Genomic DNA, 139,174 nt, shown 5'->3' on the forward strand with positions numbered 1-139,174 from the left:
AATGTCCCTGCTCTGAGCCAGATCTGGAAATAAAGAACAATGGCTACCACATAATAAGGTATTGTAGAGAATGATGCAAACAATGCGGAGGAAATGCTCCACTCTCCGGGCAGCGCTCGTACAATGATGTGTGTGTTGATAAAACAGCGCACTAGTAGCCATGTGTACTCGGGATTATAAGGCCGCTATGTTTTCTGGCGCCATAAAAATAGTAGCAATCGTCACAGTGCATCTCACTGCTTTCTGCTGCTATGTGTTGGATAATACCATTTCTACGGCTATAAAAAAAAATATTCACAAAAACGGACACGGAAAGGCGTCAGCTGCTTAACGCGAAGCTCCGCCTGGGGACACTTTAAATAATATATTAGCGAATTATAAAAAGAGCGTAGAAGTGACAGCCGGAGCGTCCAACACGGATCAGAAAATATCCGCTATACAGTCCTCATACACCGTGTTCAGTACTGAAGAGTCCCAGGGAGGGGGTCCCGTAGCAAAAATCAAAATCCCCCCATGTCGAATCTTCATAAAAAAGTGCAGAACCAGGTTACCAACGACTAATATCTACTGGAAATGACAACATAATGCTGAAATAAATCAACGGGATCTTTTAAAGGGACCATGATATTTAGTGTTCCCTATTTTATGGCCTTTATACACTAAAGGCGGCCATATACCCCCAAGAGCTGACGCTCATACGACTGACAGCGATTCCTCACGACCTCGGTTTAAATGAGTGAAGTTAAAATCTGCCTAAAATATTTTAAAATTAGGCAAATCTGCAATAAGACTGCAATATATATCATTCTACATTCTTCACACAGATGAAGTAGATCCTCCTGGTCCCCCAGCTGCAGTCTGTTCTTGATTTACGTCAGAAGGTAAACTAAGGTTCCCGGCCAGTTCACCGACACACTTTTTGCTATCTAAAAATACAATTTAAGAAGGGGTTGTCCAGGATTAGAAAAATATGGCTGCTTTCCTCCAAAAACAGCGCCACACCTGGCCCATAGGTTGTGTGTGGAATTGCAACTCAACCACGTTTACTTCAATGGAGCTGAGCTGCATTACCAGACACAACCTATGGACAGGCGAGGTGCTGTTTTTGGAGCCATATTTTTCTAATCCTGTTGTATTTAAAGGGTTTGTCCCATCAGGACCATCCCTGTCCATATAACCTATTAGGGCATATAGACATCATAGTGGGGGCATATGAACATCATAGGGCATATGCGCATCATAGAGAGGGTCCCCACGCTTGCAACCCCCCACTATGTGTTGGAACAGAGAGCAGTTCCGGCGGACCCGACGTGTCCATACATTACATGGACAGACTTTCGTTTGAATGAAATGCGTGGCTAGCCACGGCTTCCCCCAGCAAAAATAGCGGTCGCCGGTAGTGAGAGGAACTGGACTTATTTTTTATAAGGGGCTACCTTCATGAGACAACCCCCTTTAATGAAAAATCCACAATCCAGTGCTGTGGCTTGACCTCCATCGTTTGGGACTGGAAGTACCGGTCCGCACCACCAGCTCTTCTACTAAATGATGAGTGGATCTCCATCACCCCCAAAGTGCAGCCTCTGTTGCTATTGTCGCATCCTATTCAGGGAGCTTTGGGAAGATAAAGACTGCAGTAGTGGGACCAAGAGGATCTGCTGTTTGCAAATAGGACATATACCCCAACACACAGGCTAAAAACATAAAGTGGTCTTCCCACCATAATGATTGGGATAGGTCATTAAATATTGGTAAGTGGTGGTCCTACTTGGGCCATTCGCTGGAGGAGAGCAGGCTACACAGGCGTGGTCTCTCCCTCCCCATGCTTTCCCTCAAGATCAAGATTAAGTCCTACAACTTTTGAGACTCAAACAAGTCAATGAAAGTGGAACACATCTGTTAGAAGAATGGAAGAGAAAAAGGAAGATGAATTGAATGAAATCCTTTTTTCGGAGAATCCTCGCAAGACATTTCCCCTTCTGGAGAACCTCTACCTCAACAACACTAGGAGGGGTGTCGAGCAAAGCAATTCATAATGCTCAACCGGTACCATGATCTGGTCGAGATTTGGTGACATTTTAGCCTGCCCTGATGCTGACCGTCCTTAAATCACTTTGCCATACCTTGGTCCCCAGATCTTGCCACTGCTGTCTACTGGAAATTCCCTGACGAAGACCCAAGGAACACCATGCAAACTGCTCTAGGCTAAAATCTAGTGCAACGTTCCTCAGATACTAGGCAGATATGGCCTGGAGTATATCCACCCAAGAAATATCCAATCAAAACCTCCAAACTACTTATGTATACAATATAATGTGCCACTTTCGAGTGCATACAGTTGTCATGAGAATCTGACACTCAATATGATTAACCAACCACTTGATGGACCCTCAAACCACTTGATGGACCCTTGATCATGATGGACCTGCTCCACCTGCTGTTACCATATACTAAAGGATATAAGATTGAAAAATGGCAAATGTCCATCCAATCCGACGACTTCTTCATCGTCAAAGTCTTATATTATGTAATACGGATTGCATTGCCCTACAACCTAATTCAATGCTGGACCATTTGTAGGACCATCAAGGTTTCCTATGGAAGAGGGAGCCATGGCAAAATCCAAAGAGAACCCCTCTTCTGGTGTATACCCTCAATTAACCACTCCAATACCACTCGACATGTAGAGTTTGGTAGGGTGGTGCACGAAGGCAGAAGGTGACCTGGTGCCAAAATCCATCTCCACCAAGAACCAGGATCAGAATTGGAAATTCGGTGGAGGCACCATTCAATACCAGGCCTTCTTACCTCCCATGACCCTTAGGAGGTGAAGAACATTGTCCCTATGGCAGGAACACCCCTAATGAAAGAGAATAACTCCATTCTACAACATTCACAGGATACGACTCACCTTATCCGTCAGGTGTAGAGAGCTTAAGAGTTCTTGAGTCAACGTCATTGCTCCTCAAGGTTCAATCTGAAATATATAGAATTTGTCGGTGAAGTTACGGTAGATTCCTGGTGGTTTCGGCTAGAAGTTTACAGCAGCCCTGGATCTGACTTTTATTGACAATGAATAACTGGTTTTGGCTGTTCTTAAGCAAGCACCGAGCCTGTCCCATTACAAGGAACGAGGGGAGTGGACAACCCTTTGCTCTCGAATGGAAAAATGTCAAAGAATGTGGAAGTAACTGAGCAGCTCGGTGGCATGTCGCGTCCAGGATGACACACATACCACCCCCCATGTTATAATTGTCAGAGACGTTATCACTTTCACTCCTTCCTGCTGAACTTCAATGCATCCTCTCAGTAGTAAAAACAAGCCAGCTGAAGTTTCGACTGTCCATCTGAATGCAAAAGGTGCTGGGGGACCACTGGGACCTGCTATAGCCAGGAAAAGGGGGGAGGGCCTGGAAAGAGACCCCGACAATATTTATCATTTTCCAACAGAAATCGTCTGGGAGTCTTGGAATTGTACTATGTGCAATTGCCTAGAGTTACTTCTTTTACAATCAGATGTAGGGGGCAGTAGTGGGCCAATAAAATTCCCCATGGCTTCCCCCGCAAATAGCGTCAGTGAAATCCAGCATTCTGAGTTCTATGATTGGACTGGTTAGGGGGGTGTTGGATTGTGACACCGCTATAAATAGCCGCTGATCTGTTATTGTTAGCCTCTTCTGTTCTGATGAATGGGCTGATTCATGACCAAATGTGTTGCAATAAGGAAGGCTCCACCAGCATCTTTGATTTACAAAAATCCATTCAAGAAATGTCACCTCTCCACATCACGTTTGTCTCCTACAATTCAGGTGGAGTACACTTTTGTACAGCCCATTCGCTACACTAAAAGTAATAAATAAAGCAAATGATAACAGATCTGTCAACAGCAGCTTGCTGATTGTTTCCGTGAAGGAGATCATTTTCTATACTGCTCAGAGATCGGGTTGCTGATTGGTTCTGTGTCGGAGATTTATTTCTATACTACTAAGAGATGCACAGAGATCAGCTTGCTATTTGTTTTTATATATGTTTTTTTCTATTCTGCACAGAAAGCAGCTTGCTGATTGTTTCAGTGTAGAAAATAATTTGCTAAACTGCTCAGAGATCAGCTTTCTGATTGTTTCTGTGTAGGAGATCATTTTCTATACTGCACAGAGATCAGCTTGCTGATTGTTTCTGTGTAGGAGATCATTTTCTATACTGCACAGAGATTAGTTTGCTGATTGTTTCTGTGTAGGAGATCATTTTCTATACTGCACAGAGATCAGCTTGCTGATTGTTTCTGTGTAGGAGATCATTTTCTATACTGCACAGAGATTAGTTTGCTGATTGTTTCTGTGTAGGAGATCATTTTCTATACTGCTCAGAGATCAGCTTGCTGATTGTTTCTGTGTAGGAGATCATTTTCTATACTGCACAGAGATTAGTTTGCTGATTGTTTCTGTGTAGGAGATCATTTTCTATACTGCTCAGAGATCAGCTTGCTGATTGTTTCTGTGTAGGAGATCATTTTCTATACTGCACAGAGATCAGCTTGCTGATTGTTTCTGTGTAGGAGATCATTTTCTATACTGCACAGAGATTAGTTTGCTGATTGTTTCTGTGTAGGAGATCATTTTCTATACTGCTCAGAGATCAGCTTGCTGATTGTTTCTGTGTAGGAGATCATTTTCTATACTGCTCAGAGATCAGCTTGCTGATTGTTTCCGTGAAGGAGATCATTTTCTATACTGCTCAGAGATCGGGTTGCTGATTGGTTCTGTGTCGGAGATTTATTTCTATACTACTAAGAGATGCACAGAGATCAGCTTGCTATTTGTTTTTATATATGTTTTTTTCTATTCTGCACAGAAAGCAGCTTGCTGATTGTTTCAGTGTAGAAAATAATTTGCTAAACTGCTCAGAGATCAGCTTTCTGATTGTTTCTGTGTAGGAGATCATTTTCTATACTGCACAGAGATCAGCTTGCTGATTGTTTCTGTGTAGGAGATCATTTTCTATACTGCACAGAGATTAGTTTGCTGATTGTTTCTGTGTAGGAGATCATTTTCTATACTGCACAGAGATCAGCTTGCTGATTGTTTCTGTGTAGGAGATCATTTTCTATACTGCACAGAGATTAGTTTGCTGATTGTTTCTGTGTAGGAGATCATTTTCTATACTGCTCAGAGATCAGCTTGCTGATTGTTTCTGTGTAGGAGATCATTTTCTATACTGCACAGAGATTAGTTTGCTGATTGTTTCTGTGTAGGAGATCATTTTCTATACTGCTCAGAGATCAGCTTGCTGATTGTTTCTGTGTAGGAGATCATTTTCTATACTGCACAGAGATTAGTTTGCTGATTGTTTCTGTGTAGGAGATCATTTTCTATACTGCTCAGAGATCAGCTTGCTGATTGTTTCTGTGTAGGAGATCATTTTCTATACTGCACAGAGATCAGCTTGCTGATTGTTTCTGTGTAGGAGATCATTTTCTATACTGCACAGAGATTAGTTTTCTGATTGTTTCTGTGTAGGAGATCATTTTCTATACTGCACAAAGATCAGCTTGCTGATTGTTTCTATGTAGGATATTATTTTCTTTACTGCTCAGAGGTCAACTTGCTATTTGCTTTCATATATGGTTTTCTATACTGCATAGAGAGCAGCTTGTGGATTGTTTGCATGTAATAACAAGTTTTTATTTGGCAAAGAGTGAAAATAAATGAAAATAGGAGATTATTTTCTTTACTGCTCAGATCAGCTTGCTGACTGTTTCCATGTGTTTTTCTATACTGCACAGGGAGCAGCTTGCTGATTGTTTCCATATAGTCTCACGTTTCTGTACTGCACAGTGAAAATTGTACAATAAATAAACATATAACAAAGGTAACAAAGTTATAGTCTAGATTAGACATTTGCTGGATAAATTGGAGCGTCACTTTAAAAATAAAAAAATAACAGGAATAAGCCCGAAATTTACCAGGCGCCATCTACCCAAGGAAGGGTTAATGTACATTATTTATTTATACGATGCTCCATACATTTTATTCCACTGTAACCTAGATCATTTTTTGATCGACTACTTCTGGACTACTGGTCTCAGCTGCTGCAGAAGCTCTTGAGGCCACCTATTATATTCTAGTACAATAGATTAAACTCTCTAGGAGTCTTTATCAATTCTAATTACATGAATGCAGGGTCAGTAGTGTGCTCGGAGATAAGGGAGGTGCACATAGGGGTGCGGTGTTCATTCCACAAAAATTCTTTAGGAATTGGTATCATAAAATGTTACGTAATCCTGAAACTTTAGGACGTGAGACGCGTTCACCTGCCGAGAACTGTATATATGAGAGAGGACAGTATATAGTACTTACATGGAGCCGTGCAGATGAATCGTATCTGGGTGGCGAGGCTGTCCTATTGTCTGGCACAAGGGCGGATTTGGGGAATCAGGTGACTGGCTGCCCTCGCTGTGTTGTTATCCACCATTTCCTGCTCATGAAGAATTCCCCCCCCCCCCCTCCCATCACAGACAGAATAGTTTCTATTCCTGTAATCTGCTTAGTGCTGTCCCTATTTTTCACACCTCGTCCTCCTGAGATGTTAACATTTCCCTTCATCATTCTTTATAGGGCAATTTTCTTTTTACACTGTACAGTAGTTTTAGTTTTATTTCTAAATAGGTCCAATACCCTGCAGCCACCACTAGGGGGAGTTTACAGAAGACGGATTTGTACAACTTCTAAAGAGCTCCTGGGTTCCCCCTAGTGGTGGTTGTAGAGAGCCAGGATTTTATCTATGGCTGTGTGAAGGGAGCTGGGACTCTGTAAAAAAGAAAAACAGAGCTCAAGCCCTCAAAAAAGATGTACATCAGGACCACCGAGGTGCCAAATTATGGGAAATTCCAGATAATTGGACGTTTGACACATACATACAAACCTTCACATACATAAATACATGCCAGTCAGTCCACCCCAGGGTAGCAGTGGGTTCTTTATTTCCATCAAGTTTAACCAGGGGAGGTGAAAGGATTAGATAGATAGATAGATAGATAGATAGATAGATAGATAGATAGATAGATAGATAGATAGATAGATAGATAGATAGATAGATAGATAGATAGATAGATAGATAGATAGATAGATAGATAGATAGATAGATAGATATGAGATAGATAGATAGATAGATAGATATGAGATAGATAGATAGATATGAGATAGATAGATAGATATGAGATAGATAGATAGATAGATAGATAGATAGATAGATAGATAGATAGATAGATAGATAGATAGATAGATAGATAGATAGATAGATAGATAGATAGATAGATAGATATGAGATAGATAGATAGATAGATAGATAGATAGATAGATAGATAGATAGATAGATAGATAGATAGATAGATAGATAGATAGATAGATAGATAGATAGATATATATGAGATAGATATGAGATATATGAGATAGATATGAGATAGATAGATAGATATGAGATAGATAGATAGATAGATAGATAGATAGATAGATAGATAGATAGATAGATAGATATGAGATAGATAGATATGTGATAGATAGATAGATAGATAGATATGTGATAGATAGATATGAGATAGATAGATATGTGATAGATAGATAGATAGATAGATAGATAGATAGATAGATAGATAGATAGATAGATAGATAGATAGATAGATAGATAGATAGATAGATAGATAGATAGATAGATAGATAGATAGATATGAGATAGATAGATATGTGATAGATAGATAGATAGATAGATAGATAGATAGATAGATAGACAGACAGATAGATAGATAGATAGATAGATAGATAGATAGATAGATAGATAGATAGATAGATAGATAGATAGATAGATAGATAGATAGATAGATAGATAGAGAGAGAGATAGATAGATAGATAGATAGATAGATAGATAGATAGATAGATAGATAGATAGATAGATAGATAGATAGATAGATAGAGTACGGCGCTAAATGAGATGAATGGGCCATTGATATAATGCACTGACATGCTTGGTCCTCCAAAGAAAGAGCTGCCCCTAGAAATAGAGCGAGGGGACCCCTTATACTGTCATTATTTAGCTGTTCACCCTAAAGTAGACAATTCATCCTCCGTGTTCTCCATGCTTAATTCATTTTGATTCTATGCTCTTCAAGCACTGTTCATCCTGAGCCTCCTGTTTTATGAATAGAATGCTAGAACTGTAGTGCAGACTGACACAAAGGAAAACCAATAGAAAAGCGGTGGGTGGGTGGGGGTGGTCACTCAGCACAATATAGCAATAAATCAGGATAATTCTTTCCTGGGTTGCGCCATTTTTTCTGTGTAATCTGAACGCACATTTTTCAAATTTTTTTTTACATTTTGTACAATAAAAACTTCTGGCTGGGGGCGATATAATGTATTACGCTCCGGGCTGCCCCCGTCACACACATTCCAGGTTCCACATTGCAGCTTCCATTCATTCAGGGCTGGGAGGAAGGCCGCCCCGGGCACTGTGCCACAGCATTCCAGCAGCCATGCCTCCGAGGAAGAGGAGAACACGGCCGGCCGGACTGGTTCAACTGGAAACTCACAGGAGCTTGACCCAACAGTGAGAATCCACCTGTTAACCCCTTTGGCCTATTTATGTAGTTGCTCAAACAGCAAAAGTGGGCTGTTTTATGCCAGCAAGTCCAGTTGCAGAATACAGACTGCTGCAACAACACCTGTATTGTGTTGATGGATCTGCAGAACGACTATTGTGCTGCTAAAAATATCAGCAGCACAAATCTCTCCACTGTCCTGAGCATTTGCTACAATGTATCAGTGCAGGTCAAATGTATCAGTGGAGTCTGCAGAGGATTTTCTAGACTGGATGCATTGTAGCAAACCGCAGGCTGTGAGAAGGATTAGTACCTGTATGGGTTTTTAGTCTCTGGTGTAAACCATTCACAGCAAGCAGAGATTTTGAAAAAAGGTATATATAATGTGTGGACTTGCAGTACATAAAACTGAAAAAACTTTTCAGCTGCGACTTTAAGGGTATGTGCACACACACTAATTACGTCCGTAATTGACGGACGTATTTCGGCCGCAAGTACCGGACCGAACACAGTGCAGGGAGCCGGGCTCCTAGCATCATACTTATGTACGACGCTAGGAGTCCCTGCCTCTCTGCAGGAGAACTGTCCCGCACTGTAATCATGTTTTCAGTACGGGACAGTAGTTCCACGGAGAGGCAGGGACTCCTAGCATCGTACATAAGTATGATGCTAGGAGCCCGGCTCCCTGCACTGTGTTCGGTCCGGTACTTGCGGCCGAAATACGTCCGTCAATTACGGACGTAATTAGTGTGTGTGCACATACCCTTAGGCTCTATTAAATCGGTAAAGATCCTGCCGCAGACATAGGGCCTCATTGACCTGACGTATGCCAAAAGAGTGCCCTTTGGTATACATTGGGGAGGTATGCGATGACTGCGCTATTCAATACAGAGGTATCCAGTAAAAAAAAATAATATAATGCGGTATCAGTTTTTTTTTTTACGATGGGACCCTATGGGTGACGTACTCCACTGTATTTCCATACAGTAGCATATATATCGGGGCGTTCCATCGCAGGTATGTGTTGCGAAATACTCCCAACGTTTCCCTGGTAATGTGAACAGAGCTTTACTTACTGGATATTGACCTTTCAGTAAAACCACACATGCATTAATGCCTTGTGACCACTAGGTGTCACTGTAACTGTTTCAAAACTTCCCTGATCACCTGTACTACATGGGAGGCTTCTAGTAGCCCAATCAGTCCCCATATCTGCCCAGCGACCTGATGTTCATAGGAGCCCCAGCTTATTGGCACTACTCATTGGAAAGCTTTGCCACAAGTTTTTGGGTGGCATCTGGAAGTTTATCAACACATTTAATCTGCTCTTCCCACTTTACTGACATCACTCGATGCATTTCATTGGGATATTTGCTAGACTGTGGCTTCATGTCCAGCTTGCCCACCAGGGAAAAATACGTATGACGTCATATTTCTTATACATAAACCCCACCCTCAAATATTCTGACCACACCTCCAAAATTCCTGCTCACACCCATAGGCCATACTTTTCAAAGAGGAGCAGAATGATACCACCAGGTCCCTATGACAGTGACAGGTACATTGCTCCATAATTGTGACACCACAGTGTCCCCATAACACTGGCAGATACAGTGTCCCCATAACAGTGGCAGCTACAGTGTCCCATAAAAGTTGCATTCATAGATCCTCCATAAGTGTGTCAGTCACAGATGTCCCCATAACAGTGATAGCTATAACCCCTCCCCATAACACTGGCAGCCAGAGGGTCCCGATAACAGTGGCAGCTACAGTGTCCCATAAAAGTTGCATTCATAGATCCTCCATAAGTGTGTCAGTCACAGATGTCCCCATAACAGTGATAGCTATAACCCCTCCCCATAACACTGGCAGCCACAGGGTCCCGATAACAGTGGCAGCTACAACTCCTTGATAAAAGTTGCGGTCACAGTGTTCCCATAACAATAGCATTCCCAGTGTCCCCATAATAGTGCCATTCACACATCCTCCATGAGTGTGTCCCCATAACAATGGCAACTACATTGTCCCTATAACAGTGGCATTCACACATCCTCCATAAGTGTGTCAGACACAGATGTCCACATAACAGTGATAGCTATAACCCCTCCCCATAACACTGGCAACCACAGTGTCCCCATAACAGTGGCAGCTATAGCCCCTTAATAAGAGTGGCGGCACCGTGTTCCCATAACAATAGCATTCACAGATCCTCTATAAATGTGTCAGCCACAGATGTCTTCATAACAGTAAGGCTTTATTCAGACAAACGTGAATTACGTCCGTGCAACGCGCGTGATTTGCACGCGCGTTGCACGGACCTATATTAGTCTACGGGGCCGTGCAGACATGTACGTGATTTTTACTCAGCGTGAGTCCGCTGAAAAAAAGTCACGAAATGTCCGTTCTTTGGGCGTTTTTCGCGCATCACGCACCCATTGAAGTCAATGGGTGCGTGAAAACCACGCATGTCGCACGGAAGCACTTCCGTGCGACAAGCGTGATTCGCGCAACAGCTGTCAAAAGGATGAATGAAAACAGAAAAGCACCACGTGCTTTTCTGTTTACAAACATTCAAATGGAGTGTCATAATGATGGCGGCTGCGCGAAAACCACACAGCCGCGCATCATATGCTGCTGCCACACGGAGCTGTTAAGTGGCTTTTGCGCACGCAAAACGCCGCATTTTTGCGTGCGCAAAAACGCCACGCTCGTGTGAATGAGGCCTTATAGCTATAACCTCTCTGCATAAGACTGGCAGTCACAGTGTCCCCATAACAGTGGCATCTACAGTGTCCCCATAACAGTGGAATTCACAGATCCTCCATAAATGTGTCAGCCACAGATGTCTTCATAAGGGTAATAGCTATAACCTCTCCGCATAACACCGGCAGTCAGTGTCCCCATAACAGTGGCAACTACAGTGTCCCCATAACAGTGGCATTCATAAATCCTCCATTAGTGTGCCTGCCAAAAATGTTCCCATATCAGTGATAGCTATAACCCCTCTCCATAACACTGGCAACCACAGTGTCCCTATAACAATGGCGGCTACAGCCCCTTAATAAAAGTGGCAGGACAGTGTTCCCATAACAATAGCATTCACATTTTCCCCATAACAGTTGCAGTCACAGATCCTCCATAAATATGTCAACCACAGATGTCCCCATAACAGTGATAACTATAACCCCCTCCATAACACTGGATAGCCACAGTGTATCCAAAACAGAGGCAGCCATAGTGCCTCCATAATGTTGCTTTATCTTCTGCCATTTATTGTTGAAGACCCCAATGTATATTAAAAACTTGCCTGCTCTGCCAAGAGTCTGGGGGGTCTCCCCGTCAGTTTTTAGACAGGAGGCCCTGTGATTACTTTATCATCTGTTTCTATTGATCACATACTCCACCACTAGGGGGCAGGATAGAGCAGCAGTGTCTAGAATAGACCATATAAAATGCGTCATTTGTCCGCCTTGCTTGCTGAAGGCTGTGTTATAACAGAGCAGATAAAATAAAGAACATTAATCAGGAAGAGGGCAAAGGTTCTGTATGGTTTGTGCCATAAATACCAGCGCGATAAGAGGCGTTCAGTGTGTGGAGCGGATCACATAACATCACACACTGCCAGGTAAAAGGCCGGGACCTGCTCTGCTGGTATTATGTCTGTAGGATAGGGGCAAACATCACAAACCGGCCAACCACAAACCAGCTACGTGGGGCAGACGGGGGTCAATTCAGCCAATCTGCCAACATATATCGCATGACTACCACTTCCCTGCATTGCACATCGGAGCAAATGGTAGTCTGAGATTTTCCCCCATAGGGGTATTCCGGTCACAAGAATATCGGTGGGAGTCCCACGTTTCCCCCAGCCACGTGCCCGCTTCCAGAAGGCGTTAAATAGAGCGCAAGTCGGGCACTGCCGCTCCATTCAAAGCCTATGGCACCGAGCGCTCGTACATTTTTACACTGCCAAGGTACTCACATGCCGGATAACGGAAGTATCCTTTAATCCAGCGTCCAATAATCCAAAAAATCTGATAATCTGGCAGTTGTTCTGAACCCTATTTCTCTTGCAATTCTTATTTTGACCTATCGGAAAATTCTGTAGCCTTAGCGGTGGGTTTTATATTCTTTTCTATGACCGTCCAATAATCCGGAATATCAGGTCCCATTGTAAACATTCTTAGGCTGCATTGTAAGGACATTTCATTTTTCTCTGTGCTCATTGTAGTCTCATCCTGCTTAACAAATGCATTGTGTACGAGCTGCCAGGAGGAGTTGAGGGAGGGAAGGGACAACGGCTCTGAGCACAGAAAATTGGTTCTCATGTTCTAAAGTTGGAAAGTTTGACCCGTTTCAATCTTATGTCTAATCCTTTTGAGCCTGTGCTCCTCTGCATTGAATTTTACGGAAACTGTGGCGGCCATGAATCGGCGAACGAGAGTCAACGGACGCCGGTTGTCCCAATAGGTGAGGGTCCCGCATCTATTAGATATTTATAGCATTTCCTGTGGATATGCTATCAATGTTTAAAATGGGAATATCCCTTTAAAAAATAAAAAAATAAATAAGATTCATTCATCTATTTGATAATCTGGAATGTTTGATAATCCGGCACTTGCCAGAAGCTTTTGAAGCTGGAATAAAAATAATCGGAAACCATCTTTGGCAGGTTTATTTTCTTACGCCAACGTGTGATTTGGGTTTGATTCAAAAATAGGAAAATCACAAAGCGATCTCCAAAATCCTAATTCGGGTGGGCACTGGGGGCGTCTGCAGAAGTTGCTGTTGAGTCTCGTCGAGCTTGATGGTTATCTAAAACTGGTATAGCGAGTTCTATGACTCCCAGACGAGACTGAAAAACAACGGATATTTCTAACAGAATGTTCCCCAGATGTCGGCAAAGATCCCCGATCTGCGGTGACAAGTAAAGCAGAGGTGTAACACTTGAAAGGGGATCGGCTGCAATACCAGACACAACCACTTGACAAGAGTGGCGCAGTTTATGGATAAAAGGCAGACTTCTTTTTTTAAGCCAATTCCATCGTCGCATTCCAAGAGCCATAACTTTATTTTTCCATCATATGAATGTTTTTGGGTTTTTTCGTGGGCCATATAATGTACTGAGAAACTTTAATAAAAAATTTTATGGGATGGAATTGGAAAAAAAAAACGCAAATCCGCCATAGGTTTTGGGATTTAGTTTTAACGGCGTTCACTGTGTGGTAAAAACGACATGTTCACTCTATTCTGCGGGTCAATACGATACCAAATTTATATTGTTTTTTTTTCTCTTAGGCCCCATGCACACGTCCGTAAAAACGCCGGTAATTACTGGCCCATAGACTTCTATTGGCCACGGGTACCTTCCCGCTTGCGTACGGGAAGGTGCCAGCGCCGTTGAAAAATATAGAACATGTCCTATTTCAGGCCGTAATTACGGCACGGGCAGGCCATAGAAGTCTATGGGGCTCCCATAACTACGGGTGTCTACGTGTGTGCACCCATAATTATGGGAGCGTTGCTAGGCGACGTCAGGGGATTTCAATATTTGAATAAAGAGAATCAGAGAAAATGGCGTCTGAGCGATCATGTGACCTTTTTAAGGGGTTTGGACATGATTGTGACATCATTTCCAGCCCCCCTTTTTTTTACAGCAATTTGCGTTTTTTTGCTGCGTTTTTTACGGCTGTTTTTGGAGCTGTTTTTCTATTGAGTTAATGAAAAACGGCTCCAAAAACGGCTCAAGAAGTGACAAGCACTTCTTTTTACGGGGCGTCTTTTTACGCGCCGTTATTTGAAAATGAGGCGTAAAATAACGCCCCATCGGAACAGAACGCCGTATTTCCCATTGAAATCAATGGGCAGATGTTTGTAGGCGTTCTGCTTCCGCTTTTTCAGCCGTTTTTTCGGACGTTTACAGCCCGAAAAACAGCTGGAAACAGCTCGTGTCAACATACCCTTACTTTTTTATTTTCTCGTTGATGGACTGGTGTGAGGGATTATTTTTTGCGGGGCGAGTTGTAGTTTTTATTGGTACCATTTTGGAGTACATGTGACTTTTTGATATTAAAAAAAAGCATACATGTACAGCGAATGTCACTAAGGGGTTAATAATATTGTGTGGAATGACAGCGCTCTCATCTGGCCGACTCTCTATGGGCAACACGGCTAGCTTTTACTGTTAGACAGTTTTGATAAATGAGGCCCTATGGCGGAGATGAATCAAAACTGGTACAAAGGAAAAGTGGAGTAGTTGCCCATAGCAACCAATCAGATTCCACTTCTCAATTTTCAAAAGCCCTTTGTGAAATGAAAGTAGCGACCTGATTGGTTGCCATATGGGAAGCTACTCTGCTTTTCCTTTGCATTAGTTTTTTTTTTTTATCTCTAACAGTAGAACTGGCCTTGTTGCCCATAGCAACCAATCACAGCTCAGCTTCTATTTCTTAAACTGCTCTGGAAAAATGAAAGCTGTGCTGTGATTGGTTGCTATGGGCAACAAGGCCAGTTCTACTGTTAGTTTTGATAAATTAGGCCAGTAAGGCTCTGTTCACATCACGGTTTTCCGTATGTTTAATGTATACGCCAGGGACATCTCCAGACCACTGCATGCCATACAATGGCATACATCACCCAAAGGCCTCCATGTTAAAAAAAAAAAAAAACATATACCGCATATTTTTTGCGGTGGCCCACTGTATAGGATAGTGCAGCACATTATATATTTCTATACGGTAAAAAAAGGCATACCAGCTGAATATAGAAAGAGCGAGAGGTCATGTATAGTCATGTAATAGCCTTCTGCCTCTCACGTACTCCTGGTAGAGCAGGTGCGGGAAGACGCATGCAGTAAATGGTTAATGATCGACGCTTTCTAGGATATTCTGAGAGCCATAACTTTTTTTTATTTTGTGAGGGCTTGTTTTTCGCGAAAGTTTTAATTGATATCATTTTGGGGTACATAAGACTTTTTGATCACTTTTTAGTCTTTTTTTTAACCTTTTAATATTATATATATATACTTCATTTAACTGTTTTTATTAGTCCCCGCGGGGACTTGAACCAGCAATCGTTGGATGCTTGCACAGTATTCTGCAATACGTTATGTTGTAATGCAATAACGTGATATCACATCACATAGTGACATCAGCAGCTCAGGACCACATGAGTGTCCTACATTTCTGTCATGTCATCAGATGACAGGCAGGGATATACAGTCCCTAGATCCTTGCCGTAAAGCAAAACAAGGTTGGAATAAATCAGTCCGATTTTGTTTGCCAGAGATTTTTCTCCCCCCCCCCCCCCCCAAAAAAAAAGTGGCACTCTTGTCCATGTCCTGTGTCTGGTATTGCAAGTGATGGGGCTGAACTAAAATACTAGACACAGGACATAAACAAATATGGCGCTAAAAAACATATTAGAGACTTTTTTTTTAAATACTGGAAAATTCCTTTAATCCTGTGAAAAACTCGAGACTAGTTGGCCCAGTCCCCATTGGGGCTTACAATCTGAATTTCTAATTTCATGCATGTAAATTTAATTGGAAACCAACACTAGGAAAAACAAATACACTGTGTTATGCTGAGTGCGGGTTCTGAGTGGGCGGTGCATGAATTAAAGAAGGATAGAAGTCATGCTCCGCCCCTGCGGAACCTGCACTAGACATAACATAGTATATTAATTAAACTCCATACAGATATTACCCTGATCCTAACTCCTGACCCAGTTTGATCTGACCCCTCGGTGGGCCCAAAGTACTCTAGTCCTACACTGTCCCACTGTCCTACTGTCCTAAACCCACTGCCCCTCATTATTTTTGCAAAGCAATTGACTCTGTAGTGTAAGTAGTGAAATCTAATTAGAGATTGCGCTGCTAATGTATTTACTCTGACGTTCACCTAATGACACAGTCCGAGCCTCAGGTAATTATAATGTTCGTTATAATGGTACAGCCCACATGTACTGTAATTAACTTGTTATAATTGTAGCTTTCCCATAAATACTTGTTGGGACACCACAGGGATTCTAAATATTGACAGCAGAAATCTCACGTACATTATGGGTCATTTTGGTCAAGGCCGTTCATACCCAAAGGTAAATTGGGCCCCTAAGTAAGAAATAGAGTTCCAAAATTTTTTTCAAAAAATTAGCTAAAAGAGTAACCCCACCATAGTATCCTGCTGTTCCTTCATATTATTTTGTCGAGTTGGAATCCAAATTGTAAAATTCTAATAAAACATCCTCTTTTCTATATGATCCCTTCAGTGTTTTTGAAGTATTCCCCTTCCTTTTTGTTTTTCCTAAGACTATGGGAATAATATGGAAATAATAATAATGGGAAACCAGACAGGGTTTACGCCTCTTTGTCTTTGACGGGAAGACAGTAGGAACCTTCCCTAATGGCCTGATCACATATGAAGCCCCACCCCTTTATTGAAGCTCCACCCTTTATTGAAGCCCCACCCCTTCTTATATACCAGCCGAAACATGAAGAAGGCTGAGGTGTGAAAAGCCCTAATTTTTTGGGCCAGATCTCTACAAAAACTATTTGTTTCATGAACTTGTAGAGACCCCTAAATACTGACTAATGGCAAAGTGTTTGTTTTTTGTTTTCTCATTAATTTCCAGACTTAATGTTTCTTTAACCCTTTCCCACATACCGACGTACATGTTTATCACAGGAAGGATCCCCTTCTCGCATCCCGACGTGCATGTACATCATGGGCACAGAAGCCGGGCACAGAAGCTATACCCCAAAATAGTACCAATGAAAACTACATTTTGCCACGCAAAAAAAAAAATCCCACATACGACTTCGTCTACGGAAAAATTTAAAAGTTAGGGCGATGCAAAACCAAATTATTTTTTGTTTAAAATTGTTTTTATTGTGCAAAAGTAGTAAAACATATAAAAAGACATATTTGGTATTGCCGTAATCGTAGCGACCTGTAGAATAAAGGTAACACATTATTTATTCCACATTGTGAGCAGTGTAAAGGTTAAAAGACAAAAAAAAAGGCAAAATAGCTGTTTTTTTCAAAACCCCCTCCAAACAAAAATTCATAAAAGTTAATCAATATATTATATGTAGCCAAAAATGGTGCCATCAGAAAATAGAACTCGTTCCGCAAAAAACTGATCTCTGCTCCTGATCGCTGCTCTTGATCGCTGCTCCTGATCGCTGCTCCTGATCTCTGCTCCTAATCTCATCTCCTGATCTCTGATCCTGATCTCATCTCCTGATCTCTGCTCCTGATTTCATCTCCTGATCTCTGATCCTGATCTCATCTCCTGATCTCTGCTCCTGATTTCATCTCCTGATCTCTGCTCCTGATCTTCACATCACGTTTAGGGGGGATTCACACGAGCGTGTATTCGGTCCGTGCGGGCCGCGTGGTTTTCACGCGGCACGCATGGACCAATAGAAGTCTATGGGGCAGTACCGACAGTCCGTGCTTTTTGCACAGCGTTTGTCTGCTGCGCAAAAAGCGCGACAGGTTCAATAACTCGCGCATCAGGCACCCATTGAAATCAATGGGTGCGTGAAAACCACGCAGGTTGCACGGAAGCACTTCCCTGCGAACCGAAACAGCGCACCAGCTGTCAAAAGGATGAATGTAAACAGAAAAGCACCACGTGCTTTTCTGTTTCCGAACATCCAAACGGAGTGTCTTTGCGATGAGCGAAGCCGGACAAGCGAACCGAACTTCACCGGGTTCGGTCGAACTCGTTTTGGCCGAACCCGGCAAAAAAATTATCGGTACGCGACGTCAGGAGATAGTCACTGTCCATGGTGCTGAAAGAGTTAAACTGTTTCAGCACCATGGACAGTGACTACCGATCCCAAAAAACATGAACCTGTAAAAAAAAACAAAGTTCTGACTTACCCATAACTCCCGGCTTCTTCCTCCAGTCTGACCTCCCGGGATGACAATTCAGTCCAAGTGACAGCTCCAGCCAATCACAGGCCAAGCACAGGCTGCAGCGGTCACATGGACTGGCGCGTCATCCAGGGAGGTGGGGCCCGATGTCAAGAGAGGCGCGTCACCAAGGACGCGTCACCAAGGCAACGGCCGGGAAGTTCTCGGTAAGTACGAACTTTTTCTTTTTTTTCTACAGGTTTTTCGATATTGTGTTCGGCATTCACTGTCGAGGGTGCTGAAAGAGTTAGCTCTTTCAGCACCTTGGACAGTGACGGCCGTCGACTAGCCTCATCTCTATGATGGCGGCTGCGCGAAAATCACGCAGCCGCGCATCAGACACGGATGACACACGCAGCTGTCAAATGGTTTTTGCGCGCGCAAAACGCAGCGTTGTTTGTGCGCGCAAAAACGCAACGTTCGTCTGTATCTGCCCTTAGGATGAGTCCCGACGTATACCTCCAATGGAATTTAGCGATGTATCCCACTATATAGGAATACAGTGGGATACGTTGCCTGAACTCCCTGGACACATCGCTACTTGAAACACTGTGCCCGGGGAAGCTCCTGACGTCACTGTCCATACGCTCTTGCGGGGGGATCTGCTCCTGGAGGAGTCTTTGACGTCTCTGTCCATATATGGACAGTGACATTAGGGGCTTTTCCAGTCCCGGAGTCCCCGGTTAGAGCGCTTCCGATGCTCTGACCGGGGTCTCAGAAGTTGAAAGTCCCTGACAGCACTGTCTATATATGAACAGTAACGTCGGAGGCTTTTCCAGGGCTTTAATCCCCGGGGTCCTCTGGATGTATGGCATCCATCAGACATAGGCTCCCATGTTATAAAAATCGTATACAGTTTTTTTGTGGGCTCCCTCAGCATGGAATAGCGTAGTCTACTACATTATGCCATCCTCCAAAAAAAAGGTATACTGATGTATACTGGCCCGACAGAGGTCAAAAGCACACTCTTTTGGCCTTCGTTTGGCTAATGGAGCCTTATGAACACGTATAGTACGTACGTCGGGAGATTTCTAAACAATGAACATAGGGCTAAAGCACAATGTGAACCAGGCCTTAGGGTGTATTCACATGTGAAGGTTTTGATCAGGTTTTTGATGCAGTTTTTGAAGCCAAACCCAGGTGTGGATCATAAAGGGAGATGAAGTATAAATTACAGCTACTAATTCTCCCTTTATTGGTATCCACTCCTGGTTTTGGCTTCAAAAACTGCATTGAAAATACCTAATCAAAACCTGCATGTGTGAATACACCCTAAGGCCCCCTCCGCGCGAGATGGAAATGCTGTGGAATTTCTGTCTGGATTTTGTATCGTATTACAGCAGCAGCAAAGTGGATGAGATTTACACTAGGCAATGACAGGCGGAGCTGCAGGAATGACCTGAAGGCTCTCATTTATTCTCATTTGCTCTCATTACAGGCCTGTGAGAAACTCTCCTTGGTAAATCCCTTGGCAGTGCCCGCCCAGCAGCAGTGCCAAGTTTTGGATTGATGTCAATATATTTTTTTTCTACTGCATTTCACACAGTAGGTGTTTGTCTATAAGGGCGTGCTGCCTTTACCTACACAGGTGTCACTACCAGGTATAAGCCATACGTGCAATAGATGGTATCAAGCACCTTAAAGGGACAGTACCCTTGTCCTTGGCCATTCCATCATTCAATCTATATGTCCTTTAAAGGTCTGAATCTCTACCTATTCTGACTGCTGGGACCTCCACCGATTCCAACAATGAGGGGTTACAGTCACTCCCAATTGAATGGGAGAAACATAAACAGCAGAGCACCCACTATGGCAGCATCGGTGAGGGCCGCAGGGGACGGAGCCCCACCAATATTGTCTTCTGACCCTTGAAGGATGGTACTAAGAGGCCGCCCCTTCACCTTTGACCTCAGAGGTAATGCTGCAGATTTTGCATGCATTTTTTTAAGCCAAAACCAGATTTGGATCCAGGAGAGCAGACCTGTAGGGCCTTCCTTTATATATTTTTTTCTGTTTAGGTTTCGTTCCTGGTTTTGACTTGAAAAGATACATGAAAAATCTGCAGCAAATCTGCACCATGTGAACAAGGCCTTGGGATAAAGAAACAGGTTGTTTCTATCAGAGTCTCGTAATTGATTCTCTCTTTTGGTTCTGTTCTTTGGAGATTTCATATTATGCAGTTGTGAGCTAGAAATAAATGCTGGATTATTGGATTTTGCGGATTATCAAATTCTGGATTATAGAATTTCCTGGATTATAAAATGCTGGATTAAAGGAATGATATATATTTTTATTTCAAATACAATTTTCAGGGGATAACCTTGTTTAGAAAACCCATTTTCATATACTCTAAGGGCTTATTCAGACGAACGGGATATACGTCCGTGCAACACGCATGATTTTCACGCGCCTCGCAAGGACCTATATGGGGCCGTGCAGACAGTCCGTGATTTTTGCGTAGCATATGTCCGCTGCGTAAAACTCACGACATGTCCGATATTTGTGCGTTGTTCGCGCATCACGCACCCATTGAAGTCAATGGGTGCGTGAAAACCACGCGCACCACACGGAAGCACTTCCGTGGGACGCGCGTGATTCGCGCAACAGCAGTAAAAAGTATGAATGTAAACAGAAAAGCACCACGTACTACAAACATCCAAACGGAGTGTCATAATGATGGCGGCTGCGCGAAAATCACGCAGCCGCGCATCATACGATCATGAGACACGGAGCTGTTAAGTACCTTTTGCGCGCGCAAAACGCCACGTTTTTTGTGTGCACAAAACGCACACGCTCGTGTAAATTCGGCCTAATAGTGGGTTTTTGTTGCGCATATTTCGTTTTTTACGCCGCTGTTTAACCTGCAGATTTAGTCTTAAGCATTGATGTTACCAAACTATATGTGCACCTGCGGCTTTCCAGCGGTTTTTACTGCGTTTCCGCTGCGTAATTTAGTGCGGAATTTATGCTCCTCATTGAAGTCCCTTTTCCCGTTCCTTGGTTGAACTTGATGGACCTGCGTCGTTTTTAAACCGTTCGAACGCTGTAACTCTATGTAAATCTATGGGCCAAACCGGCAGCATCTCCGCAGGAGCTCGCAGCATAATTAAATTCCGCACCGCAGGTCAAGTTATCAACGTTTACGTTGCGTTTTTTCCCCGCGGCGCCGGCATCAGACTTACTGAATCTCATCCGCTTTGCTGCTACTGTAAATGCTGCGGAATTTCCGCACAGAGTTCCGCAGCGTTTGCGCTACGTGGCGGTCCGGCCTTAGATCACTTTAATCCACCGACTTTATGTTGTAGTAAAAATGTGAAAATGTAACTTTTTTTTCCCTTTTTATCACATCGAAAATAAAAAAATAAAAAAATTGGGGGGTCATGGGGGGGGGGGCCTCAGTAGTGAAGGGGTTAATGTGAGAATATAATAATTTGGGTGCACTTTATTTCGTGAAGTTTTTTTTGGGGGTGTCAGGTGTTTTGTTATTTGGGGGTGTCAGGTGTTTTGTTATTGGGGGTGTCAGGTGTTTGTTATTGGGGGTGTCAGGTGTTTGTTATTGGGGGTGTCAGGTGTTTTGTTATTTGGGGGTGTCAGGTGTTTTTTATTGGGGGGTGTCAGGTGTTTTTTACAGGGGGGTGTCAGGTGTTTTGTTATTTGGGGGTGTCAGGTGTTTTGTTATTGGGGGTGTCAGGTGTTTTGTTTGGGGGTGTCAGGTGTTTTGTTATTGGGGGTGTCAGGTGTTTTGTTATTGGGGGGTGTCAGGTGTTTTTTTATTGGGGGTGTCAGGTGTTTTGTTATTGGGGGGTGTCAGGTGTTTTGTTATTTGGGGGGTGTCAGGTGTTTTGTTATTGGGGGGTGTCAGGTGTTTTGTTATTGGGGGGTGTCAGGTGTTTTGTTATTGGAGGGTGTCAGGTATTTTGTTATTTGGGGGTGTCAGGTGTTTTGTTATTTGGGGGTGTCAGGTGTTTTGTTATTGGGGGGTGTCAGGTGTTTGTTATTGGGGGTGTCAGGTGTTTTGTTATTGGGGGTGTCAGGTGTTTTGTTATTGGGGGGTGTCAGGTGTTTTGTTATTGGGGGGTGTCAGGTGTTTTGTTATTGGAGGGTGTCAGGTATTTTGTTATTTGGGGGTGTCAGGTGTTTTGTTATTTGGGGGTGTCAGGTGTTTTGTTATTGGGGGGTGTCAGGTGTTTGTTATTGGGGGTGTCAGGTGTTTTGTTATTTGGGGGTGTCAGGTGTTTTGTTATTGGGGGTGTCAGGTGTTTTGTTATTTGGGGGTGTCAGGTGTTTTTTATTGGGGCGTGTCAGGTGTTTTTTACAGGGGGGTGTCAGGTGTTTTGTTATTGGGGGTGTCAGGTGTTTTGTTATTTGGGGGTGTCAGGTGTTTTGTTATTTGGGGGTGTCAGGTGTTTTGTTATTGGGGGGTGTCAGGTGTTTGTTATTGGGGGTGTCAGGTGTTTTGTTATTTGGGGGTGTCAGGTGTTTTGTTATTGGGGGTGTCAGGTGTTTTGTTATTGGGGGGTGTCAGGTGTTTTTTACAGGGGGGTGTCAGGTGTTTTGTTATTGGGGGTGTCAGGTGTTTTGTTATTGGGGGTGTCAGGTGTTTTGTTATTGGGGGTGTCAGGTGTTTTGTTATTTGGGGGTGTCAGGTGTTTTGTTATTTGGGGGTGTCAGGTGTTTTGTTATTGGGGGGTGTCAGGTGTTTGTTATTGGGGGTGTCAGGTGTTTTGTTATTGGGGGGTGTCAGGTGTTTTGTTATTGGGGGGTGTCAGGTGTTTTGTTATTTGGGGGTGTCAGGTGTTTTGTTATTTGGGGGTGTCAGGTGTTTTGTTATTGGGGGGTGTCAGGTGTTTTGTTATTTGGGGGTGTCAGGTGTTTTGTTATTGGGGGTGTCAGGTGTTTTGTTATTGGGGGGTGTCAGGTGTTTGTTATTGGGGGTGTCAGGTGTTTTGTTATTTGGGGGTGTCAGGTGTTTTGTTATTGGGGGTGTCAGGTGTTTTGTTATTGGGGGGTGTCAGGTGTTTTTTACAGGGGGGTGTCAGGTGTTTTGTTATTGGGGGTGTCAGGTGTTTTGTTATTTGGGGGTGTCAGGTGTTTTGTTATTGGGGGTGTCAGGTGTTTTGTTATTTGGGGGGTGTCAGGTGTTTTGTTATTTGGGGGTGTCAGGTGTTTTGTTATTGGAGGGTGTCAGGTATTTTGTTATTGGGGGGTGTCAGGTGTTTTGTTATTGGGGGTATCAGGTGTTTTGTTATTGGGGGTGTCAGGTGTTTGTTATTTGGGGGTGTCAGGTGTTTTGTTATTGGGGGTGTCAGGTGTTTGTTATTTGGGGGTGTCAGGTGTTTTGTTATTTGGGGGTGTCAGGTGTTTTGTTATTGGGGGTGTCAGGTGTTTTGTTATTGGGGGTGTCAGGTGTTTTGTTATTTGGGAGGTGTCAGGTGTTTTGTTATTGGGGGTGTCAGGTGTTTTGTTATTGGGGGGTGTCAGGTGTTTTGTTATTTGGGGGGTGTCAGGTGTTTTGTTATTGGGGGGTGTCAGGTGTTTGTTATTGGGGGGTGTCAGGTGTTTTGTTATTGGGGGTGTCAGGTGTTTTGTTATTGGGGGGTGTCAGGTGTTTTGTTATTGGGGGGTGTCAGGTGTTTTGTTATTGGGGGTGTCAGGTGTTTGTTATTGGGGGGGTGTCAGGTGTTTTGTTATTGGGGGGTGTCAGGTGTTTTGTTATTGGGGGGTGTCAGGTGTTTTGTTATTGGGGGGTGTCAGGTGTTTTGTTATTGGGGGTGTCAGGTGTTTTGTTATTGGGGGGTGTCAGGTGTTTGTTAATTGGGGGTGTCAGGTGTTTTGTTATTGGGGGGTGTCAGGTGTTTGTTATTGGGGGGTGTCAGGTGTTTTGTTATTGGGGGTGTCAGGTGTTTTGTTATTGGGGGGTGTCAGGTGTTTTGTTATTGGGGGGTGTCAGGTGTTTTGTTATTGGGGGTGTCAGGTGTTTGTTATTGGGGGTGTCAGGTGTTTTGTTATTTGGGGGGTGTCAGGTGTTTTGTTATTGGGGGGTGTCAGGTGTTTTGTTATTGGGGGGTGTCAGGTGTTTTGTTATTGGGGGTGTCAGGTGTTTTGTTATTGGGGGGTGTCAGGTGTTTTGTTATTGGGGGGTGTCAGGTGTTTTGTTATTGGGGGTGTCAGGTGTTTTGTTATAGGGGGGTGTCAGGTGTTTTGTTATTGGGGGTGTCAGGTGTTTTGTTATTGGGGGGTGTCAGGTGTTTTGTTATTGGGGGTGTCAGGTGTTTTGTTATTGGGGGTGTCAGGTGTTTTGTTATTGGGGGGTGTCAGGTGTTTTGTTATTGGGGGGTGTCAGGTGTTTTGTTATTTGGGGGGTGTCAGGTGTTTTGTTATAGGGGGGTGTCAGGTGTTTTGTTATTGGGGGTGTCAGGTGTTTTGTTATTGGGGGTGTCAGGTGTTTTGTTATTGGGGGGTGTCAGGTGTTTTGTTATTGGGGGGTGTCAGGTGTTTTGTTATTGGGGGTGTCAGGTGTTTTGTTATTGGGGGGTGTCAGGTGTTTGTTATTGGGGGTGTCAGGTGTTTTGTTATTTGGGGGTGTCAGGTGTTTTTTATTGGGGGGTGTCAGGTGTTTTTTACAGGGGGGTGTCAGGTGTTTTGTTATTGGGGGTGTCAGGTGTTTTGTTTGGGGGTGTCAGGTGTTTTTTTATTGGGGGTGTCAGGTGTTTTGTTATTGGGGGGTGTCAGGTGTTTGTTATTGGGGGTGTCAGGTGTTTTGTTATTGGAGGGTGTCAGGTATTTTGTTATTTGGGGGTGTCAGGTGTTTTGTTATTTGGGGGTGTCAGGTGTTTTGTTATTGGGGGGTGTCAGGTGTTTGTTATTGGGGGTGTCAGGTGTTTTGTTATTTGGGGGTGTCAGGTGTTTTGTTATTGGGGGTGTCAGGTGTTTTGTTATTGGGGGTGTCAGGTGTTTTGTTATTTGGGGGTGTCAGGTGTTTTGTTATTGGGGGTGTCAGGTGTTTTGTTATTGGGGGTGTCAGGTGTTTTGTTATTGGGGGTGTCAGGTGTTTTGTTATTTGGGGGTGTCAGGTGTTTTTTATTGGGGCGTGTCAGGTGTTTTTTACAGGGGGGTGTCAGGTGTTTTGTTATTTGGGGGTGTCAGGTGTTTTGTTATTGGGGGGTGTCAGGTGTTTGTTATTGGGGGTGTCAGGTGTTTTGTTATTTGGGGGTGTCAGGTGTTTTGTTATTGGGGGTGTCAGGTGTTTTGTTATTGGGGGGTGTCAGGTGTTTTTTACAGGGGGGTGTCAGGTGTTTTGTTATTGGGGGTGTCAGGTGTTTTGTTATTTGGGGGTGTCAGGTGTTTTGTTATTGGGGGTGTCAGGTGTTTTGTTATTTGGGGGGTGTCAGGTGTTTTGTTATTTGGGGGTGTCAGGTGTTTTGTTATTGGGGGTGTCAGGTGTTTTGTTATTGGGGGTGTCAGGTGTTTTGTTATTGGGGGTGTCAGGTGTTTGTTATTTGGGGGTGTCAGGTGTTTTGTTATTTGGGGGTGTCAGGTGTTTTGTTATTGGGGGGTGTCAGGTGTTTTGTTATTGGGGGTGTCAGGTGTTTTGTTATTGGGGGTGTCAGGTGTTTTGTTATTGGGGGTGTCAGGTGTTTGTTATTTGGGGGTGTCAGGTGTTTTGTTATTTGGGGGTGTCAGGTGTTTTGTTATTGGGGGTGTCAGGTGTTTTGTTATTTGGGAGGTGTCAGGTGTTTTGTTATTTGGGGGTGTCAGGTGTTTGTTATTTGGGGGTGTCAGGTGTTTTGTTATTGGGGGGTGTCAGGTGTTTTGTTATTTGGGGGTGTCAGGTGTTTTGTTATTTGGGGGTGTCAGGTGTTTGTTATTTGGGGGTGTCAGGTGTTTTGTTATTTGGGGGGTGTCAGGTGTTTGTTATTGGGGGGTGTCAGGTGTTTTGTTATTGGGGGTGTCAGGTGTTTTGTTATTGGGGGGTGTCAGGTGTTTTGTTATTGGGGGGTGTCAGGTGTTTTGTTATTGGGGGTGTCAGGTGTTTGTTATTGGGGGTGTCAGGTGTTTGTTATTGGGGGGTGTCAGGTGTTTTGTTATTGGGGGGTGTCAGGTGTTTTGTTATTGGGGGGTGTCAGGTGTTTTGTTATTGGGGGTGTCAGGTGTTTTGTTATTGGGGGGTGTCAGGTGTTTTGTTATTGGGGGGTGTCAGGTGTTTTGTTATAGGGGGTGTCAGGTGTTTTGTTATTGGGGGGTGTCAGGTGTTTTGTTATTGGGGGGTGTCAGGTGTTTGTTATTTGGGGGTGTCAGGTGTTTTGTTATTGGGGGTGTCAGGTGTTTTGTTATTGGGGGGTGTCAGGTGTTTTGTTATTGGGGGTGTCAGGTGTTTTGTTATAGGGGGGTGTCAGGTGTTTTGTTATTGGGGGTGTCAGGTGTTTTGTTATTGGGGGTGTCAGGTGTTTTGTTATTGGGGGGTGTCAGGTGTTTTGTTATTGGGGGGTGTCAGGTGTTTTGTTATTGGGGGTGTCAGGTGTTTTGTTATTGGGGGGTGTCAGGTGTTTTGTTATTGGGGGGTGTCAGGTGTTTTGTTATTGGGGGGTGTCAGGTGTTTTGTTATTGGGGGGTGTCAGGTGTTTTGTTATTGGGGGTGTCAGGTGTTTTGTTATTGGGGGTGTCAGGTGTTTTGTTATTGGGGGTGTCAGGTGTTTTGTTATTGGGGGGTGTCAGGTGTTTTGTTATTGGGGGTGTCAGGTGTTTTGTTATAGGGGGGTGTCAGGTGTTTTGTTATTGGGGGTGTCAGGTGTTTTGTTATTGGGGGTGTCAGGTGTTTTGTTATTGGGGGGTGTCAGGTGTTTTGTTATTGGGGGTGTCAGGTGTTTTGTTATTGGGGGTGTCAGGTGTTTTGTTATTTGGGGGGTGTCAGGTGTTTTGTTATTGGGGGGTGTCAGGTGTTTTGTTATTGGGGGGTGTCAGGTGTTTTGTTATTGGGGGTGTCAGGTGTTTTGTTATTGGGGGGTGTCAGGTGTTTTGTTATAGGGGGGTGTCAGGTGTTTTTTCTGTATTGGGGTGTCAGGTGTTTTTTTTTGTATTGGGGGTGTCAGGTGTTTTTTTTGTATTGGGGGTGTCAGGTGTTTTTTTTCTTGTATTGGGGGGTGTCAGGTGTTTTGTTATTGGGGGTATCAGGTGTTTTTTTTTTGTAGGGGGGGGTGTCAGGTGTTTTTTTTATTTGGGGGTGTCAGGTGTTTTTTTTGTATTGGGGGGTGTCAGGTGTTTTTTTTGTATTGGGGGTGCTCTCTCTCCGCAGGAGTTTGCGTGAGTGAAGGCGGGAGAAAGAGGAGGAGACCCGGGAAGGAGGGGAGTGGACTCGCTGGGAGGAAGAGGAGTAGCCGGCCCTTCCTCTCATAGGATTTACACTCAGGGGTGGGGTGAAAGGCAACGTCAGAAGAATTGAACTCCCGGGGAGAGCGGTGTCTAGCGCTCTCTTCTCCCCCACACCTTGGACTTGGGCACCGGCATAGAGCCCTCCCCTGCTCCCCAGACAAGTAAGTGCGGCTCCCGCTAATAAATTCGCTGCGTTCAAGACTCCAGCCTGTGACTTTCTACTTGTTCAAACTACGACTCCCAGCGTGCGGGACATGCTGGTAGCAGTAGTGTCTATAGAGTGCGGCGGCTCCTAGGACTGACAGCAGGGACTCCGCATTACACTATATAGTAGCCGCAACTATAAAAACTACGGCAACTTAATAGTTACCCGTAGCAACCAATCAAGTTGCAGCTTTTATCTCCTTACCAACGCGAGAGAAATGAAAGCTGTAACCTGATTGGTTGCTATGGACACTTCCATGTTTGTTTGCATTCGTTTTTGTAGTTTTGTTGCTTATAGTGACCAATCAGATGGCAGCTCCTAGAGAGAATGCAATCAGTGATCAGATTGGTTGCTATGTGCGCAGCTACCAATGTGATTACAACTCTTATTCTCTCAGGGGCTTTGCAGGATATAAGCAGTGATCTGATTGGTTGCCATGTGCGCTGCTACCAATCAGATTACAGCTCTTATTCTCTCGGGCTTTTCAGGATATAAGCACAAATCTGATTGGTTGCTATGGGCAATTGCAGCAATGGTTTGTAACCAGTAGTGTATTGCTGCTCCTCTATTTCAGGGGGGCAGAGATAGCAGTCGCACCTGGGTCCTTGTGCATGAGGGGGCCCAGAGGCCACATAAGACACAAGTATAATAGGAGGGGGGGCTGTTAGAGATTTTGCTTTGTGTCCAGGAGTTTCAAGCTACGCGTCCTAGTCGCTTTCAGCCTCCGCCACCTCACAATGGTTGAACCAGTCACGTGGTCCTGGCGACCCTGCGCCAATACCGCCGATAATTACCCCACAACCGATTATATTTGTGTCAATGGTGCAAAATGCAACCCGCGTTATCTGTTCTATTATACTGTTATCAGGGTTGTGCTGGTTTCCGGGATTCAATGGGCGCCTGTGTATTACGATAACGTCAGCGATCCTCTAGTGCGACAATAATCTTACTCATAAAGGGTGATCCTGATCCGGGCGCCCGCTCCCCTCCTTTATTACACTTATAATATGTATTCGGTAGTTGCCCGTTGTAGTTATGGGCACTACGTATGGTGCGCCGTGTTGGCAACCTCCTATTGTGATCATTGGGGTCCCAGCAACAGACCCCTGGTAATCCGGTCGGTGTCGAGGAAGCTGCTAAATGACAGGGTGGGGGTAGTCCATGGTTGGACAGCCCCTTTAATTCCTATACGGGACACGTATGTGGTCAGCTCGAGACTGATGGGGTTTTTTTTCTCAGGTTTGTTTCTTGTAGTTTTTAATTTACGTTTTTGGTTGCAATATCGGTCATCGCAGCAATACCGCACCGTTTTTTTGGTAAAAGCTGCCACAATTACAAAATTACGGCAATAAAATTGGCTTGTGTAAACAGACCCTAGGGTTGGGGAAGGGGTACGGGTGAAGAATGTGAGGGGGAGTTTCTCCATTTTCAGAGATATTGCCCTGATACAGTATATTCCTGGCAGATCTCACCGCTTGTTAAGGCGGGCCAATGATGGGGTGAACGAGCGTTTATACGGATACTCTGTAAACAGGGCAAAGATCAGCCTATGACAAAGCAGACGCACTTTCGTTGGCTGAGCGTATCTATTATGCGGCCAAAAAAAAGTCGCTAGTCGGCAGCACCACGTCTTTCTGTGTAAATAGTGAGACGTGCTGCCAACGTGATTGAAATGTGTGGGGACGAACGATCGTAGTAACAATCACTGATCCTCATACATAACCGGTCATTGCTCCGTGTGAATGGAGCAAACGAGCGCCGATCGCGCTGTATTGTCGATAGGCGCTCGTTATTAAAGGTGGATAACTCCTTCCCGACATCTGCTATATATATATTCTCTCTAGCATAGATCGGGTGGGGGAGGATAGAATGGTCTCACGGGCATCTCCGCTGTATGGGATCCTGCTCGTTTAACCCCTTAGATGCTGCGGTCAAAATCGACCGCGGCATCTGAGCCGTTAAAAACAGGGGCAGCCCCCTGCGATGTGATCATGGTGTGCCAATGGTTGCTATGGCAGCCTGGGGGCCTAGTGAAGGCCCCCAGGTCTGCCATCCTTGTACTTCTATTAAGCTCCGGCATTAGTATTGCAGTATGTAGTGTAAGCCGTCCAACAATCGCTGGTTCAAGTCTACTAGGGGGCTATTGGGTGGAATTTTTTTTTATAATTCTTTTGACACGGGTTTTTTTTTTTTTTTTAAGATTTATATATAAAAAAATGGGGGGGGGGGAACCCTTTTCCAATCCCCCCCCCCCTCCCCTGAATTAATGTTAAAATGAAAAAAATATATATATAATATATATTTGATATATAAGTTATGGCTTTTGGCAGGTGGGGGATGAAAAACCAAAAGTGAAAAATGGCTGCGGCAGGAAGGGGTTAAACACGGGCAATATCTTATTCACACGGGTGTATTTAGGTCAGTATTTTTCCTCTATTTATAAGCCAGGAGTGGAGACAACACAGAGAAGAAGTATAATGGACTGATTTGTATCTCTCCTGGTTTTGGCTACAAATACTGATGAGATACAACACGCGAGTGTGAACGTGACCTTACACTGCAACTTCTTAAAGGCCTTTTCCCATAATCTTCATTTTATCACCTATCTATAGATCGGCGATCTCCGTCGGCCTCCTAGGCTTTGAGTGGAGCGGCACCGCAGATGCCCGGCCTCCGCTGTATTCAAACACCTCCCAGCCGCCATCTTGGTGGACCAGGGTGTGAATGATGCCAGGACTCAAGGCTGCCCAGAGCATCACGCTGCCTCCGCCGCCTTGTCTTCTTCCCACCGTGCATCCTGGTGCCTTCTCTTCTCCAGGTTAGCGACGCACACGGCCGTCTACATGTTGTAAGAAAAAACCAGATCCATTAGACCAGGCCGCCGCCTTCCGTTACTCCTATTCTCCAGTTCTGATGCTCACGTACCCATTGTAGGTGCTTTTGGCGGTGGACAGGGGTCAGCGCAGGCACTCTGACTGGTCTGCAGGTACGCTGCCCCATACACCGCAAGCTGCGTATATACAAGGGGTTGTCTACCTTAGCAACCCCTTCTGCACCATTGGGCAATAGTGAGATAATAGTGGGGGGGGGGGCTAGCTCCCTATTTGCTGTAGCCAATAGTCCCCACAAGTGTGGCTGTCTGCTACATTCCCACCCGCAAAAATGAATGCAGTTCCTTACTAAAAAAAAAGGAAAAATATTTAACGAAAACCGTGAAATCCGATCTGTCATCAGACTACGCTGCCCTATGTAAGAGCATATTGTGAGGACCGGTCCCATCTCCTATGAGCCTATGAGTCCGATGTATTCATGAGCGGAGGGCTCCCCCGCCACTCTCAGCAGTGCTTATATTCTGGTCCACAGCGATCCGTCATAGGGGGATAAGGTTTCTTTATTTGAATTGTATTGCTGGCGAGACACCTGATTTATACACGGGCCAATTATCAGGCAAACGCTCGATCATCTGCTGATTGTATCGTTTTAGAAAACGAAAATATTCTAGTGGTCGGCAGCACATCTTAGTGTGTAAACAAGGAGACGCGCTGCCGACCTGATGATGATGTATGGGGACGAGCGATCGGAGTAACGAGCATATCTTCTTGTGAATGGCACAAAGGAGCGACGATCAACGATGTCTCGTTAATCGGCGCTCGTTGCATCGGCCAAAATTGGCCGGTTTAAGAGGACTGTTACACTAGGAAATGTCTATTTCTTTAGTCTAGCGCACCAACATTGTTTAGTTAAAGTGTAACTAAATGTTCGAGTGAAGTTCTGACATGTCATAGTGACGTGTCAGAAGTTTTGATTGGTGGGGGTCCGAGCACGGAGACCCCCACCAATCGCTAAAACGAAGCGGCCGTGTGAGCGCTCAGCCGCTTAGTTTGTTCGGCTTTTTCCGGAAATCAATTTATCGGAGTACGGGCTCAATAGAAAGTCTATGAGTTCGTACTCCGATACGTCGGTTTTCCGGAAAAAGCCGAACAGACACGAAGCGGCTGAGCGCTCACATGAACACTTCTGCGCTTCGTTTTAGTGATCGGTGGTGGACTCGGTGCTCAGACCCCCACCAATAAAAGTTTGTCAAACGTTTAGTTACCATTTAAGGCTGGGTTCACACGAGCACATTAACGTCCGTAATTGACGGACGTATTTCGGCCGGAAGTCCCGGACCGAACACACTGCAGGGGGCCGGGCTCCTAGCATCATAGTTATGTACGATGCTAGGAGTCCCTGCCTCTCTGCAGGACAACTGTCCCGTACTGTAGTCATGTTTTCAGTACGGGACAGTAGTTCCAATTGATTTGCGCTATATTTTTACATTGCTGAAGCGTTTTCCAAGCTGATATATTTTTTTATTTTTTTTTTCCTTCACCAATTGACACTCCAAAAAATACTTTGAAAATACGCCTCAAAAATGCCTTGAAAACTAGCTCCAAAAATGTCTGGATTTCAGAAGCAGTTTTCTCTTGTCGTTAGCCTCGTATTTTTCCGCCTGAACGCGGCCTCCGCTCCCGAGTTGTGTGTGGACTTTCTACCTCAGCGTAAACGTGCCCTTCCCCGGTGGACTAATCCATGCAGGCGCAGAGAGTAGAAGAGCCAGCCGGCCAGACGTTTCAGATAGCCATCGGATCATTCAGCCGACAACGTTTCCTCCCGACTCCCCATACACAGGCGTGCTCGGCTGAGCGTGCGTTCTCAATAGAGAGAAGTAGTAAAGCCACTGCCCCTGCAAACAAAAGGATCGGCCATGTTGGAATCCAACAGCCTGATCCTTCTTTCCCTGAAATTTTCCATCCGTAGAGTCGGGACACTTCCATACACATTTTCTAGATAAAACACTGTTCGGGGAGCCGGACTCCTAACATCCTAGTCATCCGTGACTATGGGAGGCAGGGACTCACCCGCACCATGGATGACGGATTCTAGGAGTATGGTACCCTGGTTTTTGTTGTGTCCGGGTTATACTACCGTATTCCATACAGACGTGGAATTAGGCGGCAGCGTGGTAGTCGCTGTTTTCCCACATGCTGGTTTGGTGACCAATGACCGTTTTTTTCCCATTACCTCCCAAATGGCTGATAGCGGTCACAGAGCAGCTCCGAGCACCAATTCTCAAACTGTTAAGTAAAATTTATACCTTGTTGTTTCAGCTCGTCTGTCAGACTTTTGGTCTTTTTGCCACCCTCGCAGCTTTTGTGGGAACAGGGTGTGGCCTCTGGGAAATGGGCGTGGGCACCTAGGCACGACAAATTTATTATACTTTATGCAAGAAAACTCGCATCAATTATAGCAGAAATCTATGCCAACTCCTAGCCGGCGTAGATCTCACTCTGAGGTGTAGCAAGGCAGACATGCTGGGCTCCTACCTTGCCCCTCTCCAATTTAGACTCTTTCCTCCCCCCCCCCCCCCCCCCATTGGACATCAAAAATGATTCTCTTCTCTCTGACTCTCCTCACCTCAGAAGACTCCTACAACGCACTGACGCAGACGTATGTGACGCAGCACTGATGACGCTGGAGTCCCTGATGCTGCGTGGCGTCAGGACCTTGTACAAGTGGTGCTGGATTGAGGAGAGAAGCCCTAACGCGATTTTGTTTTGTTTTTTCATTTTATTTTATGTCTGATGGGGGGATGGTTTGCGTGTGTCTATGGTCGTTGCGCCACAATTATGGCCCACAATCCCGGCCTAAACTTGTGGCACATTTATTAAGAGGCCTTCGCCTCTTAATTTGTCACATTTTACTCTCATTACTATCAAGACTGGCGCATGAAGCGCCAGTATTAATAAATCACCCCCCCCCCATGCCTTTTTGTGACCACATCTTTACTTTGCTCAACCTGACCCTTGTATCTCTGATGCAACGCCTTTGGCCAATCAGACGCTGATGCTGCCTTCTTCTGGATCCCCAGAATTATTTGTCTCTCTTAGGCTACGTTCACATGTAGTGTAATTGCAGATATTTTGTTTCGGATTTGGGTACAAAAAAAATCTGCAGTATATCATAAAAGCAGCAAAGTGAAGGAGAACTTACAAGTCTCAGCCCCACGTTTCAGAATTTTTTTTTAAATTCTTTTTTTTTTTTTTTAATTCGCCGCATGTCGATTCAAACTGGATAATTGTTGAGGATTTCCCCCATTGAGTTGAATAGGGAAGTAAAATTCTCCAACATATAGAAAATGTGTTTTTGTTTTTTTTGTTTTTTTTTTTCCTATGGAAAAACTGCGAGGTCCCTCCAAAAATCTCAAGTAGAACTAAAAAAAAAAACAATATTCCATACTCCGCTCCCGTGGTGGTCCCTCAGCGATGCGTCACTTGGTCTCAGTGCTGCCAGCCTCCTGGGATGATGGATACATAGGAGAAGACATCATCGGAGGAGACCGGCAGCACAAATACCAGCCCTCGGAGGAGTGATGTGTCGCTATGGGAGACCGGGGGGGGGGGGGGCGGGTGAGTATGAAACTTAATCATCCAGGGGCCATGAATCGGCTTCGTTGCACTCTTAACTTTTTCTACGGTACTAAAAAGGTCCAAAAAGAGGGTTTCCCTGTTCTGTCCGTCCAGGTACCCTCAGCATGTCATGCATCTAGAAAATATTTGCTGGTTTCAGCGACACGTGGAATCTCAGAAACCGGATTCCTATGAACATCAGGTTTAGAACTTACACTTCGGCCTCTTGGGACGGATCTGGCTACTGTTGCGTTAATGACAGGGCTGTGATTACTGTAGACTGCGGGCAGGATGGGGCATGTAATGGCAGCGGGCAGGATCTAGTCGAGAGCTGGCTCTTTAAGTGTGTTTAACACATTGCTTCCTCTTCGTCTATTGTTTTCTCCAGGGGTTTGAGATGTCCTACTACCGCTTCCTTTTTCAGGTGGAAAACAAGAGTTTGGATTTCCGTATATGGAGACCCGGGCAGATATACTGGCGGGGTTACCCACAGCGAGTGGAACTTGTTACCATTTTGGTTAGGATGTTGTGTATCGCTGCTGAACCCAGCGCTCGGTCCTAGGAGAGGCTGTGACGGGCCATAGACTATAATGGCAAACGTTGCTGTTCTTTTTTTTTTTTTTTTTTTTTTTTTTTTTTTTTTTTTTTCTAGCGATCGATCCGGATCTCGTCGCGATCGATCCGGATCAGACTTTTACTGATACCTAATTCTGACGTCTCTATTCACTAATAAAAATAATTGCTTTAAACATTACAAAGCGCTCCGCTGGAGTGGCTTTTTAGCACTTGTTATCCACTGTCACCCCTGCACGTTTTTCTTTTGAAAAACAGGCACAGGTGACAACAGAGGAAAGTGTTGAGATAAACACCTTAGTTTGGAGTGCCAAAGCTATACATTTCTGGGCTCCTCCTCTGGAGGGCATTTGTTGGCATTGCCCCGCCACCCCCGTAGCACGCGCCATTAACTTAGTTCTAAAAGGGTTTACATAGTTTAGATAAGCTGTTCGGTTCCCACTATGACTAGCTTTGAATTTCCTGCAAGCTGTGGGATGTAAAGCAGAGGTCTTATGTAGTCTTTGGGCTACATTGAGATTGTAGGTAAACCAGTTAGGGCGACCAATGCTGCTATCCATTTGTCAATGAGTGTCAGCCCAAGGAAGGGCTAGTGGGTGAAGTAATAATTATTATTCCCTTTTATTCTCTGCTTTGAAGGATCAATGCCCTGTCTTGTTAAGACCCTTTTAAGAAACGACCATTTAAAAGGGGAGTGGCTATGACAACCTTACACTTTTGCTACATTATGCTAGGAAGCAATGCACTTGAGTGATATTCACAACAGTGGGAAAGAGTTTTCATTGCAAATATATTGCAGTGTTAACCAGCGCCCCCTATAGTAAAAAAAAATATTCGAATAGCTAGAAGTGGCTCAGTTATGGCCATGCCTTCTACACCTTTGTCATCTGACCGTGGGTGACAAAATCAGCACCATGTGGACTCTCTAGCCAAACGCAGTCATGTGACACAGGACCCATCGCCCATGAATTCTGTGCACCTTTTACAATCTGCTTTTCGCGTTCCATTTCGGCACCAAGGGGGTTAATGTTGTGGGTGGAAGTTACAAGGCATAGTAAACATTTGCATCGCTGGGATTGATAGTCTGTTAGGTAAATAGGTATAAGGGGATTGTAGGGAGGTTTAGTGTCTGGACACCGTCCTGTATTCATAGGCAAAAACAAACTGCACTGTATCATTTGTAAAGTGCCTCCTGCTGCGGCCAGACTGTGCGTAACTATACAGAGCGGCTGGAAATTTCCACCAGCGTACGCTAATCCACAGGCCTGGATATCCGGGAACACCGATACTCTTAAGATCTTTTGTCAGGGTGATATAAAGGTATATTTAAAGGGAAACTCAAGTTAAATAATTGGCTGTTGTAATTCTAAAAACATTTCGATTTCAATAATGAATCGATCCGTCTGTTCAAGTGCCCCGGTTAGCTACGAAGAGATGGAAAAAGCTTGGTTGTTGCTTGGCAACATGTATTGCAGCTGGTGGGTGACTACTCAGAGCTCCGTGCATCACTCATAATATAAAGGAAGTCTACGCAGGGGACCGACCGCATGAGCGTTTATGAACTCCATGTCAGAGTTTCTTTAATATCCAGAGTTGTGTACATTAATTTGACCACATTCCGTCTTCCGCGGTCAGCCTGAAATGGCTGATAACGGGGGACAATAGATTACTTTCAACTGCACAGCAAATGGAAATCGGACCGCTTTAGATTTAGTGTGCCTTCAAGTTCTTCTCTCGGGACTGTAGGAACAATGGGACCGTTATTCTTTAGAGTCCTTGAACAATGATCGATCAAACTTCCTCCTCACCGTGAGCCATAAAAAGTCATTGTCATTGGTAAAGACCAGCTGGAGTTCCTGCACTTGAGAGCGATCCTACCCGGGACTACCTGTACAAACGAAGGGTCCTCTTACAAGGCCCGACGTGGGCCGTGTAAACGAGCGCTGATCAATGAGACCGCTCGTTAATCGGCGCTCATTTGCTACTTTCGCAAGGAGCTATTTATAGAGACAATCGCTCGTTATTACGATCGACTATCGAACGTTTTATTGGCCGCGTAAAGAAGCCGATCAGCCGATCGAGGAATGATTGGGAACGAGCGTTCGTTTGCTGGATCGTTGGCCCATGTAAAAGGGGTTTTCCTGCCATGAAAGTGGGATTTTTCTAGGATTGACTGTTCCCTGCACAGCATTATTCGCTTGTGTAGCGCTCTGCAGTCCCCTGTCGGTGATCGGGTGCGCCGCTGTGCAGGTAAAATACCAATGGGGCACTTTAAGTCTTAAGGGGGTCATACATCTTTTATTTAACTGTCGAACGACCGCTATTCCTCCCGCTGAGCGTGCATGTGTATTTATTGGGGAGTGGAGAATAAACCGCTGCCAGACACCTTTCAAAGATCTCTGTATGGCGATCATTCTGCTCCACAGGGATTAGACTGGGGTATGGACTGTTGTATGGAGAAAATGGCGTGTATAATGGAGTTACTAGAAGAGCTGTTACTGCGCTCTGCACACTGGGCATTATCTTGTCTTCTCCCTGCACCCCCGGGTCATCCAGCTGCCGTGACGTCTAAGCTGTCAGGGAAATAAGGGCTGCTCCTGCTGCGTGTACTATGAACTGCTTGTGTCACATCATGCTGCTCTCGCACAATGCACTCAGGTCTGGGCATATAGATATACGCTTCACAAATGTCAGACATAGAGTTTATCCCTTATTAACCTTTTTTAAATTGGGGTGGGGGGGGGGGTCTTACTGCTGCTCAAGGGATAACCGCATTGGTAACCAGGCCTCCATGTATTGATAGGACACCAGAGGTCCTCCATAGCGAGAGCCCGCTTGGCTAGTAGTCAGGGCTCCCGATCCTGGAGCTTACATTTCTCATGCGGATGTGCTCTCTGGATGGGGAAGCGAAAGTGGCCAACCCCCTATAATCCAATATCTCTGATCCAGCTTTGACCAGATGTGGATTTCCACCAGAATTTACGTGTTTCTAGCAAAAATTATAGAACATTTCTTGTGCCGCTGGTAGTCCCACCCCCTTTAGCAAAGCCACACCCACTATAAAAAAAAGTGCAAGTGCCGTGAGCTTTGAAAACGACAAAACTCCTCCGCTGTCACTGGCAAACTAATAACTTATAATGTGATAACGTATAAATTACACCCTACCAAAGACACGGCACCAAATAACTTGGCTCTGATCCAGCCCTTTAATATTCTGGGGGAGGGGCAGTAGATTCCCACTCTGCTCCGAATACTCGACGAGCACCAATGTGGTTGTCCCGGATTTCTCCCATATCGCTGTCTGATCGGACAGATTTACCACTCGGCAGCTGTCATGGCAGCGTTATTGGTTGCCATTAAGCTTAGTTGGTTGCCAACGTGCACATGGCAGAGGTCTCTGGGTATCGTTACCCGCTGGCGTTACAGTATTCACTTTGTTCTAGGAGATCGTATACTGATGGAATAAATTGGGTCCCCTGGCACGGGCACATTGCGTGGTAATCTCTTGAGGATCGCCCTCGCGTTAATTAATCTGCCGCACCGTATAGAAACCTGGTGTCTTCTCTGTAATTGGGTAAATCTATGGGGACGTCGCATCTGCAGGTAAATCCTTCCCCCGTCGTCTCTTCATTATCCTGATGCGGAGGCGGCCAATGATGAAAAACTGAAAATAATTATTTTATTTGTATTCCTGTGTCATGCTCCGCCCCCTCAGGCCGCATAACTCCGCCATGTGGTGGCCGCCTAAAGCTGCCATGGGGCGGCCGCATAACGTTTGTCTTTTTTTTTTTTTTCTCCTCTGGCCTTGGCTGCTTCCGTATCCCGGCTTCTTCCAGGCTTTGTACACGTCACTATGTGAAAAATACATTTCCACCAGCCCCGTATACTTAGTATCTAGATTTATGTTTTTGTGTAAACTACGGTCTTGATGGCGGAGATAAGAAACTAAAACCGTCCAGAAATACTCTGAGCTCCGACGCCAGGCTGATACATCTTACCTGCACTGATACATTGTAGCAAACTATAAGGAAGGAGAGAGGTGTGCTCCCAGGGCATTGTCTAGAATTGTAGCAAAACCCCAGCTGTGAGAAGTATTTAGTTTTCTGCCTCTGTATGTAAAAAAAAAAAAAGTATGCTCCAATTCACTGACCGCAAGCAGGGATGTTGAAAACATTCTGGAATTGTAACGCAAAGTACATTAGAAAGTTGCAGAACTTCTCAAACTTTATTTTATAGTGTTTTTTTTTTTTTCTGAATCTAGCGGCTGCATTCTGGGTACACCAAACGGGCATTTTCTAGGGTGAATGTGGTACCATCTGAGCTCAGGGCGGCGCACTCGTCTGCCATCGTTACATTGTTGTATCTCGCTCCTCTCCGGTTATTACTGCTCGTTACTGTAATCATTAATCTGTGTGACCACTGGTAAACTCTGCTCAACCTGAAGCACAATGACCAGACCTGCGTTCAGTATGGAGGCCCGGGGTCACCGCGCTCCAGAGCAAGCCTTAAAACACATACAACTGCTTGCTGTGGAAACCACTAATACGGACACCTGGTTATGTATTAGACCATCGCATAAATGGCTAAGACCCTGTTCATACGCTGCAGATTTTTCAAGCCAGAATCTAAGCCTAAACAGAAGACATGTATAAAGGAAGCTCTTCTAGCTCTGCTCTCCTGGATCCAATTCTAGTTTTGCTCTAAAATATGAATGCAAAATCTGCACTGTGTGAACAAGACCTAAGGATACAAGGAATGATTCCGCTCATTGCCCGGAGCGCAGGTTTATCAGACTTTGTGCCGCCTGGGGGTGAAAACAAGGGCGGTCTTGGTATTGGTGAAATACATTTTCTTCCGCTCCGACTATTCTCCCACAAATCTCATGTCCTATGGACCTATTGCATTGTTCATCCTGGGCCTCCTGTTTCATGAATATAATGTAATTACACAGGCAGAGCTGAAGGAGTGGGTGGTAAATAGAACTAGACATAACTAAAGGGTCGGGGAAAGCCGGGTGACCAACCCCTCGGAGCATCGTAACGATGACCATTAGTGGTTGTCACTTGGAAACGGAGCGTCTCTTAGGCCGACATACCTGTAGACGAGATGAATGGGAATTTCTGAGGGACGCGCAGAGCGGTTGTCACCAGGTAATAGTTTATCCCGGTTACTAAAGACACAAAGCAGAGCTGTATGGCAACGCTCCGGCGGAGCAAATCTACTCGCAACGTACGGGATGGAGGAACGGGTATAAAGTTACACAGCAGAGTCAGAAGAGTTGGGAACGTGATGTAGCAGAGCGCTGAAGGCCGCTACAACACAGGCGATCAGGGCAGGCCGTCCTATACTCTGCACTCAAAACGCGTAAGCTCCATCTTCTAAATTTTTGCCACTTAGGGCTTGATGTTGTAAAGGGTTAAGCTTATATGGACTCTCCAGCTACAGGTTTTTCCTGGTTATGCTTCATATTTAACCCCTTCCTAATCCATTTGAGCTTTGGTGGAGCCAGGTCTAAGTAACGTATGTCTTGTAGTCATTCATCTCATTTGCATTAAAGGGGCAGTACTAAATTTAACGCTTTGAAAAGTGGTGGGGGTCTATAGGGAGCCTATTCTACCTAAACAGATTAACACCCCTTGTTTCCTCCCAGACAGGTGAGCGGCTGCCCAGGACTGAGCGTATACGTAATACTTGGAAGACCGCCACGCAGGACGGTACTACCCATCTCTGGCTTGTAGTATATTCCAAATCCTGGGCAGTCTTTCATGGCTGCTTTCTTTTAGAAATGGCACCACGCGACTGTGAGGTATTGCATTCAAGGACATTTGGCTGAGCTGCAATACCAAACTCTGCCTGTAAGCAATAGTGGTGCTGTTTGTGAAAGAAAAGAACAATGTGATCAGCCAACCAAAGCAACCCCCCCCCCCCCCCCCCCTTCCAATCCTCTATTTATATTTGACATGGGAATGCCCCTTTAAGTCTGCAGTGATCGGGGTTTGTTACATACCTAGAAAGCAGAGTAATTGGTTTTGTGCCGATATAATCAGTGAAGATTTAATTCTGTGCGTGGAGCACGATGTCCGCCCTGCTGAATTTGGAGACTAGACGTGTCTGACCTGTTTGGTTACTAAACGTGTGCAGACATCTCTCGAAGGGCTGCGAGCCATCGCTCCTTAAAGGCGTTCTCCTCTATGGACGGTCCCTAATTGTAAAAAGGATCTCTTGATAAAAAAGATAAACACAAAATCTCCTCCTGCTGGGATCCCAGCGATCAGCTGTGATCTGTGGGGAAACCTGGCAGTTAGCATTCAGTTTCTCTGCAGCTCCACCACAGGATAAATTAAGCATTACACCGCATCCATTCACATCAATGTGTTGTCTGTAATACAGGAAAGGACAGGTCCTCCAGAGACAGAATTCTCGAATAGGGTGTATGAAAGTGGGTCGACTAAACTGGACACCCCTTTTATTCTGTCCCAGGTCTCTTAGTCTGCGGTCACACTAGGTGGTTGCATACGTTTTTCATGTCTTGCAAAGGCAGAACGTGATAAAAAAAAAAATCCTCAGAAGTGCTGAATGTTTGAGTAGAACCATGGTCAAACCAAAGGTTTTTTTCCGGTTGTATGCTTGTATTCAAGATCTGTACTTGCTGTCTCTGAATGGAAACCTTCTAGCTTCCATTCAGAGGTTGAGGACAATATGGAGTTCTCTGATGTAACCTAAAGTCTCTTTGTAAAGGGGCCCCTGCTCTCCTATGCTATCTGCACCAATGTAACGCCTTCAGTGCAGGCTCCTGGGGCAAAAAAATATCTTTTTGCCACCACTAGGGGGAGCTCTCTGCATATGATTGAATTCAGTAAGAGATGGAAAAAATCCATTCAGTGAGCTCCCCCAAGTGGCAGCTGCAGGAAGACAAAATTTAGTGTGAATTTTTTTTAAAAAAAAAAATTTACCCATAAATTTAAAAAAAAAAAAAAAAGCACGATTGCTCAAACTGATGTTTTCCCTAGATACAGAACTCCAGAAAACCACAAGTCTCGGCCCCTCCCCCAAACAGCGCCACTCCAAGTCTAAGGGCAGTGTCCGGTACTACATATGTGAAGGGTGCTGAGCTGCTGTTCCTGATCTATCCCATGGACAAGTGGCGCCGATTATTTATTTATTTTTTTTACTAACCTCCTATAACCCCTTATAGGGCTGACTAATCTCCATGGACACCGGCTCCTCACAGGAAATTGGAGTAATCTGATTTTAATATGCAAATCCAGAGGAACAAATCCGTATTCTCTCCCTGTAGAGCCAGTCACCCAGTTGGCGTGAAAGCCACCGGCCGAAAATGCAAATGTGATATTCATTGTTTTCTGTAACATCTCCTGTCCTCTTCCCCCCCCCCCCCCCCCCCCCCTGCAGGATGCTGCAAACTGCTTACGACTACTTCTGGTGGCACAGACTCTGGCTTCCGGTGAACCTGACCTGGGCCGACCTTGAAGATACGAATGACCGTGTATACGCCAAAGCTTCTGACCTGTACTTCTCTATCCCTCTTGCGTTCGTGTTCCTCATAGTACGGTACATCTTTGAAATGTAAGTATATTGCAACTTCACACTATTCTTCCCTAGGTGGCGCTCTTATATCTAAAGGTGTTCTTGTATAGTAGCACGCCAGCATATTTATTTGTTAACCTTTCATTGAAGCAGAGAGGACTTGTGTGGCTCTAAGTGGGCCCCCAACACTTCCCATTTCTTGTTGCTAGGGGTCTTCTCATATTTCCTTCCTATAGGAATGTGGTCCTGATGACCTTGAACTGCAGAGTATTTGGGATTAGATCATTTGTCAATAGCTTTGTTCTGGGGGACCTCTAGTGGTCAAGTGTGGAACTGCAGATTTTCAGAAATGGAAGGTTTGATGCTCCTCCGTGATGACAATTCACTGCACGATAGAGAAAGATGCCGGATTACCAAGCTGATCTCTGGTTCAGGACCCATGCCGAACTATTGGATGAATTTCTGACAATCTGGCATTACTATAAGATTAGAATGTTTTGGTTTTTTTTATCCTCGTCTAAGCATCCTGGTCTTTTATTTTCTCTCCAAAGCAGCTTACTCTATAGAGACCGTCTGCTGGTGGTCCTATTCTGTATTTAGTGGGGTCATTGATTAATTAGGGACTATTATAAAGGGATAATTCTAAACACACACATTGGGTGGCCTATGGTCTGATACTTATGTTTGGTGACCATTTCTCGTACCCAGCATATTACACCTCCATTTATTTACCTGGGAACATCCTCCCTTCTGAATCAGTTTTATAGGCGTCATTCACACTTTACGAGCTTTATCATAAAACGTTGACTTGTCCGGACATACAATGCCGTGTAGCTGTGGGTTATGGAGCGCTCCACGCTGCTCTGAAGAATATTTCCCCTCTTAGTGGACCTAGGACTTCTCCTGACATGTCTATTCTAGTGCATACTTGTATTCCACATAAAATTATTCTGGAGCATCTGTTGAACTCTGCATTGTGCTGTCCCTCCGTTATTCCTCCTGGAAATATATGAATAAACTGACAACTTGTGTGTCCCTACAGTCTGACACTGTCAGCCCTGATTGTAAAGTATCTGTGTGTAGACCCCCCCCCCCCCCAACCTTTTCCCCATTGACCAGGCGAATGGTAACACTCAGTTGACAGTTTTATTCATATATTTCCAGGAGCAACAACAGAGGAAAAGGGACAATGAGGATTTACTAAAACCTACAGGAAGCTGACAAGTCTGCTCTAAATTTACTGAGATTTGTACATTATTTTATGGGCAACAAAGGTTTGACTGCTGGTACCACCACCTATCCCCAGAACCGGGGTCTCAAATCCTCTTCCTCCTCACCAAAAAACTGTGGTGAGGAGCTTGAATGAAGTGTCGGTCAGGCATGTGAGTCCCCGCTCCATTCAAGCTCTATGGCCGTTACGGAAACTGCCGGGCCCTTCGCTCCATACAAAGTCCTACTAACCGCGGTTGTGTTGGTGGGAAGGAACGGGAGACTCCAGATTGCCATTCGAGTTATAAGTGGGGGTCCCAGTAGTATATAATTCAATGCCTGTGGCTGCTTTTCTGCCCGTTTTGGCATGGCTATAATCAGAAAGCTGCCCTCATGCTTTACACTGCAGCTCTGCTTGTTTAGTTTGGCTGCTGTATGTAAATTAATTTGAGGTCGTCACGACTCGCACTTTTTCATAGAATTAATGTCCATACATAACCCTGCCTGTGTTTTTGATGTGTCTTGCAGTCATGTTGCCACGCCGCTCGCCAAGGTCCTGGGGGTAAAAGACAAGGTGAAGCTGCGAGCAGCGCACAATCCGGTGCTGGATACCTTCTATAAAAGCAGCTCTAAACACCCCAAACAGGTACGATCAGGTCATCGCTTCACCCGAATCCTTTAGTGTGTGTGTGTGTGTGTGTGTGTGTGTGTGTGGTGTGTGTGTGTGGTGTGTGTGTGTGGTGTGTGTGTGTGGTGTGTGTGTGTGGTGTGTGTGTGTGGTGTGTGTGGTGTGTGGTGTGTGTGTGTGGTGTGTGTGGTGTGTGGTGTGTGTGGTGTGTGTGTGTGGTGTGTGTGTGGTGTGTGTGTGGTGTCATGGGGACAATTGAGCAGGAAAAAAAAAAATTTTTTTTGTTTTAATTTTTTTGTTTTATAGATATATATTATATATTTATTTTTTTTCATTCTCTATCTATAAAAAAAATAAAAAAAAAAATATATATATTTTTTTTTTTATTTTTTTTTTCTCCTCAATTGTCCCCATGACAGCACCTCCTGTCTTGTGCTCTGACACTTCAGCCTTTTCATGGGAATGTTGTGTGATGAATCCGTGTTCTCTTTATTATTGTAATGTAGGACTATGATGAGGTAACTCTGTGCTTGTAAATTTCCTGACAGAGTGACCTGGACAACTTGGCGAGGGCAAGTAAGTTCACTGTGCGCCAGGTGGAAAGATGGTTCCGTCGGAGGAGAAACCAAGACAGGCCGAGTTTACAGAAGAAGTTCCGTGAGGCCAGGTACGAGCGATGATGAATAATTCTCTAGATTTAGCGGATACCACTGAACCGGGACATTCATACATTGTGCAACTGAACGCATTGGGGTTGCCCATAGTCGTGCTAGTCCAAGTGGTGGCACAAGCTGAGCGCTCTCCTTGTGGCCATTAGTGCTAGTGAAAAGATCTGAGTCTCCCATCACTTCACAGTTAAAGGGATTTTCCCACGAGAGACATTTCACGTATCTACAGGATATGTCAGATGCGGGTCCCTGAGGTGGGAGATTCCAAAATACAGCAATGGCCAATAGTGGATGAATTACATGGCGGCGCAATACTGTTCTCGAGTAATCCTCATGTAAAATGATGGCTATAAGTGGGGTTCCCCTTTAGGAGAATTACGTGTTATAGCTTTCTGTTTTTATCCCTCGGCCAATCGGATGTCTGCCTTTTTTTCCGCAGTTGGAGATTTATCTATTATCTTCTTGCTTTCATTGCCGGCATGGCGATCCTCGTAGACGTGAGTAGCTTTCTTGTGATCTTTCCATGTGATGTACATGCTATTGTGATCTATTCTATGCGCCAAATCCGCAGGCGTTAACCCTTTATTACCACTGTCCATCATTAACATCAAGCAAATCATCCAATCTGGTGTCAGTCAGGCGACCATCACCATCTCTGTCACTTTGTGTTGTGAATAATTAAAGTTCATTATAGGCTGGAAAGTCTTAAAGGGCAGCTCCGGGGATCACATTACTATACATTGACGTCGTTCTTGTAAGACATCAGAAAAAAACCGTATAACAAACTAAGAAAGAAAAACTCTCACGAATACTTTATTTTAATGTCTTTACTTGGCTCCCATGATGCTTCACTGCCATCCACAATTTTCAAGTCTCTCACACAGGGGGTGGAGCTTCACTAGTGGGATGTACCAAGTGCAGTCTGGAGGGAGGGGGGAGTGAGACACAACATTCAGGCTTGCAAAGTGGTTTGTGGCTTTTCAAGGCATAAGACCCTGGAGGGTGGTTGCAGACAACTGAGGGCCCCCGTTCAAATCGTGTGGGGGGGGGGGGGGCCCCTTTCTGCCAACTTCTCATGTTTAAAATGAAGAATGATGGGAAAAACTATGTTTCCTCTCCGGAAAGATGGTCTTAATTTTGCCTGAAACGATCGGTATCTGCTCTGGTGGTCTAGGGCAGTGAAGGGGTTAATTACCTGTACTGAAGGCTCCAGGACTCCTTCCTCTTCTTCTTCTCCATTTGTGACTGTAGACTGATCACACACGCTGTATCATCAGCCATCAACCAATCACACAGCAGCTCAGACTATCATAGAGGCTTTGTGATTGGCTGACTCGGGTGATGCTGTGTAATCCATAAGAGATCTGCGGAGTGTGTGAGCACGGGGAAGAGAAGCGGAATACTATAGAGGAGTCGCCTTGTGGCCAGAGTGGCACCTCGCTGTATCTGGCTATATGTTCGCCCCTGCATTAGACTATTAAAGTAACACTCCGGGTAAAAACGATGCAGGTATTCAAAAAAGACGAGAATCCCTTTGTCATGCTCCGCCCCTTCAGCCCTGCACTAGTATCTGTCTTTTTTTTTTTTCCTTGAAGTGATCCTTTAAGTCTTCAAATTTTTCAAGAGGCTCCCCACCCATCATGAAGGGTTGAGATTGTGATTACTTGTAGTATCTGAGCAGCGGGGGAGGGGAGGAGCCTCCATACACGCCACTAATTCTTCTGCCCACAGGGGGCACTTGTTACCTGATCCTATATTTGGAGTTGTATGGCAAAGCAAAGTGTGTACAATAATTATTCTCCCTATACAGAGTAATTTGGATCTAGAGTTCCCCTTTAATGACCATCTGCATTGAGACTCCTGTATCTGCGGCGTGGACGACTGACTTTTTTTTTTTTTTTTTTTTCAATTTGATATATTTGTGCAGAAAGCCTGGTTTCATGATCTCCGAGAAGTTTGGAAAGATTTCCCCAAACAGGTAATTGTCACAGTGATGTATTCCTATGTGCAGCCGTATTATACAACTATAGAAAAAAATGGGTTCTAATAGTGACATGAGTGTATATTATTCTCAAATCGCGTCACCATTTTTCCATGAATAGTGGCTGTCAAAGGGTTAAACGGCCGGGATCGGAGGTACCTCTGATCCCGGCTGTAGTCAGGCGGTTGCTGTTAGTAACCGCTCGTTCTCAGGACTTGAGCGATCATTAGCCTCTTTTGCAGCAAAGCCAAAAGGCGTCGCTGTAGAGTAATCACCTGCACCACCCACGGTCAAGCTAGTGGTTGGTCATTAAGGGGTTAACTGGGTGTATCAAATCTAAGTGTGTCTAGTATATACAGTTCACATCTCCTCTCTCCTCTTCCAGACTATGCTGCAATCCCAGTACTGGTATTATATGATAGAACTGGGATTCTACTGGTCCCTCCTCTTCAGAGTGGCATTTGATGTGAAGCGTAAGGTGGGTAATGATATTTTGCAGCGACTACTGTAGAAGGTCTTTGACGGGGGCTGCATTGGAAATTCTGCTCTGACACGCTGTAGCTGATCTCCCATGATGCACTGCTCTCAGACAAGTTCTGTGTCAATACCACATCTCACTGCTGCCCCCTGGTGGTTGCGTCCTGCAGCTGGCAGAATTCTGTATAAGAAATGTTCAGTACGAGATGAGATGCCAATGGGTTTGTCAAGTTACCCAAAATCTACATAGAAGATGGAGTAACTCCACGTCCGTGGACTTTATTTCTGATCGTTATATATATATATATATATATATATATATATATATATATATATATATATTTATTTTTTTTACTTTTGTCACTTCCAGGACTTTCAAGAGCAGATCATCCACCATGTGGCCACGATTATACTGATCAGCTTCTCGTGGTGTGCCAATTACATACGCGTGGGTACCCTGGTGCTGGTCATCCACGACGCCTCTGACTTCTTCCTGGAGGTGAGTGCTTTATATTCTCCCTGTCCTTTCACCCACTTTCCAGTTGGTTATTCATATAAAGGGGGACTCCACTGAAAAGTCAACTGTGCGTTTTAGAATGTTCTTCATAAAATCTGTACAAAGATCTGGCGGATTACATTGTATTGTGATACTGAGCCTTAAATGGAGCTGGGTGCTAACCATGCCCACTATACAGCTCCCAGAACGGTGACTGGCATCCAACTGGAGAGATTGACTGAGAGATGTTCTTCTCGGGTAGATGTCAGTCAGTTCCAAATCCCTGCATCTGTATAGATTTAAATTCTAGCATGCGGACTGTCACCACTAGAGGTAGCGTCTGCATTCCGTCTTATTTTTGTAGTTCAGCGTATAACCGTGAGCGCTTGAGCTCCCTCTAGTGATGGCTGCAGGTAGCTAGAATGTTATCTTTAAAATGTCTCTGCAGGAGATTTGGCGCTCTGTATCAGAAAAATGGACCTCCGATCTAAAGAGATAAGAAACCGGTGCAGAATTTTGAACCTATTTAGATAAAAAAAAAATAAAAATCTAAATGGCTTTCCAGGGTGGAAAGCCCCACATATGGGTAAAACACCCAAACAGCAGTCCCATTACTGACACTGATCGTCCTAGTTGGCGATCTTGCATAAATATTAATAGACTGAAATTCCTGTTACCTGATCACCCAGAAATCTGCATCCGGACAAAATATCTCCAAACTTGGTGTAAGAGGGTTACGTTAGTCAGTGGTGACCAAGCGTGGGATTCGACCGGTTCACCCCGGTGCCCCCGAACCGGTTGTTAAAATTGCAGCCGGTTCACAGAACCGGTTGAAGCCGGAGACTATCCCCTGCACTCCATTGTATTTGCGTCCTTAGGACGCGGATATAATGGAGTTGACTAGCGCTGTCCTGGCGAGGCACATGTTGCCTCGCCATTCCGCGCTTCAGTGATGATGCAGGCGGCGCGATGATGTCGTCGCGCCGCTTCGTCAATCCGCTAGAGGATGGCGAGACAGGTAAGAATGTTTTTTTTTTTCCTTTTATTGTGGCCAGTGTTAGGGACCTGAACTATAGGGGACAATAACTACAGGGGAGGGCTATATAGGTGGCACCAAAGAGGCTCTGTCACCAGATTATCAAATCCCTATCTCCTATTGCATGTGATTGGCGCTGCAATGTAGATAACAGTAACGTTTTTGTTTTTTTTTTAAACGTTCATTTTTGGCCAAGTTATGAGCAATTTTATATATATGCAAATGAGCTTTGAAATGGACAACTGGGCGTGTTTTTTTTCGTATGTCCAACTGGGCGTGTATTGTGTTATTAACTGGGCGTGTTTACTTGTTTTACTAACTGGGCGTTGTGAATAGAAGTGTATGATGTTGACTAATCAGTGACCAATCAGCATCATGCACTCCTCTCCATTCATTTACACAGCACATAGTGTTCTTACTAGAACGATGTGCAGCCACATACACAAGTGTCCTGATAATGAATACACATGACCTCCAGCCTGGACGTCATGTGTACTCAGAATCCTGACACTTCTGAATCTTTTCTGTGAGATTCCAGCAAGCCACGCGTAATCTCGCGAGATTACAAGGTAAACGAGATTTCGTTTCCCTTGCTGGAAATCTCACAGAAAAGATTCAGAAGTGCCAGGATTCTGAATACACATTAGGTCCAGGCTGGATGATCATGTGTATTCATTATCAGGACACTTGTGTATGTGGCTGCACATCGTTCTAGCAAGAACGTGATGCTGCTATGTAAATGAATGGAGAGGAGTGCATGATGCTGATTGGTCACTGATTCGTCAGCATCATACACTTCTATTCACAACGCCCAGTTAGTAAAACAAGTAAACACGCCCAGTGGATAGTACTATTATATTCAGGAGTACTATAATATTCAGGAGCACTATAATATTCATGAGCGCAGTGGATAGTACTATTATATTCTGGGCTACTATTATATTCAGGAGTGCAGGGTATAGTACTCTTATATTCAGGAGTGCAGGGTATAGTACTCTTATATTCAGGAGCGCAGGGTATAGTACTCCTATTCAGGAGTGCAGGGTATAGTACTCCTATTCAGGAGTGCAGGGTATAGTACTCCTATTCAGGAGTGCAGGGTATAGTACTCCTATTCAGGAGTGCAGGGTATAGTACTCCTATTCAGGAGTGCAGGGTATAGTACTCCTATTCAGGAGTGCAGGGTATAGTACTCCTATTCAGGAGTGCAGGGTATAGTACTCCTATTCAGGAGTGCAGGGTATAGTACTCCTATTCAGGAGTGCAGGGTATAGTACTCCTATTCAGGAGTGCAGGGTATAGTACTCCTATTCAGGAGTGCAGGGTATAGTACTCCTATTCAGGAGTGCAGGGTATAGTACTCCTATATTCAGGAGTGCAGGGTATAGTACTCCTATATTCAGGAGTGCAGGGTATAGTACTCCTATATTCAGGAGCGCAGGGTATAGTACTCCTATATTCAGGAGCGCAGGGTATAGTACTCCTATATTCAGGAGCGCAGGGTATAGTACTCCTATATTCAGGAGCGCAGGGTATAGTACTCCTATATTCAGGAGCGCAGGGTATAGTACTCTTATATTCAGGAGCGCAGGGTATAGTACTCTTATATTCAGGAGCGCAGGGTATGGTACTCTTATATTCAGGAGCGCAGGGTATGGTACTCTTCTATTCAGGAGCGCAGGGTATGGTACTCTTATATTCAGGAGCGCAGTGGATGGTACTATTATATTCAGGAGCGCAGTGGATGGTACTATTATATTCAGGAGCGCAGTGGATGGTACTATTATATTCTTGGCTACTATAGTATTCAGGAGCGCAGTGAATAGTACTATTATATTCTTGGCTACTATAGTATTCAGGAGGGCAGTGGATAGTACTATTATATTCTGGGCTACTATAATATTCAGGAGCGCAGTGGATAGTACTCTTATATGCAGGAGTACTATAATATTCAGGAGCGCAGTGGATAGTACTATTATATTCTGGGCTACTATAATATTCAGGAGCGCAGTGGATAGTACTATTATATTCTGGGCTACTATAATATTCAGGAGCGCAGTGGATAGTACTATTATATTCTGGGCTACTATAATATTCAGGAGCGCAGTGGATAGTACTATTATATTCTGGGCTACTATAATATTCAGGAGCGCAGTGGATAGTACTATAATATTCAGGAGCGCAGTGGATAGTACTATAATATTCAGGAGGGCAGTGGATAGTACTATTATATTCTGGGCTACTATAATATTCAGGAGTGCAGTGGATAGTACTATAATATTCAGGAGTGCAGTGGATAGTACTATAATATTCAGGAGTGCAGTGGATAGTACTATAATATTCAGGAGTGCAGTGGATAGTACTATAATATTCAGGAGTGCAGTGGATAGTACTATAATATTCAGGAGTGCAGTGGATAGTACTATAATCAGGAGTGCAGTGGATAGTACTATAATATTCAGGAGTGCAGTGGATAGTACTATAATATTCAGGAGCGCAGTGGATAGTACTATAATATTCAGGAGCGCAGTGGATAGTACTATAATCAGGAGCGCAGTGGATAGTACTATTATATTCTGGGCTACTATAATATTCAGGAGTGCAGTGGATAGTACTATAATATTCAGGAGTGCAGTGGATAGTACTATAATATTCAGGAGTGCAGTGGATAGTACTATAATATTCAGGAGTGCAGTGGATAGTACTATAATATTCAGGAGTGCAGTGGATAGTACTATAATATTCAGGAGTGCAGTGGATAGTACTATAATATTCAGGAGCGCAGTGGATAGTACTATAATATTCAGGAGCGCAGTGGATAGTACTCCTATTCAGGAGTGCAGTGTATAGTACTCCTATTCAGGAGTGCAGTGTATAGTACTCCTATTCAGGAGTGCAGTGTATAGTACTCCTATTCAGGAGTGCAGTGTATAGTACTCCTATTCAGGAGTGCAGGGTATAGTACTCCTATTCAGGAGTGCAGGGTATAGTACTCCTATTCAGGAGTGCAGGGTATAGTACTCCTATTCAGGAGTGCAGGGTATAGTACTCCTATTCAGGAGTGCAGGGTATAGTACTCCTATTCAGGAGTGCAGGGTATAGTACTCCTATTCAGGAGCGCAGGGTATAGTACTCCTATATTCAGGAGCGCAGGGTATAGTACTCCTATATTCAGGAGCGCAGTGGATAGTACTATAATATTCAGGAGCGCAGTGGATAGTACTATAATATTCAGGAGCGCAGTGGATAGTACTATAATATTCAGGAGCGCAGTGGATAGTACTATAATATTCAGGAGCGCAGTGGATAGTACTATAATATTCAGGAGCGCAGTGGATAGTACTATAATATTCAGGAGCGCAGTGGATAGTACTATAATATTCAGGAGCGCAGTGGATAGTACTATAATATTCAGGAGCGCAGTGGATAGTACTATAATATTCAGGAGCGCAGTGGATAGTACTATAATATTCAGGAGCGCAGTGGATAGTACTATAATATTCAGGAGCGCAGTGGATAGTACTATAATATTCAGGAGCGCAGTGGATAGTACTATAATATTCAGGGGCGCAGTGGATAGTACTATAATATTCAGGGGCGCAGTGGATAGTACTATAATATTCAGGGGCGCAGTGGATAGTACTATAATATTCAGGGGCGCAGTGGATAGTACTATAATATTCAGGGGCGCAGTGGATAGTACTATAATATTCAGGGGCGCAGTGGATAGTACTATAATATTCAGGAGCGCAGTGGATAGTACTATAATATTCAGGAGCGCAGTGGATAGTACTATAATATTCAGGGGCGCAGTGGATAGTACTATAATATTCAGGGGCGCAGTGGATAGTACTATAATATTCAGGGGCGCAGTGGATAGTACTATAATATTCAGGGGCGCAGTGGATAGTACTATAATATTCAGGGGCGCAGTGGATAGTACTATAATATTCAGGGGCGCAGTGGATAGTACTATAATATTCAGGGGCGCAGTGGATAGTACTATAATATTCAGGGGCGCAGTGGATAGTACTATAATATTCAGGGGCGCAGTGGATAGTACTATAATATTCAGGGGCGCAGTGGATAGTACTATAATATTCAGGGGCGCAGTGGATAGTACTATAATATTCAGGGGCGCAGTGGATAGTACTATAATATTCAGGGGCGCAGTGGATAGTACTATAATATTCAGGGGCGCAGTGGATAGTACTATAATATTCAGGGGCGCAGTGGATAGTACTATAATATTCAGGGGCGCAGTGGATAGTACTATAATATTCAGGGGCGCAGTGGATAGTACTATAATATTCAGGGGTGCAGTGGATAGTACTATAATATTCAGGGGCGCAGTGGATAGTACTATAATATTCAGGGGCGCAGTGGATAGTACTATAATATTCAGGGGCGCAGTGGATAGTACTACTATATTCTGGGCTACTATTATATTCAGGAGCGCAGTGTATAGTACTACTATATTCTGGGCTACTATTATATTCAGGAGCGCAGTGGATAGTACTCTCTGGTATTCAGGAGCGCAGTGGATAGTACTCTCTGGTATTCAGGAGCGCAGTGGATAGTACTCTCTGGTATTCAGGAGCGCAGTGGATAGTACTCTCTGGTATTCAGGAGCGCAGTGGATAGTACTCTCTGGTATTCAGGAGCGCAGTGGATAGTACTCTCTGGTATTCAGGAGCGCAGTGGATAGTACTCTCTGGTATTCAGGAGCGCAGTGGATAGTACTCTCTGGTATTCAGGAGCGCAGTGGATAGTACTCTCTGGTATTCAGGAGCGCAGTGGATAGTACTCTCTGGTATTCAGGAGCGCAGTGGATAGTACTCTCTGGTATTCAGGAGCGCAGTGGATAGTACTCTCTGGTATTCAGGAGCGCAGTGGATAGTACTCTCTGGTATTCAGGAGCGCAGTGGATAGTACTCTCTGGTATTCAGGAGCGCAGTGGATAGTACTCTCTGGTATTCAGGAGCGCAGTGGATAGTACTCTCTGGTATTCAGGAGCGCAGTGGATAGTACTCTCTGGTATTCAGGAGCGCAGTGGATAGTACTCTCTGGTATTCAGGAGCGCAGTGGATAGTACTCTCTGGTATTCAGGAGCGCAGTGGATAGTACTCTCTGGTATTCAGGAGCGCAGTGGATAGTACTCTCTGGTATTCAGGAGCGCAGTGGATAGTACTCTCTGGTATTCAGGAGCGCAGTGGATAGTACTCTCTGGTATTCAGGAGCGCAGTGGATAGTACTCTCTGGTATTCAGGAGCGCAGTGGATAGTACTCTCTGGTATTCAGGAGCGCAGTGGATAGTACTCTCTGGTATTCAGGAGCGCAGTGGATAGTACTCTCTGGTATTCAGGAGCGCAGTGGATAGTACTCTCTGGTATTCAGGAGCGCAGTGGATAGTACTCTCTGGTATTCAGGAGCGCAGTGGATAGTACTCTCTGGTATTCAGGAGCGCAGTGGATAGTACTCTCTGGTATTCAGGAGCGCAGTGGATAGTACTCTCTGGTATTCAGGAGCGCAGTGGATAGTACTCTCTGGTATTCAGGAGCGCAGTGGATAGTACTCTCTGGTATTCAGGAGCGCAGTGGATAGTACTCTCTGGTATTCAGGAGCGCAGTGGATAGTACTCTCTGGTATTCAGGAGCGCAGTGGATAGTACTCTCTGGTATTCAGGAGCGCAGTGGATAGTACTCTCTGGTATTCAGGAGCGCAGTGGATAGTACTCTCTGGTATTCAGGAGCGCAGTGGATAGTACTCTCTGGTATTCAGGAGCGCAGTGGATAGTACTCTCTGGTATTCGGGAGCGCAGTGGATAGTACTCTCTGGTATTCGGGAGCGCAGTGGATAGTACTCTCTGGTATTCGGGAGCGCAGTGGATAGTACTCTCTGGTATTCGGGAGCGCAGTGGATAGTACTCTCTGGTATTCGGGAGCGCAGTGGATAGTACTCTCTGGTATTCGGGAGCGCAGTGGATAGTACTCTCTGGTATTCGGGAGCGCAGTGGATAGTACTCTCTGGTATTCGGGAGCGCAGTGTATAGTACTATTATATTCGGGAGCGCTCCAGAATAGAAGGGTACTATACACTGCGCTCCGGAGTAGAAGGGTACTATACAGTGTGTATGATACTATTATATTTAGGAGCATAGGGTGTGGCACCATGGAGAATTTTATCTTTGTTTATAGGTGTGGAAATTTTGGAAAAGTGCCGCTCAGATGTCTTTAGCTTCTCAAACTGCAGAAATGGATCGTGCCCGGGAGAAGTCATCATAGATGACCAAAGAAAAGAGAAAAAGAAAGAGTCCAATCTGAGAAGTCGTCACCGGTGAGTCACTAAATGTAAATGTTTATTCTCCTAGTGACAGATCAGTACTATCAATATTTTTTTGTGAAACCACAATTCCCAGCATATCCTTACCATCGTTCTGGCTCTACTGGGAGCTGCAGTTTTATGCTGTACAAACTTATGACGGGTTAAACTGAATTTGCAAATGATCTCTGTATAGAGCTGTGCTTGTGCTGTAATTATGTACTGAGCTTAGTTTTGATGCTTTATATATGTACTGAGCTTGGTTCTGGAGTTATATACATCATAACAACCAAGCTCAATACATATAAACATCACAAAGGAGAAGCTCATAACATATATGCAACTCCATAACCAAGCTCATTACATAAATACAGCACCAGAACCAAGCTTGGTACATATATACAGAACTAAGCTCAGTACATAAATTACAGCACCAAAACAAAGCTCAGTACATATATACACCAGAAAAAGTTTATATATGTACAGAGCTTGGTTCTGATGCTGTATACATGTATGAATTTGTTCTGGTTTATATATGTACTGAGCTTGGTTCTGGGGCTGTATATATGTACTGAGCTTGGTTCCGGGGATATAGATATATCTGTGCATTAGCAGGGAGAGTTGTCGTGGCTTAATGTGCATGCCGCACTGTCCTCCACCCTTCTCACAGTCCACAGCCTAACTAAATGGGCTGAGCACGCTTAGGATATTGAATGTGCGCATATAGGTCTATACGTAATGGGTGAGTTTAATATAATGAGCGTAGGTAGGTATGTACGCTTATGTAATTATATACATAGTGTGGAAATCCACACTAAAATATTCTGGACAGGGAATTTCTTTATTTAGAGTCCGCTTTAATATAGGGTGTATTTGGAATATTGTAATTTTATTATTAGAATCCTTTTCCATGGCGTGATACACCGCGACCCCCAATCTCTCCCCCCCGGCCGCCTTGCATATATCTTTGTCCGCAGTACAGGGAAACTGTTAAAAATGTGTTTCGCACCCCTGGTGGTGACCTTGTCTGGAAAATCTACTAATTCAGTAACACGTGGTCCATATTCACTGCCAGGGTTCCTGGAGTGCCACCAACTATGGCATCCTGGCATTCAGTTCTGCTGATTTGCAGTGGACTCAAATGAGTTATTTTTTTTCCTCCCCTTTTACAGTCTGCAAAGATGTTCAACTACGCCGGCTGGAAGGAGACCTGCAACAACCTGTTTGTGGTGTTCGCTTTCGTCTTCATCATCACGAGAATTATTATCCTTCCATTCTGGTGAGTTGTGGGCGACTACTAGTCGCAATAGGACTTGGTCTTATTCTGCCCTGAGGGTCCTGGTAATCCGGACCCTCCTGAAGACGGCCATAGACATGAGATTGTAAGCCGATCCTGACCACTTGTGCTTGCGCCTCCTTATTTCTTGAGGGGTCGTTTCTTGTCTAGATGCTGTTTTATATTGTTTTTCTTTTCTGCAGGATCTTACATTGTACCTGGGTTTACCCTCTGGAGCTGTACCCAGCTTTCTTTGGTTATTACTTTTTCAATGCCATGCTCTGGGTACTACAGTGTCTGCACATGTTCTGGGCTTACCTCATACTTGGCATGGCCCACAAGTTTCTTACGGGCAAGGTAAGGCAAAAATAAATATATTTTTTTTTTATGGGGATAGGTATTGGGAGTTTACAGGTGGCATTGAAAGACGTGGTTTTAGTTGTACCACACCCTGCCATGAAGCCTCATTATTAATTTTAGTGGAGCTTCTTATTGATTTATGTGGTTAAAACTATTTTTTATTTTTTTTCTCTATGACAAATGTAACACCCCAACCCCTCGGAATGTAAATTACAATAGGACACGCTGGTGATCCATCTGGGAGTGGCACATCCTGAGAGCAGCCTAAGGCCTTGTTCACACAGTGCAGATTTGCTGCAATTTTTCAAGCCAAAACCAGGAATGGAACCTAAACCGAACCGATAAAGGAAGGTCTTATATATAGGTCTGCTCTGCTGGATCCAATTCTGGTTTTGGCTTAATTTGCCATTAATAGGTGGGGGTTAGCAGGACGTCTGCCTAGGATTCACTTAAAATTAGTGTAAGCTTCACATGCCACTGAGAACATTGAGTAGCTGCTTGGAGGCTGTGTTTACCCTGCGGGTACTGTGCCAAGCAGCTGGTTTGGCAGGAGGGTATGCACAGACTCCTTGTGTACAGTAACCGCAAGATTTTGAAATCGTGACTGACGGGTGCGCTACAAAATTAGTACCTGAGGGATGTAGTAAAGGAAAGTGATGGTGAGACACATGGCAGACGATCAGCGGCTTCTTTCTCTATGTGACCAGTTTGATTATAGGGAACAGATCCGCTCTTCTCTTAATGGTGATGTAAACTTGTACTTGGTTTATAATTCCAGCTAGAGCAAGACGAAAGAAGCGACAAAGATGAAACGGACATTCCGGATGAAGATGATGATGAGGAGCCCACCAAGAACGGGGCGGTGTCCAATGGTCATTCAGTGCAGAACAATAACCACCACAAAGCGGATTGACCCAGGAATCGGCCCACGGCTGCTTCACCCGCCATATCCTGAGCAAATAGTACTGGATCCCTTCTCCCTAATCCGCACTATGGAAACCACCTGCCAACATCTCAAGAACCGTCTAAGCGATGGACGGGGATGGCTGGAGTTTCTCCACTGGACAATTTTTAATTGTTGATGGAATTATCTTTTTACCTCAATAAAATAAACTAGAAATCTCGGTAACTTCACCAGAGACATTCAGGACGATTCCCTACAAGTATATGAAGCCTTCTTCTCTATTGACCTGTAAGCCAATAGTGCCTGCTGCTTGGTGGACAGGAATAGGCCCTCCTGGCCCTCTGCCCCAGTGTAGACCAGCGATGTACATTCCAGAGATGACTTTCTTCTCGCATCTCTTTGCAGTCTGGACTGGAGAATGAGAGTTGTATGACCTGGATAAGGACGGTGAAGGTGGTTGTCTTACCCTCCTCATTACAACATTGTCCTGGGTTTTGATACCCATCTCCATGGGTTGAACCACTGTCTGTTGCATGTTCCCTGATGGGTTGGTAGGGATCGCTGCATCTCATAACCTTTGCCTGAAGAACTGAACGTCTGATCGGCCATGTTGGACGCTCTACTATGGTGACAATCATTGCGGATTCTGCACGCGATCACAACCACTGTCTAATTCCTCAATTCTCATTGTCTTATCTCAATAATGGAATAGCAGATGTATTTATTATAGTAGTTTTTGATCTCTTTTGTCGATCAGAGCCAAATGTTTCCAATCTTATTCCCTCCTGATCGGTTATTTTTAGACCTTGGGAATCTTGTTTTCATAATTTTATTACATACCTCCGGTCTGCCTCGTTACAGTGGCGGCCATTTTTCCAGTGAACTAAAATTGTGATGTAATAAAAACTTAAGCCCTCAAAAAAGATCTCCATGTCTTACATGATCTGTGACAAATATAGGCGTGGTATTGCAAAGGAGCTGCATGCCCATTATGCATATCCTAAAACTGTTTCAACAAGGGCTCTGGCTTGACCTGAGATGCTTTTATTGTAAAGTTGTTCAAATCAAAAGTTGTCCAATACGGTGTGGATTTATCTTATAGGGATCAGAGCGCCATCACCCCTGTATAGACCGATTTCATGTTCATGCCTGCAGCCACCACTAGAGGGAGCTTGCCGTTCGACATTGAACGCTATAATAGACAATAGGGCAGACTTACACATTGGGCCTGGCAGTTCTAAAATGCACCAAGTTTATTATATCGGTGCCGCTCTGGCAGTCTGTGTCAAAGTCAAATCTAGCTTTGTCAAACTTTGGTGTAAACTCAGGACTCCCACCGATCAGCTGTTTTGAAGGGGGTGCAGTGCTCGGAAGAGTGTGGTTTCCCCTTCAATTCTTCTTGCTCACTGAATATTCAACTCCAGCCAATCAGCGATTGCCTGCCTATCCGGAGGATTAGCCATCAATTTGTACTATGGGAACCCAGCATTAAAAGGGTGTTCCAGCAAATAAAGAGTTTGCTTGTATTTTAAGCTGAAATCACGGAACGCAACCTAAACAGAATATATGAAGGAAGGTCTTGGAGGTTCGCTCTTCTGGATCCAATTCTGGTTTAATGTGCACTGTGGGAACCCACCCAGCCTAAGGCCCCCTACTCGCTGCAGAAGCCACTCCATGCAGATGAATGGAACAGATTCTCAATCACACTTTTTGTATAATTTAGAGTTTTATACTGTTTTCTGTATCAATTCTGCACAATTTTTAGGATCTCTGCTTGTCGTTCAGTAGGAACATTCAATGGATAATATTCTGTCCATGGTCATGTGATGGACACGGGTGCAGCGTTCGTTACACTATATCAGAGCTGTGTCTTCTAACCATCCCAGCACCATAGGCAAAAATGTATCCACTGGACGTAAACCATGAACATTCTTACTGAAATAACCACAACCGGAGATACGTAAAACCCTGAGGAATTACTACAAAGTGTTCTACACAAAAAAAAAAAAAAAAAAAAAAATTGTTGGAAAATCATACAACTTTCAATCTGAGGAAAGAGGCTGAACTTTAACTAAAAAGGTCTTGGCCAAAGGGCCTGTCCACATCAGCGTTGGGGTTCCGTCGGGTGAACCCCGCAACTGAAAGTCAAACAAACCAGTTTCCGTCACCATCAATGGTGACTGAAACATTGCTAATGGTTTCCGTTCGTCACCATTCTGGCAGGTTTCCGTTTTAACGACAATCAATAGCGGAAGAGTCTGCGCTATTGATTCTGTCGGAAAAATGGAAACCTTCCAGAATGGTGATGAATGGAAACGGAAGCTGGTTTCAGTTTGACACTCCGTTGCGGGGGGTCATTCGATGGAAACCGCCGACTGAAAGCCAACGCTGATGTGAACAGGCCCTTAGGCAAGTTCACACAGGTGTATTCCTTACAGCTGCTAGGGGATCCGCAGCCCACCTGGGTATAATGATGCAAACCGCATATAAACGCGAGCAGAAGTGGACTGGTATTACGTATGTGACCCTTAATAGTGGCTCCACTTTCAGGAGTGAAAACAATTGACACACAAGCTCGTCCTATAAGATACTATATAAAGGAGACTGTACATATATATTTCACATGACGCCTTGCTGAGCACTCCTCCGCCTCTAGGGGGTGCAACGTCTCTTTTGCAGAGGTGAGTAGAGCTGATACCCCTAACAGAGGAAGGCCAGTGCTGCGGAGGAAGGAGATGTTCCCGGATGCAGCTTCCTAATATCCACCCTGTGCCGATTCTATTCCCCTGAAGCGATTATTGGTCCGCTATAATCTGTGGGGGTCTCAGCAGTAAGAAATACAGTATTACACAGTTTACATTGAAGTCTGTAATGCATGGAGCCCTCCAAAGCAAGAGGTTTTTTGTAGCTTGGGGATTGGGGTTGTCGCCTATCCTTGATTCCATGTGGATGAGCCCTGACACTTGGCCTGTTCTGCGCACTCCAGACTAGCTAGGATTAAATTCTAGCTTTTATTATTTGGACATGAAAAAAAAAAAAAATTATACCAAACATAACTCTACAAATAAAAAGACTAAGAAGTTCCTCTCCTCAGCAAAAACAGGGCACAGTTCTGATTGTGGGGGGTGGGGTAACACTTATGTGAAAGCCTGTGACGTGGAGAGTTCAGTTTTCAGCACCAGGATCGGATATTTGGCAAAATGGATTTACAGCAGACGGCCCCTGCACTCCGTAGATCCACAGCAACACAGAAGTTTCTTGCCCTCCACGCTGCCCACCTCGTAGTTATAATCCCAGGTCAGCTCAGTGCCCGCTCGTATCCTCCTGCCAGAGCACAAATCACACGTTATGTATTTCAGAGCAGCGGACTAGATTTACAAGCGCACACTGCAATGACTGGTGCCGTATCTTCAGATGTAGCAGAGCTCAGTAAGGGTATGTGCACACACACTAATTACGTCCGTAATTGACGGACGTATTTCGGCCACAAGTCCCGGACCGAACACAGTGCAGGGAGCCGGGCTCCTAGCATCATACTTATGTACGATGCTAGGAGTCCCTGCCTCGCTGCAGGACAACTGTCCCGTACTGTAATCATGTTTTCAGTACGGGACAGTAGTTCCACGGAGAGGCAGGGACTCCTAGCGTCGTACATAAGTATGATGCTAGGAGCCCGGCTCCCTGCACTGTGTTCGGTCCGGGACTTGTGGCCGAAATACGTCCGTCAATTACGGACGTAATTAGTGTGTGTGCACATACCCTAAATGTTAGGTTTCGAAGCACACACGTGCTACTAAGGCCACTTACCACCTAGTGAGCCACGTCACCTGCTAAGTATTCAGACAAGTCCTATTAAATGTCACCAGAGGGAAGGTGCGAGCGTACAGTAAAGGACCCCACTATGTGCCGCCTAGTGCAGGACACGGAGTCCGAGGTGTTCTTTATATACCTGGCTCTTGCATCTCCCACTCAGGCCCTGCACCAGGAATAACACCATCCGTTAAATTACGGGACAACTACACAAACAAAGCGCCCATTAATGAGCCGGTGGTGTATCTAATATACGTTACATTGGTGACCGGTTTCCTTAAATCCCAAAAATATCAATGAACAAACAATATATATTCTGTAACAGACGTGTTCTAGGGGTATCCCCCATCTTCAAAAATGGATGGCATAGCCTGTTCATATGACAAAGGTCTTATCAGCGCAGGTCCCAGAGGTGAGACCCGCATCTATCTACTAGACAGGGGTCCCCCAACCTCACTTCCTCTGGTGAGGTGGCCGACGGATCAGCTTCAACTGCTTCCATAATTCTCTGCCTAGATGCAGCAGCCGCCTCACCAGGTGACCCCTATGCAGGCGATAGATGTGGCACCCAAACCTATCATACATTTTTTTCATATCCTGTGGATATGCCATAAATGTCTAAAATGGGAAGATCCCTTTAATTTCCCAAGACTGGGTGTGGATCTACTTGAAAAGGGAACAAATCTCTGCGTGTAATATAGGGGGACTAGATGTGCCCAAGAGAACAGTTAAAGGGATTGTTATCCCCTAACCACAGGGTAAGTGATAACAAATTGATCAGTGGGGGATCTGACCACTGGGGGCCCCCCGATCAGAAGAATGGAGTTCCTTTCAATGAATGGAGCAGAAGGGCGAGCACACGCACTGCCACTTCATTCACGGTCTATGGCACTGCCGGATAGCGGTGTACAGCGCTCGGCTATCTCCGGCAGTGCCATAGAGAGTGAATGGAGCGGCAGGGCGTGGTTAGGGGATAACATTTAAGCAGCTCGGTGTCAGATCACAACACATGCCTATAGATGATAAGCAGATTACTTACTTGCTGGCGAAGAAAGCCACCCAGGGGAAGCGCAGGTCATGAGTATCCACAAACACGTTCTGGACAAACAGGTTAGGACTGCAGCTGTGCTGAAATGGGACACAAAGTGCTGGATAAGTCCTCAGTGGCGGTATCGTAACAGGTGTAGGACAGAGACTAGAGAGGAGCGCGTTTCCTATATTGGAGCTGTATAAGACAATGGAGGCGAAATTCAGCCTCCATGGCCTTATATGCGGCTACACAATATTTTTACTGCAGGCGTCCAACGTACATCATTTTCTCCTATATTAAACGGGGGAGTAGACAAAACCTCTACACTAGGTCTCCAAATACATGGCATGATGGGGGATGTCGTTTTAGAAAAGATTAAGAGCTGCAAGTTGGAGACCACTGCGCTACACAATGCGACTGGTTACATCTTAGAAGTCGTCCTATTGGTGTCCCCAAATCTCCCCCACCACCTAAGCAAACTAGGCATATATATATATGAGTCCGCAGAGATGAAGGGGTCCTGACATAAACTGACTATTAGCGTCCATTAGTAATCCTCATCTAAAATATTAAGGAATTGCATGAATAGAAGTAGCAGCGTCCTGGTAATGGGGGGAGGGGTAGCGATGGGGGAACGCAAATTCCATTCACGGGACAGTTCATGCTCTTGTGTTGCAGGTCACATATATATATATAATTATACAATCCTAGCACTAAAATCAGAGCGTATCACATTTGTAGCCTATCAGCATCTTACGTTTAAGTATCGACCCAAGTTTCCTTCCAATTTGGCGTCAATGATGTAACAGGATTCCTCTCCATCATAAAACTGACGGGTCGTCCTACGCCCGAGTACCCCCTCCATCCCTTCACGGGACGTCATGTTAGGCTTTACTGTCATGCCGTAAGTGGATTTCAAGGCGAATCCGCGGGTGGATTTTACCGCCACTTGTCTCTTCACCACCGGCCCGCCTGGACAAACGAGAGGACAACAGGAATTAGAGGTCTCCAAAAGCAATATCAGCATTTATGGGGTTAAACTTTAAAGGGTTGGACAGCTTAACGGAAAATGGAGGGGAGTCCCGGCCACTCCTATACACATAGATATACGTATACATTCATTAACCATTTCACTGCCAGGACCATTTTCACACATTTGACAAACACAAATATAACCTTAAAGTGGACTTGTTACCTCTCCTGGCATGTATTCCCCAAAGAGACTACAATTCTGGAACCTTTTCCTTAAAACTCTACATTGTGACGTTCCTCTGTTATTCCTCCTAGAAATGTATGAATAAATCGACAACTGGGTGTTACCATTCCCCTTGTCAAAGGGACGCGTCCCCAGTCTGACTCTGAGGGTAAGGCCACACGGAGCGGCCCTGACACTGTCGAAACGCGTCAAATACCTTGTTAAGGGGTATTCCGGTTACATTCGCTTGCTCTGCTGTAAGTACCACAGAAACGTTAACGAAGTATCGGGATTGTGAATAGACATCCCGTCCTGGCTGGAAGGAATGTCTATTCACTGTCTAAACACTTCAGTAACGTTAATATGTCAGTATAAGACAGCACATAATGAACAACCCAGTGTCACCATGCGCTGACTAAATGAATGGGGAGGAGTGCATTACGCTGATTGGTCACTGATTGGTCAGCGTCATACACTCCTCTATACAACGCCCACTTGGTCTAAAGTAAAAACACACCCAAATTGGGCATTAAGAAACGAATTCGCATAAAGCTAAAATCGCTCATAAAGTGGTGAAAACAGATCGTTTTTCGAAATAAAAAGCATTACTGTCACCTACATTACAGCGCCCATCTCCTTATGTAGGAGGCAGGGCACTTATAATGTGGTGACAGAGTCTCTTTAACATGTAAGGTGTCCCTGACAGCACAAATCATCTCTAACATAGTGGCTCCCACTTTGAATCAGAGCAAAATACTAGAGGATTTCCGAGGGAAGTCAGACTGATCCTGTAGAGGAAGAAAGAGAAACCCAAAAAAGATCGGGACCTGTCGCGTGCTCTTCTAGGCCTCTTACGTGATCTGGACCGCTATCTGGGATGGGAGGCGTTCCAGAGACTCGGCCACAGTTTGAGAGAGTCTGGAAAGGTCTCCTAAGGTTTGTGTGAAGGACAATGCCCAGCCAGGGGGCCACATTCTGCAACAGTGCAGTATCCTGGGGGGCCTCTTCTAGTTAGACAAGTCAGTGGAAGGGGAGCCCTCTTGAAAAAATTACCCCCTAGAGGAAAACAGCTTACTGAGCAGTCCTACCGGACTCCTGGGGCTGTGTCATGTCAGACAGAGGCTTAGGAGTCCGGAGGGGCAGACCGTGATAGGCCATGGGAGAAGGACGGACATGAGGGGAAAAAAACACCTCACTGGAAAGCCCGCTCCGTAGAGAGATACTACCCAATAGAAAGCCAGCACTGGGAATGCCAGGACCCACTCCCGCAGCAGCCAGCACAGCGGCCGATAGGCTGAGGAGAAACGAAAGCTATGTGGGCGGGGAAACCTCCAGAGAGACCTGCGGTCTAGTCCTGGGAATAGCCGGGTACTAAGTTGGAATGTTACCCCGGCATCATGGTCCGCTGAACTGAAAAGGGAGTACTGGCCCAGCATGAAACCCCACCGACGGCCCGCAAAGTGCTGACCGCGGTGATGGTGAGCGACTTAGGCCTCCCCTGCAGCATAGAAAAAGAGGCCATGCTTTACCAGGGAAAAATTAGAAACATAGGACCAGGGGGAAGGGGTCTGGGCAGTGCTAATGCTACCCCTCATACTCTCCAACGTCTTCAGGTGCTCGCACGCTCACCCCTTTGGTAACCTTTCACATATAGTGGGGGGGGGGGGGGTACCAGCATAAGAATGTGTGACCGAATGTGGAGGAAGCGCAGTGCAGATGTCTGCAAGGTTAACTAGTTTGTCATGCCAGACTGAATCTAACACTCTTCCTACTACCTACTGTCAACCTCCTAGTGGCAAGGACCTAACCCATGGTGCGGTGTCCCCCAACGACAAACAAAAAAATTATTTTCCCATTAAGTACATGGGTGCGTTGTCCCTCGATGACACAACCAGGAATGCACTTACTGTACCGGCTCGTAGGAGGCTCCTGAGGATCAATATGAAGCCCCCGATGCAAGAGAGCAGGTGAGAACACTTGTGTCGCCCGCACCAGCGCTTACCCCGGGGAACTTCATCAGCGATCAGGAAAATCCTCTTAATCCAGCACAGGGACTATTCTCGTCAGATGTAAAGACGATCGGCTATTCCCAACTTTCACATCCTGAGGCTTCATTCCACGTGTCTATAAACCGCTCCACATCATTGATGGCGGCACGACACCAGACAGACAGTCTACCTGTGTTGGGGGTGACGTTCTTCTTGTCCTCATCTACTTCAGAGCCGGATGAGATGGTCTGGATGTCATCGCTATCGTTGGCGTTTGTCTGGGCAGCGGGTTTCTTACTTCCGACCTCACTCTCCGAGCTGCTGGATAATGTCAGGACCTCCTGAAGGACAGAAATAAAAATCAGCGTGAGGGAGAAGATCTATATGGGAATGATTGAGCAGGATAACCCCCTGACTGGGCATTTGATATGAGATTGTCAAAACCTCACATCCCCTCTAACCTGTCATACCCCATTCCGTAAAAGACACGGTAAATGGTGTCATTGCGCTGCATATACAAACTTGGGGCCGGTTCACATCTGCGTTGGGACCTACGTTACAAATCAGTCTGAAAATACCGGACACAATAGCGTAAAGTGCCGCACTATTGTTTCCAGTAAAACCACAGACACCATTACGGAAACCTGACACAACCCGCAACGGAAACACAGACGTAGGTGTGAACGGGACCTAGCGCATTAAGACGTGCATGCACGTCATAGCAATGGGGAAAGAATATGTGGCGAGCTCACGGGCTGAGATCGTGCCATATGCTGCCGACATCCGTTGTATATTACAGCTGACACCACGCTCCAAATCCAAGATCAGAAATCACTCCGATCCGAGCTTAGAAGCCGCGGGGTGCCAATACATTGTCATGGCAGCCGGGTCTGCCATGTTAGTACCCCGCAGGGCCCTATAGGAGACTGATTGAGCGCATGTTTAACCCCCACTGAAAATGGCGTTAAGAAAAACCCCACAAACACCAAAATCACGGATTCCCCCCCAAAAAAAATGAAAGAAAAAGTGGTCAAAAAGTCCATAGTACCGCAAAATGATACCCATAAATACTACAGCTCACCCGGCGACAAACAAGACCTCTCACCGCTCCATTGATGGAAAGATTAAAATAAGTTAGGACTTTTTTTTTTTCCTAGCAAAGTTATTTTATAAAAATAGCAAAAAACAAAAACAAAAAAGAAGATATAACTTTGGGATCACGGTAAACTATGAACGGAAGGCGAACGGTATAAAATCAAAACCCGAAAAACAATGGACGAATTGCTATTTTTTCCTCCATTCCATCCCACAGAATATAATTTTTCCACGCCACGTTTTTCAGTACATTCTATGGCGCCATTACTCGTCTTGCCAAAAATAAGCCCATGTCTAGGTCGAAAGATAAATAAAAACAGGGAGGCTCCTGGAAGGCGGGAAGCAAAAAAACAGAAATGAAAAAATAAAATAAAAAATGGCCTAGTCCTTAAGGGGTTAATGTGCCCGCGTGTGACCTGCGTTGCTTACATTATTAGTCGGTGTGTTGGACTGGCGCCTGTTCTGGTGCAGAGAGGTTTTGCTGACTGGTCTCCGGATACCATGAGGGTGCGCTGGGTTTGGGTTGTAACCGTATACTCTGTTACTTTCCCCCGGCCTACGGACCAAAGAAATTGTGTAAGAAGAATAGGATGCCAAATATAAGTAACATCACCCTCCATATGTGTGACCGGTAGGCGCCGTCATCTGTACTTACCCAGAAGGCTTGCCAGCTTCATCGGTGTCCTGTGCGGAAACACAAAGTAATGTTAAGAATGGCAAAGTACACAGCAAGACTGAAATATAATGTATATATAGCACAGCACATCCACCCTGTAATGTATAGAAGACCAATGACCCTTCACGGAGGAGATGTATAGGTGTGTGTGTGTGTGTGTGTGTGTGTGTGTGTGTGTGTGTGTGTGTGTGTGTGTGTGTGTGTGTGTGTGTGTGTGTGTAAATAAAAAGCGGAAGTGGACGGCATAAATATAAAACTATAGATGCAGTAACATACAGTATCATTAGGGGGCGCTGAGTTTTCAGCTCATTCAGACACAGCATAAACAATGATCAGAGATGAAGACTTTGCCCCACTGAACAATACGATATCCCTGCAAGTCTAATGTGGTCTATACCCAGTGTCTGAGAGCACTGCGCCAGGTCTAGGGGGCAACTATGGGAAATTTGTAATAGCTCACAGCCCTCTATATGTATGCACTCCGAAATCACACTATGGGGGAACCTTTCACTGCCCTAATATACTATGGATAGTGACCCTTTTATAAAAGATATACATATCTGTACTTCGGACAGGAGAGCGGACAGCTCCTCTATACTACACCACACAGGAGAGCTGACAGCTCCTCTATACTACACCACACAGGAGAGCCGACAGCTCCTCTATACAACACCACACAGGAGAGCCGACAGCTCCTCTATACAACACCACACAGGAGAGCCGACAGCTCCTCTATACTACACCACACAGGAGAGCTGACAGCTCCTCTATACTACACCACACAGGAGAACGGACAGCTCCTCTATACTACACCACACAGGAGAACGGACAGCTCCTCTATACTACACCACACAGGAGAGCTCCTCTATACTACACCACACAGGAGAGCTGACAGCTCCTCTATACTACACCACACAGGAGAGCTGACAGCTCCTCTATACTACACCACACAGGAGAGCTGACAGCTCCTCTATACTACACCACACAGGAGAACTGACAGCTCCTCTATACTACACCACACAGGAGAACTGACAGCTCCTCTATACTACACCACACAGGAGAGCTCCTCTATAATACACCACACAGGAGAACTGACAGCTCCTCTATACTACACCACACAGGAGAGCTGACAGCTCCTCTATACTACACCACACAGGAGAGCTGAAAGCTCCTCTATACTACACCACACAGGAGAACTGACAGCTCCTCTATACTACACCACACAGGAGAGCACCTCTATACTACACCACACAGGAGAGCTGACAGCTCCTCTATACTACACCACACAGGAGAGCTGACAGCTCCTCTATACTACACCACACAGGAGAGCTGACAGCTCCTCTATACTACACCACACAGGAGAGCTGACAGCTCCTCTATACTACACCACAGGACAGCTGACAGCTCCTCTATACTACACCAAACAGGAGAACTGACAGCTCCTCTATACTACACCACACAGGAGAACTGACAGCTCCTCTATACTACACCACACAGGAGAGCTCCTCTATACTACACCACACAGGACAGCTGACAGCTCCTCTATACTACACCACACAGGAGAGCTGACAGCTCCTCTATACTACACCACACAGGAGAGCTGACAGCTCCTCTATACTACACCACACAGGAGAGCTGACAGCTCCTCTATACTACACCACACAGGAGAGCTGACAGCTCCTCTATACTACACCACACAGGAGAGCTGACAGCTCCTCTATACTACACCAGACAGGAGAGCTCCTCTATACTACACCACACAGGAGAGCTCCTCTATACTACACCACACAGGAGAGCTCCTCTATACTACACCACACAGGAGAACTGAGAGCTCCTCTATACTACACCACACAGGAGAACTGAGAGCTCCTCTATACTACACCACACAGGAGTGCTGACAGCTGCTCTATACAAAACCACATAGGAGAGCTGACAGCTCCTCTATACTACACCTCACAGGAGAGCTGACAGCTCCTCTATACTACACCTCACAGGAGAGCCGACAGCTCCTCTATACTGCACCAGACAGGAGAGCCGACAGCTCCTCTATACTACACCACACAGAAGAACCGACAGCTCCTCTATACTACACCACACAGGAGAACCGACAGCTCCTCTATACTACACCACACAGAAGAACCGACAGCTCCTCTATACTACACCACACAGGAGAACCGACAGCTCCTCTATACTACACCACACAGAAGAACCGACAGCTCCTCTATACTACACCACACAGGAGAACCGACAGCTCCTCTATACTACACCACACAGGAGAACCGACAGCTCCTCTATACTACACCACACAGGAGAGCTGACAGCTCCTCTATACTACACCACACAGGAGAGCTGACAGCTCCTCTATACTACACCACACAGGAGAGCTGACAGCTCCTCTATACTACACCACACAGGAGAGCTCCTCTATACTACACCACACAGGAGAACTGAGAGCTCCTCTATACTACACCACACAGGAGAACTGAGAGCTCCTCTATACTACACCACACAGGAGTGCTGACAGCTGCTCTATACAAAACCACACAGGAGAGCTGACAGCTCCTCTATACTACACCTCACAGGAGAGCTGACAGCTCCTCTATACTACACCTCACAGGAGAGCTGACAGCTCCTCTATACTACACCAGACAGGAGAGCCGACAGCTCCTCTATACTGCACCACACAGGAGAGCCGACAGCTCCTCTATACTGCACCAAACAGGAGAGCCGACCGCTCCTCTATACTACACCACACAGAAGAACCGACAGCTCCTCTATACTACACCACACAGGAGAACCGACAGCTCCTCTATACTACACCACACAGGAGAGCTGACAGCTCCTCTATACTACACCACACAGGAGAGCTGACAGCTCCTCTATACTACACCACACAGGAGAGCTCCTCTATACTACACCACACAGGAGAGCTGACAGATCCTCTATACTACACCACACAGGAGAGCTGACAGCTCCTCTATACTACACCACACAGGAGAGCCGACAGCTCCTCTATACTACACCACACAGGAGAGCCGACAGCTCCTCTATACTACACCACACAGGAGAGCCGACAGCACCTCTATACTACACCACACAGGAGAGCCGACAGCTCCTCTATACTACACCACACAGGAGAGCCGACAGCTCCTCTATACTACACCACACAGGAGAGCCGACAGCTCCTCTATACTACACCTCACAGGAGAGCTGACAGCTCCTCTATACTACACCTCACAGGAGAGCTGACAGCTCCTCTATACTACACCACACAGGAGAGCTGACAGCTCCTCTATACTACACCACACAGGAGAGCCGACAGCTCCTCTATACTACAAACAGGAGAGCCGACCGCTCCTCTATACTACACCACACAGAAGAACCGACAGCTCCTCTATACTACACCACACAGGAGAACCGACAGCTCCTCTATACTACACCACACAGGAGAACCGACAGCTCCTCTATACTACACCACACAGGAGAACTGACAGCTCCTCTATACTACACCACACAGGAGAGCTGACACCTCCTCTATACTACACCACACAGGACAGCTCCTCTATGCTACACCACACAGGAGAGCTGATAGCTCCTCTATACTACACCACACAGGGGAGCTGACAGGTCTTTAGTGTAGTAGAGCTCTCTTGCACTGGCTTCCCCCTCTGTGTTCGGGTACGGATACTATGGACTAGAGTCAGGTGAAACGACTGGCTCCTCTCTAGTTATGACCTTAGTACTTAGTTAATTGTTCACATTTTTAACCTGTACAAAAGGACTAAAATCGGACTGAACAACACTTGTCAGTATTTACATTCTTAGATAAGGACCTCTGTGTGTCAATGCAAATCAAATCCCTTGCATTTATATAGTATTATCTGATTTCTGGAATTAGATTTTTTTTCCACCAAGAGAACAACTGATTGAAATACTGTGGCATTCTGCAGTTGTAATAAAATGGGTAGCATGATCATAGACCCTAGTGGCAAGTGATGGGCTCCAAAGTCCGTTCTAGATGGGTTTTTTCTTCTGCTGGACTGTCAGGAACTGTTGTATTAGGGGCCATTATTTCAGAGATTGGGCCCACTGGAGGATCCTATAGTGGGCCAGTCTGGCCCTGGCTGCTTAGAAAGACTAGGGTCATAAGATAAAATTTGACAAAGGCATCATCATGGATATTTGTATGGTCGCCCTAATGCCTGGGTTTTCTACATGTACTTTACAGCTTGGAGGACCTGGCATGTCTGTGTATTCATTTCAATGTCCACTGCAGGGGATAATATCTGATTGCGGGGCAGGGGATTCAACAGCGATATAAACACGGCAATGAAGTTGCAGCACAGAAGCAACAAAGTGACTGATGCCCAGTTCCTCCAGTATACAACTTTCAATCAAATGAAAATGCCTGGCGGCTATGGACTGCAAAGTCGAGGCAGTTTTGACATGAGGCCTCACACAACAACAGATCCTCCTCACCTTCCCGTGTTCCTCCTTCTTTTGTAGCTTCTCCGCATCAGATGCTTCTGCCAGCTTGAGTGACGACCTGCTATCAGAGTCCAAAAATGTCTCTGACATAGTGTTCGAGCTCAGCCAAGAAGCCACCTTATTTTTGGAGGTCTCTTCCGGCAGCTTGCAGTCCGTGTTCTCCTCCTGGCTGGTTTGTCTGACTAAAGCAGAGTCCTTAGAGGCGGTCTCTGAATTTCCATTCTCCTTTTGCCCCCTGGTTTGCCGGCGTGTGGCGTAACTCCGCCACACGGAGCTGGTGGTAATGTCCTCGTTCTTTCCAAAGTTATCATCCGAGCTGTCCTCGTTGGACTCCTCCTGGTCATCACTAGCAGTGCGTTCTTCTTCGTGATCCTTGATGTCTACCCCGCTGCTCTCAGAAGACGACTTGACGTCACTTTCGTAACCCTCTTTAAAGTTCTCCACACTCTCAATGTGGTCCAAGTTAGCAAAGTATTCATCGCCCATCTCTAGACCTTCCTTGTCTGCAAAGTCATCGGTCAGGATTTTACCTGAATTAAAACAGATTGGGTGAGTGACAGTGGACTCCAACCAAACCCTTCAAGGCATAATATCTGATTGGTGGGGGTCTGACCCCTGGAACCCCTATCAATCACTAGAACGTGCTTACCTTGCAGTCTCAGTGACCCCCATATGAATGGAGCGGTACTGCGCACGCTCTGCCACCGCTCCATTAATTTCTATGGGGGCTGTCGAAGAAAGCGATCGTGGGCCCCAAAGAAATGAATGGAGTGGAGGCCGAGTATGCACAATATCGCTCCATGTGGATAGGTGATAAATATGGATTACGATAAAACCTCTTTAAAAGTGGAACCCCAGTGGAAATTATTTTTTGAGATGTCATAGATACATGCAAGAAGATCAGATTGGTAAAGTTGGTGATTGGAGAATTCTTGGACCAGCTTTGATTTCAAGAATGAAAGACCTTATGGCCCTTTGGTACCGTTCAGAGATTTTTTTCGCATTTCTAGCAGTGTTTTTTGCCCGTGGCTATTGAATCTAACGCAAAAACCGGCCCCCAAAAAAAAACGCTCTACACGTGTCCGTGTCAAAATCAGCACGAAAAAAAACTCAGTGTGAACCGACCCTTACTGAAAAAGTGATGCTACATTCTGCGCAACAGGCCACTCATATTAATGGCATAGCGCTTAGAATCGTTTCGTCAGATTTCCAATATCCGAAAACTCTGAGCAGTAACGAAGAGCCATAAGGTCTTCAATTCTGTAAATCCGTGGTGGTACGAGACCACAGACACCAATAAGATCTTCTCACATATACCTACGAGACATGAGAAGATCATATTGACCGGATTACCTCTGGAACACACCAAGGCATGACGGGGTGGCGTACAACACAGGGATTCATATATCGCCCAAGTGAATCCCTGTGTCATCCTGCACGTCCTCTGGGCATAACACATTTTTAGTAATTTTTACATTATCGTTTAATTTATCAACATTTTTATTTTGTTAAAAATACAGAAAAAAGCAGTTCCGCTGCAGTCCACATTTTTTTACAGCATACGCCGATCATCATAAATGACGCTACAAATTTATCATGCAGGTTGTGACAATACCAAACATGTATAAAGTATTTCATGTTTTGGGGCTTCTAGCTTCTAAGTTAAGTAATTGTAAAAAATGTGCATTTGTGTTTATTTTTTCTCTGTTAATTTTTTTATTTATTTTTTTGTAAATCCCATAGGGGGATTTTATATTTAGATTTTGTAACTATAATGTACTTGCATATATCTATGTACTGATAGTACACAGGCAGTTGTTAGGGCATTCCTTAGTATGCCCTAACAACGGGAAATATGGTCAGACAGTCCTGGGGTCCTTCAATGGACCCTGGGTTGTCTGGTCATACAAAGAACGGTCCTCGATCGCAACGTGACACAATCAGCTTTGATCTCGGCATTTAAGGGGATACCGGCGGAGATGAGAGGTTTCTCTTATCTCCGCCATTAGAGCGGGGCTGCAGCTGTGTACAATTGTTACCCCGATCCGGATTGCGCGCACACACACGTTCGATCAGCATGGACGTCTATGCGCGTCACGATGCGGCAAAGTCCAGCCTAGACGTCATGTGTCGGCAACAGGTTAATTGAGAATTCACGTGACATAAGTCTACCGAGTAAACGAAAAAAAAAAAAACGTACGGCAGCTTAGCAGACCTTCCTGGTATGGCGACATTATGACCACTCTAATCTGTGACGGTCAATGCCAAGATGGTGTCAAGCAATCAAGTGCAACATAGTATAACACCATGACGCGGAATATATAACACAGACAGTGAGCCTATATTTCCTACCTGCATATATACATACGAAGGAACCTTTGGCTATATCGTCAAGACAGCGAATCCCCCAGCCCTTGTTCTGGGTTTTGAAGAGCTGGAGACGCACTTGGAGGCCGTGCTGTACCAGGCGATTCGTGCACATAACGTGGTTACATTTACATCTCCTGTTGCATTCGTAGACCCTGTAATGGAGAACAAACATTAACATGGGAACAATAACCCTATTAACACTAGAACCCTCCAATGAACACATCAGAAGACCACTACAATAAATGGGCTTCATTCCGGCCTCCATATGAATGGTCCATGTGAGAGCCGTATGTGTGTGTGTGTATATATATATATCTGGCTAGAATTGATATACGATCCCAAAAAAAAAAGGTTTCTATGCGATCCTCCGATGGGATCTGTACCTATATTTGGTACACAGCATACAACCCTGACAAGGACCATCCATAAGTGTGAATACAGCCGTTTCCTAGTTTATCCTCACACCCGCTTGATTGTAGGGACCATCTCGACTGCATGAAAAACAAAGAAAAAAGTCAGTCTAGTAACATCTAATTCCGCGCCACGGACAGATCTATGATTACTGAGGCCTTGACCACAAGAGCGGCGCTCTCGGATTTGGAAGGGGTAATCCAAAACGACATAACCCCTTTCATAAATAAATGAAACACAGCCATGACTGGTAAGAGGATTCTGTGGGCGTTGAGATATGAAGAGGCCGGTGATGGGTGAGGTGCATTGCTGCCAGAGCATGCTGGGAGTTGTAGTTTCAGCACAACTGGAGAGCGCTGCCCTACACCATCAGAACTAGAAGATCATGTAGAATTCCCATAGGCCAGAGATTAGTGGCAGACTAGCAGATCCTGGATTAAAGGACCTTTATCGTACAACCCTAGACAATTGGCAATTCCTCTTTTACTTTGAAATTGATAAATGCCACAACCAGAATTAACCCCGGCTCATCCGGGAGGACAGAAGTGAACTGGTAGTGACCTCCGGCATGGTTCACAATCCTTACCCAGTAGGAAGACATTCCTCCAGTCTCTTGTGAGTGTAACCTGCCGCGGTGTTCGCTTGGGCCCCGGGTGTGCAGCGAGTGGCATCAATTGACAGCTGATGACAAGCACATTTGGACCTAAAATACAAAATATATATTTTAATGTAAACTGTTCCAGGCCTAAGTGAAGCATCACCTACCATCCAAGCGCAGCTGTCACCGGAGAACGTTTCGTAATATGAAACGCTACGCAAAATACTATAGCCTACCCCAAAAGCAAGACTTAAAGGGGTTTTCACACTAAGCACATTTGTGTATGATCATTGGGACCCCACATCGATCACTAGAACAGAGGTCCCAGCCCCCGTTCCTCTTCACTGCATGATCGCTGAGTAGGATTTGGATTGAATGCAGCTGCAGCGCACAATGTCTATGGGGCCGACGGAAACAGTCGAGTGCAGTGGTCGGCTGTTTTCGCCGGCCACAAAGACATTGAATGGAGCGGAAGAGCACAAGTTCGACCGCCACTCCATGTGAAATCCTCACTGCGATCGTGCAGTGATCGCCGGGTGCCGATGGTCGTCATGGCAGCCTGTGGGCCTAATGAAGGCCTCCAGTTCTGCCATCTTTGTACTCCTTTGAGCCCTGCATATATCATGCAAGCGATCCAATGATCACTGGTTCAAGTGCCCTAGGGGGACTAATAAAAAAAGGAAAAAAAAACTATTAGTGTAATTTTTAATGTTACAAAAAAATATATATTAAAAGTAAAAATAACACAACCTTTTTCCCATTTGTTCCCTAAAGCAATATTAAAAAAATAAAAGTTAACATAACTGGTAAATCCGCATCCGGAAAAGTCAGAACTATCACATTATAGCTTTATTTAACATAAAAGAAAACATAAATTTGGTATCGCCGTAATGGTAACAACCCGTAGAATAAAGTGAACGTGTAGTTTTTACCATAGGCTGGACGCCGTAAATACAAAACCCCCAAAAAACCGGTGTAATTGCTGTCCATGACATCCCACAAATATTTTTTTTTTCAGTTCCCCAGTACATTATCTGGTAGAACAAATGGTGCCATGAAAAACTACAACTTGTCCCGCAAAAAACAAGCCCTGATACGGCTGCGTGGATGAAAAAAGAATAAAGTTATGGCTTTTGGAAGGTGGGGACGAAAAAACGAAAATGAAAAAAACGGAGATTGGCCGTGTCTTTAAGGGGTTAAGGTCGCTCTCACAATGGCGTCAGTATTTTGCATGAATATTGGTAAGCCAAAATCAATGGGTGCAAATCTTTATATTCCACTTTTACTCTGTGAAGTTTCCCCTCCTGGTTTTGGCCCCACCAATACTGATGCAAAATACTGACCAAAACATGCCCATGTGTCCGTTGTCTCATCACAGATAACCCCTTTAATCCGAGAGGTGGAGCCCTGATCAACTGATTGCTGCGGATCCGGCTTTAGGGACCCTCAGGAAGCAGCTGATAAGACGTGGTTCAAATGAACCCATAAAGCTCTGGCTCTGAGGGGGAGAAGCCAAGCATAGGCCCACCCCCTCTATGAGGTGTAGATGATCGGATAGGGCATATGGACAGTGTTTTTACCGATGAAACAACCCTTTTAATATATCGTTATAACGGTCAGAGCTCTGTTTTTCTTATACAGAGCATTTTAAACAGTGGCTCAGTGCTTAGCACTGTTGCCTTGCAGCGCTGGGGTCCTGGGTTCAAATCCAACCAAGGACAACATCTCCCTGTGTTTGCGTGGGTTTCTTCCGGGTACTCCGATTTCCTCCCACACCCCAAAAGCATATCAATAGGGAATTTAGATTGTGAGCCCCAATGGGGAGAGTTTAAAAAAATAAAAAAATAAAAGAGGACCTCTGTACAGCGCTGCGTAATATGTTGGTGCTATATAAGTAACTGAAAAAAATAAATCCTCCAAATAGGCAATTACAAGACAACATTCTGGCTGAGAAAAGCCGCCACTAGAGGGAGCTTACTGCTGTTTGGTGTTGAGTTCAATATATAAAGTGTGCAGTAGGCTCCCCCTAGTGGTGGCCTATCTATATCTATATATACTGTAAACATAAGAAATTAATCAGCATAAAATTTTGGACGTAACAACGCCATTTTTACAAGAAAAGGGCTGACACGATAAACACTATCAACAATCAGAAAAAAAAAAAATTGCTTATATCCTGGGAAATATTGTATCTTTACATTGATTTGTATTTTTCCATACATGAGTAATCACTAACATTTACCATAAACCAAAGAAAACCAAGTTGTGACCTATTTTAGATTTATGCTAATGACTTTCTTAATGCCCAAGTGGGCGTGTTTTTGCTTTAGACCAAGTGGGCGTTGTACAGAGGAGTGTATGACGCTGACCAATCAGTGACCAATCAGCGTCATACACTTCTCCCCATTCATTTACACAACAGATAGCGATATAGTTCTATCGCTATGTGCAGCCACATACACAAACCCTAACATTACTGTAGTGTCCTGACAATGAATATACATCACCACCAGCCTGGACGTCATGTGTATTCAGAATCCTGACACTTCTGAATCTTTTCTGTGAGATTTCCAGCAAGGCAAACGTAATCTCGCGAGATAATGTGGAGGTAATGTATATTCATTGTCAGGACACTACAGTAATGTTAGTCTTTGTGTATGTGGCTGCACATAGTAATATAACTATATCGCTATCTGTTGTGTAAATGAATGGAGAGAAGTGCATGACGCTGATTGGTCACTGATTGGTCAGCGTCATACACTCCTCTGTACAAAGCTGTCAAACCTATGCCAAGAGGTCACTTGTCACATACACCTACGGGTACGTCACAGGATACAATTGAATTAATTTTTTTTTCGAGTCAAAAATATCCTTCAGACGTAGCCCATAAATGTGATGTGAATAAAGCCTTATAGGTTCGGGAACCCAGAATAAGTTGCAGTGAGCAACAGGACTACAAGCGCAAAAGCAAGTTGTAAAAGGACTTCCACAGCACATGGAAAATTGGAGATGTAGTGCGACGGTTGACACTTCCTACCTGTCCCGACATCCATCCGTGCAGTCGCATCCCACCAGAAAGTCCAAGCCGGTGTTAATAAATACTCCTCTGCCTGGGATTCGCTCCTTGCTGTAATCTACCTGTGGAGGGGGTGTCCTGTCTATCTCATTAACACAGGAAAGTGGCACGTCCTCCTTGCCATAAGTGATATCTGGGATGAAATAAAAGGGTTTCTGCGGCTGGAACTTGCGGTCCACAAACACATAGGGGTCAAGGCAGAACATTTCTAAAAACAGTTTGTCGCAGTTTGACTCGAATATGAAGCGCTCTATTTCTGGCATGGTGCGCAAGCTCAGCCCGCACGGTGTTTTGTAGATGACGTGGAATCCCGTCTTGCGGTTGATGCGCCTCCTTGCAGTCATACGCCGGAAATCGTAGAGCAGAGGGGTCAGCAGGGGGTTCTTGCCCCTGTGGGAAATGGCCCGGACACGCGACAAGCAGTTGTAGTTGCAGGCATGAGGTAGGTAGAAGAGTTTGTCCATAGGTGCCCTGTAAGATATCTCGGTTGGCATTTGATTTGTCTGGATAATCTGGAAAGGGGTATTAGTGGTAATAAACCTACATAGAGAGGGAAAAACATATACAAGCAAGATTATTCATGTCTATGACAAACTACTATACCAGTTCTTAAAATGACATGAACACCTGTGCAACTTTGCAAATAATTTTGATCACAATTGTGTATACAGCTCCCATGCAGACCTGTGTATCTCCATGGTAACAGACTACAAACAAACAATACGTAGTCTGATCCTGCAGTCATGTGTTACACCCATCAGTTGTGCCCCCTACTTCTTGCTTCAGTGCTAATCTTAAATGACCATACAATGCATTCAGATTTTGGGCTGGGGACCGATATTCGAGGTCTGCTAGTAAAGGCAAAAAAAACAACTCACCTATTGGGCTGTGCTAGTTGTATGGTTTGGATGGTTTGATTGGGCTGAAGGGTCTGAAACGTCTGAATAGTCGGAAAAGTCTGAATTGCTTGGATTGTTTGAATAGACTGAATATTCTGGATGTGCTGAATATTCTGGATTTGCTGAATATTCTGGATGGGCTGAATATTCTGGATTTGCTGAATATTCTTGATTTGATGAATATTCTGGATTTGCTGAATAGTCTGGATTTGCTGAATATTCTGGATGGGCTGAATATTCTGGATGGGCTGAATATTCTGGATGGGCTGAATATTCTGGATGGGCTGAATATTCTGGATGGGCTGAATATTCTGGATGGGCTGAATATTCTGGATGGGCTGAATATTCTGGATGGGCTGAATGGTCTGTATAGGTTGGATAGGCTGGATGGGTTGGACAGTCTGGATAGGCTGAACAGTCTGGATAGGCTGGAAGGACTGGTTGGGTGGATTTGGAAGAATGGGCCGTGTTCCAGTGGCGAGCTCAATGGGTATTGGGGAGGACTGTCCGGAACCCACTGATCCAGGACGGAATGATGTACTTTTCTTGGCCACTTGCTTCTTAGACTGTGCCTGTTGGCTGTCAGAGCTGAAATAAGAAAAAAAAATAGGATTATTATAACTGGCCAATTCTTGTCTAAATGTACATAGATGTTATAAAGTACTAATAAATTCATATCTGTAACAATTCACAGTCGGTAGCTCACCTGAGCGCTTCAAACACTTTATTCTAGCGATCGGTGGGGGTCTCAGTGCTCGGACCCCACCGATCAAAACTTCTGACAAGTCACTATGACGCGTCAAAAGTTTAGTTACCCTTTAATAATATGAGCGCATGAATAACGTCTGACGTCTAGTATGTGCTTTGTTTTCAGACTTATAAAAAGCAGCCAGACTTACTCCGTGTCGATAAGCTGTGGTGATGGTATTGACTGAGGAGAGGATGGCTCCATAGGCTTAAATGGAGACTCACTCCCGGTTAGGTCATGTGTGTACTGTACTACCGGCCCTCTACTCCGCACAGCACCTGAATACAGAGAACAATAGAAAACTTTGGTTATACCCAACAACAAAAAGAAATAAAGAATTGTCCAATAAAACCGCAAAAATCTCTTACTCACCCACGTTGGGGCGCGTTCTCTGTTGTCCTGCTTGTTTTTTCTCTTGAGTAGAAGCCGTGGATGTCTTCATGCTGAACATGGGCTCCAGGCGAGTGGATCCTCGATAGATCCACTCACATCGCTTATCATCCTGAAATATAAAGAGAATGTGGACATATAATTTATAACAGAGTGATACAGAGATCCAAATCCCCTGCTGTCCTTCAGTCATGATTAAAATGATAAAGTTTTGACTGCCTGCAACCACCACTAGGGGGAGCTCACTGCATACGCCAGAATGTGATCATTTGAAGGCTATGTGCACCAGAGTGATTTTCTAGTTATTAGGGCCCTGCATATGGCCACCTCTCAAGAAGAGTTTTCAGCTTAGTTACCGCATGGATTTCAATATGGAACAAAAAGTTTGTCAGTACTTCCTAGCAAAGACACCCAAACTCATGGACCAGTTTGCATTGCATTACTGCTATGTTTAATAGCCATAAGACCCTTCATGAAGAGAAAAGCAGGCAATATGAACAGTTACATATCCCATAAGTAATTTACCGCCTCTGCAAATAAGTCACGGGACGGATATATAATAGGACGTAAAGGACCAGCAAAAACTTTTATGTACCAAGTGCATAGCAACATGCACCAACAAGAAAAAAAAGAGAACTAAATAATAAAAATACAAAAAATAAAAAAGGCAAATAGGAACATAAAGACACAGTAGTCCGAGAAGATTGTGGGGAAGCCAACAACACATTTCCTTACCAGAAACAAAATCTTCACCAGGCTACCGTCGACTTCCTCCACCTTGGATTTCCACCAGGTTCCCTCCCACTCCGTCTTGATCAGCTGACCGCTCTTGAGTAGAACCATTGGGCGATTGGGGTAGGCGGTGACGTATTCCTGAATGAAGTCTCGACACGATACATCTTCAATGTCCTCCCAGGTTTTGGTGACTAGAAGGCGTGCGGAAGAATCATTGTACAACCCACAATTTCATACCGTTCACTTTGCAAAGAAAACATGCTACGTAGCTCAAAAGGACACTATACCATGGGATCCGCCATGTTTGCCATACTGGTCAATGTCAATCACCGTCGTGAGGGATGAGGGGGGGTGGACTCTAACTATGATAGACATTGACAGATCTATGTGTGCGCTCCTCTTCCTCTACACTCTGATACAGTCTGTGTGATCGCCTCTCCCTGTAATCTCTGCAGTGTGTGATCCTTTCCCCCGTCCCTAGATACAATCCTACCCTGCTGTGTCTTCCTGACTTTACACTGTGCTTTTGGGAGAGGGTGGAGGCAAGCTACCAACCCAAGAGAGCAGGCTCCCAAAGTAGGCAGTGTGCTGTCCGCATCCATGTCAGAAGCAGCAGAACAGCCAGCTATGTACAGGAGTTACACAGACTCTACGGCAACAAAATTGTAGAAGATTTTAAATGAAGGCTATTCAGAAAGTGGTTTCGTTTTGTACTTATGAAGCAAATGAACGAAAAAAAACAAAAAAACAAGTCAGTGCAACAGTGTAAATTGCCATTAATTTTGATTACCCCTCTTTGCAGTCTCATCATCTCGATTGTGTATTTGTTAAACTGGACAGTCCCATGGTTTCCAAATAAAAGAGATCTACCTAACAAATCATGTAGCATGGTCCTAAGGGCAAAGCTCGGATCGCCTCAAACACAAGGTCCAAAAAAAGAAATCCTAAATAAGAAGCATTCTAAAAAGTGATTTCTTGTGACATGAAGAGCGCAGGGTGTCCAGGATTTATAATAGTAAGACTCACGTGGTCTGCAGACAGGGTACAGTTCTGACTGTGTGACATAAGAGGCATATCCATCATCAAAGAATATCAGATACCTAAGAAACAGAAGTGGTCTTGTCATTTCATAGAATCAAAGATTTAAATAGAATATTTATAGCCGTGATCTCCACCCGTGGCCCTCTGGTTCACTGAACGTTGTCAGGGCATGCTGGGAGTTGTAGTTTTCCAATGGCTGGAGAGCCACAGATAGGAAAACTGCTGATTTAAAGTAAACTGCACACTTGTGTGATAGACAGGTCTGCACAATCAGGTTAGTCAGGCGACCAGAGCCTTGGAGACCAAACCCTTTTTTATTATAGAGAATCGATTATATGGCTTAATAAAAACAAAAATGATCGGTGCACTCACAGAACGGCCCCCCCCCCCCAAAGGCCTGCATGGGGAGACATTCGGGAGCACCTGCTGTACGCTATCAAATGCATGCCTCTGTGCTGATTAGCCGAATTGTGAAGTGTCCCATAATATAAAAGGAACATAGATTGGGGGTCCCACCGATCAAGAGAATGGCGGTACCGAGTCCCCTGTATAAATGAAGCAGCAGGTCACGCATGCACGCTGTCGCTCCATTCATTCTCTATGGGACTGCTGGAGATAGCCGAGTACAGCGCTCGCAACAACACACATATAAATAACCAAATCCTATAAGACAGGTTACCTCATCTTATTCTTGTTGCTGGGGGGTTCAGCTACAATGCCAGCATACAGCCACACTTGGTTCCCGTCCTTGTACTTGGCCACCACTCTGCTCCCCACAAACAGTTTTTCAGTTGCAGGGTGGTAGTCGTAAGCTATATGGTTCCCGGACAGCAGGCTCTTCCCCTTGTTGTCGAATTTGACTTTGTATTTTTTTCCGGTCCCTGAGAAGATGAACACATTACGACATGTTAACACACAATGATGATACAGACGCATGCACAATGGCTGAGGACCAAATATAAAACATGTAGAATATATTAGTACGGCACCGCCATAACGGACAAAAACTATTTTCATTATGGCACAGCAGAGCATGGATTATATTATCAAGTCAACTTCCATTGTTAGAAACTATATGAGCATGCCAGTTTTAAATACTGGATATCCCCGATACTAAATAATTTGGATAATCAAAATGTAGATCCAGTAGAACGCGTGCTAGGTAGACTAAGGCACCCGTCAAATGTCCACAGCACTAAAGCAGGGGTCCTCAACTGACGGCTTGCGGATTCCAGTTGTCCGGACCAGTGGCCTCATTAGCACCAGGCATCCAGCGCCGAAGCCCCAGATTTTTTGGCCCGGTGCCCTGGGTGACTGCCACATTCAAATCGTATCTGCATTCTCAGGACGCAGATACAATGGCGGAGTAGGTAGCTATCAGCTCCCTGCTCCACCATTCACTAGGCTCCAGGCGATGTTAGGCGTGCAGCCTACAAGACGCTGAGGCAGAATCGCTGTGCAAACCGGCACGATGACGTCACTGCATCGTGCTGGCCTACGCAAGGGTCCAATCTCTGCGTTTCACAGGCTGCATGTCTAACGTGGCTGAGGAGGCCTGCAGTGCAGCTCGGTTCGTTGTGAGAACGGGGCTAGGTGAATACAAGTTTTTTTTATTAGAGTGGGGGGGACTATTTCTTAATGGGGGCACTATCAACAGGGGTCATTGTGGCACTATCTACGAGGGAACTGTAGGGCACTATCTAAAAAAGGCATTGTGTGGCATTGTCTACATGGGGCACTGTGCGGCAACTATCTAGGAAGGGCGCTATGAGTGGCACTATAAGCCTCATATTTCTGCCGCAGATCCACAGGTTGGAATTGCCTATGGCAAATCCGAGACGTATGAATATAGCCTTGCTGTTGCTGTTCAGTTCGGACCTTCACCTGACGGCAGACCCAGGTAAATAGACCTTCACTAAAAATAGTGGAGTAGCCCTGCCCTAAAGTATACCAATCAGGGGCACATGCTACAGCGCATATAGCATTGTACACAATAGCACAAGCCTCTCCTGGAATCTCTTACTGCATTACCGCCAGCTTTTTTTTTTTTTTAGGAAAACAAGATTGTAAAAACCTTTCACATTTCTGTAACTCACCGACCATCTGGATGGAGATCAGCATCCCTTTGTGCCATGTTTTGGTCCTCTTCTTTCCCAGTATGCGCATACCTACAACAAGGTCTCCATCTTTGTTTACATCATTGGCTGCAGCAGCTTGGTTGGACCCCGTCACAGAACTGGTAGGCGACGACGGGTGAGAGGAAAATCGCGTCTGAGGTCCGTCTGTAACGCAAAGACAAGACATCATAGCTCGCTATGGCCGAACTAACCCAGAGACCAACTTGTGCAGCCAAACCACAAGTAAAAGTTAACAAAGCAAAATATACCACAACAATAAGTTACACAGCTTATCGAACCATTTAATGACCGAGTCTGTTTGGACCTTAATAATGCATTCATTTTTGCCTCCCCGTATTTCAGCAGTCATAACTTTTTATTTTTTCATTGACGCGGCTCCATGAGGCATTGTGGGAGAATTTATTTATTTATTTTTTTAACACGGACTGCATAGGGGTTCCCCAGTCCCTGGGAAGCCAAAAGATAGAGTACCCGCTCCAGGGTGGCACGGGACACCTGTGCAGCACATATTTTACAGCGCCATAACAAAGAAAAAAAAATCCCAAAATATTTTAGGGTGCAGCTAGTCGTGATGTATACCTGACTTCTTTTGAATTGCGTCCACCAAGTTCTGCACATCTTGCTTGCATTTCTTCATGGCAGCCATTGCGCCTTTTAACTAAAAAGTTTGGAAAACATTAATATTCGTTTCCTCTAAAAGGACATTCAATGTTTTATTTTTTAGAATTCACTTAAAGGGGTTGTCCCAACTCCTCAACACTCTTTCAGGATGCAGCGGCCCCTGAGATCAGCTGATTTCTGCCGGTCAGGCTGTAAACCCAGAGGTCAGCTGTTACTGCTGGTGTAAAATGTCGTTTTACACGGACGTCACCGAAATGAATGAGTGACCATGTCATACATGGGTTAAAATCTGCCAGGGCGAGAAAAACCCTTTTGCAGCAGTTTTTAAAGGGGTTGCATTGATGAGACCACCCCTTTAAAATTTGCTATTGCTATAGCTAAATTTTGATCTCCATTTTTCTTCAGACTCTTCACCTGTGTTTTATCTGCATCTGTATAATGGGCTCAGCCTAATTTGCTTTGTACTTACTAGATGTTTTTCTTTTGGCGTCTTACTAACATCTTCACCTAATAAAGAAAAAAAAAATTACAAAATTCACATTTCACAGATATCTAAACGAAAGTAAAACGAAAAAAAAAAAATGACACCAAGCGAGACCCAAGAGTTGGTACCCCCCTAATTATTCTGGAAGCTATGCTCAGATATTTCCTTCGTGCCACCATGTTGCATTGTCACATTGGCAGGAGCTTTTCAGCAACAGTAATAAAGTGCCCGTTGGTCGTAGGCTGCGGAAAAGCTACTACAAAAGCGACCACCCATATGGCTGCAAATTTTATCGTGCCATTTTTGCAACTTTGGCTGATGCTTAAACTTCTGATTTGAAGGAATTCCCCACTTTGCACAATCTCTACTTGTTAGACGGGTCCCTTGACAATAAGCGGATCACAAAGTGTCACTTAATTCTAGTGATTGTCAGGAGTCCCATCGTCTGACCCCCGCTGATAGGGCATCAGCCGAGCGAAACCAATGTCTTTGATGAGACAACCCATTAAAATCATCCTCCCTATTTTAAAGACAACTCCACTGACCTGATCCCACACTCATAACATCGTCATCATCCTCATCCGGAATCTCAATGACTTCTACCAGCTTAGAAGATTCGTCGTCTGAGCTGCTCTCTTTGTACGTGATGCCCATTTCTTTATACAGGGTTTTCACCAAAGTCTCGCAATCATCAAGAGCCCTGCAAATAGAAAGAACGGTCAAACGCCATATCAAGCACTGTCCCACATTACTAAACATCCATTATCCTTTCTTTCCTTCTTGTGTTTTCCAGGACGGCGGTATTTTATTCACATTGTTTACATGAATCGGCCTCTGCTTTATTTTCCATATTTCCTGGCATTCGTCCTACCTCTGCGGACTTTCCTCCTCCTGCTACTATGTTTGCTATATCCTCTACTGGTTTTCATATGTCCAGAACTAGTGCATCTTCTGACGGTATAGATTACTCAACGGAGCATACCTCGTAGTCATGAATCCCACCCCTGGAGCTACTGGAAGAGGTGCCGGGTCGGGTGACATGGATAGGAAGAACAGTATCCTTTGCAAATATTGCGAACGGAAGGAAGCCAAACTACGTTTTTTTAAAGGGTTACTAAACTTTAAATGTCAGAAGTTTTGATCGGTGGGGGTTCGAGCACAGAGACCCACACCGATTGTTGAAAAGAAGCGTCGGAAGCGCTTGGATGAGAGCTGTGCCACTGCATCTCGGAGCAGCTTTCCTCGAAAAGGTGGGCGAGCGCTGTACGAATTTTATATTGAGCCCGTACACCGCTCTGAGGAAAGCTGTTAGGAAATGAAGCGGCGCAGCATTAACCCGAGCACTACGGTCGATTCTTTTTAGCGATCGGTGCGGGTCTCAGCGCTCGATCCCCAACCGATCAAAACTTCTGACATGTCACTAGGACATGTCAGCTGTTTTTTAAAAAAGTTTAGTTACCCTTTAATAAAGAGTATAAAGATTCAAATAGACGACTCGTTCCATCACCTTGAAGCATTGTCGTACAGATTGTCCACATTGGCCACCTCTTCCTCCTTCTGCTTCACCAGTTGCTCCAGTTCCAGTAGCTGGGCTTTCTTCTGTTTTACAAACTCATTCTTCTCCACTTCTCGGTCTATGAATTCACGGAGTTCTTTCATAGAGATGCCCAGTTCATCCACCACCATGCTCTCCAGTTCTGCCATCTCTGGGTCATCCATGGCTACAAAGGAAAGGAAGAGGAAAAAAAAAAATGAAATCTCCAAGGATTAACACAGCAAATTTCCAATATAAAGTATATACAGACCGCTATATAACACACAAGTCAAATGACAATTTAAGTGATCGTGCTCAAAACTCCTGTGTGTACACCCAAGTATTACATTGTACAACCGAGACTAAGAAACAACAGCGTCTTACGTGGAACACCAAACCTAGAAATGGATGAAAGCAAAACAGAAAAGCTTTGTCAGTCTTCAAGATTTTCTGCAGTTCCTGATCACCTCCATTTTTCACTTGTAGACGTCTGAAATGTGGGGCTTTAGTAACAGGAGGGGCTTAGCATGCCGGGCTATTGCTGCGGACATAGAGGGGGAAGGGAGGGGGTATAAGGGTGCAGTCACACGCGGCACATTTTGTTGCATAAACCACCACGTTCAGAGGAGTGGAACTGATTTTTTCAGTTGCGGAAATTTCTGCAACAAAATCTGCTGCGTGTGACTGCACTCTAAGGAGGCTCCTTCTGCACCCGGTTTGCAAGAGGGGGGGATAGAAGAATGACTGATCTCCTGAGACACATATAAAAAGCCTCATGCACAGGTCCGTGAAGTAATCACGGTCAGTAAATACTCCACGGCCGGGCCGCGGGCTGTCATCCGCATTTGCGGGTCCGTGCTCACATTATATAATATAGGAGCACGGTCGGTAAATGCAAAAAATAGGACATGTCCTATTTTTTGCGGGTCATTTCTACAGCCCGGACACACACCCGTAAATATACTGGAAGCTGTCCGTGGCCCATAGAAATGAATGCATCCGTATTTTTATCCGCAATTACGATCCGTAATTGAGGAAATAAAATTACGGACGCGTGCATAGGCCTTAGACTGTATTCATATGTTGCAGAATTATGATTTTGCAGCCAAAACCAGGACTGGATAGTAAATACAGGGGAAATAAAATGAAAGCTTTATACTTGGGCATCATGCACACGACCGTAGTGGTGTGCACGGCCGTGATTTGCAGCTCGGACGGCCGCGGACTGTCACCCGCAGGCCGCCCCCAAATCGCGGGCCGTGCACATGGCCGCGTGCATTCATTTCTATGAGCCTCGACGGCAAAACACGGCCGTAATAAGACATGTCCGTTCTTTTTGCGGTCCAGGCTCCTGGGAAATGCACGGCCCATGGAAACCACGGTCATGTGCATGGGCCCATTGAAATGAATGGGGCCGCAATTCACCTGCAGAATACGTTCGTGTGCACAGGATAGGTCATCAGTATATGATCATGGGGGTTAGACACCCGGACCTCAGAAAGATCAGCTGCTCCAGATGCCTCCGGACACCAGATGTGGTGAACAATATTCAGTAGTCGGAGCCAGAAGCAGAAACTCCTCTCGGGAGGCAACTATTAGAACTCATTATGGTTGCTCCACATGCGGACTAAAATTTTAACATGTTCAGTCTAATCCTCTATGCAATGCATGCCGGCCTTTAAGCCAAGTATCCGTGGATTCGCCATCCCCAGCATTGCCCATGTCTAGTGTTTAGGTGGCTAAACCAGTTTGGGCTCATTCCCTTTCCTGGGACGTCTGTGACCTCACTAATGTCACCTATAGTTTATGATGGGCCTCATGGTTCACCTCCTAACCCTCTCCATCCATGTCCTCCTCAAGTAGCATGCCCCAAAAACGGGTTCGATCTGCCGGCTCCCACCCGCTATCTGCATCACCTATTTCGTCAGTCATCTACAGTGACCGGTCTTGGACAGGTCCGACACACCTTACAGGTCACATACGCGGAGCCTTCCCCCTCACCAGAGGCTGTCTCCTTCCTCGGACCTAAACCGTCTCACAAGTGCTTTCCTTCTCACTCCGCATTCGAGGAGCAAACGCCCTGGCAAGAACTTCTCTCCTACCGCTCGGTTGGATCGTATGTATAACTTTCCAGAAGAGATCTCCTCTTGTGTCTCACCTAGCCAAGACTACTACTATTCCCACGGCGAACGCAGTAAAGAGTCCTTTTCTAGGTCCTCCTTTGATGCTACTGGCTTGTCCTGTAGACCAATTTTTGCTACTGACTGGGACTGCAGAGAATCCACTGAATGGGTTTGTCAACTCCATCACAGTATTTGCCCTGAAGCACCTCAAGAGGAGTTAGTGGACCTCTACCATCAGAACTCTAGTGCATCTAAATACTTGTGTGAGGCAACTATTTAGATGCGTACATACTCTGGATGCAGGACGCCTTGTGGCCTGCGCCCCCCCCCCCCACCCCCGCTTCTATTGTTGCTATCCGCCGATCTACCGGACTTAAACGCTGGTCCGCCGACAAGGCATCAAAGCAGTTCTTGACTGCTCTTCTCTTTGTAGGTTTGGGACCAGTCTGGATATAATAATTTCAGATGCAAGGGGTGGGAAGAGCATTCATCTACCTCACACCAAGGTCCGCAGTGCCACAACCTCTCAGAAACCGGCATCTCGTTTTCAACCTTTTCGGAGATTTCTCACTCCATGAGCATCCAGACGACAATCTCACCAGCACTCAAAGACTAAACCCTCTCCCTGCTGACACCCCTGTCTGCAGACCCCAAAAGCTGGTTTGTCTAAGATCAGCTCAGCATGATGGTGCGTCGCCACTCAAATCTCGGATGAAGGGCAGTATTCTGCGCTACAAGGTTATCTGCCTCTCTCATATCTCAAATGTCTGAATTCAGGACATTGTATCCTCCAGGTAAAAAAATAAATAAATATAGACAAGTTTTTCACCCTGCCACCCAACCCATTCTTTCAGTCCATGCCCCCTCCGTCAGGCAATAGAATCTCTTCTGAGTCATAGAATAATCATTCCAGTTTCTCCAGATCAGATATAGAGGTTATCATTAGAATATCTTTGTAGTTCCAGAAAAGGATGGGTCAGTCAGTCCTATTTTGGATCTCAATGTTTGAATTCTTACATCATAGGTCCATCCTTTCCACATGGATTCCCTCCGATCGGTGATCGCCTTCATGAACCAGGGGGTGTTTTTTTCTTCCACTGACAAAGGACGTGTTCCTCGACGCCCCCATATTCCCATCCCGTCAGTGCTTCCTGCGCTTCGCGGATCCCCCCCACCATTACCAATTAGTGCCACTCTTGTTAGGCCTGGCCACGGCTCTTCACCAAAATTCTCTCGGTGGTGATGGTGCTTCTTGGCTCGAGGGGCACTTCAGTTGTCCCCAACTTGGACAACATTCTGCTAAAATCTCCTTCCAGGAAGGACCACCTGACTAGTCTCCAGATCACTCTGGATACTTTGATTCGACTGGATAGTCTACCACTGCAAGTGTTCCCTGTCCCCTTGTCAAAGGATTACCTTCTTAGGTACGATGTTCGACCTCTGTCGTCGAGGATATTGCTTCCTCCAGAGAAATTGTCAGTCCTTCAATAAGGGGTACAGAATCTCTCCACTTCTGCATGAGAATCCTAGGCACCATGGTAGATTCGATCAAGGCCACCCCTTTTCCTTGTTTTCCACTTGACCGCTTCAAAAGGCTGATCATCGATCGATAGAACCGACCTCCAGTCCTTCAGCTGGTGGCTCTCCTCCCCAGTTGATCCCCAGGCAAGCTCCTATCACTGAAATAGCAGCTTCTTTTCATGGACGCAAGGCTCCAAGGTTGGGAGGGGATACTCCTGAACCTCATGACTTAGGGTCTGTGATCCCAACAGGAATACTCCCTCCCTATCAACCTACTAGAATTGAAGGTGATCTTCCTTTGTTTCCAACATTGGACGACCATTCTGACCAGTCCGTGTCCAGACAGTCAGTGTCATGAACCACCAAGGGGGGACTCCGATATCCTTGTAGCTTTCGCCATTGCTACTGATCTCGGAGTGTGGGGAGCTCAAGGTTCCTGTCCTTTGTCAACCCCTGGGATGTCCATTGACTAATTAGATTGTGGATTTCCTCAGTCACAAACAGGTTGAACTAGGTAGGGGAGCGGTCTTTCCATCATGAGGTTTTCAACTAGATCTGCTCCAGTTGTGGACCGATGGCATCCAGGTTCAAGCACAAGGTTTCCGGATTTATATCTCAAGCTGTTGAAGTTTGCCCACTCAACGCTCTAGTGGTACCATGGGACCAATTCAACTTGATTTAGGTATACCCCATTCTACTACTTCATCCCAGGTATCTCAGGAGGATCTAGGCAGAGAGAGGGTTTCCACCATCGTCGTGGCTCCGGATTGACAAAGTCATTGTTGGTACGCCAAAGTTCCCTGATCATTCCCCCACCGGCCCAATCTGCTCTCACCCGATTTTACATCTGCTATCATTAAATCGCATAGCCATTAAAGCAGCAGTTTTAAGTGCACGGGACCTCTCGGAGTGGGTGATCCACACAATGTTGAAGGCTAGGATGCCACATATACCATCGCACTTGGAAGACCTACTAGTGTAAGGATCGGAATTTCCTCCCTTGTTTTTTTCTCTATCCAAGATTCTGTTGCATCACCAAAAACGGCTGGATCGCAGTTATGCCCTCAGCTCCCTTAAGGGGCAGGTGTCTGCATTTTCCGTGTTCTTCAACAGACCACTTGCGTCAAAGTCTAATGTTATGACTTCCTTGAAAGGGGTTGCTCACGTGGTTCCTCCCTATCGGTCCACCACTCCTACACGGGACTTGATCTTGGTTCTGGACGCTATGCAATCGACTCAGTTTTAAACCTCTATGGGAGATCTGTTTACGTCACCTCACCTGAAAGCTGGTGGTGTCCCTCGTGGCAGTGACCTCTATCCTAAGGGTTTTTGAACGGACAGCCCTGTCCGGTATTTAACTCTCCATCAGGATAAGGCAGTGCTACATACACTAGTCCAAAGTGGTCTGCTCCTTCCACCATAAATAGGATATCGTCTTGCCGTCCTTCTGCCTGTTCCTAGTTCATCCCAAAGCAAGCTTTCTTCACAACTCGGATGTTGTACGTGCCTTGCGGGCCTACTTATTCCCCACTTTCTCCTTCCGCAGGTCTGATTTCTTGTTTGTTGTTATGGAAGGTCTAGAAAAGAGTTGTGGCCTCTAAGACTACTATCACCCGCTGGATTTGGTTGGCGGTTTGCGAGGCCTACCGGGTTGAGTAGGGAACCCATTCTGGATTGCAGCGGCAGTTGAGGCCACCTGGGCTGTGCGCCATCAGGCTTCTGCTTTTCAAGTGTGCAAGGCAGCTACCTGGTTTTCTCTGCACACGTTCCCAAATTTCACAGGGTGCATACTTTTTCTTCAGCAGATGCTTCGCTTGGTCTTGGTAGGGAACTGTGGAGTAGATTATTACCTCCTTTTTTTCTTATGATTGTTTTTCATTTTTTTAATCTGAGGTATGTCAATAGTGTCCAGATGTTACATATGATGTGAAATATGCAAATTACCTCGACCTTCTAAAAGCTGCGTCTAAGGCACCTCATCCAGAACCCTACTCTATACTGACGGATGGATGTCTCTGGTTTGGCTGGTAATCGTTTCAGAGATCTTTAATCAGTCGGACATTGAATTAAAAGGTAGCTACCTATAGGTGGCACTAGATTGACATTTTCCGCCCTTCTGGAGGAGAGCTAATTTGCATACTTCTCTTAGGGTGGATCCACAGATTTTGTTGCAGAAATTTTTGCTACTATAATCAGCTCCATTAATTTTAATTGCGTTCTTTCGGCAGCAACGATTTCTGCAGGTTCCATTCAGAAATTTCTGCAACGTAATCGGCTGCATTTCAATCCAACCTTGGACTCCCTACACCAGCTGGATCTCCGTTAGGAGGACCGGTACCTTCCAAGATATGGCGTGAAAGGCATTTTTTATATTTCAGCTCACTCAATCCTATATTTCCTAGAACGGCTTCTTTAGGCCCCAAGAACATGTCACGTCCGTCGTTTTTACTTGCAATACCGGCATATTCAGTTCTATCGGCCACGGACACTTTCCCGTATATTTCCAGGTCGTAGAAATGAGCCATGTACACGTCCTATTTTTCGCATTTACGGACCGTGCTCCTACACTTATTACTGTGAGCAGGGTCCGCAAATGCGAGGGACACTACGCGGACCGTCCGTGCCTTTTTTACTACCCGTAAATACTGCAAGGAGGTATGCATGAGGTCTTATAAGGGTTTTCTGGGATTAAGATATCAATTGCCTTTTCAAAGACTAGTATGCGCCCTCCCGTACAATTATAGCGACATCCTCCCTTCATACACAGCTATAGCCACATGCAACCCCTCATATAGTTATATACAGTCATATTCCCCATACAGTGATAGTCACATGCTGCGTCCTCCCCATACAGAGATAAACACATACCTTTCCGCTCAGATAGAAATATTCACCTCCTCCTCGTCCTCACCAGTCGTATCCCGTGGGATCATTTGAAGAGCAGGAGTCAGCATTACTGAGCGATCCTGCCACCTGCTGGCCGCATAATTTATATCCCCACCCACACAGAAAAGACGGAAGTAGGCTCTGTTCACACCACGCTTGTGACATACTGCATTCCTACTGGCTTTTACTGTGCACACTAGAGGGGGTGTCCTTTTGGCAATTGTTTGATAGGTCTGGATACTTAAAAAAAACAAAAAAAAAAAAAAAAAACACAAAACCTATAAGAAAAAAAAGTAATAAATAATAAAGGGGTGTGAAGATAACCTTAATAAAGATTATTGGGACTATACAAGATCTGATGGTCCATTCAGCACAGGCGACGGGACAACCGGGAAAGTATCTGGAACCCGGGACTATTCCGCAGGATCCTTGGGGGTATGCTGAGCAGGAAGAGGACGTGGACAGAGGGGGGGGATAAGCTAGTCTCATTTTCAAGAAAAACCGGCAAGGCTGCCGCAGGCCCACCCCCTGTAGCAGCTGCAGTAATATGATGCCGCTCTTGGCCGGCTGCTTTGCCTCTCCAGCTCCTCCTTATCAAAGCTCCCCATCCCCCATCCTGTTCCCTGCCTTGCCTGCATTATGTTTCCCGTCAGCTGAAATCCTGCCGTCACGTACAAAGCAGCATAGAAAGACCTTACATAACACTGCTAGAAACCTTCTTAAACCCCCCCAAAAAAAAATAATCACATGGCACAGTCTGCATGCGGTGGGGGAGGGGAGGTGCATTCTTACTTCCTTTTCCCCACATGGAAGGGAGGCACAATGGAGTTTTCTAACCTAAACACGAGATACGCCCAGGCTTTAGTGAAGCTGGAAAGTGACATCTGCTGCAAAGTATCATGGTGTTGCATTCAAGGACACAATGATAGTTTGCAGCAGATGCCGCTTTCCAGCTTCTCTTAGCCTGGGCGTGTCTCCTGATTAGGTTAGAAAAACAAAAAGGGAGGGTTTGAAGGGAGCAAACGAGCGTCGATCATGGATCGACACTCGTTACATGTGGTGAACACTGTTTTCTTCTTCTGGAGAGCTAATTTGCATACTTTTCCCAGGGAGCATTGCCTGTAAGACTACCTACTCCAGCTGGATCTCCACAAGGAGAACCAGTACCCTCCAAAATATAGTGTGAAAGGCATTTTAATATGGCAGCTCATTCAATAATATAATTCCCGGCTCCGCTTGTTTAAATGGGTTTACCGTAAGTAAATTATTCGTGACCTAGCCTTAGAATGGGATGCGCCACCCATACAATTATAGCCGCATGCTCCCTCCGTACACAGCATTACCTGTTCATCCCTCTTATGCAGTGATGGCCACATGCCACCCCCATACAGTGATAGAAACACGCGCCCCCTCATACAGTGATAGAAACACGCGCCCCCTCATACAGTGATAGAAACACGTGCCCCCTCATACAGTGATAGAAACACGCGCCCCCTCATACAGTGATAGAAACACGCGCCCCCTCATACAGTGATAGAAACACGCGCCCCCTCATACAGTGATAGAAACACGCGCCCCCTCATACAGTGATAGAAACACGCGCCCCCTCATACAGTGATAGAAACACGCGCCCCCTCATACAGTGATAGAAACACGCGCCCCCCTCATAGTGATAGAAACACGCGCCCCCCTCATAGTGATAGAAACACGCGCCCCCCTCATACGGTGATAGAAACACGCGCCCCCTCATACGGTGATAGAAACACGCGCCCCCTCATACGGTGATAGAAACACGCGCCCCCTCATACGGTGATAGAAACACGCGCCCCCTCATACGGTGATAGAAACACGCGCCCCCTCATAGTGATAGAAACACGCGCCCCCTCATACAGTGATAGAAACACGCGCCCCCTCATACAGTGATAGTCATATGCTCTTTCCTCCCCATAAGTAAACATACAGTACCATCCCCCGCCGCATAGAGAAATATTCACCTCCTCCCTGCTCCAGTCGTATCCCGTCTGATCATTCGATGAGCAGGAGTCAGCATTACTGAGAAATCCCGCCACCTGGTGGCCACATTATTTATATCCCCACCCACACAGAAGAGACGTTAATAGGCTCTGTTCACACCACGCTTGTGACATACTGCATTCCTACTGGATTTTACTGTGCACACTAGAGGGGTGTCCTTTTGGCAATCGTTTGATAGGTCTGGATACTTTAAAAAAAAAACAGGACAAGATCTGGAATCCAGGACTATTCCTTAGAATTCATGCACCACAAGTCCCAGCAATCTTCGCATGTGGACGGGGGTTCAGCTAGTCTCATTTTCATGACAAAGCTGCAAGGCTGCCGCAGGCCCACCCCCTGTAGCAGCTGCAGTAATATGATGCCGCTCTTGGCCGGCTGCTTTGCTTTTGCAGCTCCTCCTTATCAAAGCTCCCCATCCCCCATCCTGTTCCCTGCCTTGCCTGCGTTGTTTCCCCTCAGCTGAAATCCTGCCATCACGTACAAAGCAGCATAAAAAGACCTAACAAAAAAAAAAATAACACTTCTAGAAACCTTCTTAAAGCCAAAAAATTCACGACTCCATCTGCAGGAGATGGGGGAGGGGAGGTGCATTTTTCTTACTCCCTTTTCCCCATATGGAAAGGAGGGACCATGAAGATTTTTTTAACCTAATCAGAAGACACGCCCAGGCAACGAGAAGCTGGAAAGTGGCATCTGCTGCAAAGTGTCATGGTGCTGGATTTCAGGAAGATAAAAGCTGCATTCAGGGGCATCTTTTCTATTCTTCCGCCGGGCTCCTTCACACCTGCGCCTGAAAATACGGAAGCGCTATACGGATCATTATTTTTTTACAATTTGTTCCTCTTTTGTTTCCGTATTTCCTTTTTTTCTTGAATTTACGCACCGTACTCCTATACTTTATAATGGGAGCACGGCCCATGCGGGTCATAAAAGGTCCACTGCAGGGGGGTATATACGGGATCCCACCTGCCCAGCGGCAATGGCAGCAAACCACACAAGACAATACAATAAATGATATATAGTTCCATAGCTATAAAGCCACACAAGGCAACACTAGACAGTGCCGGATCACAGTCCCAGTCCTCAACAAGTCCATATCTGCAGATTATTTTGCAGGTGGCTACGGTGTCCGGTACACGACGGGTGGATTTAGAGGGGTTCTTCAAATATCCTCGGACATCGTAGGGGAAGGGGAGACGCTATAACAGACTCACTCTAGCGTGACCCCGTATTATTACATGGACACCTATTTATTTCACTAGTCACTGCAGCTTTCCTTGGCGACCCCTCATCACCGGACGTCACTGCAGCAATGAGCAGATGGACAGGGGGGATTCATTTTGAGGAGACGCTTCCAGCTTTAAACATTTTGAAATTTCGCCGAGGGCTTGTTTTTTGTGGGACGAGTTGTCGTTTTTCACGGTACATAAAAAAAAAATATTTGTCGGGTGAAATAGACAAAAAAAAGAGATAGGGAATTTATTTAGTTTTTTTTATGTTTTGCTATTTTTATGAAGCAAAAACGATTTGTTAAAAAAAAAAAAAAAAAATTTCAATATATTCTGATAGGCCATAACTTCTTTTTCCCCGCCCATTGGGCCTTGTGAGGGATTATTGTTTACAATGTGAGCTGTATATTTTTGTTGATACCATTTTGGGGTACGTGCAACTTTTTATTCCAGTTTTTGGGAAAAGCTAAACAGCAACTCTGGCGGTTTTCTTTTTTTTTTACAGCATTTATCGCAAAAACAGTATATTAGAACAGTTCAGACTTTTAGGCCTTGTTCACACATTGTGGGGAATTTAACCTCCATGTGCCTCACATTTAGGCCTCATGCACACGGCCATGATTTCCGGGTCGGCCAGCCACGGAGTGACAGCCGTGAGCTGCCCGCAAATCGCGGACCGTGCACATGGCCGCGGCTAATATTTTCCATGAGCCTGGACCGCAGAACACGGCCGTAATAAGGCTTGCCCGTTCTTTCTGCGGTCCGGGCTCCTGGGCCATGCACGGACCATGAAAACCACGGTCGTGTGCATGGACCCATAGGAATAAATGGGGCCGCAATTCTCCCATGGATTTTCGGGGGAATTACGGCCGCAAAAGCACGTTCGTGTTCATTGGGCCTAATAGTAATTAACCCCATCATGTACCTTACACATGAACCCATTATGACTGAGAAACAGGATGGGATTAATTACTATTAGGCCCTGTTCACACAGAGTATTTTGACGAGCTTTTTGGAGCGGAAACCGCTCCACAAAACTCGTCAAAAACCGGGCGAAAATGCCTCCCATTAATTTCAATGGGAGGCGGAGGCGGTTTTCTCCCGCGAGCTGTAAAACCGCCTCGCGGGAGAAAGAAGGGACATGCCATATCTTTGCGCGTTTACGCCTCTGACCTCCCATTTTTTTGCCCGTAGCACTCAATGGTCTCGCGGGGAAAAACCGCCTCCGCCTCCCATTGAATTTAAAGGGAGGCATTTTTCGGCGCGTTTTGCGGCCCGGTTTCTGCATCAAAAAACGGTGTGAAATCCCCCTAAAACTCTGCACCGCAGGCCAATTTCTGAGCGTTTTTTTTCCTCTCAGTATTTACGCAGCGTGTGACTGAGATTTGTTTTATCTCATCCACTTTGCTGCTACTGTATTTGCTGCGTATTATCCGCAACAAATTCGGTTGCGAAAATCCACTGTATTTACGCAACGTGTGAACTGGCCCTAAGTGTGGCTTTTACCTGCAGTTTTTTTGCAGATTTTCTGAACCAAATTACGTGTGTATGTATCCCAAGTGCAGTCGCACACGACCGAGTGCCATTCAGGCCGTTTTTCACAGCATCCGAGTGGCACCCAATAGTTATTACAGATCCATTCACTTTAGCGGATTCTTCGATCCGTGGAAAGATCGGAAACGTCCTATCTTTCCATGGATCGCTGACGGGACCCGGCCGGCACACACTGTCGTGTTCATGAGGCATTAGGCTAAATGCAGACGTTGCAGAATTTAATGCGGAAAATCTGCATCAAATTTTCTTGGGAAAAGCAGGTAATTCCGCGCTTAAGGGCTTGTCCACACAACGGAATTTCCTGCATTTTTAACTGCAGAAAACTGTGCAGATTTCAGACCACTTTCCGCAGCAGGAATATGAAAAATACGCACCTCAGGTGAATTTCTGGTCGGAAATTTTACGCAGCCTGTGGATGAGATTTGTTAAATCTCACCCACTTTGCGGCTATTGTATTCTGCTCCGTATTTTCCGTCCACAATGCCCGACGGAAAATACGGAACAATTCCGTTACGTGTTTGTCGAGCCCTATTGGTGCAGGTTTTTTTATGCATTTTTAGGTGCGGTTTTACGCTGCTGATTTTGGTGTATTTTTCTATAAACTTGTCAGATACAATTCTGAGGTGTAAACACAAGATAAATTGTCATGCTACGGATTTTGAAAAACGAAAATTTAGAATGCGAAAAAATTCTGCAATGTGTAGATGAGATGACGTGAAATCTCATTTACTTTGCTGCTACCGTGGGTCTAAGGGTATGTTCACACAGGCCAGATACGCTGCAGATTTTCTACAACACAAAATCTGCAGCGGAATCTCAAAAAAACATAGGTAAATCAATCGCAGACACCTGCATCAAATCGTGCATTTTTTCCGAATTTAGTCTGAAGCGTTGATTATAGCAAAGTTCATGTGAAAAAAAAAAATGTCTGCGTTTCCGCTGCATCAACATTGAGGCCTATGGCCCAAGCATCTCCGCACAGAACCCACAGACCACGCAGCGGATTCGAGGGTCGTATGGCAGAACACTTTCCGCACTACCTTTCTGCGGTTTTTCTTCTGTAGCGCGTGGCTGAGATTTGCAGAAATATCATTCACTTTGCTACTACTGTATATGCTGCGGAATTTCTGCACAGAATTCCGCTGCGGACATTCCGCAGTCTTTACGCCTCGGGCTACATTCACACGTAAACGGAGTTGCTTCAGTTCTTTTATGGCGGATTTGCTGGCGGAAAAGAGTTGTACCAAAGTGGTTAAGATTTGAACACATCTCATCGACATGCTGTGGAATTGTTTTGCACGGAAATTGACCGGATTTTGAAATCTGCACGACATCAATTTTCACGCATTTGATGCGGAAGTCAAAATCGGCCACAAATACCAATTGTCGCAGATTTTGCTGCATTTTACCTGCATATTCACAGGTTTGGCCACCTTTCTAATCTAACACCGCTCCCGTGCTAAACTTTCTCTTGTCCCCTGCAGGTCTCTGTATTCCGGCCCCCAGTGATGACGCGTCATGTGGACACATGACCGCTGCAGCCAATCACAGGCTGTAGCGGTCATATAGGACGACACATCATCGCTGATGTAGAGAGAGGGGGAACCAGGGAAGGAGCTGAGGATTAAGAAGAGGAGCGTACGGAATTTTTTTTTTTAATATAATCCGCAGGGTAGAATCTGCAAGAAAATCTGCACCAAAATCCACACAAATCCGGTACATGTGGATATTCGCAAAGAGTCGCAGCCTGGGAACGGGAGGGAATTGCAGTTCACATTTTATGGCAATAAGAAGCTAAAAAAAACTTCCCACACATTAAAAATAAACTAATTCTGCGATAATCATTAACGTTCTACTCGTGTTTAACCCTTTAATGACCAGCCTAGGAGCAATTTTTTTCAAAAGCCATAACTTTTTTTTACTTTTTCATAGACCTAGCCGTGTTTGGTCTTGTTTTTGCGGGACAAATTGTATTTTTTAATGGCACCATTTTGGAATACACAATTTATTTATTGCATTTTATTAACTTTTTGGGGGATGTAAAGAAAAAAAAAACCTGACATTTCGGCATTACTTTCTTAAAACTTAAATTGACGCCGTTTACCGTGTGGTGCAAATACCATAATAACTTTATTCTGAGGGTCGTTACGATTACAGCGATACCAAGTTTCTATAGTTTATTCATGTTTTGCTACTTTTGTACAGTTTTTGTTTGTCTCAATATTCTAAGAGACACAAATACCGTGGCTCTGCGAACCGCGAAACGAATGCGCTCGTGTGTGTAAGACCTAACGTTTTCATTTTTCTGCAGATGTAGCGGGATGAGGTCTTATTTTTTTACGGGACGACTTGTAGTTTGAGGCATTTTGGATTGAATACGACTTTTTGATCGCTATTTATTCCATTTTTCTGGAAGGCATTGTTTTTTATTTCTACGGCGCTCACCGTGAGGGCTAAATAACGTAATCGCTTTATTGTTCGGGTGGTTACGGACGCAGCTATACCAATTATGTGTAACTTTTTTTTTAAATTTAATTTCATAAAGCGTTTAAGTTTTTTTTGTTTTTTTTATTCATTAGTGACTTTATTAGACTATTTTTTACCTTTTTTGATTGCACTACAGGACCTCGCTATGCGATCATTTGATCACTTTTATAATACACTGCAAGGCCCAGTTCACACAGGTTTTTTACGCTGATTTTGTTGTGGAAACCGCAGCAAAAAACTGCCAAAACCGCCTCACGTTGATGTCAATGGGAGGCGAAGGCGTTTTTCTGCAGCGGCTTTTTATCGCTTGGGTAAAAAAAAAAAAGTGTCACGCTCCTTCTTGCTGCAGTTCCGCCTCTGACCTCCCATTGAAATCAATGGGAGGCAGAGAAAGCGTTTTTCTGCAGGCAGAATTTTCTCCCTGCAAATTAACTCCGTGTGAACAGGGCCTTATATTGTATGTCAGTGTTTTACACCTATGGCAGGGCCTGTTGGGCATACACTGATGGCAGACCAGGGGGCCCTTTGTTAGGCCCCCGACTGCCATGGAAACCATCGGCACCCTGCGATGGTGGCGCAGGGGTGACAGAGGGAGCCCTCACCCTAAACCGGAGGAATTAGATGTAACTCTGAACCTGCCCGCTAGAGCAGGAGCCCGGCTGTCTTTAGACTGCCCGACACTCCCTCTTGCCATCACTAGACACCCATGGCGGGCTTATGACAGCGCCATGAAAAGGCTCATGGGAGCTCATAAAGGATTTCAATTTAGAAGCAATGGCGTCTCGTTCATAAGCACCTCACATCACGTGACCCTGACCGCCAATCCCTGCTGACACCGCGCTTCGGTCAGTCACATGACCACACCGACATATCGCCCACAGTGACAGAACGTCCTGCAGAAACCAGGTCACATGACATTACACCAGGGTAAAACCATAAACGTTTATAGACACATCTCGGTCACGTCACGGGTTAAATAACGTTACATTAGAATCGTTTAGACTTTGACGCACGCGGCGGCGGCGACGACACCAATTACGTTTACTTTTTTTTTTTAATTACTTGGAAAAAGGGAATTTTTTTTAACATTATTAAAAGCTTGTTTTTTACATTTTGTGCGGTTTACCGGCTACTCTTTAATAAGAGCACCAAGATGGCAGCCATGGGGGTCTTTATAAGGCCCCCCAAGCCAACATGACAACCATCAACACCCTGCGATGGCCAATGAGACGACAGAGAAGGCTGCCCCTCCCCCTCTGTCTAACGACTTAGACGTCGCAGTCGCTATCAATCGCGGCATCTAAGTAGTTAAAGGGCCGGCATCTCCATTATCTCCAATCTTGGCCGTTAGTGCGACGTCCCCGTGCCATTGCGTAAATTTACCTCACGGTGCGGCGAAGTAAATTGGTCCTGTAAGGCGCGGTTGGTTTTAGTCATGATACGGATCCGGCGCTTCCGTTTTTCTGTTCCTATGACAGAACAGAAAAACGGAAAAGCGAGCGCAAATGTGAACAGAGCCTAAAAACACTTTTTTTTTAAATATAGGTTTCCTACAATTTCTGGATCAATTTCACGCATAAACCTGCACGATAATACGGAAATGTTACCATTTTGACTGTATAGATTATTTACCACTGTACAATAATCCAAAATATTTGATAATCTGGCACCTAATCTGTTAAAATACGGATTACAGTACGATTCCGGTCATGTGTGACTATGTATATGTGCAGGGATGCACACAACGAAGACACATGGCCTATGAGTTAAAATGTGGGGTACAGGACCAGTGTTCGAGCAGCACCCCAAAGACACTAAGTGAATGATGGGCAGTCTGCACACAACACGTGTCTCTGCATTGTGAGTGCATTTAATAATACGAGCGGTCATCGTACCGGTAGCTGCACAGTCCCGCTCTCTCCTCGTCCTCCCGGTTCCGTTCTCTTTACGGTACTTCCTTTCCTATCTCCGGTTGCCGGGGTGACGGGCCGGAAGTCTTCCTCAGGAACCGAACCTTCTCACTGGCTGCTGCAGGAAGTGACGTCAGCGTGCAGCGCGAACACAGCGAGAAGGCGGAGTCCAGAAAACTGGGAGGAGCGAAAGGGGAAAAAAGTTCGCGCTTTTTACGAAAAGGGAGGAGCTACCATGGAGAGGGCGTGGCGATTCAATAGATGGAACTTGCTGTGTATACGGTGGGGGTGCGGCTACCATATGATTGACAAGTGGGACACGCCCTTATATAGCGTATGAAAGGGGCACAAGACTGCTTCTTACTTTGTCAATTGGGTTACCTCAGGTTTTTATAAATAAAGTTTATTTTTTGAAAAAAATCCTGCAGCTAATGTTACATGCTTTATTGTCTATTGTCTAGTTTTATATAAAGTTTTCATTAATAAAAGCAAAATGATTTACTAATTAATAGTATGTGAACCCTCAGACCCAAGCAACACGTAAAAATGAATAATGGAGGCAGTGGTAATCTCGTCCGTAACTGCGCAGTCATGTGATAGTCGTGTAGATGCACGCGGCCATAGACTGAGCGGTCACATGATTATATCACATGACTGAAAAGCGATTACAGTCAATGGGGCAGATTTACTAAGGCCGGCGTCTTAGGCTATGTTCACACTAAGCTTTTTTACGTGGAAACCGCGCCGCAAAACTCGTCAAAAACGGCCCGAAAATGCCTCCCATTGATTTCAATGGGAGGCAGAGGCGTCTTTTTCCCGCGAGCGGTAAAACCGCCTCGCGGGAGAAAGAAGGGACATGCCCTATCTTCGGACGTTTACGCCTCTGACCTCCCATTGACTTCAATGGGAGGCAGAGAAAGCGTATTTCGCAGTGTTTTATGCCCGCGGTGCTCAATGACCGCGGGCGAAAAACGCAGCGAAAAACGGTGTGCAGGGAGAGGAAAATCTGCCTCAAACTTCCAAATGGAATTTTGAGGCAGAAATTCCGCCTGCAAAAAGCTCTGTGTGAACATAGCCTTAGTCTGAAGCCCGCAGGAGTAAGATGCGACTAATTTATTAACCCCCGTGACGCACCATGGCGACACTATACGACATGGTGCGGGGAGGGAGAAGTATGGCGTGGGCTCAGAGGCTGAGCCCAGGCCATACGCTGCAGGTTTCCTCTATATATTACAGCTGACACCTCGCACTAATGGCCAGGATCAGAGACAACTCTGTCACTGAACCCACTGGCGTAGCTACAGGGGTCGCAGCGGTCGCAATTGCGACCGGGCCCTGAAGCCAGGGGGGCCCACGGCCCCCCTGGCTCCACATCAATAAAAAGTTACTATAGTAACTCGGGCCGCAGGCCCCTGTTACTATAGTAACATACTTTACTTACCTTCCTGGTTCCGGATCGCAGCGGAGGTCCTGACGTCAAGCGCTGTGCGCAGCGCATGACGTCACAGCGCTATGCGCCGCGCACAGCATCGAGACGACAGAACTCCCGCCGCGGCCGAAGAGGAAGGTAAGGTTAGCCCTGACTGGCGGGGTCCGACTCCCGGGACCCGCCAATCAGCTGTTTTGAAGGGGCCGCAGCACTCGTACGAGAGCTGCTCCCCTTCATTCCTGTCACTTCATTCCGGTCACACTGTGAATCCGTGTCGGCGATTCACAGTGTGGGCGAGTAGTGAAATGAAGGGGAAGCAGCTCTCGTACGAGTGCTGCGGCCCCTTCAAAACAGCTGATTTGCGGGTCCCGAGAGACACATCAGCTATTGATGGCCTATCCTGAGGATAGGCCATCAATGTTTAGGGACTGTACAACCCCTAAGCCTACGATGTAGCAGGCTTAGGGGGCCCATGAGACAGGATCACAAATTGTGTGATCCTGTCTGCTGGGCCCTGTATCTAAGCCAATCACATGGTAGGCTTAGATACATGGCCCATGCGTGATCCTGTCTGCTGGGCCCTGTATCTAAGCCAATCACATGGTAGGCTTAGATACATGGCCCATGCGTGATCCTGTCTGCTGGGCCCTGTATCTAAGCCAATCACATGGTAGGCTTAGATACATGGCCCATGTGTGATCCTGTCTGATGGGCCCTGTATATAAGCCTACCACACTGTAGGTTTAGATACAGGGCCCCAGCACACAGTAATCTTATACTGTATAAGATTACTGTCTGCTGGACCCTGTATCTAAGCCTACGTTGTGGTAGGCTTAGATACAGGGTCCCACAGACAGTATCACACATGGGCCATGTATCTAAGCCTAACACGTGTTACTAATCATTTTTTGTGTGTTTTCTTACAGGTTCGGTCGTTGGACTACGGCGGATTCCAGGACTACATCGATGACGGCTTTTTTTTTATTATCAATAAAATGGTTAATGAGGGTTGTGTGGGTTTTTTTTTTATTTCAATAAAATATTTTTTCTATGTCTTTGTGGTTTTTTTTAACTATATTACTACCGCCTTAGTAATGGCCGCCGGCTGATTGACAGCATCCATTGCTAAGGCGGGGCTTAGTGTTAGCCAATGCAGAGGCTAACACTAACCCCCATTATTACCCCGGTACCCATCGCCACCAGGGGTGCTGGGAAGAGCCGGGTACGATCCAGTACCTGACCATCTGTAGTGATGGTCGGCCACTGGGGTGGCCGCAGGCTGGTATTATCAGGAGGGGAAAGGCCAAAAACAGTGGCCCTTCCCACCCTGGTAATGGTAGGCTGCTGCTGCTTTATTGTATCTGGCTGGTTATGAAAAATGGGGGGGACCCCACGTCATTTAAAAAAATAAAAAATAATTGGACAGAACGATGTGGGGTCCCCCCCAATTTTCATAACCAGCCAGATACAACACAGCAGCAGCAGGCAGCATTACAAGGGTGGGAAGGGCCACAGTTTTTGGCCTTCCCCCAGCCTAATACTACCAGCCTGCGGCCGGCTCGGTGCCTGCCCGTCACTACAGATGGTCGGGTACTGGTTCGTACCCGGCTCTCCCCAGTACTCCTGGTGGCGGTGGGTACCGGGGTAATAATGGGGGTTAGTGTTCGCCTCTGCACCGGCTAACATTAAGCCTCGCCTTAGTAATGGAGGTTGTCAATCAGCCAGCGGCCATTACTAAGGCGGTGATAATAACGTTTAAAAAGATACAAGCACATAGAAAAAATATTTTATCGAAATAAAAAGACACAACCCTCATTAACCAATTAACCATTTTATTGAGAATAAAAAAAACGCCGTCATTGAAGTCCTCGTATCCGAAGTCCAACAACCGAACCTGTAAAAAAAACACAAACACACAAAAATAATCAGTAACACATAAAGAAGCAAAATTATTATTCTTACCTATCCTGGGTCCAGCGCTGGAGCCGCAATGTCAGCGAGCTGGGCCCTGTATCTAATCCAATCATGTGTGATACTGTCTGCTGAGCTGTGTATCTAATCCAATCATGTGTGATACTGTCTGCTGGGCCCTGTATCTAATCATATCTTGTGTGATACTGTCTGCTGAGCCACTGTATCTAATCCTATCATGTGTGGTACTGTCTGCTGGGCCCTGTATCTAATCGTATCTTGTGTGATACTGTCTGCTGGGCCCTATATTTAATCAGATCATGTGTGATACTGTCTGCTGAGCCACTGTATCTAAACCTATCATGTGTGATACTGCTTTCTGAGCCACTGTATCTAATCCTATCATGTGTGGTACTGTCTGCTGAGCCACTGTATCTAATCCTATCATGTGTGGTACTGTCTGCTGAGCCACTGTATCTAATCCTATCATGTGTGATACTGTCTGCTGGGCCACTGTATCTAATCCTATCATGTGTGATACTGCCTTCTGAGCCACTGTATCTAATCCTATCATGTGTGATACTGTCTGCTGAACCACTGTATCTAATCCTATCCATAGTTTATAGGGTCGTAGTGCTATAGATATGCTATGCTGTCTCATATACACACTTTTTTTTGGGGCGGACACATATGAATTGGGGCTATTTCCCTGACATTTTAAGCCCTGAGGGTATGTTCACACAGCAGCGTCTGTTACGGCTGAAATTACGGTGCTGTTTTCAGGAGAAAACAGCACCGTAATTTCAGCCGTCATGGCATGTGCAGGCGTCTTTCGCTGCGTCAATTACGGACGTAATTGGAGCTGTTTTTCTATGGAGTCCATGGAAAATGGCTCCATTTACGTCTGAAGAAGTGACAGGTACTTCTTTGACGCGGGCGTCTTTTTTACGCGCCGCCTTTTGACAGCGGCGCGTAAAAACAAATGACCGTCGGCACAGAACATCGTAAGACCCATTCAAATGAATGGGCAGATGTTTGCCAACGCTTTTGAGCCGCATTTTCGGACGTAATTCAATGCTAAATCGCCCGAATTACGTCCGTAAATAGGGTGTGTGAACCCAGCCTTAGTGACGCCCCCGGCTGCTAGTGCTGCATTGTTGGGTTACTTAGGAGACTCAGCGATGCAGCTGAAAGCTGCGGACCGTCGGCCATGAGAAGTTTGCGCGCGCGGGGGGGGGGGGGCAGTAAGAATTTTTGCATCGGGGCCCATGAGCCTTTAGCTACGCCCCTGACTGAACCCGTCAGCGGCACTGGCGGTTTCAGTGAGTCTTTGACACGTAGGATCGAGCTGTTATTGATCACATCTAAGTTCATAATTAGATGTGATCGGTAACAAATCGATCCTGCATGTCAGAGACTCGCAGGACCCGCTGTCACTGAACCCGCCAGTGCCGCTGATCTGACGGATTAAGCATACCTCACAACTTTCAATTATCGTAAAGAGTGAGAAGTTGTGCACCACAGCAATTTTTGTTTTAAGCCACATCTCTAATCCCCCCCCAATCCACCGACCATACACACCCGCTCAGCCCACACAGCACCATGCTCCAATAGTGCCTCCTACTCAGTATAATGCCCTCTAGCTGCCACCATAAAGTATAATGCCCCCCACACCGGCCCAATACAGTATTATGTTCCATAGCTGTCCCCATACAGTATAATGCCCCATAGCTGACCCGTACAGTATAATGCCCCCCAAGTTGCCCCCATACAGTATAATGCCCCATACAGTACAATGCCCCTATACAATCCCCCATACAGTACAAGCCCCCATACAGTACAAGCTCCCATAGCTGTCCCCATACAGTATAATGCCCTCCATAGCTGCCCCATACAGTATAATGCCCCCACAGCTGCCACCATGCAGTATAATGCTCCCATAGCTGCCACCATGCAGTATAATGCCCCCACAGCTGCCCCCATACAGTATACTGCCCCCACAGCTAGCTACCCCATACAGTATAATGCCCCCATAGCTTCCCCATACAGTAAAATGCCCCCATAGCTGCCCCATACGGTATAATGCCCCCTTAGCTGCCCCTAGTGCCAGAGTCCACGTAGATAATACCACAGTGCCCATGTAGATAGTGCCATACCACCCTTATAGATAGTGCCACCCCACCCCCTGTAGATAGCGCTATCCCCCTGTAGTCATTGGGACTCCCTCTAGGGGCCGAATCCCCAGCCTGGAGGAGATCCTGACGTCACTGTCCATATATGGACAGTGACATCAGGGTTTCCCTCTAGGAGCGGAATCCCCGGCCAGAGCGTCCTGGAGGAGCCACTGATATCACTGTCCATATATGAACCGTGACGTCAAGGGTTTCCCCAGGCTCATCGCTTAAAGTAGGGCTGTGTCCAGGGTGTCCTCTGTACTAATGCTGAAGCAGGGAGCTGACAGTTCCCTACTGCAGCATTGGGTTCAACTGTATCTGCATCCTAAGGGTATGTGCACACGGCAGCGTCCGTAACGGCTGAAATTACGGGGATGTTTTCAGGAGAAAACATCCCCGTAATTTCAGCCGTAACGGCATGTGCAGGCGCTTGAACGCCGCGACCATTACGGATGTAATTGGTGCTGCTTTTCATTGGAGTCAATGAATAACGGCTCCAATTACGCCCCAAGAAGTGACAGGTCACTTCTTTGACGCGGGTATCTATTTACGCGCCGTCTTTTGACAGCGGCGCGTAAATATACGACTCGTGTGAACAGACAAACGTCAGCCCATTGCTTTCAATGGGCAGATGTTTGTCAACGGTTTCAAGCCGCATTTTTCGGACGTAATTCGGGGCAAAAACGCCCGAATTACGTCCGTAATTTGTGTGTGTGAACAAACCCTTACAATGATAAAAATCTTGCTGCCTACAGCTACCACTAGAGGGAGTTTAGGAACGTACTGAACCTGGATTTATCATTGAGTCAGGATCGGTATAAATTCATACACGGTAAACTCCCCCTAATGGTGACTGAAGGTAATCAGAATTGTATCATTTACCTCTATGACTTTACAGAGGACACGGAGCTCCAACCATTGTAAAGATATATCATAAAATGAGTACAAAACTTTTTAAACCTAAAAATATAATATTTAAATGTGAAACTTGAACCAATGGAAATGAGGATTATAACAAATATGTGGATAATTTCAGATGAAATGTTTTTCTTCATTACAGTAAAATAAAGGAGACGACACAAGGTTCTAATTATAATTAATAATTTATTTCTAACAATTAATACTATCATTACCCTATCAATACTATTAATAAACTATTCTTATTCTTATTATATTATTATTATTACTATTAATATACTATTCTTATTATTACTATCATTACTATTATTATTCTTATCATTACTATTCTTATTCTTATTATTACTATTATTATATTATTATTATTATTACTATCATTACTATTATTATTCTTATCATTACTATTATTATTATTATTATTACTATTATTATTATTCTTATTATTATTACTATTATTACTATTATTATTATTATTATCATATTATTATATTATTATTACTATTATTATTATTATTACTATTATTATATTATTATTACTATTATTATATTATTATTACTATTATTACTAATATTATAATTATTCTTATTATTACTATCATTACTCTAGTCCTATGCCCTATCATTAAAGCTGTTGATCCAGAAGAAGGCGAAAACCCCCGGACACATTCGGCCAATTCGTGCCACAGGGGGAAAATTCCTTCCTGACCCCGGGAAAAGGCGATCAGTCCGAGAACCCTGGATCAAACCTGCTGCTAAATATTATATTTTACTTACTATTATTCTTATAAATCTATATTATTATATTTGCCATGAATAAAATTCTTGTCATATTTATTATTATACTATTTATTAATACTATTATATTATAACTATATATTTATTTTTTCTTATATTATTATTACTATTTTTATTATTATTTTTACTATCATTACTATTATACTATTATTATTACTATTATTACTATTATTATTATTATTACTACTATTATTACTAATATAATTATTCTTATTATTACTATTATTACTCTAGTCCTATGCCCTATCATTAAAGCTGTTGGTCCAGAAGAAGGCGAAAACCCCTGGTCACATTCTGCCAATTCGTGCCAAAGGGGGAAAATTCCTTCCTGATCCCGGGAAAAGGCGATCAGTCCGAGAACCCTGGATCAAACTCGCTGCTAAATATTATATTTTACTTACTATTATTCTTATAAATCTATATTATTATATTTGCCATGAATAAAATTCTTGTCATATTTATTATTATACTATTTATTAATACTATTATATTATAACTATATATTTATTTTTTCTTATATTATTATTACTATTTTTATTAATATTTCTATTATTATTTTGCTAAACTATCAACTACTTCCCTAATCCTAAAGCTGTTGGTCCAGAAGAAGGCGAAAACCCCGGACACATTCGGCCAATTTGTGCCACAGGGGGAAAATTCCTTCCTGACCCCGGGAAAAGGCGATCAGTCCAAGAACCCTGGATCAAACCCGCTGCTAAATATTCTAAGTTATATTATTACTGCTCTTATTATTACTTATATTATACACTATATACTACACCTAATATTATCACACTATTCTTATACTGTTGTTACTGTTATTATTTGTTTAAGCTTCTTTAACCTAACAATTATTATTATTAATATTACAGAAGTTGTTATTTCTGTTGTTGTTGTGGCTGTTGATGGTATTACAGCTTGGATGGTGCCGCACCACACATCACCGGCACATTGGTCTGAGGAGGATGGTCCAGATGATGTTCCTCTTTCCTCGGAGGTTGCTGTGGATGTAGCGGAGGGGGGAATGCTGGCGGATCCTACATCTTCTTCCTGCCTGATGTTGAACTCTTCTTATCTTCATGGTGACTTTTTCCGTGGTTTCTTTTCCCTCTTCCACGATTTTCTCTTCCTCCTCCTCATTGTCTTCAACCTCCTCAGTGTCTACTTCCATGCTTTCCACTTCATCCTCGCTGTTGTCTTCCTCCTCATGTTCTTCTTCCACCTCATCGTTGTCTTCCTCATGTCCATCTTCCTCCCGGTCCTCTGCCTCTTCTGGCTCTGTCTTGTCTACCTCCACCTTCAGATATTCGGTCAGCTGGCCATCCATCATTGGTGTCGTTTTGGGTTCTTCTTCGTCCCATGACCAAGGCAGGTATTTCTTCTGTGCTGCCCGGTTGGTCGGCATGAGGCGCTAAGAAAAAAAAAGATTCAGTCAATTGTCTATTGAGACGTTCCTATAAAACCTTCACATCTATAGAGAGAACATGGAGGAATCTGTTATATAGAGAACACAATACGCGGTATGATCAGTGACCTCCATCTTGAATATCGGTGACGGCAGGTATTGCGTGCAGTAGATGAGACGCTGAAGATCTCTCTCCTCTTCGGTCCTGGGGTAAGCTACAGAGAGAACCCAACCAGATAATGAGATCAGTCATAAAATGGCAAGAAAGTGTCAAATCTATAAAATGACAGTAACATTCCTTTAATCCGCCATCAATGGGACCTGTTATGTGCTGGATTATCAGATATAACAAAAAAAACTCACTTAAGAAGGGTAAAAGTCCATAAACGCTTTCCTGACGGCGGTAGATGTCCTAAAGAGAAGAGAATCCAGTAAGTGGCCGCTCATCACCCATCAGGAATGGAGCAGAGGACAATAGGACAAGGGGTCAGATACCAAATGGGCAGCCGGTGATTTGTGGACTTGTTACCTGTCCGGGGCTCGTACTCAATAAGTGGACAGCCGGCCACATGGACGTCTCCTGCTGGATCAGAGTCTGCTGCTACATGTCCATCACAGGGAAGGAAACAACAAGACAATGAAGACACTGACCTCCAGAGAACTGCTGCCCGCTGCCATCCTGTACACGTCCTGAACTGCAAAATCACAAGCTGGGACCCAAAAAAGAGACAGTCACAGATCTGATAAAGACACGAACACTGCAGCTTTCTACATGTACTGAATGTCCGCTCAGGTGTCAGACCCCAATCATCAAATATTGATGTACTATCAGAAGAATGTTAATGTGTAAGTACCGGAGAGCCCCTTTTACATTTTTTGAATATTTCTTTATATTAATCAGAGATCAGTTTTCCCCATACAGAGCTCCAAATCCCCTGCAAAACCCTAGAATAAAATAATAAATTGTAGTTGCCTGCAGCCACCACTGGGGAGCGTAGGAGAACACAGCATACTGTTTTTTATTAGTGCAATATAGAACCAGTATTCAGTAATCTCCTGAGCTCCCCCTAGTGGAGGCTTCAGGCAGTTATAATGTTATTCTCAATGCATGGGATTTGGACCTCTGTATCAGAAAAATGGAGCTCTGATCATTATAAAGATTTATCAAGAACGTAATCAGCACCTAAAAATGACGATAAAAGGAGGACATTCACTTTACATTTAGGAGGCGTCATTTCTACATATTATTACACAGGGTTCACTTTATCTTGTTTGTTATAATCCATTTGTCACTGGGAAGATGCAAATAAATGTATTAGTTAAATAAAGGTGATTTTTGGACTGTGACTTTAGAGTTGTGCACTTATATTTATAGGCAGTGATAATACATTGGAGTGTGGCCCTTACTGGGTATTTATAGGGTCCCCACAAAGAAGAAGGACCAATATAGGTAATACCAGACACAAAGCAGAGTGCCCACATAACCAGTTCCAGCAGTTCTTCCCATCACACAGCCAGAGAATTAATGATACATTTCTGGTTTCCTGCACCAGCCACTAGGGGGAGTACACGGCACCAGTATTTATACAGCCCATATTGAAATTATAGGGAGCAAAATAAAGACATAGACAGCAGCTCCCCCTTGTGGTGGCTGCCAACAGTCTTTGGAGGACATTTGTCTGAGTAGCATTTAGGTGGAATAATAATAAGATCCTCATCATATTCCTAATAATGTGAGTGAAGGATCATGGGAGATGAGATAAATCAGTGTCAGTTATATGACATTGTGGGATGTGAGAACTCACCCACGTCCATCTTCACTCCTCGTTGTCCTGTAACTGTCTGAGGACCACTGACTGTTGTTTTTTACAAATTCAAATCCAGCGATCCCATTGGCTGCTAACCAGTGACAAAATTTAAAGGGCCATGCCGCTCTTATATCAGCAGACCTCATGTAATATCTGTGTTATACTTCTGCCTATGACATGAGGCTGTGGGGATAATCTGCGGGGACCGCCTTATACTTCTCTTCAGTGGGATTGACATTTCATATTCAATATCAGATCTGACCAGATTCTTTTTAACCCATTCCTGATCAGGTTATTTGGGGTCTCTTTGATTATATCCTGAGGTTTTCATCTTTTTATCATTACAGTGGTCGGGTTATTTCTACATCTTTATTATACAGGGACATGAGGGGCAAATAGGGGTAAATAATAAGACCTTAGTGGTTCGGGGTGCGGTGGGGTGAACAGCATCAGACGGCGGCTCCATTCGTATATTATTATGTGACTCTATATTATCGCTGCTGTATACTTGGTTCTGTATTTGTACATTGGACTTGGTTCTGCAGAGGTTCTGTTACATTATCTTCATGCTTCATACTCATGTATTCAAAGGGATGAGCAGGGTTAAAACTTTTGCTGCACTTTTCGCAACGTACAGTCAGGGCCGTCCTTAAGGGTGTGCGATCCATGCTACATATATACATATGCACCACATTTATACATATATACAATACATTGGGGTATAAATTAAGGTCCGTGGGGTCCAACACAAAATTTGTGACAGGGCCCCCCCAACCATCACACATAATGTATAGTACTGGTCTCCTCATATGGGGCAAAGAGACCATTTGGGTCCCTTCAGGCTCCAGGGCCCGGGTGCAACCGCCACCTCTGTACCCTATAGTTACACCCTGTGTATACACACATCACAGATATATACAGCACACACAACAGATATACATACACATGTAAGGTGGCCAAGGGTGGGGTATGATGGTGGTGACCCCGCAGGAGTGTCACAGAAAGAAATACAACGTTGACTTTGCACAAGATACACATGTCTTTTGCTGGTGATGGCACGAATACCATGTACATTTCTTCCCACTCTGGGGGGGGGGGGGGGCACAGAAATTGGTTCTGAAAATGATATACAATCTTCGTACTACTGAGACGCACATTATGGATCAGGCTGGCAAGATGGGGGTTTGTTCTGAGGTGACCGGCACACACAGGGTCAAGGCCATCCCTCCTTGATACAGGGGCCACCTGCTTAGGCCTAGTAGGCCTTAAATTGGTGGCTACTACTGCGTATTTCGGGCCTAGTGCCCCTTGAGCTGGGGGTTGCCGGCTGTTGCGTACATAGGCCCTCCAGGCCTCCACCTGGACTGACTCTATCTTAGTCTTGCGCTACTGTTGGTCGCTGCCGGTGCACCTTCCTCTGACTCTCGGGTCATATATCGGCTACATCCCTTCACCGCCCAGCCCAGCTATCCGTACAGTGTGGTCTCGCAAACCATCCCTGCTCACTCTTCAGGACTTGTCGCCACCCCAGGCCCAACAGTTTGACACTGACTAGGTCGGTCCTCATTAGTCTATCTCAGGCTCCTCAGCTCCAGCTCCAAGTAGTCGGTCTATCCTATACTTTCTTCTTCACAGAAGCTTTCACGCCTTCCCTTTGTAATGCTGGCGGCCGCCGTTCAGCACTATCCGGCTTCTCCTAGCGGCTGCCAGAATAAATTACCTTCGTTCCTCCTCCCCGGGGATGCCGGCATGTACTACTCCAGCCCTTGCCGTACTCCAGTGCGCACAACACTATAATCTTCCCTAGCCTATCCCTGTGCACCCTGTCCTACTTAAATCTGTCCTGCCGTCCTTCCTGTGCCTGAGCGTTGTTGTGTCTACCCATGTTCGTTATTGCAAGTGGTCCCTTAGTTGTATCATGTATCCTGCGTTTCCGTATCCTGTATCCCATATCCAGTTATTGTATTTGTTCCTGAGCGAAGTTTAGTGTTGCAGTCGAGTTCATCCCCTGTGCCACGTGTCATCTGCCACGACAAGTGTCTTCTGTTCCGTGTGTCATCTTTGCCATGTGTCATCTGCCATGCCAAGTGTCATCAGTGCTGTGGCAAGTGTCACCTGTGCAAAGTGTCATCACACCAAGTGTCTGCCACACTTCCTACCCAGGTACTCTTATCCTAGAGACTTCCATTGACTATTGCTTGGCCAGTAGCTACTTCGCTACGGCGGAGCGGCCTAGTGGGTCCACATACCCACAGCCGTGACACCCTTCTTGCAACAACACCTCTTCCTTGCTCAGTCCAGGGCCGAATTTATAGAAATTGGGGCCCCGGGCAACAAGTAAAGTAGGATCCCCTCCTCTTGCTATATGTCTTGTATTTTCAGCACCAATAATAATACAACTTTTATCTGTACCTTGATACATTGCCTAGACAATGCTGCCCTATACAGTCTATGTCATATCACCACATAGTGCCCAAATAATAAATAGTACTCCTTTAGGGTACCCACCCGTAGCATATTTGTTGCAGATTTTCCGTCCATACCCTTAAAAAGCTCATATAATACTGCAATACAATTCCAGATAATACCACCATACACTGCTAAATAATACTGGATTCTCCTGAATTTCAAGTCTTCGGAGACCCCCTAGAAATGTGGGCCACGGGCAGTTGCCCAATTTCCCACCCCCTAAACATTAAGACTGACCTACAAAAAAATAGAAAGAAAAAAGTATGTAATATACTCGTTCTCCATATTCTTTGCTGGTTCCCTGTGCTCCAGTGCAATGACTGGGCTGCAATGACATATCTATAGTGACGTCACGCAGACAGATTAACCAATTATCCGTGGAACAGTCAGTCCGTGGAATTATCCAAATAGTCTGTCTGCTGCTCCCGAACCCTTTGGGAGAAATGAGAACTTATATACACTCTTAGGGCATGTTCACACAGTGGAATTTTGCGGCAGAAATGGGAGCTGGACGCTTCTGTTTCCCTCTAGTTTATTTTTTTAGCTAGCGGGAAAAAGAAGCATCTTGCCCGTCCTTGGACTGGATTCTGCCCGGACCCCTCATTGAAGTGAATGGGAGGAATCTTCCTGCTGACGGCAGTTGCTAGACCCCTCCTGGGGAAACAGACCCTTTCAGATCCGTTTTTCAGGAAATTCTGAGAAATGGGACGATTGCTTATACCTCTTCTTTCCTGAAATTCGCCATCAGCGAGTCAGGAGGCCCCAATACACATTCAATCTTCAGCCAATCTTGCCAAAATTGGTGGGTTTGCCCTACTTTTTCACGTATATGGCCTTTATTTGTATAGTTCCAGCTCAGGAACAAAAGGTGCGGGTAATATTTTAGAAAAAATGCAGAATAAGACCCCATGCACATGACCGTATTTTTCACCTATAATTGCGGACCATAATTACGGACCCATTAATTTCTACGGGCTACGGACACCGTTACATATTTTTAAGGACGGGTGTCCGTGCTGTTCCTTAATTACAGCAGAAATCTATGGGCACTTATGTAATTACGGAAGCGTTGCTAGGTGACGCCAGGTTTTGTGGATGTTGCATATTACTTGTGGTTTTCTTCTTCTTTTTGCGGATCTGTAAATACGGATGCATTACGGACCGGAAAAAAATGAGTAAAGTAACAAATTCATTTCATAGAAATCTAGTTGTGCTTTTATTTCATTTACATTATGTATATATATATATATATAATCACCAATAACATGTAATGCATAGTCAATGACCATGTAACAGTCTTTACCATTAGTATTAGGAGTTCTAAGCTGCACAGCAAATATTATACATATTTTCTCAAAGAATTTCCATAGGAAAAGAAACAAAGACTCCTATAGAAATTAATGTGTATTTTACATTTAACGCCACACTACAGTTTACTTATAGAATTAATCCACATAAAATAAAATACATGACTTATCTTGTACTGATCTGGAGTTACAGCGTGTATTATACTTCAGAGCTGCAGTTACAATTCTGCTGGTTGTTACTAAGAACAGTCAACATGTTTGTTGTCAGACACGCCCCTATAAGCTTAGCTGAGTTTCTATAATGCTGGGGGGACTTTTTTACCTACTGATTACTGTTAAGTGCCTGGTGTCAAGATGACACCACAGAATGCAAATTACCAGAACAAGGACTGTGCAGACACTGTACTAAGCAAGGAATTCTGTAATATTTCTAAACCCTGCAGAATTGTGAATGTAGCTCTGAAGAGCAATACAGACTGTAACTCAGGATCAGGTCTAGATAATTAATGTAATGTCTGTACTTAATGACTTCACCAGCAGGATAGTGAGTGCAGCTCTGGAGTATAATACGGGCTGTAACTCATGACCAGTACAGGATAAGTAATGTAATGTATGTACACAGTGACTCCACCAGTAGGATAGTGAGTGCAGCTCTGGAGTATAATACAGGATATAACTCAGGATCAGTACAGGAGTAGTAATGTATGTACACAGTGACTCCACCAGCAGAATAGTGAGTGCAGCTGTGGAGTATAATACAGGATGTAACTCAGGATCAGTACAAGATAAGTAATGTAATGTATGTACACAGTGACTCCACCAGCAGAATAGTGAGTGCAGCTCTGGAGTATAATACAGGATGTAACTCAGGATCAGTACAAGATAAGTAATGTAATGTATGTACACAGTGACTCCACCAGCAGAATAGTGAGTGCAGCTCTGGAGTATAATACAGGATGTAACTCAGGATCAGTACAAGATAAGTAATGTAATGTATGTACACAGTGACTCCACCAGCAGAATAGTGAGTGCAGCTCTGGAGTATAATACAGGATGTAACTCAGGATCAGTACAAGATAAGTAATGTAATGTATGTACACAGTGACTCCACCAGCAGAATAGTGAGTGCAGCTCTGGAGTATAATACAGGATGTAACTCAGGATCAGTACAGGATAAGTAATGTAATGTATGTACACAGTGACTCCACCAGCAGAATAGTGAGTGCAGCTCTGGAATATAATACAGGATGTAACTCAGGATCAGTACAGGATGAGTAATGTAATGTATGTACACAGTGACTCCACCAGCAGAATAGTGAGTGCAGCTCTGGAGTGTAATATAGGATGTAACTCAGAATCAGTACGAGATAAGTAATGTAATGTATGTACACAATGACTCCACCAGCAGAATAGTGAGTACAGCTCTGGAGTATAATATAGATGTAACTCAGGATCAGTACAGGATAAGTAATGTAATGTATGTACACAGTGACTCCACCAGAAGAATAGTGAGTGCAGCTCTGGAGTATAATACAGGATGTTACTCTGGATCAGTACAGGATAAGTAAAGTAATGTATGTACATAGTGACTCCTCCAGCAGAATAGTGAGTGCAGCTCTGGAGTATAATACAGGATATAACTCAGGATCAGTACAGGATAAGTAATGTAATGTATGTACACAGTGACTCCACCAGCAGAATAGTGAGTGCAGCTCTGGAGTATAATACAGATGTAACTCAGAATCAGTACAAGATAGGTAATATAATGTAGTGACACAGTGAATCAACTTTTTTTTATGTAGATTAATTATTTATAGAAACTGTGAAATTATGATCTTACACTTTAATTAAAAGTCGGCATGCAGTGTAGCTTAGCCCAAAACCAACTTTTACTAATATCTATTGCAGTTTTTTCTAGCTACAAAATGTAACATTGCATTAAAGTTAGTCTCGCCGTAAGACTTGGCAAATGGGGTTGGAAGTCGGATCTCTAGTTATAAAATTTTTAAGTTCTGGGTGGATATTGACTTTAAAAGTTACCATATATAATATATAATTTCTCACTATGGGCCTACAGTTGGCCGTCTCTGCACATAGCGGACAGACTTTCTTTATTCATTGGCAGAACTCGGAAAAGCAAAAATATTAAAAAAACACAGATGCATATCCAATGCTAAACAGGGACTGTCCACATTCGGTTAACCATTAAAAGGGACTGTCCACTTTCAGTCAACGATTTGGCAGGTAACTTTTTGGGTTATATGTATATAAAAAGTATCAATGTTGTAATTCTGGAGCTGTTAATATTTGATCACTGAGGTCTCTGACAGGGGAAATCCCCCACCACAGAATGTACAGGGGGCCATCCTTAAAAAAGAGGTTTGTCCAAAGTGGAAAATTCCTTTAAGTAAAACTTTCTGCTACTAACAGCTGATGTCAGAAATACTAACCGTATAAGTGTAACGAAACGATAAATTTTTTTTTGACATGTCATAGGGACATATCAGAAGTTTTGATTGGCGGGGATCCGTGCACTGTGACCCCCACCGATCACTGAAACGAAGAGGCAGAAGCGCTCGGGTTAGTAATGTGGCGCTCCATTTCTGAACAGATATCATCGGAAAGCCGAGCGAGCGCTGTATGGACACATAGACTTGAGTCTATTGAGGGTTCTGTGAAAATGGACAAAAATAGGACATGGGCCCTTCACATGGTTCGTTAAAACAACGGCCGTGTGAACAGCCCAATAGAAATACATGCAGCCGTCTAACAGCCGTTACAAAAACATCCGTCACACGGATTACATTTACCGTCGTCTGAATAAGCCCTAAATCTGTGGGGATCGTGTTTTGCTTCAGGGTCCTATTGTATAAAGAACAAGTTGTATTCTGAAGAATATTGGTTCAGCCCACAAAATTGTTTCCCACTTTATATACAGATCTATTAAACAAATATAACATTGTGCAGTCACCTTCTCATTTGCATTTAAAGTAAATAGCTCCACCTGCAGGCATGAAAAGGTACAGCACCCCAACAACTTTATTTCATCAAAATATCTAAAAATGAATCATTCGGTCCTCTTATTTTATGTATGTATTCTTTCTAAAAAATGAAATAAAAATCCAATGTCTTAGAGTTGTATTAAAAATTGGGGTTCCCTTTAAATACCTCTTTCAGAATAGTAACTGAATGCACAGTGGTGTTTTCTGGACGCTGCTTTGCGTTTTGTGCTCTTGAGTAAGACACTGCTGTGCCTGCTGTTCTGTAGATTTGTAAGAAATTGTCATTTATGAGGATTTACAACAATGGGTCCAATGATATTGATGTGTCGCAGCAAATCCGTAATTCGCATTCATTGGTTCAACTTGTCCTGAAAGCTGATTGGTGGACATCAATACTGCAAAATTTGTGCTATGCGTAAATTGTATTCTGAAAGAATCCGTTCATGTAATAGAGGAAGACTTCCATTTGGTCATTAATACCAGACATCTATTGTCCATACATCACTTGGGGCAGTGAGCCATCCTACCCATGTCGGGGTAAATTTACTACTACCGGTAGGGCATAGAGAGTCCTTTGTCGGAAGATGACTCACTAGCCGAGGTCTAGTACCTCCTACTAACACTCCAGACTAAACTGTATTATGTCTAATGCAGGGCCTGAGGGGACAGTACATGACTCAAATATACAAAATGCAACAGAGAGAATCCCTGTGTCATGCCCCTCCCCCTGTGGCTCTGCGCTAGGCTCAACACAATGTAACAGTTTTGCCTGGAGTGTTCCTTTAAATCCGAAAATAGCTCAACTATCCAGAAAGTAAATCAGTAAATGTAAACCTATTGAGTATAATATAATAGATTTATAATAAACGGAAATGTTAACAGGTCAGTCCACCCTGACTAAGTTAGATTCTTTAAAGAGGACCTGTCACTAGGTCATATAAGTTGAACTGATTTACTGACCTGAATAGTGCTATCTCCCTGAATCCAGCGCAGTTTTTCTTTTCTTCATGGACCCCCCCCCCCATCGAGAGTTATGGCCCACTGTTTTGTTGGCTCCGTCTATGCTAATTTGCTGTAGTTAGCCAACGGGGTGGAGCTAGCTACCCTGCCTTTGATGCTGACCAATCAGCGCAAGGTAGCTTGAGGGTAGTTCACGCCCTGTTGGATAACTACAGCAAATTAGCATATAGGGAGCCAATACAACAATGAGCCATATCTCTGGAACGGGGGGGACCAGGAAAAAAAAAAGAAACACAGCGCTGGAATCAGGGAGACAGTGCTATTCAGGTCAATAAACCAGTTCAATCTATATGACCTAGTGACAGTTCCTCTTTAAGACATTCTTAGAAATTGTATAGGGTTAAATCAACCATTAAAAAAATAAATGAATTTAGAGCGAGTGAGGTTTTCCCAAAATTCATTTCTAAACCGCCCATGCAATTATATTATAATATCAAATCCAAACCATCAGGGCAGGCCCTTTCTATACACCCTACCAGGGCATTTAGATATCATACAGGGGTACCCCTGCTTGGTACTGCCCTCTAGCAGCCAGAGCGGATAGACACTACAAAGAGCGGCTCTCATTCTATAAAATGTGACTATGTATCATATCCATCCATATATTTCAGACTACTTTGCCAGTGGTTTTAAATTTGGAATAGGGGTTGTCTTTATTGGACAACCCCTTTAAGATTAATGTTCCACCAATAAAACTCTTTACAGAATATTTGGCTGACAGCCATCTTCTCCAATATGTCCATTGGGCATGTTATTTCTATAGAAGGATGGTAGGTAAAACGCGTCTGCGAGACACATCTGGTGCTACTTATCAAAGGAGAAACAAAGGATCGGAGAGGTCAATATCGAACCTGTCCAATCCTAATTTTTCTATATAGGAAATATCAAGGGACACTTAGGCTGTTCTATATGAGATAGTTGGTGGATCACTTCTAAATCGTCAAGATCTACTGACAAAAATCTCATGTCTATGGCCAGCTTTACTTACTGGAGTGCTATGTTGAAGAGCTCTCAAGGGTTCTTCTAGCTAACTACCCCCAAGCAAAACCAATTCCAAAAAGAGTGATGTCTTATCCTCCGAAGATCCCTCAATTATCATGAAGATGGTAGGAGGCCAGGAGGACCTTTTACACAAGATCTCATCATGGCAAGACCCATATATGTAATATTTTAGAGGGTAGGAGATTGACCCTAACTTAATCAAGATTGGCATAGTCTCTAGATAAAAATATCTATCTATCTATCTATCTATCTATATATTGGGCGCAATGTGCACAAGCATCATCTCTACAAGCTTCCTGGAAGAAAAATTAATCTCGAAAGTCTATAAAATCTATAGTCTTGATGATATTCTAGATGGTCTTTTACGAAGAACTGAATTATATTGGGTTTTTAAGATTGAGTGAAGCCGGCCTTGAGAATTGTATTAAGTGTCTGACAGAAACTGCAAGCCCGTAGAAGATGGATGAAAATAAATGAGTACTGGAAACCAACCCATTTAGCTAATGAAATATAAGGAAATAACGACATGTCAAGTCAATGCTGAACTGGTGGTTTCATATCTAGGAGTCCTTTAGCGTTCCTCCTAGGTAAGGGCAGTGATTTAGGAGATGCTTAGTATCTATTGTTCTTCCTGACACGAACCATTAACAGCTATTACTTTAGTAGCCTTCAGCTTTCTGGGCCTGAGAAGCAGAAGGCCAAGGTTCATGAATGGGAATGTCCCACCAAGAAATTTTTTGTGCTTGACCATCACGTCCTATTGATCCTCCCACATAGAGTTTGGGATGTCCTTGTAGGGATCCATTATAAGCCTGGCACAACGGACAATCATCATGGCCAGGAAGACACAAAGGAGCAGGAACAAGGCAATGGCAAAACCTTTATCCACATCCACAAGGGGTAGTAAGGTGGGATCATCCATCTTAAGGGCCTTTGTCTTCTTGTCATCTGCTTCAAGGGGAAAAGACCTAGAAGACAAAGAAAAACATGATTAATGAAAAGGTCCATTCAACATAGTCAATCGGCCATGATGGGGTTGCCTGGTTTGGAAAAAAACATTTTCTAATACCCTATTAGGTCATTCTGGGTTTATAATTATGAGGAGCGCCTCATTCAGAACCTCCATCGATAAGTCAATGCAAAAATTGACTACAAAGAGAACCTCTCTCTGTGTAGGACCCATCATGTTTCTCCATTTTACCGACAGTCCCTTAATTTAAGTGAGTACCATGTAATGCTTTTTTTTTCCTGTGGTGGCACTGCAGGAGAATAACACACTTATTGTCAACTGATCGCTAGGACAACCTGTGATTAGCTTTTTTGGGGGGTTTCCTTCAAACAAAAACATATTTTAAAAGCTGAGAACCCCTTTAACCCTTTCAGGACCAGACTCATTTTCGCTTTTATGCTTCTGTTTTTTCCTCTCTACCTTCAAAAGGTCATAACGTTTTTATTGTTTCATTGACACAGACAAGTGAGGGCTTAATTTTTACGGGGCAAGTTGTACTTTTTAATGGTACTATTTCATATTAAGTGTGATGTACTAGGAAGCTGGAAAAAAATCAGACTGGGGTGGAATTGGAAAAAAATAGCGGTTCTTCGATTTTTTTATGGGTTTCGTTTTTACAGTGTTCACTATACAGTGAAAATGAGACATTATCTTTAGTCTGTGGGTCAGTACGATCGCGCTGATATCAAATTGATATAGTTTTTGTTATGTTTTAGTACCTTTAAAAAAAAATTAACGCTTGAAAGAACCTAGGGGGCTTGAACCTGCGATCATTAGATGGCTTATGCCATAGACTGCAATATCACAGTATTGCAGTCTATAGTAAAATTGGCGCATTGCTATTGAGACCTACCACAGGCAGTTCTCAATAGTGATCTTCCTGTAGCAGGCATGGAAATGTTCACAAGGCTCCCAGCTGCTAGAGGTGACCGGCCCCAAAGTGAAAGGGATCGTAAAAACCCCTCACATGCCAGTTGTCACACCTGACACCGGCCTCTGAGATGTTAAATGCTTGCGAGCTGGAGACTCGGCGGCTTCTGAGCGGGCGCCATAGTTAAAGAACCCTATCACGACGTAAATAGGCAGATCTGAGACGTGAACTTGTTAAAAGGTTATGACCATCTAAGGTATTTATGGCATATCCACCTATGTTGAGAACAGTGGTCTCTGACCCCTGTCCCGCCTGGTGAAGCGGGCACCGACCACTGTGACCAGGCAGAAAATGAATGAAGATGTTGGGCGCGGTTCTCTCCATTCCGTTCTATGAGTGTTACCAAAAACAGATGAGCAAGACGAGCAAACTCCCATACAAGTGAATAGAGAGAGCCGCGCACAAGCGGGCCCACCTCTCCATTCACTCTGTCCGGCTGGACATAATAATAATAATAATAATGCTTTAAGACTGCCCCACCGTCATTCAGAATCTGACTATAGGGGGTGCAGAGATTACAGTAGCATATGGGCTTGGGAGCCTGAATAGACCCTCTTTCCCATATGAGGACATCAGTACTATTATAGGGATTATCCAGTATTAGAAAAACATGGCTTCTTTCTTCTCTCAAAAACAGTGCCACACCTGCCCACAGGTTGTCCGTGGTATTGCAGCTCAGCCCCGATGATTTCACTGGAGCTGAGTTGCAATACCAACACAACCCATGGACGGGAAGTGTGTTGTTTCCGAAAGAAAGCAGCCATGTTTTTCTAATCCTGAACAACCATGTTAAAATCGAAAGTCCCTTTAAAGATGATCATGTTTTATGATGTCACCATTGCCCTGAGCCGCAGCTCCCACTTGATGATGAGTGAATGTGTAAAGTTCATCTATTCTGGAGAGGACAATGACTAGAATGTAAACAGTGCACATACATTTGATTGATGTCCTTCCATGACACTTGGCCACGGCCAAAGAATGTATCACATCTGTGCTATGTGTACTATCCCTTTAAATCAGGCAGCCTGTCTTAGGAGACATGTCAGCAATGTGACGGGTGACCTCTATCCTTCTGCCATTGATCTCACTGAATATCTGGTATTCAACACACTAAATAACTACAGATGTGCAGCAGATAGATACATGCCGCAATAGCGGGCCACTTTCATTGACCCGGATGGGCTCCCAATCTAAAAAATTTGTTAAGTAATCAAATTTAAAATGCTCTAAGACGGAGCTGGATTATTGTGCAGTTAGCAGACTGTTTGAATAAGTATTCATATCCTCTAATATTTTGGGGAAGCACTTTTTTGCTTTTCTTAGTGTGAAAAAGTTGGCCACAGGGTGTAAGATTTACCCCCGATCCAATATTTCTTACCATTAGGATGTTTATTCATTCAATGGGGCATATATTGAAGGGTAGGAACCCAATTCGTTATGGCCTAGCGCCATTTTTGGGTGCAAAATACCATAGTGGTGTAAGGAAGAGAAGTGTGTCTAGTATGCCGAAAGCCACGCCAAATATATTTAGTTGCATGCTCCATCTTGGTAAACGGCACAATTTTCGCCCTGTGTAAAGGGACTTTGATAAATGTGCCCTATTTATTGTCTCTCTCATTAAGTTTTTGTTTAATGGGTTCAATTGTGCCTGGAGGATCAGACTACACACAGGGTTTGTTTGTAGTCTGTAACCATGGAGACACATATAGATACACATAGCAGCTGTATACACAGACCAGTAGGAGATTTTTAATTAAGACTATTTGCCAATATGCTTCCTTTTTTAGTTTCGATACATTGGTGCCATCAACAAAAGGTTGCAAAAGTGTCCATACCTTTTAATCTAAACAAAGCCTGTATCTTTAATGGGTCTATTCAGCTTTAAATGATGGCATATAACTAGGATACGGAGCCTCAGATTGAATGGGTAACAGAGCTAGTTTAGCTCTGCAGCCGCTTAAAAGTTTTTCCCTACATAGCGGCCCTCCCTCCCGACCTCCCATTGCGCAGGGTGGCCGGGAGGGCCGCAACTACAGCATAGCCGATTTACTTGAATAGAGCGGTGTTGCAGCCCCCTGCAAAGTCAGTAACCGAGAGTGTAGGGAAAAAAACAAAGGAGCTTCTTATTTTTGTGATCTGCGGGTGTCCCTGAGGTCACACCCCCACCGATTAGATTGTTATGGAATATCCTAGCAATATGCCGTAACATTATGTGATGGTAATACTCCTTTAAAGAGGACCCATCACGTCACTTATAAACATTTCTGTTTTATTAAAAAATATATATTCCCCATGAAATAACAATTCTGGAGCGTCTTCTCTTAGATCTCTACGTTGCGCCGTTCCTCTGTTATTCCGCCTAGATATTTTTGACAGCTGGATGTTAACAGTTGGAGGCGTGTCCCTACACAGACTGACACTGTCCAATCAGAGCTGACAGAGTGAGACTGTGCAGGGACACGCCCCTGTGACATGGTACCTCCCAGTTGTCAATTTATTCATAAATTTCTAGGAGGAATAACAGAGGGACGGCACAACGTAGAGTTCCTAGAAAAGATGTACCAGAATTGTTATATCATGAGGAATACAAATATTTAATAATATAGGCATGTCAGGAGAGGTGACAGGTCCTCTTTAAGGCTGGACAGTTACCTATAGATAAATTGACATGGAGGGCTTGATGTTGTCATGTACGGCACCTTCCGCTTATTTCGGCAGTACCCAGCTGTTCTATTAATGTTGTGTATAAAGATCACTAGGCAACTATGGCTTAGATAAAAGAGGCAGCAATCAGATTAATAACCGTTACTGGCACGGCGTGTGAGAAGTGACCTTCTAATGACCTTCACGGTTCACGAATCCTATTATGAGGTGCCCTTGCTACAAACATGCAGGATAGAAACGCGCTTTTGCTTCCTAATCCCCTTTAGAGGTAGGGAAATTGGCATTTCCACACTTTTGGACCACTTTACCCAAATATGTACAAAGGTCCTGAATTCTTGGGCACAGTCTGTGTGGGTAAGGGTGGTCCTAGACGGCCAAATTTCCAAATTTACTGTCCCCATACATTTTTTATCTTGTCGGCACACAAACGCCACCCAAAAAAAACAAAATTTTCTGGGAAAATGGTATATGTGTTTTTTAGGACGATTTCAGTGTTTTTTCAAAATAGTGTATGGTTTTTTTTAGGTTGCGTTTTTTACATTGCAAATCATGTGATGCAAAGGTTCCTCTTTGCAACACATCATGCTTTAAAAAATAAATTAAAAAAATAACAAAAATGCCATATAAAAAAAACCACAATACACACGACACCTGCTTTTTTTTTTAAAAAAGAGGGAAAAAAACATATGGAGGTCAATGGGAGAAAAACGCTACTAAATGATGCAAAAAACGCCAATGCCAGACTCGCTGGAATTTTTGCAAAACGACACTGACCTTAAAAACGCAAGTTAAAATAAAAAAAAAACACAACCTAAAAAATGGCATGTTTGTAGGACAGTTTATATTTCCCCATTGACTTCAAGCCAAGACCCGGCCGCAGTGATTTTTACCGCTAAAAACGAACGCCAGAAAAAAACACCACAAAAAAAGTGGCACGCGACCGCAATTACGTAATTTTATTACGGATCCGTAATTGCGGATAAAATACTAATACATTGACTTCTATGGCCCACAGACACCTTCCTTTATATTTACGGGAAGGTGTCTGGGCCGCAGAAATGATCCACAAAAAATAGGTTGAATTTAATCCTGTCTGGTGCTATTGTTTTCTGAGAGATAAGCGGCGCACATTGTATTTGGCGACTGCTTATCCCTTTTTTTTATTTTTTTATTAGTATTCTTTATTTTATTTATATATATATGAGATATATGCAGATCATAAATCAATAATGAAGGAAAAAGACCTACAGGGAAATTTACAGACGGCAGCCGAAAAGATGGTCTCTTAAAGGGTACATAACACAATATACGAGGACGCATGAAAATAATTTATAATGTATGAACATGTTACATCCCGAATTCAGGTGATCACCGCAATTCCATGATCGTAACGTATTATCCATAGACTTCCTGAATCTAAAGCAAATTGAAATGATATATTGAGGAATTGCCCTATAAGCAGTTGTCTTCTACCGTGTTATCCTTGCAGTCATATAGTGGGGAGTTGTACTATGAGTAGTTGTCTTGTATAGTGTCATTGGATTATATTTTACATGGAGGAATTGCTTCTATGCCTGTACAGGTAGCCTTGAGAACTACAACTCCCAGCATATCTTGAAAACAAAGGTTCAGAATGTAGTGGAAATGCGAAATAAAAGGGACAAAAACATTCAATGACAAAACAATCACTGTCTATTGAAATTAGGCGAAATTTGGTTGGTTTTACATAAATACTTGCGCTGTACATCTTATTACAGGCACTTGACGGGGCTTTCTGGGACGCTTGCCAGATATTTTCAAAGTGACATTACTCCTTATTATATAAGATATGCAGGACTCCAGGGAGCGGGCAAGATGGCTGCCACTCCCGGCGCTGGAATGAAATGTACTCAGCGTGTATGTACTTCCTTAACAATTGCCAGCGGGGAAGTGAAGTGACAACTATTCCGAGCACATATCTGTCTTTGCAAAGTGGTTGTCACGTTTTAAACAGTTGGGTGAAGCGTGGCAGCTATGTGGTTGCACAGGATGCATGAGGGGGCACAACAGATGGCATGTTACTTAAAGGCTTGCAGCCACCATAATTGTAGAGCTGTTTATAGTGTATAGTGAAGTTATTAGATGACTTTATGTTCGGAGCTACTATGTGGTCAATATATGACAGTATTATTTGAGCACTATATGGTGGTATTATTTTTGCACTGTATTATTTGAGCACTGTATGTTGGTATTATTTGAGCACTGTATGGCGGTATTATTTGGGCACTGTATGGTGGTATTATTTGAGCACTGTATGTTGGTATTATTTGAGCACTGTATGGCGGTATTATTTGGGCACTGTATGGTGGTATTATTTGAGCACTGTATGGTGGTATTATTTGAGCACTGTATGTTGTTATTATTTGACCACTATATGGCGGTATTATTTGGGCACTATATGGTGGTATTATTTGAGCACTGTATGGTGGTATTATTTGAGCACTGTATGTTGGTAATATTTGAGCCCTTTATGGTAGCATTATTTTTGCACTGTATGTTGGTATTATTTGGGCACTATATGGTGGTATTATTTGAGCAGTGTATGGTGGTATTATTTGAGCAGTGTATGGTGGTATTATTTTGGCACTATATGTTGGTATTGTTTGGGAACTGTTCGGTGGTATTATTTTGGCACACTATGGGGGTATTATTTGAGCACTGTATGGTGGTATTATTTGAGCACTATATGGCAGTATTATTTGAGCACTATATCGTAGTATTATTTGAGCACTGTATGTTGGTATTATTAGACCACTTTATGTTGGTATTATTTGAGCCCTTTATGGTAGTATTATATTTGCTCTGTATGTTTGTATTATTTGGGCACTATATGGTGGTATTATTTGAGCTCTGTATGGTGGTATTATTTGAGCATTGTATGGTGGTATTATTTGGGAACTGTATGGTGGTATTATTTTTGCACTCTATGGGGGTATTATTTGAGCACTGTATGGCGGCATTATTTGAGCACACTATGGTGGTATTATTTGAGTACTGTATGTGTAAAGGATCTGCCAGACACAGCTTCTGTGTCAACGCCCATAGGTAATCAGTCTGCACCTGCTTCTATGTCTGTGAGACTGACTCCATCTTCCACCACTCAGGATGGCAGGCTTAGGAGTGGGAGAGCCTATCACAGCCTGGCCAGACGGAGCTAGCTCCCGCCCTCTGTCTATTTATACCTGCCTTTCCTGTTCCTCCTTTGCTTGTGATTCTTCTCTGCTGGTTTCCTGGCCCTGCTGCAGCTTCTTGAACTACTACCCTCTGCTTGTTATTGACCTTGGCTTTTCTGACCACTCTTCTGCTCAGCGTTTTTGTACCTCGCTCATCTCCTGGTTTGACTCGGCTCGTTCACCTCGCTTGTTGCTCACGGTGTTCCCGTGGGCAATTTCCCCATTTCCCCGGCTTCTTGGTACCCTTGTCTGTTTGTCTGTCGTGCACCTATTGAGTGTAGGGACCGTCGCCCAGTTGTACCCCGTCACCTAGGGCGGGTCGTTGCAAGTAGGCAGGGACTGAGTGGCGGGTAGATTAGGGCTCACCTGTCTGTCTCCCTACCCCGACATTACAGTATGGTGGTAATATTTGAGCACTGTATGGCGGTATTATTTGACCACAGTATTGTGGTATTATTTGAGCACTGTATGGTGGTATTATTTGAGCACTGTATGGTGGTATTATTTGAGCACTGTATGGCAGCATTATTTGAGCACAGTATGGTGGTATTATTTGAGCACAGTATCGTGGAATTATTTGAGCACTGTATGGTGGTATTATTTGAGCACTGTATGGCGGTATTATTTGAGCACTGTATGGCGGTAATATTTGAGCACTGTATGGCGGTATTATTTGAGTACTGTATGGTGGCATTATTTGAGCACTGTATGGTGGTATTATTTGAGCATTGTATGGTGGTATTATTTTTGCACACTATGGGGGTATTATTTGAGCACTGTATGATGTTATTATTTGGGCACTGTATGGTGGTATTATTTGAGCACTGTATGGTGGTATTATTTGAGCACTGTATGGTGGTATTATTTGAGCACTATATGGCGGTATTATTTGAGCACTATATCGTAGTATTATTTGAGCACTGTGTTTTTATTAATAGAGCACTGTATGTTGGTATTATTTGAGCCCTTTATGGTAGTATTATTTTTGCACTGTATGTTGGTATTATTTGGGCTCTGTATTGTGGTATTATTTGAGCACTGTATGGTGGTATTATTTGAGCATTGTATGGTGGTATTATTTGGGTACTATATGTTGGTATTATTTGGGAACTGTACGGTGATATTATTTTTGCACTGTATGGTATTATTTGAGCATTATATGGTGGTATTATTTGAGCACTGTATGGTGATATTATTTGGGCACTGTATGGGGGCATTATTTTAGCACTGTATGGGGGTATTATTTTAGCACTGTATGATGGTATTATTTGGGCACTGTATGGTATTATTTGAGCACTATATGACGGTATTATTTGAGAACTGTATGGTGGTATTATTTGAGCACTATATGGTGGTATTAGTTTTGCACTGTATGGTGGTATTAGTTTTGCACTGTATGGTGGTATTATTTGAGCACTGTATGGTGGTATTATTTGAGCACTGTATGGTGGTATTAGTTTTGCACTGTATGGTGGTATTAGTTTTGCACTGGATGGTGGTATTATTTGGGAACTGTATGGTGGTATTATTTGGGATCTGTATGGTATGGTGTGGCACTGCTACTTAGGCTGTGTATACTGTATTATTTTCACCGTATACGGAGGTGGTTTCACTGTATTGTATTTTAGGACAGCTGTAATTAATTTGGCCACTGTATGGCACTATTTGGGCACCATACTGTATCACGCTTATAATTAGACACTGGATGGTATGGGTATTTATACACTGGCTAACAGTTCACCATATGGGTTGGGTGCTAACAGACTGTACCGCACAGGGCATCATTCAACAAAAGGCTGGCCCTGTTTGACTGACTGTCTTTACTACAAAAGGGCTGATACTGCCCCCTGTGGACAAGAATTTGGACCTGGATAGAACAATTTGAAAATTTCTCGCTTCCAATGATATTAATATAATAATACATTGCACGTAGACCTCTCTATCCTCTTATTCTGGCAGCGACTTCCACGGTTGGAATTTCCGTAAATTGAATCGCAGCGTGTGATCCCAAAGTCTAAATATGGCGCGCGAGATGTAAAGTTAGCTCGCCTACCCCACAGAACAGGAGAACCACTTCATTTTACTGGGGCAGATCTTGTCATCTTATCTCTTCTATCTGTAGTAATTAAAGTAATGAAAGTGTCGCTTTACAATCCCTCGTATCTTTGTTTTCAGCAGGAGATTGACTAAAGCTGCCTTAATGCCGACCATAAACATTCAATAGATGACAGGTATGTTGCCCGACTCTCTCGTAAATCTATGTTTGGATGAATGTGCATGTTTTCCAATAGGGGAAAGGGGATAGGTGGCTGTCAGACACCTCGTGTCGCTTATCTCCTGGGGGAAGAAAGGAAGATGTGTGAACTTTCCTTGGACAGCAGAGGGTTAACCTAAACATCCCCAATGCAAAATATGTAACAGGGCCCCAATTTTGAGACATTTATAGTACAAGTTTTCTCTTAGGGGACAGATGGACCTTTTTGCTCCCCCCCCCAAGCTCCAAGGCCCAGGGGCGATCACAACCTCAGCACCCCCAAAACTAACACCCCTGTTGTATACACAGCTATCTCTCCTGGCTCGATTGGTAATATGCTCTGCCAAATGGGCATGTTATTTTTACAAAAGCAGAAAGATAAGCGGCTTCCAGACACCCCTGGTGCTGCCTATCCAAGGGGTGGAAAAAAAGAACCTTTCCACTCAATGCATGCTTCTCCTGATGGGGGACATCAGGGCGCAGTCGGCCATTGTCATAGACATGACATTGATTATTTATTTATTACAGGGTGGCCTCTTTAATGACCCGCAACCCGATCCACTAAGGGACCTCCAATATCGGAATCCTTTAAAAATTCCTCACCAGATAACCTGCGTGACCTTACAGAATAAGGGGCTCCCAATCTTAAACAGAGTGAAAATGACTAGGGGGTGGGGGGGGGGGGGTAACTAGTCTTTGAATATCATAAGGGATTGGGGCTCAGTGTGTTATGGTGTTTTGAGTATTTGCTTTGTTTTTCTCATTTTTGTTCCCGTTGGACTTTGATGAGGATCCTTGACCTTGATCTCCATGCTTGCCATAAAAGAGGCGGAGCCATTCTAAAGGGCCTTTATTGATCGGCGCTCGTTTGCTCCTGTCACACAGAGCTATGGATGGGGACGAGCAGTCGTTACTCCGATCGCTCGTCTCCATACGTTATTATCATGTCGGCAGCGCGTCTCCCTGTTTACACACCAAGATGTGCTGCCGACAACTATAATAATTAACTTTTTTAAAACGATAGGATCAGCAGATGATCGAGCGTTTTCTCGTTCATCTGCTGATCGCTGCCCTGTTTACACAGGACAATTATAGCCAACGAGCGTTCTATGAAGGCTCGTCTGCCCGATAATCGCCCCATGTTTATAGATTTCATAAATACAGAACTCCCAATAGGGCGGCCCTTATTGTTATGGGAATGGACCTCTGCTTTTCATTATTTGCAGTCAGCAGAATACAGATGCCATTTATGGCAGCCTGTAGTCCGTGAGGGGCGCTCTATCAAGAACTGTTGCAACGTCTGTCACAACATTGCTCTACACCAGGGTTACCCAACCAAGTAGCTCAAGAGCCGTCCCTTGCATGTGGCTCCCCAACTGTACGGCTGTGTTCAAACGTTACGTTTTTTTATGCGATTTCGCAGCCAAAACCACAATACGACTGCATTATGTGAACACAGCCTAAAACTTAATTAGAACATCAATCACAATATAAACCTAGAAGGCTACATGTAACAGCGGTGGTTTGATCAATGTGCGACCGCAAACCACGACAGTATACGTATAACCCAAAAACCAGCGCTATTTTACATTGCTCAATTTTGTGCAAAAAAACGTGCATTGAAATCCGCGCCTTTTTGGGGTAAATCTGACCCGCGCCCACTACATGTAATTTTACCCTCCGGATATGTGTACACATAGCAGACCGCTGCAGATCTTACTACGAATCCGCGGGAAAATTTGCATGTATTACGAAAGCTAAAAAATTTGCGGCAGAATTGTAAAAATGTTTTACATCCGCAGCAGGCCCTAATTTCAGTTTTTTCCCGCTACATATGGATAATGTTTTCAAGACCCCGTGCACATGCATTGTACTGTAAATTGTCGCCGCGACAAATCCGCCATGTGTGAATTAACCCTAAATTTAAAAAAAAACAAAAACTCTTCGCTGCCTGAAGTTGTAGTTGCCTTTGGGGCATCACACGGTTAAATTCTAGAATGTGTACGGTGTCATTTTATTGTGTTGAATTCCAAATCTCATATAATTACCCGATCCCGTGCTATAATTGCGAGATTACGGGACTCATTAGCCGTTTTCGCCTTAATCTGTTCCGTAATTAAGAAAATGACACATGTGCACGTATGCGGTGTGTCGAAAACCAGAAATGACAATATTGCTAGAAATCGAATTTGCGTGTTGTTTGGCGTAAGTTATTTTTTGCGCGGGTTGCGAGGTGGTAAATGTAAAGGGTAGTGGTAGACGTGGAGATGGAGGGGAGGCAGGGCATTCATGTGTGTGGCAGTGCCATGCTACCTAAGGGGATTAGACTGGTATAAGGAAGGAGACGCTTTACCTGCTAATCCTGTCATTTGTGCCTGCAGTCCGGATGACTAATTTCCATGAACGGAGGGAAATCCTGGCTGTGCCGGCTCTGCAGTGCTTCCCGGGGCTGTCTGTGTTGCAGACTGTCTTCTCCGGACCGTTTCATGAATCTTTAAGCTGGGAATGCACCAGAGTAAGGTTACAGAGAAAAGAGAGCTGTGTCCCTGCCGGCTGCACAGGACGAGGAGGACACACTATATGTAGCGGTAGTAAATCTGTCACAACAGCAGATGACACAGGGTCGCTTTCATTAAAGAAGCGCCAATTAACCTAATTGGATGGTTTTCATATTGTAGGTCTATTTACGTGGCGTTGCGTAGAATAAAAGTGCTGGGAGGCTGTAGATTTACTAAGCGAAATGCGCCAGAATTCTGCCCAAAAAAAGATTTATTATGTGTTTTAGACACTTTTTGAAAAGGGCGTGGCTTAGCAAATTGGGGGTGGCTTAAATGTGCTCAAAAGGTTGGTCTAGACTAAACCAATAGAGTGGAAAGGGGTGTGGCTTATAAAAGGGGAGTGACTTAAAATGCGCACAAAATATCAATCTAAGGTAAGCCAACCAAGAGTGTCTAGCAAGATGCGTCAAATTTTTCATACCCTGTGATAAATTCGGCACACTTTCCCTGCTCAGGTTTTACGCCTCATGCACACGACCGTGTGCGCCGGCCGAGTCCCGTCAGTGATCCGGGGAAAGATAGAACATGTCTAATCTAATCTTTCCTTGGATCGGAGACTCATTTTTCACGGACCCGATTCACCCGCTATCGGGTGCCACTCGGATGCCTTCAAAAACGTCCCGAGTGGCACAACGGTCGTGTGCATGAGGCGTAAAGGGGTATTCCCAGAATGGACAATTATCACCTATCTATGGTTTTGCCTTCCGTCGGGGTTATACGTCGTATACCTCTGACGGAGGGCTGCAACGTATCCCACTGTAGAGGCATACAGTGTGATCCGTCACCCGAACCTCCCGGGCAGAGCGCTACCTGAAGCGCTGTGCCCGGGGAAGTCCTTGGCGCTGCTGTCCATATATGGGCAGTGATGTCAGGAGAATCCCCAGGGCCAAAGTCTGCGGCAGAGCTCTGGCCGGGGACTCCGGTTTTGTATGCGTTTAACGTATACCTGTGACGGATTCCACAGTGATATCTGTCACCCATAAGCACCCATGTTAAAAAAATGTATACCGCGCATTATCCGTTTTTTGCGGGATGCCTCAGGATGGAAAAGCGTAGTTGACTACGCTACTGTATAATTAAACAAAGGTATACCAGCCCGACGAAGGGCTGGTATACACGCTTATCGTCTCCCTCAGGCTAATAGAGTCCTATGAACACGTTTATTGTGTACGTTGGGAGTTTTTCTGACATACACGATTAAGGTAGGGCACAAACATGATGGGAAAAAAGCCTACGGTCCCACCACTGGGACTTCCACAGGTTGTGAGATTGGGGGTCCCGAACCCCCCTGTTCCTCTTCACTGCTCGACCACAGTGAGGAGGACATTGAATAGAGCGGTGGTCGAGCATGCGCACTGCCACTCAATTAAAAGTCTATGGGATTTAAGGAAACAGCTGAGTACAGTGCTCGGCTGTTTCCATCACTCCTGTAGACATTGAATGGAGCGGCGGGCGCATGCTTGACGGCGCTCTTGTTTCAAACTCCTCTCACCACGGGAAGGGGGGTGCAGCAAGGAGGAACGGGAAGTTCGGGACCCCTGTTCTCGCAATCAGTGGGACCCGCAGTGATCAGACAGTTATCACCTATTCCGTGGATAGGTGATAATGTTGATTCTGGTACAACCCATATAAGACAGTAATAATAAATCTGCCCCTGTGTGTTTCCAAGTGAAGATCCGCCTTTGATTTAATGACCTATTTTGCGGTTTTCAGTTGAATGTTTCTGATAAGAGTCGGTGTGAAAACAAAAAATGAAATCTGGTGGTACATGGAAACCATCAACAAGTAGGGTAGCTGATGTTGGCATACGGTGTAAAATATAATATTGGATTTTACCCACTGAAAATCCGCAACATACCTCGAATGCGCTCAGGATTATTTAGTTTGTGAATCAGCTTGCGGTAAAACCACCGTCTGCGATGCGTGGCCTCTCCCTTTCTATATACTCACACGTGTCAGTTTTGTGGCCTTTTTTTTTTTTGCTGCGATTTCTCAAAAATGTTTTCCGCAATTTTAATATTTTTTGCCATGATTTTGCGTCAATTTGATAATTTCGCAACTCTTTAGACCAGGATCACACACACAGTTTTGATGCAGTTTTTGCGGAAGTTTTTGGCTCCGTTTTCGGAGCCAAAAACAAAAGTGGGCACAAAAGATGCTTCAGTCTTTCCGTTATACTTTTCCTTCCTTTTGGATCCACTTCTGGCTCAAAAAATGGAGTAAAAAAACTGCCCAAAAGAACTGCATCAAAACTGCGTGTGTGATCTTGGCCTTACTCTGGTTAGTTCAGTCCTGAGTAATGTTCTTCATCCGGCCAGACGATATAACGTCGCAATCTTGCCTGACTCATGTTTATTATGCATGTTTGTTTTGGCTTAAAGGAGAACTCCACTTTGATAGAACATATTCAGACCATTCCACGGTTTAATAGGGATGTCTGGTGTAGAAAAAAAATATTCAAATATACTATGGAGGAATTTTGTATTAAAGGGGTTGTCTCATGAAGACATATGGACGTCATAGAGGGAGCGCAATCAATAAACCAGCCCTCATTCAAGTTCTTCATCTATTAGCTGGAGCAAAAATCAGATACAAGGACTACGACGCTGGAGAATCAGATTTTCTGGATTGCTGGATGTTTACATAATAATTTTCCCAATTGTCTCTGGTACTGGGACTATTTTTCTAGACACTGTTTAAAGAGGAGCTGTCCCCTCTCCTGACTTGTATTCCCCATGAAATAACCATTCTGGAGCATCTTTTCTAAGAACTCTACATTGTGCCGTTCCTCTGTTATTCCTCCTAGAAATTTTAAAACAACAGGGTGTCACCAGTTTGGGGCGTGTCCCTACACAGACTGACAATGTCCAATCAGTGTTGATATAGTGAGACTGTGTAGGGACACGCCCCTTTAACAAGGGGAATGGTAACACCCAGTTGTTAATTTATTCATACATTTCTAGGAGGAATAACAGAGGAACGGCTCAATGCAGAGTTCTAAGAAAAGATGTTCCAGAATTGTTATTTTATGGGGAATAGAAATATTTACTAAAAATAGACATGTCAGGAGAGGTGACTGGTCCTCTTTAAGGGCCTGTTCACATCACCGTTGCCCTTCCGTTGAGGGGTTCCGTCAGAGGTTTCCATCGGGTTAACCCCTCAATGGAAAGGCAAACGGAAACCTCAGCTTCCGTTTCCCTCACCATTGAACTGAATGGTGACGTAAACCTAGCTAACGGTTTCCGTCTGTCACCGTTGTGACAGGGTTCCGTTGCACTTGACGGAACCAATAGCGCAGTCGACTGCCCCATGCTGTCAGTATAGCTCTACGACCCGTACCCATCTCCAGAACGGAGGTCACCCAACCCCTGTCCCACTTGGTGAGGTTGTGCCGGCTGCCACATCAGGGCGGAATATGAATGGCGTGGTGGCCGCTGCGCTCTCCATTCTGTTGAATGGGAGTTATGGTAGCAGCCGATCATGCCTGCGTGGCCACCTATCTCTGTTTGGATTCAGCAGTCGGTGGCGGGCAGAGATGGGTAACCCCTGTTCTGGAGATAGGTGGTGGTCCCAGAGTTGGGACCCACATGAATCAGACATTCATCGGCATATCCCGTGGCTATGCCATAAATGTTTAACTTGTAAACACCCCTTTAAAATGGTTTGTCTCGGATTAGATTAAAAAAGTTCCTGCTTCTTTTTCCCAGAAACAGCGCCACTCCATAGGCTGTGTTTGGTATTGCAGCTCATCTTCATCCACATGAATGGGGCTATGCTGAGGTAACCGCTCTGGAGTACGTTCATAGGGCGTATTTTGGAGCGTAAAATGCTTGTATGACGCTACAAAATACACTTGAAATACACCTGAAAACTATTTGTCATTGATTTCAATAGGAAATACACGACGTTGTTTATATGGGCCATTTTTTATGCGGCTGAATTTAAAAAAGCCTCGCAAAAATACGCCTGGCAAAAAAGTACTGACGCCATTTCTTGAAGCGTTTTTGAGGCTGCCGTTTTCCACGTCCGAGGTGGACCCGTGCGGGACGCGTTGTCACGGATTTTTGGGGACAAAGCCAGAAGTGGATCCAGAATGAAGGAAAGGTATACGGGGTGTTCACCATAGTGACGGCACTCCAATTCCTGGCCACAAGCGGCGACTTTCTCTCTATAGTGACGGCATCGCTGCGATTTTTAACCGCACTGTGTGTATGGAATTTTATA

General features: G+C 44.6%; 5 protein-coding genes across 9 annotated transcripts in view; 1 reads left to right on the forward strand and 4 right to left on the reverse strand.

Moving 5' to 3' along the window:
- The window catches only part of ANXA9 (annexin A9), a 21,099-nt gene extending 14,616 nt beyond the window's left edge, over positions 1 to 6,483 (reverse strand). Inside the window, exons 1-2 of the mRNA XM_075843280.1 lie at positions 6,357 to 6,483; positions 2,912 to 2,977 (exon numbers count right to left, since the gene is read on the reverse strand). Of these exons, the coding sequence (XP_075699395.1) occupies positions 2,912 to 2,959 (48 nt within the window). The 5' untranslated portion in view covers positions 2,960 to 2,977; positions 6,357 to 6,483. The remainder of the gene's footprint in view (positions 1 to 2,911; positions 2,978 to 6,356) is intronic.
- A 21,407-nt stretch (positions 6,484 to 27,890) lies between these two features.
- On the forward strand, positions 27,891 to 58,936 carry CERS2 (ceramide synthase 2). Of its 3 annotated transcripts, none has more exons than XM_075843748.1 (11): positions 27,891 to 28,044; positions 42,521 to 42,694; positions 44,393 to 44,510; positions 45,041 to 45,159; positions 45,600 to 45,657; positions 47,088 to 47,138; positions 47,527 to 47,619; positions 47,989 to 48,117; positions 56,644 to 56,750; positions 56,951 to 57,104; positions 57,886 to 58,936. In XM_075843748.1, exons 2-11 carry the CDS (start codon positions 42,522 to 42,524, stop codon positions 58,018 to 58,020), a joined length of 1,137 nt encoding a protein of 378 aa, XP_075699863.1. In that variant the 5' UTR covers positions 27,891 to 28,044; position 42,521; the 3' UTR covers positions 58,021 to 58,936. The 3 variants fall into 3 exon arrangements, with proteins under 3 accessions (XP_075699863.1, XP_075699864.1, XP_075699865.1); XM_075843749.1 differs by lacking the exon at positions 27,891 to 28,044 and adding an exon at positions 30,712 to 30,906; XM_075843750.1 differs by lacking the exon at positions 27,891 to 28,044 and adding an exon at positions 40,802 to 40,824.
- A 2,067-nt stretch (positions 58,937 to 61,003) lies between these two features.
- Positions 61,004 to 103,220, reverse strand: SETDB1 (SET domain bifurcated histone lysine methyltransferase 1). 3 transcript variants are annotated; one of them, XM_075843744.1, is made up of 22 exons: positions 103,068 to 103,220; positions 87,312 to 87,525; positions 86,350 to 86,504; positions 85,790 to 85,827; positions 85,279 to 85,357; positions 84,658 to 84,843; positions 83,241 to 83,442; positions 82,547 to 82,620; positions 81,521 to 81,711; positions 80,768 to 80,897; positions 80,547 to 80,673; positions 79,627 to 80,235; positions 78,710 to 79,288; positions 75,661 to 75,777; positions 74,646 to 74,815; positions 72,285 to 72,823; positions 67,785 to 67,813; positions 67,559 to 67,685; positions 66,225 to 66,375; positions 63,609 to 63,823; positions 62,861 to 62,949; positions 61,004 to 61,335 (listed from the first exon to the last, which is right to left on the reverse strand). In XM_075843744.1, exons 2-22 carry the CDS (start codon positions 87,521 to 87,523, stop codon positions 61,218 to 61,220), a joined length of 4,137 nt encoding a protein of 1,378 aa, XP_075699859.1. In that variant the 5' UTR covers positions 87,524 to 87,525; positions 103,068 to 103,220; the 3' UTR covers positions 61,004 to 61,217. The 3 variants fall into 3 exon arrangements, with proteins under 3 accessions (XP_075699859.1, XP_075699862.1, XP_075699861.1); XM_075843747.1 differs by lacking the exon at positions 103,068 to 103,220 and adding an exon at positions 95,863 to 95,951; XM_075843746.1 differs by lacking the exon at positions 103,068 to 103,220 and adding an exon at positions 93,851 to 94,057.
- A 6,801-nt stretch (positions 103,221 to 110,021) lies between these two features.
- On the reverse strand, positions 110,022 to 113,541 carry LOC142664480 (uncharacterized). The gene is made up of 5 exons (XM_075843563.1): positions 113,520 to 113,541; positions 112,366 to 112,424; positions 112,078 to 112,126; positions 111,844 to 111,929; positions 110,022 to 111,720 (listed from the first exon to the last, which is right to left on the reverse strand). The coding sequence occupies exons 1-5, from the start codon at positions 113,527 to 113,529 to the stop codon at positions 111,250 to 111,252; spliced, it is 675 nt and encodes a 224-aa protein (XP_075699678.1). The 5' UTR covers positions 113,530 to 113,541; the 3' UTR covers positions 110,022 to 111,249.
- A 9,365-nt stretch (positions 113,542 to 122,906) lies between these two features.
- On the reverse strand, positions 122,907 to 134,876 carry CTXND2 (cortexin domain containing 2). The gene is made up of 2 exons (XM_075843742.1): positions 134,746 to 134,876; positions 122,907 to 123,290 (listed from the first exon to the last, which is right to left on the reverse strand). The coding sequence occupies exon 2, from the start codon at positions 123,242 to 123,244 to the stop codon at positions 123,080 to 123,082; it is 165 nt and encodes a 54-aa protein (XP_075699857.1). The 5' UTR covers positions 123,245 to 123,290; positions 134,746 to 134,876; the 3' UTR covers positions 122,907 to 123,079.
- Positions 134,877 to 139,174: the final 4,298 nt, after the last annotated feature.

This window comes from Rhinoderma darwinii, chromosome 12 (genome assembly GCF_050947455.1).
Source record: "Rhinoderma darwinii isolate aRhiDar2 chromosome 12, aRhiDar2.hap1, whole genome shotgun sequence".
Lineage (NCBI taxonomy): Eukaryota > Metazoa > Chordata > Amphibia > Anura > Rhinodermatidae > Rhinoderma > Rhinoderma darwinii.

Excerpts from the sequence above, each read along its gene's own strand:
- CERS2 (XM_075843748.1), top strand. The coding sequence starts at position 42,522 with ATGCTGCAAACTGCTTACGACTACTTCTGGTGGCACAGACTCTGGCTT. Across the intron at positions 45,658-47,087 it reads GCATGGCGATCCTCGTAGAC|AAAGCCTGGTTTCATGATCT; the intron begins GTGAGTAGCTTT and ends ATATTTGTGCAG. Across the intron at positions 56,751-56,950 it reads ATTATTATCCTTCCATTCTG|GATCTTACATTGTACCTGGG; the intron begins GTGAGTTGTGGG and ends TCTTTTCTGCAG.
- SETDB1 (XM_075843744.1), bottom strand. The coding sequence starts at position 87,523 with ATGGATGACCCAGAGATGGCAGAACTGGAGAGCATGGTGGTGGATGAA. Across the intron at positions 86,505-87,311 it reads CTGTACGACAATGCTTCAAG|GGCTCTTGATGATTGCGAGA; the intron begins GTGATGGAACGA and ends TTCTATTTGCAG. Across the intron at positions 62,950-63,608 it reads ACTTGGGTCGATACTTAAAC|CACAGCTGCAGTCCTAACCT; the intron begins GTAAGATGCTGA and ends GTCCCATTTCAG.
- LOC142664480 (XM_075843563.1), bottom strand. Across the intron at positions 112,127-112,365 it reads CGGGCAGCAGTTCTCTGGAG|GACATCTACCGCCGTCAGGA; the intron begins GTCAGTGTCTTC and ends TCTTCTCTTTAG. Across the intron at positions 111,930-112,077 it reads TGGACTTTTACCCTTCTTAA|CTTACCCCAGGACCGAAGAG; the intron begins GTGAGTTTTTTT and ends TTCTCTCTGTAG.
- CTXND2 (XM_075843742.1), bottom strand. The coding sequence starts at position 123,244 with ATGGATGATCCCACCTTACTACCCCTTGTGGATGTGGATAAAGGTTTT.